At 37.0% G+C, this 142,745-nt stretch overlaps 1 protein-coding gene across 1 annotated transcript; it reads left to right on the plus strand.

The window, feature by feature from the left end:
• The first annotated feature begins 34,479 nt into the window (after window positions 1-34,479).
• Window positions 34,480-121,327, plus strand: SCNN1B (sodium channel epithelial 1 subunit beta). Its single transcript, XM_074280365.1, has 13 exons — window positions 34,480-34,618; window positions 87,868-88,210; window positions 90,004-90,286; window positions 95,578-95,768; window positions 100,763-100,866; window positions 104,072-104,235; window positions 106,300-106,407; window positions 113,969-114,086; window positions 115,453-115,528; window positions 115,883-115,940; window positions 117,819-117,880; window positions 119,217-119,292; window positions 119,822-121,327. The coding sequence occupies exons 2-13, from the start codon at window positions 87,900-87,902 to the stop codon at window positions 120,209-120,211; spliced, it is 1,941 nt and encodes a 646-aa protein (XP_074136466.1). The 5' UTR covers window positions 34,480-34,618; window positions 87,868-87,899; the 3' UTR covers window positions 120,212-121,327.
• Window positions 121,328-142,745: the final 21,418 nt, after the last annotated feature.

Genomic DNA, 142,745 nt, shown 5'->3' on the forward strand with positions numbered 1-142,745 from the left:
ATGCTTGGGGCACCTGTGACTTATTTTGTTTGGACATTCCTGAAATAACTAACCTGGAACCAAAATTACAAGATCAAGGTACTGAGCATAAATCATAAGTATCCTGGAAAGAGGTGCCAGTGCTTTTTCTTCTTGAAAAGGGATAAGATATGGGAAAGAAGTATAAATGGTTTTTTTTATTTGTTTGTTTTGTTTTGTTTTGTTTTAAACCAAATCTGCTTCTTTCCTTTCTCTACCTTCTTCACAAGAAATAAGGAGATTAGGGCCATAGTTCTTAAACTATTAAGGTCTATTAAAGTTTCTATTTTCTTAGCAACATATTCATAGAATCTCAGAATGTTAGAGTGTAAGGTTTGGGAATGGAGGTCAGAAATCTAATCTAACTCTCTCATCTTACAAAATCAGACTCAGGGAGGGATTTAGAACTGGCATGAACTTTAGAGGTCAGGTAGTCTAATCCCTCAAAAAGATCCAAATCCAGATCAGAAATTCACAAAGTTCAAATCAGGGGGACAATAATCAGGCATTGCCCTGAATCAGACCACTTTGGGTGAAATGGAAGCTTGCATATCCTCAACCTGTCACTCATATCCTGAAATAATATAATACTCAATACTCCCACCACCACCCACACAGCAGCAATAAGACCAACACAGATTTTCCCTCCAGAAATGCTACAGAGCCCAACCCTAATAACAAGTCTAAAGTCAGAAAATGGATTGGAAGAATGGGTAAACAAACAAAAGAACCCTACATAATGAGCTATTATGGTAGCAGAGGACACTCAAGACACAAAGGCAGAAGTATAAAATGACTCTGAAACATTTAAAAGCAATGTCTTAAAGAAAAAGCACAGCATGGACACAAACTGGAAGAGAACAGGAAAAGAAAAAGGAAGAGCTTTTCTCTCTTTTTTTAAGTATTAAAAGTGTTTTTATATATGCAATGAGAATGTTTGAGGAAAAAAATAGGAAAGAAATGAGAGCTATCAGAAAAAAAAATTGGAAAGGGAAAGACAATTAAGAGTTTGGTAAGAGGATCAAAATGTTATCCAAAGAGCAAACTCCTTGAAAATTAATTAGAATGGACCAAATACAAACCAATGGTTCTATGAGGCATCAAGAAATAGTAAAAACAAAAGGGGAAAAGAACAACTAGTTTGAAAAACAGATTAAGGAAAATAATTTTTAAAATCTTTGAACTATCTGAACATCATAATCCAAAAAACGAGACCAAATGGCTTTTTCCAAGATCACACAATTATTAAGTGGCAGAAATCAGTCAAACCTAGATGATCTCATTCCAATTCTGATATATTTTTTCTAGCTCATAGGATAATAGATTTTAGAATTAGAAGGGATCTTATTATTATTATTACGAAGCCATTTAAGTCATGTCTGACTTTTCAGATCCTATTTTGGTGTTTTCTTGGCAAAGACATTAGAGTGATTTTCCATTTTCTTCTCTAGCTCATTTGAGAGATGAGGAATTAGAGCAAACAGGTCATATTCAGGGTCACACAGCTACAGTCTAAGGTCAAATTTGAATTCATGCAGATGAGTTTTCCTGATCTCAAGCCCAGGGCTCTATCTACTGCATCCTTTAGCTGCCAAAAGGGAATTTAGAGGCCATCAATTCCAAAACTCTTATTTTACAGATGGAGAAACTAAAGCATACAACATTTAAGTTTAAACAATAGTTAAGTTTATGTCTACTAATGTCTAAGAATTGGATACATAGTTTCCTGTTTACAGGTCCATTGTCTCTTACTGTGCAGACTCCCTCACTCTACTACATGATTTGTCAGAGTTATTATTGAAATCAGTCTGATAACATCTCTTTTTCATAAAACACATAGAATTTTCCCACTCTTTCAGATCCTTTAAGCAAGAACTTCCATTTGAAAACAAGAAAACAGAAGCAGATTTTGGCTCAATATAAGAATATAAATAAATATATTTTATATAGTTTATTTATATACATTTTAAAATATTTTTATGATTTATTATAAATTTATTATCAATGACTTGTATAACTATTTTATATACCTATATCCCTGGGGTCACATAAAAATTTCTCTGGTGAAAAGGCATTATGAGTGGAAAAAGTTGAAGCATCCCTATTGTAGACTATGATCTTATATTTTCAATTTGAACCTGAGCCTTTGTTAGATCTGTCACTCCCAATAGTCCTCAGAATCAGAAATAAATAGATTGACCAACAAGAAAAGTAGAAGTCATCTCTGAAGTCCTTTCAAGATCAATAGTCTACAGGGAAGCTAGATGGCACAATGGATAGAGAACCAGCCCTGAATTTAAATCTGGCGTCAGACATTTAGCACTTCCTAGTTGTGTGACCCTGGATAAATCACTTAACTCCAATTGTTTTGTCAAAAAAAAATTATATTCAAAGACTTACCTACTCCACAATAATGATAGTTGCCAAGAGTCTAAGAAAAAGACAGAATTTGGATTCTTACATTAAAGAAACCCCCATCATCATCCTATCTCAAATTAAGTCAATGAGCATTTATTAAAGGCCTATTGTGGGCCTGGGATTATGTGAAGCCCTGGAGGATACAAAGAATAGGCAAATGATAATTTATATGTTCAAGGAGCTCACAGTCTAATGGATCTCATAATTATACAATGCTTTATATTCCTCACATTTGAACTTCATGTAAGTAGAACAGACACTATTATTCTCATTTTACAAATGAAGAAACCATTTATTATCTGGGCAAGTCATTTGACCTCTTTCAACCTTAATTTCTCCATCTGTAAACTGAAGCTAACATATGTGCCAAAATGTTTGTGCAGCCCTTTTTGTAGTGGCTAGAAACTGGAAAATGAATGGATGCCCATCAATTGGAGAATGGTTGGGTAAATTATGGTATATGAAGGTTATGGAATATTATTGTTCTGTAAGAAATGGCCAGCAGGATGAATACAGAGAGGCTTGAAGAGACTTACATCAACTGATGCTGAGTGAAATGAGCAGAACTAGGAGATCATTATACACTTCAACAATGATACTGTATGAGGATGTGTTCTGATGGAAGTGGATATCTTCAACATAGAGAAGAACTGATCCAATTCCAATTGATCAATGATGGACAGAATCAGCTACACCCAAAGAAGAAACACTGGGAAATGAGTGTAAACTGTTAGCTTTTTTTTTTTTCTTCCCAGATTATTTTTACCTTCCGAATCCAATTCTTCCTTTGCAACAACAACAACAACAACAACAAAATTTGGTTCTGCACACATATATTGTACCTAGGATATACTATAAGATATTTAATATGTATGGGAATGCCTGCCATCTAAGGGAGGGGGTAGAGGGAAGGAGGGGAAAATTCGGAACAGAAGGGAATACAAGGGATAATGTTGTAAAAAAAAATTACCTATGCATATGTACTGTCAAAAAATGTTATAATTATAAAATTAATAAAAAAAAATGAAGCTAACAACAGCACCACCTACCCTATAGGATTGTTTGGAGAAGCAAATGAGATAACATATATAAATAAAGTATTTTTTCAAACAAGTTACAAGCAGCTGCAGAAGTAAAAGATGTAAGAGGCATAGTTTGACAGCATGATAGAAAATATTGAAGTGTTTAGTTCACTGCAAGTTCAGTATGAGTCAATAGTTTAACATGATAGGGAAAAAAATCATTTGATCTTAGAATGCATTAATCAAAGTCTAGTGTCTAGAACCAGGGAGGTAACTGTCTCATTCTGCCCTTCTGTCATTGGGCTCCATCTAGAATATTGTATTAAATGTTTAAAGTCGGATGTTGACAAGTTGGTGAAGCAACCAGTATGGCAAAAAGACTTTAAATCATGCTATATGAGGAAAGGTTGAAAGAATTGGCTCAAAGAAAAATGAAATTGGAAAGGGGAAGGAATGTAAAATATTTGAAAGACTGCCTTTTGAAAAAGAGAATTAGAATGATGGGTACAAGTTATAATAAGGTAGATTTTAGTTTCATATTTTTAAAATAGATTTTTATTGACATTTTTATATTTACATCTGGATTTCCTTCTATGTATCTTTCCCCTGTCCTGTATTTTTCCTAGAGAATCATTCCTTTTAATAAAGAATTTTAATTAAAAAAATCAGTAAAATTGATCGACATTGCTTTATACTTTTGGGGCCCTTGTCTGTGTAAAGGAAAAGAGTGAAGTATCTTCTCATTGACCCCTTCTTTGGGGTCAAATTTGTTCTTTATAATTTTACAGTATTATTTTAATTCTTTTATGATTGTTGTTCTTCCCATGTAAGTCATTGTAGTCATTATATACGTTTTACAATATTATGCTGCTATTTAGTTGTTTTCAGTCATGTCTGACTCTTTGTGACCCTCTTTGGTGTTTTCTCCACAAAGATACTGGAATGCTTTGTCATTTCCTTTTCCAGCTTATTTTACAGATGAAGAAACTGAGGCAAACAGGGTAAAGTGACTTACTCAGGGTTATGCTGGTAGTAAGTGTCTGAGGTTTTCAATTCAAGTATTTCTAACTCCAGGTCCAGCACTCTATCCACATTGCTACCTGGATGAAAGCATATAACATGTACACAATAAGCAAAGAAAAGATAATGTGATGTCATTTCAAAAGGAACAGAGTTCTAGTTAATAGAGCATCAGAAAAGATCTCTTTTAGAATGCTACACTGATCCATTCTTTAAAAGAAGCAATTTTAGAAGGCAGAAATAAAGAGAGGGGGCATTCATGGAATGGGGAGATATTTGTGACAGGGTCCCAAAATCCAGATCATAGCCCTGTACCCCACACACACTCACACTCACCATGTTTCCTTAAGCCCTGTAAATCAGCCTCCAAGTTCTTTGAACTTTCCACTCTCTCTTCCCGAGTCTCTTATAAGTGACTAACTCCTCTAATTCCATACCTTCTCTTAAACCTCAAGGATTGCTAAACTCCCTGGTATACCATTTGTATTCAACATAACAAACTAGTTCTTTGTCTTACTGGCCTCCCCAAAAAAAGTTCTCCCAGGTACCCAATTACTTTGCCAAAACTATATTTTTTTCTCCCTTTTAGCCTCAACTTTGTAGCAGCAAGGTGGTGGAGTGGATGGAATTCCAGGCTTGGACTCAGGAAGACCTGAGTTTGTACTCAGATGCTACTCAGGTCCAGACTCAGATGCTTATTAGCTTTGTGATTGTCGACAAATTACTATTTGACTCAGTTTCCTCATCTGTAAAATGAGCTGCAGAAAGAAATGGCAAATCTCTCCAGTATCTTCACCACAAAAACCCAAATTGAGTCACAAAGAGTTGAACAGGACTAAAACAACTTAAAAAGGCACCACAAAGAAAGTACCAACTCCACACACTTGGAAGGACAGTTGCTGTCACTGAGCCTTCTAATTCCAATCTCCTGGGAACATCTTGATTCTTCTTACATAGCCCAAGAAATCACTGTGTATTAGAGGTGCATATCTCTGCAGCCTCTGTTACGTAAATGAACACACTGTCAGCATTCCCAAACTACAACTATAGATAGATAGATCACTTTAAGATTTGCAAAGCACTTAACTAATATTATTTCATTTTAGTATGGGCAGTAAATGCTATTGTTATTTCCATTTTATAGTTAAGGAAACTGAGACATAGAGCAATTAAATGACTTGCCCAGAGTCACACAGCTAGTTAGTATCTAAGGCTAGATTAGTGCTCCATCCATTGTACCCCAGCTACCTACAAAACTTCATTATCATCATCATCATTTCTACCATCACCATCATCATTATGTTTCACTCTAACCAATATTTGCTGAGTCCATGATTTGGATAATAGTTTGGTGTCTGGTATTGGCCAAGAGTAATGGGCACAATTATGATCCAAAAGGCATAGGCTTATAGGATCATAAATTTAGAGGTAAAGAGAAACTTAGAAGTTATCTATTCAATGAACTAGCATTTTTAAAGTATCTATTTTAAGCCAGGCACTGTGCTAAGTGAAGAGCATACAAAGAAAGGTGAAAAGCAATCTCTGTTCTCAAGGAGCTCAGTCTAATGAGGGAAACAACATGCAAACAAATATTTACAGGATAAATGAAATAACAGAGGGAAGGGATCATGAGACTTCTGGTAGAAGGGATTTTTGCTGAAATCTGAAGGAAGCCATCAAGCAGATTTGAGGAGGGAGAATGTTCCAGGCATGGGGAGGAATAGTCAATTAAAATGTCTGGAAGTGGAAGATGAAATATCTTGTGCAAGGAAAAAAAAAGGAGACTGCTGTTGCTGTAAAAAAAAAAAAAAAAAAAAAAAAAAAAAAGAATGAGGGCATTGAATGCCAAAGAGAGCAGTTTGTATGTGCTGGAAGTAATAGGGAGCCATTGGAGTAAATTAATTGGCATGAAGGAGTTGAAATGGTCAGACATATGTTTTAGGAAGAATAATTTGGCTCTTTAATATAGCATGAACTGGGGTGGGGGAAAGTTTGATGCAGGGACCAGCAAGTTATTATATTAATCGAGGGAAGCCGAGATGAGGTTTCAGAGAGGTTTCAGTGCCAGAGCAGAGAAGGGATCATACAAGGAATGTTACAAGGATTTAAAAGACAGGATTTGACCACTGATTGGATATGGAGGTAAGAGAGAGGGGAGAGATGGGAAGGACACCTAGATTTCAAATTTGAATGACTGGGAGGATGGGAGTCCCCTGCAAAGCAAAAGAGAAGTTAGGAAGAGGGGAGATCATCCCTCTCACTTTATAGTTGAGGAAAGTAGACAACCAAAAAGGTGATTTGACTTTCCCAAAGTTAAAAACGTAGTAAATAGCAGAACGAAGGTAGATCCCAGTTTCTCTGATTCCAGCCAGGTTTCTATTGGTTAATAGGAGACAAGGTAAGCACTAATGCAGAGCAGCTTCCCTTTGGGGATGTCTATCATTTTTACCAGATCTACATAGGGAAAATATAGATAGATTTTGTCATATATTTATGTTTGATCAAAAAATAGGATTTTTAAGCAAAGATCAGAGGAATTAAAATTATTTAGACTGAAAGAAAGTTGAGGAGAGATATTTGTTTTCTCTCTGTATAGGAGGTTTAAATAGTAGCGCCCTCCTATAAAAGGAGAGCAGTACTATTATTAAAAGTGCTTAGGATGTTAACTAGTAGTGTAATAGTAACCTGTGTGCCGAGATATCATCTTGCTAAGCTTTAGTAAGTACACTAAGGAGGTCATGGGCCCATGGACACAGAATGGCAGTGAATAGAGCTCTGAGCATAGAATCAGGAAAATTTGAATTCAAATTCTGCCTCAATCACCCTTAGACACAGTCATTTAACCTCTCTCATCCTCAGTTATTTCATCTGCAAAATGGGGATAATAATGTCACCTATCTCACAGGTGAACATCAAGTGAGATTAACATTATAAAACCCCTTGTAAATCTTAAAGAATTACATAAGTGCTGGCTATTATTATCATTATATTATGTACCTAGGGCCTGAATCTCTGCTTGCTATAGTCATTCACAAATGGGCATCTCAACACTAAGTCTGGCAAAGGCATGACTATGGCAGGCCCATGACTCCTGTCCATCTTGCAGAGGTGGGGATAATTCATCATTTTATAGGCCTCTGGACTGAAAGCTAACCAAGAGATGAATGTGTGACAAGAACAGAAGTGGGTCCCTATAGAAAGCCCAGGAGGTGAGCTACAGCTGGGAATGTTGACAATCCTAAAGTCTTTACTCTTGAGTAAAGAGTAGGGGATAATTGCCCAAGTACTTTATCCTGTTTGCCTTACATCACATCAATGACTTCTGACAAGGTTCTTTTTTTTTTTTTTTTTTTTTTTGAAATACGGAGAAGAGTTATCTGAGCAAAGGAATTCTGCTTGGGGAGTGAATTCTTCCTGCTGCTACCAGGTCAACTAGCATAACCAACGAAATATAAGGAGCCGATTCTTTTGTTAAAATATATTTTTATTAATTTTTTTATTAACCCCAATTTTTCCCCAACTCCCTTCCCCCTCCCCTCCTACCAAGAAACCATCTCATATAACAAATTATATTTGTTTTAAAATCAAAAAAGCTGATCAATGTATTGAAAAAGTCTGAAAATATGCAAATATACCTCTTCAAGGGACTTTTCACTTCTGCAAAGATATAGGAATATCATCTACAGCTCCTCTTTGAACCCTTGCTTTCTTTGTAATTTCGTAACATTCATTTTTTATTGCTTTGTGATTATTCTTCTTCTTACATCTTTGCAGTCATTGTGAATATTGTTTTCTTAGTACTATTCACTCTACTATTTATTAATTCATTAGTCTTTCCATATATCTCTATATTCACCATATTTGTTGATTTATACACCTGATTAATTTCTTCACATTCATGTACCATAAACATGAATATATATACTACATTTTTTAGACATTTCCAATTGGTGGGCATCTAGCACAGGATTTAAATTTATTTATTAAATTACCTATTATATGTAGAACATTATCTAGGTTCTAAGGAAAATATATAATTACATAAGACAGAAGCCCTACCCTTAAGAAACTAAAATAAAATAAACACAAATATAATAATCTACTACTTCTTCCTAACCTGGTCAGTTAGACCTCATCAGTAATTTCAGGGCTCACAACAATTGAAATTGGGGCACTCTTGGGGTTCTCTGTTCACTTTCTTTATAAGACAGGAAGATAATACTTGGTTGAAATCAGCCAAGAGTTAGCTTAGGGTCCTACCCCAATGAAAGGAGTTATGTCCTGGAGACAAAGAGTATTAATATCAATCATAGGTATTGGACAAGGTATGGTTAACGAGATCATTCACATAATGCAATTAGAGCTAATAAACAATCTTTATGGAATATTTCCTCAATGACTAGATGAAGTGAAAGAGCTGAAGTCAATTGGAAGAATTTTTAGGCATCAATGTTTATCTATCACTTTTATCCAGTCATTTTTGGGACTTTTATCTCTCTCACCATTACCATCAATACCATCATTAATAACATAATCACTCGCATTCATTTATTCAACAAGGTTTTTAAAATTTAATTTATTTTTGTATTCTGTACTTTAAAGAACCAAATGTAATGAACATTTCTATATACATGATAGAACAGGAAAAAGGCCTGTACAAGAAATAGTGAATATTATATAAAGTTTGCATTTCTTTTAAAATATATAATAAATTGAATATGTAACTTTTAAAGTTGTCCTGATCATCTGTTATCCTTTTTGATCTTGTTTCTGTTCTTTAAAGTGCTTTTAAAAATTGTCTTAATGATTCTTGTTTCTTTTTTTTATTTAATTGAGGGCTACCCTAGCCCTAGCCCTCACCTTTCTACCTACCATCTCAAATTGAAAAGAAGGAAAAAAGGAAAGAAGGAAGAAAGGAAAGGAAGGAAGGAAGGAAGGAAGGAAGGAAGGAAGGAAGGAAGGAAGGAAGGAAGGAAGGAAGGAAGGAAGGAAGGAAGGAAGGAAGGAAGGAAGGAAGGAAGGAAGGAAGGAAGGAAGGAAGGAAGGAAGGAAGGAAGAAAGGGAGGGAAGGAGGGAGGGAGGGAGGGAGGGAGGAAGGAAGTATACCCAGATGTTTAATTTTCCTCTATATGGTATTAGAGTTTCATTTTCTAATAAAGAGTATCATTTGTGTAGAGAAAATCTAATTGTACACTATAATCTCAAACTTGGTTAACCATGTCTGTGGAAAGCCTCTTGGTTTTGTTCTTAGGGTCAGAGATCAGAGGTCCATGACAAATTTCAGGGGAAGTATAAACTAGGATAGGAAAATAGTTGTATCTCTTTATTTTTACTAATCTCTAAATCTAATTTAGCATTTCCTTTACTTATTTTAAAAAACATTTTGAGAAGAAAATCATAAAATTTACCAGACTCCCAATGGAGTCCATGACAAAAAAATTGCTAAGGAACCCTTCCACTGACCAAGCATTGCTTTTTTTGTAGTGGTAGCTTATCGGAAATGCAAACATTTATCTAAGAGGAAATAAACATCTTTATAAAAACTAGTGTCCAACCCCAAACATATAAAGCAACAGTAAATGCCACTCACACATAATACTTAATAATTAATCCAAAGTATAAGTACTATTATGTTTCACCATGTTCAACATATTCTGGTGATTAGTGCAAACGGAAAAGGAGTGATCCCTTTGGGGGGAAGGAGACCAAAGTCCAAATCAGAATCTATAATAATGCAAACTGAAAGAGCAGGATTAAAAAAAAAAGAAGCCAGTTTTAGAAGGACAAATTAGACAGGAATATCAGTCTTCTGATATAGAGTGCATCAGGCTTCTGATGTGACAACTTTATCTAGTACTGTCTGACTCCTCAAAACTTTCATTCTTTATGATGATAATCTTGGTTCCCCATCCTTACTCTGTGCCTTTTCCAGAATAAGGTGTGTAAAGCTGTGAACTCAAACAAATAAAGAAAATAATGATATAGACCAAAGCTTCTTAAAATTTGTCTACTTGCAACCCTTTTTCACCTGAGAAAATTTTACATGACCCTAGGAATATAGGTATTTAAAATAAGTATACAAACCAACCACTCACTGATGACAAATCATGAAGAAATTTATTTTAAAACAACTCTTTGGTAGCCATATAATGTTACCATTTATTAAAGATAATATTTGCATATTCATGAAATAGATGTTTTTATTTGTTTTTATATGTAGAATTAAAACTTAGTAGAATATTTAATACTGCAGGATATAGAACAATCAGAAATGTTTTACTGTTGCCAAATATTTGGCAATCCCTACATTCAGTTACACGATTCTATATGGGATCTCAACCTATAGTTTAAAAAGCTTTGATATAAAGAGTAAAGGCTACAGGAGCACAAAAAAGGAGAAAATCTGTGTAGGTTGGAAATGCCAGGGAAAGTTTCATGGAGAAGGTGGGATTTGAATTGGTCCTGAAGACTGGTGGGATTTAGATACGAGGAGAAAAGTAATGCAGAAATAATATTGTAATGACTTTGGTGGGGTTTTTTTTTTGGGGGGGGGGTGAGACCTGTGATTTTATTGGTTTTTTTTTTTTTTTTTTATTGGAAACTCCCAATGTAAAAAGTCCTTCTACTGGGTCAGATAAAAAACTCTTCTATAACCCATAGTCTTAGCTTTCTGTGGTACTGAGGTGGTAAAGTAACAAGCTTCATGGTCACAGAATTAGCATCCCACATTTTTCTGACTCCAAAGCTGGCCTTCTTTGGACAATGCCAAATTATCTCTCATTGTCTTTTTCTGAGGACAAAAAATAATTCTGACCATATTTTAACAGGCACAAATTTCCCAGATACTAATAAGCATTTATTAAGAATCTATCTTGTGGTCAGGTCTGCTGTAGGTGTTGAAGGAGAAACAAAAATAACAAAAATGATTTAAGACACAAATTGTTCCAGGCAGTGGGGAAACAAATACAAGCAAACAAAACAGTCTTTACCTTCAAGAGGCTTTCACTTTAGGAAAAAACACAGAGAAGGGCACTGGAACATAAGGGGGGTTCATTCAAAGTCACACATCTATTAAGAGGCAAGAACTGAACTCAGAATTTAGAGATGTTAAGTCTATTACTCTCTCTACTATACCAGCTAACTGCCTAAATATAAAGGATATAAAGAAATCCCCTGGTCATTTAGTGAGAGGAATAAATAACTAATGGACAATCCACTTATTCCATTAGTATCTGCAAGATAGATATCCAAAGATCAAGATAAAGAAAGACCCACAGCATGTAAATAGACTCTCTGAAGGGAGAATATGGATAAGAGTTTACAGAGCAAGAAAAGCTGTGGATGGGTTGCCATGTACATCAGTAGGGGATGTATCTCCAAAAGTGAGAGCACAGTACCATCAGAATAATATTGATTAAACATTCACTCTGTATTTTAACCCTTAGTTTTACACTATCTATTCTATTTGGTTTTGACTCCACAAACATTAGGCCTTGTATCTGAGGGCTTTCTTGCTGTACCTTTAAATACTCCCTTTTCCATTTCCTTTTTGCATATTTTCTTCCCCCACTTGATTGTAAGTTCTTTAAAGGCACAGAATGTCTTTTTTTTTTTCCTTTTATTTGTATCCCTTGTGCTAAGCATAATTCCTGGTCCATTGTGGGTGCTTCAAAAATGTTTATTGACTGATTGACTATGCCAGCTAAAACTCAACGATTATAAATGCTGCTGATTAAATCAAAACTCTGTATTCATTCCCCAAATGAGACAATTACTTTAACTCTGGTCCATAGATAGACAATCCATTACTGCTAAATCACACAATACAAACACAAGATCATAGAAGAGAATACACAATTCAGCTTTACTATCCTCACTCCTGGGAAAACAATTCAGAGTCCATGAAAGTTCTGCTTAGAAGTAGTCCATTATAACATTGAAGATTATAGCTGTAAGGGAGCTTAAAGATAATCTTGTCCATTTTCTTCACATTATACATTCAGTAACTAATAGCCAGAGATGCCATGTGACCTGCCTAAGGTCTTTTAATAGATTAATGCTATTTTTTGGAACTAGAACTTGGGTCTCCTGATTCCACTCCAATTCTCTCTCCCCTATATAATTTCCAAAGGACAGACCATCATCATGACACTGAACATGAAGAATTGAATAGAACACAAATAAAATCCAGCCTTTATCTCCTTTTGCCACATTGGCAACCTCCCATATATAAATCAGACCCTAACCTGATGTCAATAACATAAAGGTCCTTTTCAGTCTGAGTTGTTAGGGTAAAGGTATTCCAAATCTATGTCATGTTTATTAGAAAGATCTGATAATTAAGGGGGACCAATGAAAAAACAATCTTAAAAATAAGTCTAGTGGAGAAAGTACTATGAGCCAGAACACTGGTGTTCTAAGCCCAGTTCTAGTAATGACTGTGCAACCTTACTTAATCCTCACAAGCTCTATTTTATGTATGAAAGGTAGATAGGAGTCAGGAGGACCTGGGTTCAAGTCCCAGACCTTTTATTTCTGCATCATCTTGAGCAAATTACCACCTATGGTAATATAGGGATCTATGCTTATAGAAAAGAATATTTAATGTCAGAATTGGTTGACATGACAATTGATTTTACTGACATCCCCCCTTTTTTTAAGTTCTTGTAAATAAATGATGGCTATCTGGGTGGGGAGAAATATATTGAAAAATAAAAAGTCATAAAAATAAAAAAAATTAACTTTAAAAATTCAGTTGTCTATCAACACTGGTTCCATTCTCTCATTGTCAATCAGTCAATAAATATTTATTATGTGCATATAAATGCAAAGAAAAGCAAAAAAAAATTTTCACATCCTTAAGGAGCTCACCTCACAATGGAAGAGAAGTACAAAAACAAACAAACAAAACAATCCAATCCTCAATCATATATATACATATACATACATGCATACACACAAGATATATACAGCGACACATAATCTCAGAGGGAAGGCACTAGCAAAACTCCTTAGTGTTCTAATCAGTGTCTGACACATAGTAAGTTCTTAATAAATGTTTATTTTCTAAATGATTAACATGAGGGGAAGGAGAACAAGGAATGGGGAAAAGCTTCTTGAAGTAAGTAGAATTTTAAAGATAGCCAAAGAAGCCAGGAAGGATAAAAGAGAAAGAACAATCCAGCTATGAAGAATATCCAGTGGGAAAAAGCACAAAATCACAATCCAGAGACTGATTGTAGCTGGAAGAACAAAAAGTAGACCAGTGTAGGTAGATCATGCAATTTGTAGACAGGAGTAAAGATACATGCAGATCTCTGAAAGCTGGAGCCAGAAGGCAAGAAGCAGGAGGAGACCATGACCATGGAGTAGTCAGACTAGGCCTCTGTTATCAGTTTAAGATTATCTATCACGTTTTTTTTCTATTAGAATGGATGGGAAAATCCACATCCACATCCAGAGAGAGAACTATGGAGACTGAATAAGTATCTATGTATCAAAGTATAATACTTTCACCTTTGTTTGTCTGTTTGCTTGTTTTCTTTCTCATGTATTTTTTTTCTTTTTGCTCTGATTTTTCTTGTACAACCTGACAAATATAGAAATATATTTAAAAGAATTGCACATATTTAACCTATATCAGATTACTTGCTGCCTTGGGGAAGGAGGAGGTAAAAAAAAAAGGGGGGGGGAGGGAGAAAAATTTGGAACACAAAGTTTTGCAAAAATGAAGGTTGAAAACTATCTTTACATGTATTTGGAAAAATAAAATACTATTGAGAAAAATTTTTACAACAAGAATGGTCATGCCTCCTAAGCAGCCAAAAACCCTTAGAAGGAAAAGATTCTTCAAACTTCCATAACTCAAGTCCCTTTCCCACCAAACCCATGAATTCCTTGAGGTCAGGGACCATGTCTTCTTCTCCATTTCTGGCTCACTCAAGCATAGCCACAGGGCTAGGCACTCAATGTGTTGATTGATGAATGAACTTCTGGGTTCTCTGTCTTTCTGACCACAGTTTTGGGCAGATACCAACATGTTTGCAAGCAAACATAACAAAAGGCATGAGAAGGCAAGTCCAAAGTTATTTGTACTATGAATCTAGAACCAAGGTTGCATAAGTGCCAACACCAGCATACTCAGTTCCTTTGGGGAACCAGCATGGATAGATCATAGGATATAGTGATAAAAAGGGACTTCAAAATTTTTCTTTCAGCCAGATGAAAAAACTGAGTTCTAGAGAGATGAAATGGTTGTCCTCTAGGGATTTATCTAAACCTTTTTTTTTAAAAACCTGTTGATATTTTCAATTTGGGGTTACTTATCTCTTTGGAGTAGCAAGAGCATCCTTTTTAATATTCTTAATCTTTGGCTCCAGGAAGTGATCAGTGTAGGAGGGAGACAGGGGTCAAGAAGTGTATGTGGCACTAATTAAGTCTTGTGACAGATTATTATGATTCTGACCTCATGTTAGGGCCCAATTCTTTTTGGAACGCATTATAAAAGTGTCATCTAGCCAGGGTGCATGTATTTGGAGTATGGATAACCCCCTCGTCAAAGTCTTCCAGGATGTATTCGAGGCTGAGTAGGGAATTGTCAGTTCCCCAGATTTGAATCAGGTCCAATATTGTAAACTCAGAATTCAGAGCTTGGCGTTGTCACCATTGGGCCAGTGGGAGCCAATTCCAGACTGCTGTTTGTGGCAAGTTCTTGGAGTCAACTTCCCATGAAATTGTTAATGGGTAACTCAGTCAACTGGAGAGAAAAAAGGCAGGAAACTTCAATTGAAATCCCACCTCTTCCATTCACCTCCTGCATGACTTTAGTTCTTAATATTTATCATTTCTGGTGATGGGCTTGGTAACCTCTAAATTCGTTTCCAGTTCAGAATCTATAAAGATATGTTCACAAGTAAGTATGTAGAAAATTATTTTTTAAAAAAATTTATAGCTTTTCATTTACAAGATATATGCATGGGTAATTTTTCAGCATTGACAATTGCAAAACCCTTAGTTCCAACCTTTCCCCTCCTTCCCCCCACCCCTTCCCCAGATGGCAGATTGACCAATACATGTTAAATATGTTAAAGCATAAGTTAAAATACAATATATGTTACATGTCCAAACACTTATTTTGCTGTACAAAAAGAACTGGACTTTGAAATAGTGTACAATTAACCTGTAAAGGAAATCAAAAATTCAGGCAGACAAAAGGATTGGGAAAGATTGGGAATTCTATGTAGTGGTTCATAGTCATCTCCCAGAGTTCTTTCCCTGGGTATAGCTGGTTCAGTTCATCACTGCTCTCTTGGAACTGATTTGGTTCATTTCATTGTTGAAGAAGGCGACATCCATCAGAATTGATCATCATATAGTATTGTTGAAATATATAATGATCTCCTGGTCCTGCTCATTTCACTCAGCATCAGTTCATGTAAGTCTCTCCAGGCCTTTCTGAAATCATCCTGATGGTCACTTCTTTTTTTTTAATTTTATAATTATAACTTTTTTTGACAGTACATATGCATGGGTAATTTTTTACAGCATTATCCCTTGTACTCCCTTCTATTCCAAATTTTCCCTTTTCCCTCCACCCCCTCCCCTAGACAGCAGGCAGTCTCATACATGTTAAATGTGTTATAGTATATCCTAGATACAATATGTGTGTGCAGAACCGAATTTCTTGTTGCACAGAAAGAATTGGATTCAGAAGGTAAAAATAACCAGGGAAGAAAAACAAAAATGCAAACAGTTTATACTCATTTCCCAGTGCTCCTTCTCTGGGTGTAGCTGATTCTGTCCATCATTGATCAATTGGAACTGAATTAGGTCTTCTCTTTGTTGAAGGTATCCACTTCCATCAGAATACATCCTCATACAGTATTGCTGTTGTGATCTCCTGGTTCTGCTCATTTCACTCAGCATCAGTTCATGTAAGTCTCTCCAAACCTCTTTGTATTCATCCTGCTGGCCATTTCTTACAGAACAATAATATTCCATAAACTTCATATACCATAATTTATTCAGCCATTCTCCAACTGATGGACATCCATTCATCTTCCAGTTTCTAGCCACTATAGAGAGGGCTGCCACAAACATTCTGGCACATACAGGTCCCTTTCCCTTCTTTAAGATCTCTTTGGGATTAAGCCCAGTAGTAACACTGCTGGGTCAAAGGATATGCACAGTTTGATAACTTTTTTTTTTTAACTTAATAATTTTTTATTATATATATATTTTTATAATATTATCCCTTGTATTCATTTTTCCAAATTATCCCCCCCTCCCTCTATTCCCTCCCTCCGATGACAGGCAATCCCATACATTTTACATGTGTTACAATATAGTCTAGATACAATACATGTGTGTGAATATCATTTTCTTGTTGCACAATAAACATTAGATTCCGAAGGTACATGCAACCTGGGCAGACAGATATTAGTGCTAACAATTTACATTCACTTCCCAGTGTTTCTTCTCTGGGTGTAGCTACCTCTGTCCATCATTGATCAACTGGAAGTGAGTTGGTTTTTCTTTATGTTGAAGATTTCCACTTTGATAACTTTTTGAGCATAGTTTCAAATTGCTCATAGAAAATTATTTTGATGAGGAGGTAACTGGGAAAGACCTCTAAGGGAACCATGGGTTCCAAGTACCAGGGACAGCCTTAGTCACAGGTACAGGAGACTGAATTGTGGTTACTGTTTGTCCTTCATTTTCAAAGAGGATTGACGATAGCATTGGATGATGTCTCGACATACTCATGGATTGGATTTAAGTGAGGCAAAGTTACACAAAGTCATCAGCCTCACTCTGTCTTCCAGAGACATTGAATTCCAATGGCAAGACAAAGGACAGGATGACCCTCGATGGCTCTGACCAAGCTCTAAGCATTCCACAGTGCCTGTTTTAGTCATCTTCATAGCCATCTGAACAAATTATCTTCATCTGCCCATTCCACTTGAAGAAGTCTTTACATACTTGGGAAAGACACCTGCCTAACTCACAGATGGGTGTTAGGTCTATAAGTTATCCTCAGTATAGTTTAGCCCCTTGGCTAAGATGGTTACTGGAATATGGCCACTGTGTATGGTATAGCTTCTTGGAATGATGGGTGAGAATTGGGCGACTGGGTTTGATACCAGAAATAAATAAGCAGCCCTGAAAAGGGTTTCACAAGCCTTTATACCAGACATTGAGTCCTCTTGAACACCCCATTCAACCCAGGAGATTGAATATCAGGGCAAGATCTAACAAATAGATTCATTTGATAGGAAATGTAGATATTAGAGGAATTAATGTGTAATCTATCTGGAGACTAGGCTGGACCCAGTTTGTGAAAGGCTTTAGACACTACAGAGAAGTTTATATTTTGTCATAGAAAAGATAGGGAGCCATTGAAGTTTCTTGAGTAGAGTAGTAATATGGATAGACTCATTCTAGAATACAATATAGAAGCAATAGGGAAAACTCCAGAAATAGTTAAGATGATCTGTTCTCAAGGAGGAATCCATTTAGAAGAGCTGTTATTCCATTTGTAGCCAAGAAGGGATTCTCTATTTAATTTTAATGGATGATAGAAATCTTTTATTGTTTTTTAATTGCCTTGAACTGCTATACTTTAATAGAAGACCCAACAAAAAAGTCCTGAGAAGATGGGAAAAGAGATACTGTGTTGTCATCTTAAATAAGAGGTTTGGACTTGATGAAATCTAAGAGACCTTCTACCTCCAAAATCTATGATCTTAGTATTCATTAAAAAAAAAAAAACAGATCGTAAAAGGAAAAGATGATCTTACCTGAACTGTGAGAGGGGACTTGACATTGGATTGGGTCATTCTCTTTCCTGGTTAATGGGGGAGGGGAGAATTCATTGTGGAAGATACTTTTTATCCTGAGTATTGAATGAAGCATGGATTTTCACATATGGCCAATATATATATAAATTTGTTTCATGTTAAGCACTTAAGTTATAAAGGAGAGTCCTATTGAAGTAATAGTGGTATATAAAGATGTCATGATTTCTTTGAGAAAAGACAATGAGGTATCATTATGCTGTGGAGAAGAAGAGGCAGCCTTCTGAGCTCTAAAGAGTGAAACTCTTTGTAGTGGCTAGAAACTGGAAACTGAGTGGATGCCTATCAGTTAGAGAATGGCTGAATAAATTGTGGTATATGAATGTTATGGAATATTATTGTTCTGTAAGAAACGACAGCAGGATGATTTCAGAGAAGCCAGGAGAGACTTGTATGAACTGATGCTGAGTGACATGAGCTGACCCAGGAAATCATTATACACTTCAACAACAATACTGTATAATGATCAATTCTGATGGACGTGACTCTCTTCAATAATGAGATGATCCAAACCAGTTCCAATTATTCAGAAATGAAGAGAATCAGCTACACCCAGAGAGAGAACTATGGGAAATGAATGTGGACCACAACATAGCATTTCTACTCTTTCTGTTATTGTCTGCTTGCATTTTTGTTTTCCTTCTCAGGTTATTTTTATCTTCTTTCTAAATGCAATTTTTCTTGGGCAGCAAGATAACTGTATAAATATGTATACATATATTGTATTTCACATATACTTTAGCATATTTAACATGTATTAGACTACATGCCATCTAGGGAAGGAGGTAGGGGGAAGGGAAAAGTTGGAACAGAAAGTTTTGCAAGGGTCAATGTTGAAAAACTACCCATGCCTATATTTTGTATATAAAAAGCTATAATAAAAAATTTTTTTTAAAGAGTGCAATTCTGCCTTCCTGAAGCTCTATGTCCCAAGAAGACTCCTAAAGACAAGGAAATTCACTTTAAGGTAAAAATGATGACATCTCAAGAAACCCAAGATTCATATCGTCAAACACAAGAAAGTACAGCAAACTCACTCAGATTTGTCTTAGAAAGTCAGAGAATTGGTGATAATCCTACTCCAGAAAAGTTGAGCATAAAAGATGTTTTTATGATTGGGATTGAAGTTTATTACAAACAGATAGGAGGTCATTCAACAGTTTAATTTTCCTGTTTTTCCTTTTCCATTAAGCCTTTTCTATTTTTAAACAATAGTTCTTTTGTAATGTGGTATTTGAAAATGGTATTCTATCTCTGGGAGGCTCACTTTCAAAGTCTGGTATTTTGAATTCTGGTACTTATCTTAAACTATCATGCTTTCATTCTAGTAAACCCTTGTGAACCTTCTGCTCCCTTTCCTACTTCCTTATCATCTTTGCTTTTAATATGTATATGTGCCACATTCATTAGGTAGACTTGATGGTGATAAAATCTGCTTGAATGAGTGTTCTAAATGACTTGCATATTGATCTGGACTTCGGTTCTGTCATTGCTTCACTTCTGGATTATAAATTTCAGCAAGTGATAAAAGCTTTTCAGAGAACTGAACTATGGGGGGAAAAGTATTTTTTATATAAATCTGGTAGTCTGGACCAGAAAGGAGTATCAGGCTGGAAATGACAATGTTTCAAGAAGTTATTAAAAGCCTATTCTACGCCAGGCACTAAGTATTAGGGATTTAAAGAAAAGCAAAAAATTCCTATCCTAAAAAGATCACAGCCTAGTGTGGGAGTCATCATAAAAACAACTAATTCAAACATAATTGGAGATCATCTTCCAGAAGGAAAGCACTAAAATTAGAGGGAAAAGAGAGAGGTGGGACTTTAGCTGAGTCAGGAGGTGGAGGTAGGGAGGAAGGAAATTTTGGTCATGGGGGACAGCCAGTGAAAATGTACAAATGCAGAGATAGAGTGTCCTATAGGAGGTATGTGGAACAGAATAAGACATAAGAAGGCTAGACAGGTAGGAAGGGGCTGGGCCATTAAAAGCTTTAAAAAACAAACAGAGGATTTTATATTTCATACTAGAAACAATAGGAAGCCACTAGAGTTCATTAAATAGAGGAGCAACATGGTCAGAACTGAGCTTTAGGAAGATTCACTTAGAGATTTGAATGGTGGATGGAGCAGAGTAGTTACAGACTTGAGTCAAGAAGACCAATCATAAGGCAATTGCATTAGGACAGGGGTAAAGTAATGATCACCAGGGTGGTGGCAGTGTCCAAGGAAAGAAAGGAGCATCAAAGGATGTTTTTGAACATAGAATCCACTAGACCTGGCACCAAGTTGCATAACAAGGATGAGAGAATGAGGAGTTAAGGACGAAGTCCAGTTTGGGAGCCCGGGTGACTGGAAGGATGATGGTACCCTGGATAGTATTAGGGAAAATAGGAAGAGGAGAGGGCTTGGGAGGAAAGATAATGAATTCCATTTGGGACATGTTGAGTTTAAGATGTCTATAAAACATCTAGTTCTAGATATTCAATAGATGGAAATGTGAAATTGGAAGTCAAGGAGAAAAGTTGGGGCTCAATAAATAAGTCTGAGTTATCTGCACTGTGATGAAAATTGAATCCATAGAAGCTGATGAGATCAATAAATGTGTCCAAGTGGTGAGATTCATATGTGAGTTTGAGAAGGAGAGGTTCTATTATAGAATAGCATCATTTTAAGAGGAGCAGAGATTGGGCCATAATGGAAGCAGGCATTATGAACTAGACACCAGTGAGTCAGGAGAATCAAGAGAGGCTTGATTAAAATAGACTAGATGTTAAACTACTATTTAATCTATGAAGGCAACTAGAATCTTTTTAAGGCTTTCCAAATTTTTCTAAAATTAGTGTGCTCATCATTTCTTATTACACAGTAGTACTCTATTACATTCATCTACCACAACTTTTTCACAGTTATTCTCTAATCAATGGGCAACACATTATTTTTGAATCAGAAAACTGATTCAGGAATCAGAGGATATGGCTTCAAACATTGCCTTTGTTCTTTTTGAAAGGTCATACAGCACATTCTCTATATGTCACTTAACCCACTTGGGCTTCAGTTTTCTTTTGTGTAAAATGTGGAATTTGAATTAGATGATTTATAGCTCTAGGTCTAAAATCCTATGAGCTGATAGTGGGTTTTTTTTTTTTCCCAATCTGGATAAACCCTAGAAAATATACCATTATGGTTTAGAAGGGTTGGTGCCAGGAGTAAGAAAGGAAATGAGTGGATATTAGATTAAGCACCAAGGAATCAGTATCACAAGAAGGGTGGAAAGTATCTAGAGAACTGAATCTCCAATTCAATTGGCTCCAATTCAAAAGGCATTTATTGGGGCACAGCTTTTACTAAGGACTTCATAGGCGAGAGATGGAGTATCCAGCTCAAGAATTAACAAGAACACCAGTCTGGCTAAAACACAGAATTCATGAAAAAAGAAGGATATGAAATTAATCTGGGGAACTAGGCTGAAACTAGGCTGTCAATGACTTTAATCGTCTTCTTGTATTTTATTTTAGAAGCAATACAGAGACATTAAACTTTCTTTAAGCAGACAAAGAAAAACAAACACAGGAAAAGAGAAAAATGATTAACACTTTTTGCATGTAATGATGGTTTGCTTAGAGAACCCTAAAAAATAATCTTAAAATAGGTTCAAAACAAGTAACTATATCAGCAAAGTTGCACTATATAAAATAAATCCAATAAAATAAAATAAAATAAAAACTGATGGAGTCTGAATGTAGATCATCAGCATTTCTATGTAATACTCAAGAAACTGCCTTAAGCAAAGGAATAACTGGATCAGATTCATTCTTTAGGAAGACTATTTTGGGAACTGGGTAAAGGATGGTTGAAGACAGGAGATACTGGAAGCAAAGATTCTAATCAGAAGACTTTTGCAATAGTCCCATCTTGGAATAATGAGGGCCTGAACTAATGGTGATGTGGTGGCAGTAGAGGGAAGAAGGAAACCTATGAGAGAAAAAATTTGGAGAAACAATTGATGACTTAACCAATAATTGAATATGGAGATTAAGGGAAGGGAGAAAGTTAAGGATGATTCAAAGATCGAAAATCCAGATGACTAGAACAATGATGATTTCCTCAACCGAAAATGGAATATTTTTAGGAGGACTGGATTTAGGATGAGAAGATAATGACTTCTGCACCAAGGGAATCAAGAAAAACCCAAAGCTATAGTCAAAAAACTTGCCCCATACCTGGAATTGAGAGTTCAGTGATTAATGAGATTTAGAAAGCATCATTTGGGTCAAGGTCATGGTCCTTTATACCAGTTACAAAAAGGATTTGATGCCTCAAAAAGAAAATCATGCTTCAGCTAGAACTGAGGCTGGATCCTTCCAGTTTGACAATTCTGGTCTGATGTTTCTCCCATCTTATGCTAAGTCCTAAAAGTTAAGTTACGGTTAGTGATGCTAATCCACTATTTCAGAATCAACAAAATATAAAGAAAACAAAGCCTAAAGAAGACAGGTGGGTTTGGGAACACCTGGTGTTTGGGGCTAGGAGTCAGATTCAAGGTGAAGTGGTTTCGAGGATTTAGGTTTTTACTTTTTTCCACCATCAATTGTTACATGAATAGCATACTCATGGTCCTATGGGCAAAGTTAGAAAGAGATGGCATTTTCTGAGACAAGGTTGAGGTGGAATTAAGAGATTGGGGGAAGGGAAGGGAAAAACCACAGGTAGGCTTCTCTCTAATCCATATCCTTCAGCTGTATTTTTAGCAGGAGGCTTCTGCTTAGGCAATAAGCAACTCTAAATGGAAGGACAAGACAGGAGGATGCCATGTCAGTTTAAGGTCACTTTCAAGGTCCACTGACTCCAAATTACCTGCTAAGCTGCTTTATCCATCCTATAGAAATTCAGAGAAAGGACTCTATAGAAGCCTAAAGAATTCTTATGAGATGGAGGTGGAGTTAACTGTTTCTCATAAATACTGTTCTCTTGTGTGATTACTGTTTAAAGGGAGGATTAGAAAGAAATGTGCTGGTCTTTGCAGCATGTCACTAGAATATGCTTCACATTCCTAATGCTACCTACCATACCTGACCCTCAATACCAGTACAGCAAAGGACTATCCTAGCCCTTCCCCCTCCCAATAGATCTTTTGCCAAGAGCTAGTCCAATATATGTACTAACAGAAAAAGGATGAGCAGAAGACCTCACTGGTCTGGGAAGGGTAATTCACAGTAATATGGAACATCAGTAAAAAAAAAAATAATAATAAAAATAAGTCAGTTCAGCTATCCATCTCTCTTTTCACTCAAAAAACATTTATTAAGTGTTTTATGTTAGGTGCTAGGGATTAAGAAAAATATGGAAAAAATGTCCTTACTTCAGGGCCCTTAAGGTGTTGTTATTATTCATCCTTCATTTTGAACAGAGGCAGTAACATGAGAGGTGACATCTCTTCTTACAAGTGAATTTAATTGAGGAAGAGTTGCTCAAAGCTGTCAGCCTCATTCTCTTGCACAGACAATGAAGTCCAGTGGCAGGACAAAAGTCCAATGGCTGGCAATGCCCTGGGGTGCAGTGGATGGCTTTGGTATCTTTGAATATCTTTGGTATCTCAGAGCCTGCTTCTGCCACCTTTGTGCCATTGAAACAAATTGTTCTCATCTGCCCATTCCGCCTGCGCAGATCTTTATGTGCTTGGGGGAGACATCTGCCTAACTCACAGATGGATTTGAGGTCTGTTGGTTACCCTCAACCTGTGTATAGTCACTGCACATGCTACAACTTCTTGGAACCAAAGGAGAGAGCATTTGTATACAGCCAGCCACAAACCTAGCATCTGGAAATATAAATATAAAGAATAAGAGGTTCTACTCCCAAGGTTGGGCAATAGGTAGTATAGTAGATAAAACACTGGGCCCAGCTCAGATATTTACTAGCTATATGACCCTAGGCAGGTCACTTAACCCTGTTTGCCTTAACCAGCTTCCTTATTTTCTGTCAAGAAAACCCCAAATGGAGTCACAAAGAATCAGACACAACTGAACAGGTTTCAAGGAACTTAAGGGAGAGCCATCAAATACAAAAATAAGTAAAAAGTTAATAAATATAAACGAGGGAGGCCATTAGCAAGCAGGATTTTATTACATATGTATGATATATAAACACACATTATAAACACATGTACTATATATACACATTACACGTGCACATACATAACACATACCCATATGATACACACATTACATGTACACATGTGTCACACGCACACATGTTATATATTACATAAATGCAAATGTGTAATGTATTATGTTTGTGTGCATATACATACACATATAGGCATGTAGACATATATTACTTGGTTAATTTTATAGGTGAGGAATTAAGGAACCCAAGATCAAAATTAGTGCGTGTCAAAGCTGGGACTCCCCAAATTCAGATGTTCTGACTCAAAGGTTAAATAGTTACTTAATGGTTCATTTATAAATTACTCCTAGGCTTGCAAAGCATTGTAGAATACATTATCTCTTTTGTTCCTGGGTGAGCTGTGCATGTGTTATTGTTATCCTAATTTTACAAAGGAGGTAACTAAGTCCCATGATGCTCAGTGACTTGATCAACATTCCACAGATAATAACTAAAGGAACCTGTATATGAACCTCGCTTCTCTGAGATCAAACCCTGCCTGATATAGGCCCTGGTCAGCAGACCCCTTCCAAGGATTTTGAAAGGTGCCATTCAAGACTCCAGAGAATAGAATTCTCAGTAATGTTTCTCCCTCCATGTTAACTGGGACTTGCAGTTAAACATGTGGTTTTGCTAGATGCCTGTCAGTTTTGTTTCAAACCTGCTGAGACTTGTCTGCTAAGAAAATCACAAAGACAAAGCTGGTTGGTTAACACCAAAAGGAGTTTTGCCTAACAGAAGGTTATATTTTTTTTGGGGGGGGGGGGAATCTTCCACTCTTGGAGGTCAAGATTAACAATAGATAATTATAAGTTATAACAAAGAATGCAAACAGGAAGTGTCACAAGATGCAAAGGGCTTCCTCCCACGTGGACTTAAGAGCCTGTGCTCTAAATAGAAAAAGGTGGAGAGACAATTCCATTAATAATACCACCTACAAAATGTAGTAGCAGTAATCAGGAAATCCCTGATTTTCTGGACCGGGGAACTTCCCATGAAACTGGACACGTATTCTGGGTCCTTGAGAGGTGTCTCAGTCTATCCAATCACAGGTTACCCAAATTCATAATTTTTGATGCAGAAGTTTCCTTACTCTTCTCAAAGAGAGGAATAAAGGAGAAAGGGGGACTTGTCAGAGAGAATTCTAGAGGGAAAAGTTCTTAGAAGGAATGTAAGTTCTTCTTGCTCAAGATAAGATAACTCATCGAGGATGCTGAAAAGGGGATTCATACTCCAGGTATGACTTGGGATAAAATAATACTTGAAGGTCATGTTCTAGTCCTGATATTCCCCAATTCCATAAAAGTAGTTATTGTTGAGCATCCTTCATTTTTAGAGAGGATCAATGACATCACAGGGTGATGTTTTGACTTGCTTGTGAATTGGGTTTAAATGAGATAGAGTTGTATAGTCAGACTCCAGAGCTAGGTCCAGTAGCAGGACAAAAATCAAGATGACTAGCAATGGCCCCAGGATGCAGTGGACAGCCTTGAAATCTTTGATGTCTGATGCAGTGCCCGCTTCCTTCAGCAGTCTTTATAACCCTTGGAATAAATTGTTCTCATCCTCCCATTCTGCCAGGGAAAGACAAATAAATTAGCATTCACCCAGAGTCCTGCAATGGCCTATCTCAGATCTTTAGTAACCATCCACTAGAGACACAATCATTCATAATGAGAGCCTTGGGCTCTCCATCAAACAACTCTCTTGATCTTTCCCAGTTCAGTCTTGACCCAGGAAATCAAGGGAATGGGCTTCCGGGGCTCTAAGAAATCCCCATAGAACACTCTGAAATTTTACTTGTGGAAGACTGCCGACAATTACAAAATCTCTATTGTATAGCATCTCCAAAGTATGCTCTACTCTTTTACAATGTTCATAATCATATTCCTATTACATTAAAATGGCATTATTGTTATGCTAAATAACAAAGAAGACATCTATCAAGTTGGCAAAAATGACAAATCAAGGAAGAATCATAAATAGGTACCATATACACAGGGCTGGTAGAATTGCATAATGGTCAGGAGTTTGGGGATTTTTTTGGAGGGGAGGTTAAAGAAGACCTGAGTTCAACTCTGACCTCATACAATTACTAGTTATGTGACCTTGGGCAAGTTACTTAACTCATTTTTGCCTCAATTTCCTCATGTGTAAAATGGGGCTAGAAATAGCACCTATTTCCCAAGACTCCCAAGACAGAATCAAATGAGATAATAACTGTAAAGCCCTTAGTACAATGCCTGGCACATAATATGCACTGTGTAAATATTAACTATTATTAAATGCCTCCCCCATGGCTACACAGATAATAAAAACAAAACTGTGATGTAACGCCAGCTCATCTCACTGTCAATACAGATTTCTTTTCATCAAGCCACAAAAGCTCTGGATTAACATTATAGGTTTATATTTATAGTAGAATAAGATGATAGGATTTAGAATTGAAAAAGAACTCAGAAATCACCTAAACCAAGGGTTCTTAATCCAAAAATTCACCAAGAGATTTCAGAAGGTCTGTGAACTGGAGTATATTCTCCATTATATTATTCTTAGAAGAGAGTCATAGGCTTCCCCAGTCTATTAAAAGATCCATGACACAAAAGAAATTTTAAAAACCTCTGATTTAGACCAGCTTTTTATTTTATAGATGAGAAAACTGATCTCCAGAGTATGACAGTAGCAAAGCTGGGATTCTAACCCAACCCTTCTAAGTCCAAATATAAAAAGATATAAAATAATGCAAAGCAAAGAAATAATACAAACAAGAATAACAGCAAACATACTGATTATGACTATATAAAAAGGTAAAATGACACACAAATTTAGGAATAAATAGGCAAAAAAGAATGGAAGGGGATTATATGTTCTACAGTAATTTACATATTAAAGTTCATTTTCAAAAAGTTGTTCAATTGTGTTCAACTTTCTTGGAACCTATTTGAGGTTTTCTTGCGAGAGATAATGTAATGATTTGCCATTTCCTTCTCCAGTTCATTTTACAGATGAGGAAACTGAGGCAAACAGGGTTAAGTGATTTCCCCACTGTCATATTGCTAATAAGTATTTGAGAACTCAGGTCCTGGTGCTCCTAACTCCAGGCCTGGCACTTTGTCCATTGAGCCTTTTAGCTGCCCTTCAAAAATATATGATTAACTTTTTTTATGGTCATGTAAAGTTAAGTTCAGAAAAAAAAATTATTCATTCAAAGAATAAAAAAGAAACCCAGATATCTTGAAAGCAGATTCTCTCCCACAAATCTACACACTCCCTTGACAAGGCCCAAAATCACTAGCCTCTTCTTCAAACTGCCTAGTTGAGTCTATGAGGCAGACTTAATCTTAGTTATGAGGTTTCAGGTCAGAAATCTGGCCAGATCTGGTTAGGTGAAAGATAATACAGTTCTAAAAAAGAAGACTATGGGGAATGTGGATCACAACGTGTTATTTTCACCTTTTTTTGTTGTTTGCTTTTTTTTTTTCTTTATCATTTTTCCCTTTTGATCTGATTTTTCTTGTGCAGCACGATAAATGTGAAAATATATAGAGGAGAATTGTACATGTTTAACATATATTGAACTATTGGTTGTCTAGGGGAAGGGGGGAAGGGAGGAAAAAATTGGAACACAAGGTTTTGCAAGTTTGAATGTTTCCATGAATTTTGAAAACAAAAAGCTATTATTAAAAAGTATGAAAAAAATAAACTTAATTTCATTAAAAAAGAAAGCTAATGCAGCTAAAAGAAAAAACTCAACTCCCTTCAGCATTCAGCTATCTCAGAGAGACCTGGGCCCTAGGTGAAAGTAAACCACACCTACATTCTTTAAGTCTCCACCACAGACAGCAAACTAAGAAGGAAACAGAAAATCACTCAGTAGAACTAGGGACCCAGATCCTGCCTCCCATTTTCACTGTAAGGAAACCTTAAGAATCACAAACCTGCCACATTCACTAATACTTCAGTAAAAACTGCACTACCTTTAAAGCTAGAAATGAGGATTGGAATCCTGGCTCTGCTACTTTATTTCTTCTTTAGTCATAATTTAGTCAAACTTCTTTGTGCCTTAGTTTACAGTTGAGAAAACTCAACTGTAAAAAGGAAACATTAAATCAATAGAGTCAAACCTTACAAAAACATCACTGTGAGCTTTATATATTGACTTTGTTTTAAAATGTAGTATTATATATGTTTTCTATATATGTTTATATATACATATATTGATTATGTGTATGTATATTGTATAAATTATACTATTGTATAAATATGTATATATTATACTATTGTATAAATATGTATATATTATACTATACAATATATATGGGTATATATAGTATATATTTATGTATATATAGTATATATATACATTTTATTGTATTTTAATATTATCTATTGTTTTATTTTATTGATTTGATTAAATATTTCCAAATTTTCTTCCCTCTCTCCCTCCCTTTCCTCTCCCCAAGAGAGCAAGAAATCCAATATGTTAAACATGTGCAATTCTTCTAAATGTATTTCCTTATTTGGGGGCAGCTAGGTGGGGCAATGGATAGAGCAACAGCCCTGAATTCAGGAGGACCAGAGTTCAAATCTGGTCTGAGACACTTCCTAGCTGTGTGAACCTGAGCAAGTCACTTAACCCCACTGGCCTCAGGGGGGGAAAAATGTATTTCCTTATTTGTTGTATTATACGAGGAAATTAAGCTCAAAAGCAAAAAATAAAAATAAAAAAACACAAGAAAGGAAAAAACAGGCAAACAACAACTCAAAAAAGGGGAAAATACTATGCTTTGATTTGATCCCCATTCAATCTCCATAGTTCTCTCTCTGTACATAGATGGTACTTACCATCTTGTCTACTGGAATTGCCTTGAATCATCACGTTGCTGAGAAGAGCCAAGACCATCACAGTTGATCATCACATAATCTTGTTATTATTACATATAATATTCTCGTGGTTGGGCTCACTTCAGTTAGCATGATTTTATATAAGTCTTTCCAGGCTTTTCTGAAATCACTTTCATTTCTTATCATTTCTTATAGAACAATAATATTCCATTACATTCATATACAATAACTTATTCAGTCATTCCCCAATTTATGTGCATGTACTCATTTTCTAGTTCCTTGCCACTACAAAATCTTTGCCACATTTTGGAAGCTTCCAAGACATTGTTTTAACCTAAGACCTCTGCCTCCAAAGTCAAAGATCTTTGAAAGAAGTGGGAAAGTATAGGTGAGTTCTTGTCCTTTGAGCTAAAAGCGACAGTGGTTTGTTCTCTGGAGGGTCTGGAACCATATAGTTATCTTCCTGAGAATGAAAGTTAAATTTGGCCAATGTTTGAGAGGAGTTTACAGTAACTCAGGCCAGACTCTCAGGGAAATAGAAAGTAGAAATCAGTTAAAAAGAGAAGAATAATGGGGAAGTGTAGAGAGAAATGTTTAGTAAAGCAATTGGGTACTCCCAGAGGTTTTATAAAAACCTAGAATATGAAACTTTGATTCTAACTCAATTCTAAGCTGGCAATAGTTTCAGTAGAAGACAGTAAGGCTGGACCGCTTGCATTAATCTCAGGGAAGACTTTGATATAGGGCAAGACGCCAGGAATTTGGTTGGAAAGACAAATGACAGTCCTTAGAACCAAGAGGAGACACTCAGACTGAGGGCTCTATGCCAGCAGTTCTGGCTATAGCTAGTACAAGGATTTACTTATTGTGTGTCCGTGGGTTGGTAGATGAGGCACAGATGATGGGGAAAAGGTAGAGGTGGAAAAGACTGTGGCCAACATGATTATCTGAACCATAATCTTCCTGAAGATTTCTTTTTTTTTTTTTTTCTGGAAGAAGTAAATTCAGAAAGCTTCCAAAACCTACTCCAATCTTCTTTTTCTCCCCATTTGCTAATACCCAATCTAAATTCCATTGTTCCATTCACTTTGCTTACAACTCCCAACACAATTGGCTTCTTTTATGTAGCCAACCAGAAGGATGAACAACAACCTCCACCCAAAATTAGGAAATCCCAGCTCGTTTTCCATCTAGTCTGACATCTTTGGGAGTCTCTCTCCCATGAAAGGTATAGTCCCATTGACTGAGCACACCACCTACTGAAAATGTGAGAACAGGAATGGCATTATGACTTAGCAACATACAACATGACATATAGAGTATTAATCAATTGATCCCTCAATAAATATTTATTATACATAATGTGACAGGTACTGTGCTAAAGTGCTAGGAATCCAAAGAAAGGCAAAATCAGTCCCCACCCTCAAGACACTTCCATTCTAATAAAGGAAATGACATAAAACTAGGTACACACAGTGTCTACAGAGTATGTTCAGTATTTACAAAGAAGGAAGATGATATTAAAGGGAAGGCTCTGGAAGTGGGAACATTTGAGTTACTCTTGAAAGAAGCCAGGGATTCTAAAAGGAGAAGTAAGGAAAATATTTCAGAAGTGGAATACAGTCAATATAAAAGCATGGAAAACAACAGCCAATATATTGTATTGGATAGAAATAATAGAAAAAAAAGAAATAATAAAATATAGGAAGACTGATAATGGTAGAGAATAGGGTCAGCTGATGAAGGGCTTCAATGCTAATCAAAGTACTTAATATCCTGGGGGGTAATGAGAAGCCATTAATTGGGTAACATGATTCTGTTTTAGGAAAATCTCTTTGGGAACTGTGTGGAGGATCGATTAGAGTGAGCAGAAAAGAGACAGGGAGACCAAACAGAAGCTATCAGAGCAGTTTACAGAGGAAAAGAAGGTCTTAACAAGAATGGTATCTGAATGAATAGAGAGAAATCAGGATCTTATCAAAGAGATGTTTTTGAGTAGAAACAAGATTTGGATGTTAATTATGTCAAGTGAATTGAAAGCGAGGAGTCAAAGTTGACAACAAGGTGGCACAGAATATTACACTTAGAAATGTCATTACCTTAGAAGTCTCTTAGTCCAATCCCTCAATTAACAGAGGAATACCTTCTAGAGAACCCCCTCCCAAATCCTCAGATACTTCCAATGCCAGATTAAAACTTTACAAGGCATCACCATTTTTAAACACCTCTAAATATTAGCAGGTTCATATGCATACACACAGGCATGCAACCCACACACAAATACATGTGTGTACATACATGTATGCCCCCACATATATACACATCTTACACATACATATTAGAGAGAGAGATACTATTATATAACTAATACGCATAGTGTATAGAAATTTGCCTCCTTGTAGCTCCATTGGTACTAGTTCTGCCCTATGGAATGCCAGAATTCTAATCTAATTCAATTCTAATCTCTTTTCCACATGATAGCCCTTTAAATATTTGAAGCTTCCCCATTATTTCTTATCTCCTCCAGGTTAAACATCTCCAGTTCCTTAATCTATTTGCTGTAATTCATGATTTTCAGATTTCTTTACCATTCCAATTCAATTTTTTCAAGTATGACTCTCAAAAATGAACACCATATTATAGATGAGGTCAACCCAGGGCAATTAGTTCATTTTAAAATTGTTGAAAGAGGGGAAAGTACCAAATAATTTTTATACTTATTTTAAAAAACTCACAGACATTATCATAACCCCCCCCAAAAAACCAATAGGATTGACTAATTTCTTTTAGAAACTGGTGAAATGGATAGATTGCCAAATTATTATTCCTAGAAGACAATCCAGTCATGTCACTCTCCTACTTTAAAAAATCTTCAGTGGCAACCTATTTTCCCTAGAATAAAAAACAGAATCCTCAGAATGGCATTTTAAAACTGTCAGTGGTATTCCTGCTTTACCAATATTTGATATTACTCCTCTTCACACACTCCATTCTTATCAAACTGATTCACTATTTCCTGTACATGACATCCAAATTCTTGTTTCTTTGTCTTTCCTGAGCTTTCCCCCATGGTTGGAATGTCCTCCCTCTTCACCTCTGTTTATTAGAGTCCTTCAGATGCCACCTGTGGTCTTTGCTAATTACATCAGGTGAACTGAAAGAGAGGAGTCAAAAATGATATCAAGGTGGCACAGAATATTACACTTGGAAATTAATGACTTAGAGATCAGTTAGTCCAATCTCTCAATTAGTAGAGGAATACTTCTACCATCACCCCAACTCTTTGCATACTTCCAATGTCAGTCAACTATTTTACAAGCTAATTATTTTTACATTTGTTTTTAAAATTTGAGTTCCAGATTCTCTCCCTTCCTCCCCACAAGCACCCCTCTTTAAGAAGACATATGTGAAGTTAGACAAAACATTTCCATGAAAATCATATTGTGAAAATAAACATAGATCTTCCCCCGCCCCCCCCCAAAAAAAACCTCAAGGGGAAAAAAAAAGTATGCTTCAAACTGTATAACTGTATTCAGGCACAATAAGTTCTTTCTGTGGGTATGGATAGCATTTTTCAACATAAGTCGTTCAGAACAGTCACGAATGATTGTATTGTTGAGAATAGCAAAGCCATTCACAGCTGATGATTCCACAACATTGCTTTTACTTTGTACACAGTACATTTCACTTTGCTTGACTTCATGGAGGACTTTCCAGGTTTTTCTGAGAGCATCCTGTTCTTCATTTCCCATAGAACAAGAATATTCCATCATAATCACATAAATTTATTTATCCATTTCCCAAATGATGCATATCCCCTCCGTTTCCAATTCTTTGCCATGAGAAGAGAGCTGCTACAGCTATTTTTTGTACATATAAGTTCTTTTCCTTTAAAAAAAAATCTCTTTTGGGATTCATGCCCAGTAGTAATTACCCCAATTGTTAATTCTTTCTCTAGGCTTCAATTTTCCCTGCATTCTATTTATTTATGTATATATTGTATCCCCTCAGTAAAATGTAAACTTGTTTGAGGACAGGAAGTGATTTGCCTTGCCTTCGGTGCCCCATACAATGCCTTGTGTGTAATAGTTGCCCCCAAACGATTAATGAATTGAAAAACCCAAGTTCCATGTAGCCTGTGTACTTTCTGGTAAAGGCCGCTGCCTCTCAGTTCTTCCACTCTTTCCAGATGAAAGATAAATTCTCCTTGATGAAGCCAACCAGAAATGGATTTGTATTGCTTTTTGTCTCACTTTTGTCAGTTCTGCCTTCAAGCACCCCTCCCGCCTTCTTTTCCCATAGACCCAAGCTGCTAAAACAACTCCCCCAAACCTTGCCCGGGGAACAAGCACGGTGGCCCGAAGTGCTCCTTCACGGAATTGACACACCCTGCAAAGGTTCAGGTCTGCTAGGTACGGTAGAAATGGGAAAGTAGGTGAGGACAACAGCCAAGTCCAGAGGGCCCAAAAATAATGTAAAGGACACCGTACTTCGTGAGTTCTAGGGAACGGGCGAAAACAAAGATACATAAAATGCCCAGTCCCGGGCCACTCCTCGCTCCCCACCCAAAGCTGGAACCCTAGTGTGGGCTATGGAGCCCAGGCATCCCACATCTCCTTTGGCTGATATAGGACCATTAGAAAGTAAAGAACTCAAATTTTGCGGGAAAGTTATATGCAAAACAGCCTCTGGCCTTTCTAACCCGACCTGAGTGGCCTACACCCCAAGTGCCGAGCCCTGAGGTCCGATCCTACGTTGCAAAGGCCACAGGGTGGATCGTTCTCGGGTTAGGGGAGCAGAGCCAAAAACCTCAGTTTGCAGGCGGGCCGAGCCCGGGCAGGGCCAGGGCGGAGTGGGCTGAGCAGGGGAGGAAGAATGGCCCGCCAGCTGGGTCCAGAGTTCCCTTAGGCAATCTTCTGGGATCCCACGGCCAGATCAGGAATTGCCAGTCCCGGCCAGAAGACAACTCGCAGCTGACCCGCGGTGAGGTGCGTTGTGATCCGGAGCGCTAGCTATACAGCTGCCTAGCTCCCTCCCTCCCAGGATTTCCTCGCGTGGCCGCAGCCGGGCGCACACGCGCCCACGCCCTCCTCGGTCTCCCCCGCCCCCGGGCTCCCCGCCTCCGCCTCCTTTTCTGCCTTCCTCGGTCTTTCCCAGGACAGCGGCGGAGCAGGCTAAGGTAGCAGGTAGGGTGCCGAGCTACCCCAGCCTGCCGCCTGCCGTCTGACACCCGCCCAGGCGCATCCTCTCCGGAGCTGCCGCCGCTGCCGCCCAGGTAAGGTGGATCTCAGTCTGAAAGATACCCAACTAGGCTCTGGCACCCTTGTAGCTTCCAGGGAACTCTGGGGACCGGGACATCTAAATCCCGACCGGGTGCGAAGAGAGGAGGTGAGGGACGAAGGGGGAACTCAAGCCTTCCCGAAGGGAATCTTCCCTGGGAAAGCTCAGGCACCAGAGTGCCGTCAAGCGCCGGGAAGGGAGTACGGGTGCTCCGAAGGGAGAAAGTCAGTGGAAAGGAAGTCAAATCTGTGTTCCAGTACCACTTCAGCCCTAATTATCTGGCTCAGCCCCTGCCCTATTCTATGCCTCAGTTTCCCTAGTTGTGAATAGCGTGTGATCACTTGCCTGACCACTTGCCTTATTGATATCTTGTGAAGTTAACCAAACTTCATGGAGAAAAACACAAGACAGAAATGGGAGTGAAAAGAATTTTACCCATCCGAATAATCTGCCCTCAGGACTTGACTTAACCCAGTCAATTCTAGTGTCCACTATGGCGGGGGCGGAGAGGCGGGGAAGGTGGGGAGAGTTGAAAAGTTCCATTCTGTTGAAATTCACCAATCTCCTTTGCCCAACTATCCTTGGAAATCATAAATTCTTGCATTAAATAGTCAGTAGTAAAAATCAAAAGGTAGGATACAGGAGACAGCTATGAACATATAATTCCGGAGATGCTAAGAAAAGCATACCCCATTCCACTCGAACGCGTGTGCGCACGTACACACACACATACACACATACACACACACACACATACACACATACACACACACACACAAAAAAAAAAAAACCTAGATTGTATGTATGTGTCTGATGTTCTAGCTTGGGAGAAGTAGAGAATTGCCTCAATATTCTGTTCGGGTTCCTGGAATTGGATATTTTTTATATAGATATAGATATATCCCCAGATATTTTATATAGATATAGATATTGTAGATTGAACCAAAGGCGTGGGGATAGTTTTGACCATAAGGCATAGCCTTGACTTGAAAAATAACAGGATGTGTTGTACTTTTATAACTTCTTGCAAGTCACCTCAAAGACCACCTAGAACAGGCCTTCTTATACTTTTTCCCACTCACGATCCCTTTTTGCCAGAGAAATTTTTATGTGGCCCCTAGGTATGTAAGAATATAAAATAGATATACAAATAAAACATTTACTGATAATAAATCATAATTTTGCAATTCCTACAGTTACCAGACTTTTTTTTTTAATCAGGTAAGTATATTTATTTAAATAAACAGAAGTTTTATGGGTGAGGGTAGATGATATAATGTGCAATAAAAGTGGTCTCTTTGACTCTTTAGTGAGACAAAGTCTTAGCTTAATCAATTAGTGAAAGTCTATTCTGTTTGGAAATCAAAGGACATCTCTGAAACTGTTACCAGACTTCTTAGGAGATCAGGAATCACAATTTAAGAAACTGGGAATTCTGATAAATTCTCCAAGTCCAGTCTCTCATATTAATTCTTTGATTTGTCCACAAATCATTTCTATATGGAGTATTCTCCTTTTATAAAGATGGGGTAGGGGGGTAAATTGAGACAGAAAATTTATTAAGTAAGCAGCAAAATAAGTTCTTCAGCCCAGAAATTAAAACATCAGAAATGCTATTCTGGTTCATCCATATGAGCCATTATACTGTCTAGAATTCTGCTTGACCTGGAAGTAGAACTCTTTGGGGAGAGCAGGATAGCACAGGAGAAAGCACAAGGACTCAAAAGACTTAGGTTTTAAGCCCAGCTCTGCCACTCATTATTTATTTATTAGTTTGTTTTTATTTTTTCCCTGAGGCTGGGGTTAAGTGACTTGCCCAGGGTCACACAGCCAGGACGTGTTAAGTGTCTGAGGTCAAATTTGAACTCAGGCCCTCCTGACTTCAGGGCTGGTGCTCTATTTGAATTCCAAATTCTCTCCCTTCTTTCACCCCCTCCTCCTGTACATGAGAAGCCTGCCACCATGTGTAGCTTTGGGCAAATAACTTCTATGGGCCTTAGTTTCCTCAAGTGGAAAATGAGAGGATTAGTCTAGAATAAATTACTTATAAGGGCTCCTAGATGTCTGAAAAAACAGGATTTTTGTGTGTGGTTTGTCCTTATCATTAAACTCTAATGGAAGAATGGGGAATAGGCCTGGGGACCAGATCTGTTATTTCTTTACTAAAAAGGACCCTGACATTCAACAAGGCTTTACTAAACTTTGTGTATTAAGCACTTTGCTAAGCCTTGAGAATACAAAGAAAACCTCCCTTGCCCCACCCCCAAAAGGCCTTAAGGAATTCACATTTCAATAGTGGGTAGAAAGCATACAAACAATTCTGTATGTCTAAGATATAGACAGTATAAATCAAAGGTAATTTCTGTGGGAAGATGCTCGGATCTAGGGGAACTGAGGAAAGTGTCTTATTACTGAAGGTGGGACTTTAGCTGAGATATGAAGGAAGCCAGGAGGTGGAGCTGAGAAAAGAGGATTCCACAACTGTCAGTGAAAATGCAAAATCAGGATATAATGAACAGTAGAGGAAGACAGTGTCGTTGCTTTGTAGAGTAAGTATGTAAAAAGGAGCAAAGTGTAAAAAGACTGGAGAAGAAAGGTAGCAAGTTGTAAAAAGCTTTAAAAGCCAAACAGAGAGTTTTATCTTGGAGGTAATAGGAACCACTGGAATTTACTGGGTAAGGAAATGACTTGTGTTTAAGGAAAAAATTACTTGTCAGCTGTGGAGAAGATGAATTATTGGGGAGGGACTTGAGGAAGAAGGCTATTACAATTGTCTAGGCAAGAAGTGATTAGGCTCTGTGCCAGTATGATAGTAGTTGTCAAAGAAAAGGAGTCACAAGTAAAAAAAAATTCCATCCATCAATGTAGTTCAGCACCTTCTTGGGAAACTTATAGCCAGAGTACTAGTTAGTTGCCTAGAGCATTGAGAGGTTAAATGATGATGATAGTCAGTATGTGCCAGTCTTCCTAGGTTCAAAGACTGACTCTTTCCACTATTCTAGATCATCCATAACATTTAACTTTGTCAATTGACCCATTACAAACCTGCCATTCATTTTCAAAACTATTTCTGTTACTAGTTATCTTTCAGCCTACCAACATGTCATGGGATAACATGTTCTACAAATTTATCATTTACTGGGTGAACTAGGACTATTTTCTGAATTAAATTCATCTGTCTCTCAAACTACTAGGGTTTCTTCCACCCTGACTCTTCCCCTTCCCATAGTGCTAGGCAGTGCATGTTCTCCATGCTCTTCTCTGCTTGTTTGTAAAACTCAAAACAAATCCAGCTTTTCCTCTTCTTTAGACTCACACATCCTAAAAGTAAGGGAAGGTGTGGAAATTTAAACATACCTAGAAACATAATCAAATAATAATCAGTGCTTTTTCCAAGGATCAGAACCACTGTTTTTGTTCTAAGGATTAATGTCTCCCCTGTGGGAACAAGACTTCTGGGAAAAAAGTATCTGAGCCAGTCTTTTTGATGAAGGTTTTATAGATATAAGAAGTTGGAGTTGGGGGACTATGGAATAGGAAGTTTTAAATTCCCAATTAACTTCCTTTATTGTGCAATCTGCTTTTGAAAGAAAAAAAATTTATTTTATCATTTGTTTTTATACCATAGTCATCCCCCCAATGAGGTAACAAAGAAAACCATTTAAGAAGACTAGGAATTTGTCTTTCCCCATGTTAATTGCTAAAAACCCTTTTCTTTGCTAAAAAACCTTTATGGATTTAGCCCACTGTTAGTAGAGTAACAAAATCTTTGCCCCTTATCTTAAGGGAAGAAAGACATTTAAACAAAATAATCAATCAACAAACTTTTACCAGCTATTGCCATTGCCAGATACCATGCTAAATGCTGAAGATTCAAAAAAGGCAAAAGAAAGTCAATATCTGTCATATTCCACATCCTAAGTCCACTTCCTTTTTAATAAGGATAGACAGATATTGTCTTCAATTCCCCAGACCAAGACTGAGCTTGGTATAAATGCCTTTTATAATCCTTATGCATGTTATTCTCTTGATTCTGCTCAGCTCACTCTTCATCAATTTATATGTGTTGTTATACTCAATCCATCATTTCCTAATGATATTCTATTCATTTATGTACTGCATTTGCTTTAACTGTTCTCCAATTCACTTACATTCACTTCAAGCATTTTTAAGTGTTAACTGCAGGCCAGATACTGTGCAACAAAACTGTAATAATCTCTGTTCTCAAAGACTCTTATATTCTCTTGGAGATCTGTCATCAATGGATACCTACTCTGTTTACAATTCTTGAAAGAAAATGTGCAGCCCGACTAGCACAATGATCTTTAGGCTCAGCCCAACAGTCTAATTATCTGTGCCAGACCTTTAGAGAGTAAGTCAGTTTGCCCCAGGGTGGGATGAATGGAACAACCAAGACTCATTTGAAAATCTTGGTCAGCTGAGACCTGAGTTCATCTTTGCACTGGTACCATCTATAAAAAAATATTATCCTTTGGAGTGGTCCCTTTCCTGAAAACAGAAATCTTTACACTCAAAGGCTAGGGTATTAGGTATTATCTTTAACAGGGAATGACACACCCCAGCATTTGCTGTCTGGAAAAACCTGTGCTCCTGGGTTGGAGAGCAGGGATGATACTATTTAGGGAAGAGATTCACACAAGTTGATTGTCATCTTCCCAAAATACATATACATATAGTCCTTCCCCCTTCTTTCCTTTTTCTGCACATTGTGCCTTAATTTTGTCTTGCTACTGGACGTCCATGATTGGAAGAGAGAGTAAGACTGATAACTTTGTGCATCTCTGGGTCACTTAAATCCAGTTCACACGCCACTTTAGATATTACCCTGTGGTCTTTGAATGTCTTTGAACAACCACCCAATGGGTACATGAGTGAATGTGTGTCTGCTTTGAAAAGAATAGGTTTTTATACATCTCAAGCCTTTGTTTACTTTCTGAACTCTTATAAGCATAACTCTGCTTAGTAATAGGCCTCCTCCCAAAAATATCCCCAGGCTTATTATCACCTTGACCTTATTATGCCCATCCTAATTTATACCACAGAGATGTTCCAGTAGGGAAATATTTAGTTCTGACAAATTCCAACTTGCTGATCTTGAGAAAGTTTGTCTCCTCTTCTCTTATAGTCACTGAGGTGCTCCCTTGGGTTTCTAAAGATAATTGTGGTTTCTAGATTGTTTATTTCTTCTTTGTAGCCCCATCACTTTGCCCAATGCTTTGCATTAGGCACAGCAAGCAATCAACAGGCATTTATTTAACACTTTGCAAGAATTCAGTAATATCTTAGGCACAAAAATAAAAAGAATTCTGATTAATTTCACCTTCTCAACTTCTAAGATGCTTCATTCTCAGTGGCCCTATAACCTGATGAGTTCTTTTTGGAACCTCCACTTTAAGGTTCCGTTTTGAGTCAGCCCAGGTCAGCCTTCTGTTCACTCCTTTGCTCCTCTCCTAGCATGCTCAATTCTGACTCTCTAGTCTTCTCCTCCATCCCCTTTTACTGATACATTTTGCTTTTCAGTTCCCTTTGTCTACCCTCATTTGAATGTAAGCTTCTTGAAGGCAGCAACTATATTTTTTGCTATCTCCAGGACAGCACAGTCCCTGACACATAGCAAGCATTTAAAATATTGATTGATTGAAATAGTCCCTGCCTTTTAGAATCTTATATTCTCTCATACATTAAATAACTCTTAGTTGTATCTATATAAATTGAATTGTGGGTTTATTTAAATTTGTCATTTTAATGGACACAAGAGAGTCTAGAGCCAGGAATGGTTTTAATCAAAAATATCAGATAAGCTGCGTAATGGATATAAAACTAAGTTTCTTTTTTCCTTCACCTTCCTTCATCTTTACACTCCCACACTCTCAGAAATACCCAAGCCAACAGCCCTCTGAGTAACAACTAGCATTTTAAAATTTCCTATATGCAAAATTCTAGAGGGTTCACAAGGATAATTTTTTTTTCAAAAATCTTAGTCTCCCATGAGTTTAGATTTTAACCCACTGGTATCAACCTCAAATAGAAATGGAGGTCACTAAGTTATATACAAGGATCCCCATGGGCCACATGATAACTTAGTTTTAAATGCAATATTATCTATGTTTATTGTATTTTTACTCATTTTGTCAATATTTCCCAATTCCATTTAATCTGGTTCGGTGGTACTCAATATAGTGGGCTGTGTGTTTCATATCTTTGGTCTAATAGCACATACCGTGTTTCCCCGATAATAAGACCTATCCTGAAAATAAGACACCCACATACTCTTTAATATTCCGCTAAAATAAGCCCTCCCCCGAAAATAAGCCCTATCGAACTTACTATGAAAACGGTCATCATGGTGATCCCCTGCGCTATATGCTGCGTAGCGGTACCTTCAGTAAGCAGCGCCGCCCTCCCCTCCCGGGTGAAACGCACGTCGCGCTCCGAGCTGCATCCAATCAGAGCTGCAGCAGTGAGCGCGTCATCCTCTTCTTCCCTGGTGATTTGCTTGCTGGCGCTACTGAGAGCAGCGCCGCGGAGTAGAGCTGAGACAGGACCATCTAAAAACTCGGTAAGTTCAGTAAGCGATGGAGAATAAAATAAGCACTCAGGGGGCATGATGGAGGCTAAAGGGGGCATGATGGAGGCTAAAATGGGCATGATGGAGGATAAAAGGGGCATGATGGAGGATAAAATAAGCCCTCCCCTGAAAATAAGCCCTCTGGTGTTTTTTAGTCCCAAAAAAATAATAAGACAGTGTCTTATTATCGGGGAAACACGGTATAAGACACATACAAAATAGATCATGATAAAATTTCCAATTTAGCCTCTATGTAGCTTATTTATACATAGTTATTTACATGTTGTCTCCTCCATTAGATGGTGATGTCCTCAAGAAGACCTTTACCTTTCTTTATATCTCTAGCACTTAATACAGTATCTGGTACATAGTAGGTATAATGTTGATTTAGTATTAAATGCCTAAGAGTACAAAGTCCTATGAGAGTTTCAGGAAGGAAAGATAGTTTCCAGTTATGAGGGTAGGGAGGCTTCATGAAAGAAGTGGTAGTTTAGCTGGGATTTGAAGGATGGATAAGATTTCAACAAGTTGGAAACATTCCAAGAGGAGTAGGAGCATGAACAAAAACATAGATGGAAATTTTAAGACAGTCACTGATCCAGTTTAACTAGAGCCTAGATATAAGAAGTAAGGCTAGAAAGATAAATTAGAGTCAAATTATGGAGAATGCTGGACTAAGGATTTTGTCTTTACTACTTTTTTACTTTCTACTGAAGTAGACACTGGAAGCCACTAAAGGTTGGTTGGGGGTTTTTTTCTATTTTTTTTTAACATTTTTATTTGAAGTTTTAAGTTCCAAATTCTCTCTCTCCTTCCCTCCCTTCCCCCCTCCCCTTCTTGGTAGACAATCAGGCTATACATGTTCAATTATGTTAAATATTTCCATATTAGTTATTTTGTACAAGAATACACACATAAAAAATGAAAAAATAAAAAATAACATGCTTCAATCTGTATGCAATCAATATCAGTTCTTTCTATGGAGGCAAATAGTATGATTTATCATTAGATCTTTATGTTTGTCTTGGATCATTATATTGCTAAGAATAGTTAAGTCATTCACAATTCTTCATCAAAAATACTGTTGTTACTGCATACAATGTTTTCCTGGTTCTGTTGATCAAAAATCATCCTGCTTGTCACTTCTTATAACAATAATATTCTGTTACAATCATAAACATACAGCTTGTTTAGTCATTCTTCAATTGATGGGCATTCCTTCAATTTGCAATTCTTAGCCACCACAAAAAAGAGCTACTATAAATAGTTTTGTATAAATTGGAACTTTTCCCTTTTTAGGGATGTCTTTGGGATATAGAATTAGTACATTTTTCGCAACAGTATTTTTGTGTTCCAGTTTTCCCATATCCCCTCCAATACCCAACATTTTCCTTTTTTTGTCATATTAGCCAATCTGATAGGTGTGATGTGATATCTCAGAGTTGTTTTAATTTGCATTTTTCTAATCAATAGTGATTTGGAGCATTTTTCATGTGACTATAGATAACTTTGATTTATGTATGTATATACATCTACATTTTTAATATTTTTATTTCCTCCAGTTACATATAAAACAATTTTACATTTGTTTTTGAAAAGTTTGCATTCCAGATTTTCTCCCTTCCTTTTCCACTCCTACCTCCCATTAAAAAGGCACATATGAAGTTATACAAAACATTTCTAGAAAAATCATGTTGTGAAAGAAAACATAAATTCCATCCCCTCAAAAAATAACCCTTAAGAAAAATAAAGTTTAAAAAAAAAGTATGTTTCAATCTTCATTCAGACACAATCAGTTCTTTCTCTGGATATGAATAGCATTTTTCATCATAAGTCCTTCAGAGTAGTTTTAGATCATTGTGTTGCTGAGAATAGTAAAGTCATTCACAGCTGATCATCCCCCAATATTGCTATTACTTTGTGCACAGTACATTTCGCTTTGCTTGACTTCATGGAGGACTTTCCAGGTTTTTCTGAGAGCATCCTGCTCATTTCCCATAGAACAAGAATATTCCATCATAATCACATAACACAATTTATTCAACCTTCCCTAGTTGATGGGCATACCTCCAGTTTCCAATTCTTTGCCTTGAGAAGAGAGCTGCTATAAGAGAGCTGTATATATAGGTTCTTTTCCTTTTTTTAAAATTTCCTTTGAGATTCATGCCTAGTAGTGGCAAGGATAGGAATGATTTTATAGTCCTTTGGGCATAGTTCTTATCTTTTAATCATTTATCAATTGGGAAATGATATATATATATAATATATATTATATATGTATATATATATATATATATATAAATTTGACTCAGTTGTCTATACATCTGAGAAATAAGGCCTTCATCAGAGAAACTTCCTTCAAAATTCTTTCCCTTTCCCATTCTCCCACTCTATTTCTCTCTTACCCCTTAATTTTATTTCTTTTTTTGTTTTGTTTTTGTTTTTTTTTCAACATCAATCAAAATCTTTATTATATTTAGAATTTTTTATAATATTATCCCTTGTATTCATTTTTCCAAATTATCCCCCCCTCCCTCCACTCCCTCCCCCCATGACAGGCAATCCCATACATTTTACATGTGTTACAATATAACCTAGATACAATATATGTGTGTAAATACCATTTTCTTGTTGCACATTAAGTATTAGATTCCAAAGGTATAAGTAACCTGGGTAGATAGACAATAGTGCTAACAATTTACATTCACTTCCCAGTGTTCCTTCTCTGGGTGTAGTTATTTCTGTCCATCATTGATCAACTGGAAGTGATTTGGATCTTCTTTATGTTGAAGATTTCCACTTCCATCAGAATACCTCTTCATACAGCATTGAAGTGTACAGCGATCTTCTGGTTCTATTCATTTCACTCAGCATCAGTTGATTTAAGTCTCTCCAAGGCTCTCTGTATTCCTCCTGCTGGTCATTTCTTACAGAGCAATAATATTCCATAACCTTCATATACCATAATATACCCAACCATTCTCCAATTGATGGACATCCATTCATCTTCCAGTTTCTAGCTACAACAAAAAGAGCTGCCACAAACATTTTGGCACACACAGGCCCCTTTCCGCTCTTTAGTATTTCTTTGGGATATAAGCCCAATAGCAGCAATGCTGGGTCAAACAGTATGCACAGTTTGATAACTTTTGGGGCATAGTTTCAAATTGCTCTCCAGAATGGCTGGATTCTTTCACAACTCCACCAACAATGTATCAGTGTCCCAGTTTTCCCACATCCCCTCCAACATTCATCATTATTTGTTCTTGTCATCTTAGCCAATCTGACAGGTGTGTAGTGGTATCTCAGAGTTGTCTTAATTTGCATTTCTCTGATCAGTAGTGATTTGGAACACTCTTTCATATGAGTGGATATAGTTTCAATTTCATCATCTGAGAATTGTCTGTTCATATGCTTTGACCATTTATTGATTGGAGAATGGTTTGATTTCTTATAAATTAGGGTCAGTTCTCTATATATTTTGGAAATGAGACCTTTGTCAGAACCTTTAACTTTAAAAATATTTTCCCAATTTGTTACTTCCCTTCTAATCTTGTTTGCATTAGTATTGTTTGTACAGAAACTTTTTAGTTTGATGTAATCAAAATCTTCTATTTTGTGATCAATAATGATCTCTAGTTCTCCTATGGTCATAAATTCCTTCCTCCTTCACAGGTCTGAAAGGTAGACTATTTTCTGTTTCTCTAATCTATTTATTATCTCCCTCTTTATGCCTAAATCATGGACCCATTTTGATCTTATCTTGGTATATGGTGTTAAGTGTGGATCCATATCTAGTTTCTGCCATACTAATTTCCAGTTTTCCCAACAGTTTTTTTTCCGAATAATGAATTTTTATCCCTAATGTTGGTATCTTTGGGTTTGTCAAAGATTAGATTGCTATAGATGTACCCTTTTTTGACCTTTGTATCTAATCTGTTCCACTGATCTACCGGTCTATTTTGTAGCCAATACCAAATGGTTTTGGTGACTGCTGCTATATAATATAGCTTTAGATCAGGTACACTTAGACCACCTTCCTCTGACTTTTTTTTCATTAGTTCCCTTGAAATTCTCGACCTTTTATTCTTCCATATGAATTTTGTTGTTATTTTTTCTAGGTCATTAAAATAATTTCTTGGGAGTCTGATTGGTATAGCACTAAATAAATAGATTAGTTTGGGGAGTATTGTCATCTTTATTATATTCACTCAGCCTATCCAAGAGCACTGAATGTCTTTCCAATTATTTAAATCTGACTTTATTTTTGTGACAAGTGTTTTGTAATTTTTCTCATATAATTCCCGACTATTCTTTGATAGATGGATTCCCAAATACTTTATACTCTCAACATTTGTTTGGAATGGAATTTCTCTTTGTATCTCTTGCTGTTGCATTTTGTTGGTGATATATAAAAATGCTGAGGATTTATGTGGATTTATTTTGTATCCTGCCACTTTGCTAAAATTCTGAATTATTTCTAACAGCTTTTTAGCAGAGTCTTTGGGGTTCTCTAAGTATACCATCATGTCATCTGCAAAGAGTGAATTTTATTTCTTTAGATATCCTAACTCCCATAATGATGATAAAATTCTTTTGACTTACAAGTATCTCCTTCCACTTAGGAAAGTAAACTTTATTAAATCCCTTATAATTTTCCTTTCCTGATTACCCCTTTATGGTTCTCCTGAGTTTTGTATTTGAAAATCAAATTTTCTATTCCACTCTGGTCTTTTCATCATGAGTGCTTGAAAGTCCTATATTTTATTGAATTTCCACCTTTTCCTCTGAAGAATTATACTCAGGTTAGCTGTATAGATGATTCTTAGTTGTAATTCAAGCTCAATTGCTCTCTGGAACATCATATTCCAAGCCCTCTGGTCTTTTAATATAAAAGCAGCTAAATCTTGTGTTATCCTGACTGTTACTCTACTATACTTGAATCGTTTCTTTCTGAATGCTTGCAATATTTTCTCCTTACCTGGGAATTCTGGAAACTGACTATGGAATTCTGGAATTTGACTATAATATTGCTGAGAGTTTTCCTTTTGGGATCTCTTTCAGGAGGTTATCAGTGGATTCTCTCAATTTCTTATTTTACCATCTGATTCTAGAATTCAGTACAGTATCCCTTGATAATTTCTTGAAAGATGATGTCTAGGCTCTTATTTTGATCTTGGCTTTCAGGTAGGCAAATAATTTTCAAATTATCTCTCCTGATTTTATTTTCCAGGTCAGTTGTTTTCCAAGTTGTTTCACATTGTCTTCTATTTTTCATTCTTTTGATTTTGTTTTATTGTTTCTTGATTTCTCACAAAGTTATGAGTTTTCATTTGCTCAAGGCATTATTTTCCTCAGCGAGTCTTTGTACCTCCTTTTCCACTTGGACAACTTTGCTTTTTAAGGCATTCTTCTCATTAGCTTTTTGTATTTCCTTTTGTACCACTCTCAATTCTTTTCCCAATTTTTCCTTTATCTCTCTTACTTGATTTTCAAAATCCCTTTTTAATACTCTCATTCTTTTTTTTTTTTTTTTGAGGCTTTGTATGTAGGAACTTTGACTTTGTTATCTTCTTCTGAGTGTGTGTTTTGTTCTCCCTTGTAACCATAGTAACTTTCTATTGTCTGAATTTTTTCCTGTTGTCTGCTCATTTTCCTAGCCAATTACTTGGCTTGTTAAAGTAGAATTCCATTTCCAGAGTAGAGGGTACAATGTCCCAAGCTTCAGGGGTTTGGTGCAACTGTTTTCAGAGATCCTTCTAGGGAACTGACCACAAATACTCTTTTCACCCTGAAACTGTGAGGAGGGTCCCCACTCCATTGTAACTGTAACATCTAGTGTAATAAAGCAACAGAGTTTTTCCTCAGGGCTGGTAGAGAGAGACCTCCTGTGAGCTGAGGGCTTTGGGATCTGTAGCCACCACTATGCTTGTACCCACTCCTGGTTTGTTGGTTTCCCAGTTTCCCAAGGCCCTCTCACCCTATTGACATATACTTTCCAAGTAATCTTTTTTGTCTCTGAGTTAAGAGCTCTAGAAATTGCCAATATTGCTGCTGATTCAGGGACCCCAAGGCCCACTTCTGCTTTGCTGGTGCCCAGGTAAAGCTGGGGCTGATCTAGCTTGCACTCATACAACACACTAGTCTTCCACCTTAGTCCTGCAGTCCTTTTCTGCTGACATTCTAAGTTGTTTTAAGCTGGAAAATCATTCTACTTTGTCTTTTTGTGTGTTCTGATACTCTAAAAATAGCTTAGAGTCATTGTTTAAAAGTCATGAATTTAAAAGCATGGGCTTGAAGAAGAGTTTGGTGAGTTCCTGCCTTTACTCCACCATCTTTGCTCCCACTTTGATTTCTTCTTGTGAAAACTGCCTGTTCAAATCCTTTGACCATTTATCAATTAGGAAATAATTTGTATTTTTATAAATTTGACTCAGCAGAAAACTAGAATTAAAAAAACTCTGCAACAAATATCCTTAATAAAGGTGCCAAACCCTCTAAATTTTTCCAGTTTTCTGCTTTCCGTATAATTTCAGTTGCATTGGTTTTGTTTGTTCAAAACTTTAATTTTACATAATCAAAATGATCTATTTTATATTTTGTGATGCTTTCTATATCCTCTTTGATTGTAAATTCTTTTCTCATCCATAAATCTGACATAAGCTATTCCATACTCTCTTAATTGCTTGTGGTATCATCTTTTAGATGTAAATTATGTCCCCATTTTGACCTTATCTTGGTAGGGGGTATAAGAAGTTCATCTATACCTAGTTTCTGCCACAGTGAGTTTCCATTTTTCCCAGCAGTTTTTGTCAAATAATGAGTTTTTGTTCCAGAACCTTGGATCTTTCTGTTTATCCAAATTATACCAAATTACTATGGTCATTTACTATAAAGTAATTTGTACCTAATCTATTCTGTTGATTCACCACTCTATTTTTTTTGCCAGTATTAGATTATTTTGATAATTATCATTTTATAATACAATTTGAGATCTGATACAGCTAGACAATAGATATTTAATCTCTATTATTAAATAATAGAGGTGATAGTGGGCATCCTTGTTTCACTCCTGATTTTATTGTAAAGGCTTCTAGCTTATCCTCATTACAGAGGATGATTAATGATGCTTTTAAAATAAGTAGTATTTATTATTTTAAGGTAAGATCCACTTATTACTGTGTTTTCTAGCATTTTAAATAAGAATGGGTATTATATTTTGGCAAAGGCTTTTTAAAAAAAATATCCTTGAGCTTTTGTTCTTCCAGATCAATTTTGTTGCTATTTTTTCTAGCTCTATATAGGAGCTGGAAATAGGAATAGCAATAGGAATTTGTTTTGACAGGTAGACTTCCAAGTATTTTACATTGTCTATGATTATTTAAATGGACTTATCTAACTCTTGCTGCTGGACTTTGTTGGCAGTATATAGAAATTTTCTGATTTATATGAGTTTATTTTTTATCCTTCATCTTTGCTAAAGTTATTAATAACTTCAAGTAGTTTTTTTTCAGTTGATTCTTTAGGATTTTCTAAGTATAACATCATATCATCTTCAGAGAGTGATAATTTTGTTTCTTTATTGCTTGTCTAATTCCTTTAATTTCCTTTTCTTATTGCTATAGCTAACATTTTTAGTACAATATTAAAAATTAGAGGCGATAGTGGGCATTTTTGCTTCACTCTTGATTGAATTGTGAAGGCTTCTAGCTTATCTCCATTACAGAGAATGCTTGCTGATGCTTTTAGATAAAGGTAAGCTTTTTTTTTTTTTTTTTTTTTTAAGGTAAGCTCCATTTATTCCTATGTTTTCTAGCATTTTTAATAGGAATGAGTGCTGTATTTTGTCAAAGGCTTTTTCTCATCTATTAATATAATCATATGATTGTTGTTGGTTTTGCTATTGATATGTCAATTATATTGATGATTATCCTAATATTGAACCCGCCTGGTATTGAACCATTCCTGGTATGAATCCTACCTAGTTCTCTCCTTTAAATATCCATTTTCCCCCCATGAAAAATTATATTCAGTTTTTCTTTGTAGGTAATTCTTAGTTATAATCCCAATTTCTTTCCCTTCCAGGACATTGCATTCCAAGCCCTCTGATTCTTTAATGTAGAAGTTGCCAAATCCTATGTAGTCCTGACTAGCTCTAGAGTTTTTGCATTTGTCTTGTTGGCTGATTGCAATGCTTTCTCCTTGATCTGTAAACTCTGGAATTTGGTTATATTGTACCTACGAGTTTTCATTTTAGGATCTTTCAGGCATTTACCAATGGATTCTTTCAATTCCTATTTTGTCCTCAGGTTCTAACATATCAGGGCAGTTTTCTTTGATAATTTCTTGAAAGATCTTTTTTTATCATGGCTTTCAAGTAGTCCAGTAATTTTTATATTATCTCTTTTAGATTTGTTTTCTAGGTAATTTGCTTTTTCAATGAAAATTTTCATATTTGTTTTTTACCTTTTAAATTTTGTTTTATTATATCTTGATGTCTCATAGAGTTATTAGTTGCTACTTGTTTGATTCTAATTTTTAAGGAATGATTTTCTTCAGTGAGCTTTTGTATTTTCTTTTTTCATTTGACCAATTCTATTTTTTAGGAGTTATTTTCCGTGGTAAATTTTTATATATTTTTCCCATGTTATTGACTCTTTGTTCATGATTTCCTTGCATTACTCTCATTTCTTTTCCCAGTTTTTCTTCTACTTTTCTAATTTACTTCTTAAAATTCTTTTTAAGCTCTTCCAAGAATTCTTTATGGGCTTAAGATCAAATTTCATATTTCTTTGAGATTTTACATGTAGCCATTTTGATACTGTTGTCCTCTTCTTAGTTTATGCTTTATCCTCCCTATTACCATAAGTAACTTTCTATAGAGAGGCTCTTTTTTTTTTTTTTTTTTTTTTTGTTGTTGTTGTTGTTGTTTTTGCTCATTTTTTTTTCCTGCCTTTTTGGGTGATTTGGTGTTTTTATGTGAGAGCTGGGCTCTGATCCTTCATTGTCCCAGACTTTTTGTTCTGAGGCTCTGTATCTTACTGGAGGACTTAACTACTTGTTTTCTCTAGAGAACAGGTTTCTTTCTGGCTTACAGTAGGGAGTTGGGTGTCCTTATTATCCTTCCTTGGGCGTAGAATTTAGCTGCTGACTTAGTTCACGTATGGGGCTTTGCTGCTAGATTGCTATAGTTAAAAAAAAAAAAAAAAAAAAAAAAAAAAAAAAAAAAAGGCTTTCCCTTGGAAGCAGAATCTTGTTGCTGGTCTTCACCAGGAGTGGAGCCCTGCTGCTGGGTTGTTATAAAATAGGCTCTCTCTGCTAGAAGACTTATTGGTGGCCATCCCTGAAGCATATTGGTCAGCAATAGGGTCAAGCCCTCAATAGTGGCTTGTGCTGGAAGTGGAGTTGCTGGGGTAGGGCCTTGCTATGCTGTACAGAGTGCTTACTTGGTAAGGTTTGAAGGAGGGCAGGGTTTCACTTATAGATTGTCCAAGGATTAGAGCCTTATTGCAGGCTCCTTCCCATCACAGTGCCACAGACCTTTCCTTCAGGGCTGGTAAGTTATTTCCATGTTCCTAGACTAATTCTGAGGAGGTTTTCTAGTCGTTTGGAGGGTTATTTGAGAGGATTTCAAAGGTTCCTTCCTCTCTCCACCATCATGGTACTAGAACTTCCATTAAAGGTTTTTAAGTAAGGAAATGACATGATCAGACTTGGGCATTAGAAAAATTAATCTGTCAGCAATGTATAAGATGGATTAGATGGAAGTAGTGAGACCAGTTAGCCTAGATGAATGATAATGAGGGCATGAACTAAGATGATGCCAGTGAAAATGTGAAGGAGGAAATGGATGGAATCAACAAGACTTAGGAGTCAAAACAGCACTGGAATCGGAGTTTGAGTTCCTGGGAAGATGGTGATATCAGTAGCATAAAGAAGGAAATCAAGCAAGTTTCAGAGGAAAGAGGAGCACAAATTTAGTACTACATGTTGAGCTTGAGGTTCCAGTTAGATATTCAGGTGAATGCGATGGAAGGATGGAAAGCATGGTCAAGGCTGGGATTGGAGATTCTGGAGTCAAAGTCTTAGAGGTGAGGATTGAAACTATGGAAATGATGAGATCATCAAGAGTGGGAATCTCAGAGAGGTGGAAAGTACAAACTTAGGGAAAACTTGTACTAAGGCATGAGGCACTGAAGTGATGGTGGGAATGGTCCAAAAGGCAAGAGAAAAACAAAAAAATTGGTATCTTGGAATCTAAAAGAGAAGGAGGTGTCAGTTGACAAAGAAATTGAGGAAGATGAGGACTTTGAAAAGTCCACTAGACTTGATTGTTTAATCATTGGAATGATAGCAGCAGAAACTGGACCAAGTGGATAGATGGTGAAGAAGTAGAGGTATAACCTATCCTTTCAAGAAACTATGAAAGAAAGGCATTTGGAAAGAGAGCAATTTAAAGAATAACAGGATTAAAAGATGGGGTTTTTGTTTTGTTTTGCTTTGCTTTGCTTTATTTGGTTTGTTTTGGTTTAGGAGAGAACTGAATATAGAGGTAGGAGACAAAATAGTATACAGGGAAAAGAGAGGATGCAAATGTAGGTGGATAATAGAATTAGGTCCCCAAGGATAAAGGAGGATGGACATAGAATCTATAGCACTACAAGAGGGGTTAACCTTTGCCCAAAAAAGGTCACCTCTTCCACTGAGAAAGAGGGGAAAAGAAGCTTTGAGAAGAATACAAAAGAAATTGAAGAAACCATGATTTCACTAAAGTAAGAGGTAATCTTATCTATCTATTGTGAGGAATATTGGGATTGGGAGTGAGGGAAATTAAAAGCTGGGAATAGATACCATGGGGAATGTGATGAGTTCCCTACAAAAGTCAATCATTAAATAGTCATTAGAGATTTATTATGTACTTGTAATAGTCTAGGCACTATGCTGAGAGCTGGGGATGAATAAAAGGATTCCAAAACAGTGGAGAAGGTTTGCTGAGAACAAACTAATCAGGACAATCGGGATCATTTAAAAGCACATCTCATTCCGGATCCCTAAGCTCTACTTTGGAATTATGTACTTGACCTGCCCTCAAATGGAATTGTATTAGTTTTTTAATATGAGCTGGTGGGGGATTGTTACATAGATTTCACCTTATTGTAGGACTTCTGGGGTAGAAGAAAACATGAAGAAAAAGGAAACAAAGTATAGTTATCCCTTCCACATTGCAACTTTCTCCATCACAGTTTTGACATACCATAAGTAAGCATAAGAAATTAAATGGGAATTTTGGGTGGAGTTTTGCTGAAGTTACAGGTTGTACATAAAGGCCAACATACCACACAGAGCCTATGACCAAATTTTATAATAAGGTATTGTAAATACCACATAAAAGAAACAAGAAAAAAATTCTTTGGTATGAAGAGAGGGCCAAAAAAAATTTATGCAGATTTTCTAGATTGGAGGGGGTGCCATTCCCCTAACTTTTGAAATGTGGAAGGGATAATTGTCCAGTCAATCTTCAACAATTCTTTCATTTAACTTTTTTGATTTTATTATTAACGTTATTTTCACACACATTTGTGACTATGTACAATAAAGGGAAAAATGAGAGGCAGGATATATTGGAAGTTTGTGGAAAGGTTGGCATCCTATTAGATGCTTCCCTGGTCTTGTTTACCCTCCAATTGGAGAATAAAGAGCTTCCCTGTGCATTCATTACACATTTTCATTGCCTTAAAACCCAAATTTTGTATTGTAGTTTGCTACCAAAGCATACTATGCTACATCATGCTATATTGTAGCTTACATATACATACATAATATGGTGCAAGTCCTTTAGGTTCTAAGTCCAAGTGCACAAAGTTACTGATGAAGCTTAGGGGGAAATAAAGGTCTTAGATAAACTTTATGCTGGAATGTCTGTTGCTATTGTCAGTCTTGAGTTTGGTGTTAACTAAATGACAACTTATTACATAGTACAATGTCCTGCCATTGCCATCTGACACAGTAGAAAGGTAAGGTTCAGGGTTAAAAATGTTTTAGTTTTACATATTGTATTTGCTGTATAGTATTTATGTTACTATAGTTTTCATGTGTTCTTGGACATACTTCAAGGTAAAAGGATCTGTCAGATACAACCAAATGACTAAACAACAAAAGATTTTGTTTTATAAAAAACTGAATATTGTCTTAAATTAGTGTTTATTTTTTATTGAGATGTTAGCACAAAAGTAACAATTCTAGGGAATTACTAATAAAAAAGCAATTTTATTTTATATACTGCATCGTATGGGTTATTTTATAGTTAACTATGTTAGAAAAAGTGCATATTATCAGAATTGATGTTTTGTTATAAAGAACTATATGTAGAAAAGGGTATTTTCAGCAAGCTCTAGTGAAAGATAGCAGGTTTTGATGGCTTCAGGAACCTAACCCACTATTTCTCATGGGTTCAACGTCAACATTTGCTTTTTAAAATTTTGTGCCACTTTTTAGAAACATTACCCCCCAACCCTCGAAAATTGGGGATTGACTGTATCATGAGCAAACATATCACCAAAATGTCAGGAGACTAGGGGAATAGAGAGAGAGGATTCTTCTAATATTTTGATGGACTTTCATAGCAAATTTATAGTAGGAAGTGGATGAAAGAGAATAGGCTGGGCAGACTTCCGTCCAATTCAACATGTTCCTGCTGTCTGCCAGGTATTGTGCTAAATGTTGGGATTAAATACAAAGACAAAAAAGAAGTAGTCTTTGCTCTCAAAAGAACTTGCATTCTTCTGGTGGCTGGGGAACAAATGCAAAGGTAAGGAAACCCAAAATATGTACAAAGTAAATACAAAGTAATTTGGTGCCTTCCCTTCCTCAATTATGAAAAGGTTTGTATATAGGAATCTTATACACAAAGCATTAGAAGTAAATTTTAAAGGGATCTAAAGATTCTTAAAATGAGGAGGCAGAGCATTCTAGACATAGAGGACAGACTATGCAAAGTGTCAAAGAAAAAATATTAACACCATCCTCTGGGTTTCAACCACAGGTCTGCCCAAAACATTTTGAAATTAAACATTATTCTAAATGCAAGCATTTCTAGCTTGAGCCTTAGTCCCCCAAAGACATCTCCACCCCAAGACAATTTGAGGTTACATAGGAATCTTGAAGGGGAAGAAACATAATATGTTAAAATACCATTGAGGGGTCAACATTTTAGATCAACAATCCCTTAATCTTCTGGTAAAACTCTTTGATTCCTTCCTTGACCACTCCCCTCAAGAACTAAAAGGATTTCCTTCCTATGATCAAAATCCTAATCCTTTCTGAATGGAGAAGAGGGCAGTGGCCTTAGATGGATAGAAGCACTAACCCTTTTAGGGAATGAGGAAGGCCACCAGATGAACTAGATGAGCAGTACTTTTTTTCTCATAAATTAGATTATGAAGTCATTTTCACTATTATAAATGCACAAATTAAAAATAAAGGACATATAAAGGAAGATACTATCTTCATCCAGAGAAAGAACTGATAAATAGAAGAAAACACACACACACACACACACACACATCTACATGTATCTAATGGTAGCTATCTCTAGGGTGGAGGAGGGAAGGAAAAAGGGGGGGGAAAAGAAATTTACATGTTAACTTTGTTATATATTTGGAGGGAATTGCAAGTTATATAGGGCAGATTTACAGTTTCATGGACAATCATCTTTTTATTAAACTGCCTTGTAGAAATACTTGTTTTGCTCCATGAACTGAAAATAAATAAATTTTTAAAATTAGTTTTTAAAGTTAGTTTACCAACCTAAATCCACATATCTGGCACTTTTGATTTTGTTCTTGACCTTCTACACATTTTCCTAAAGGGAAAAGTCTGGGAAAAGGACTTTAATCCAGAGAAATATATATTTATGGGACAAGGAGGTGGCACAGTAGATGTGATGGGGTTGAGGTCCCTTTAAGCTAGGATCTTTTGATTCACAAATCCTGGTCCCCCATCAGATGGAACACCTGGCACTGGAATCAGAAGGACCTAAGTTCAAATATTCCCTCAGACTTTTGACACTTTACTAGCTGCATGATCCTGGGCAAGTCACTTAACCCTAAGTGCCTTGCCAAAAAAAATTTTTTAAATACTTAAAAAGAGAAATTTATATTTCTTATCATTGATTGAACAAAAAAAGGGATTTTTAATATATTTCCGCAAAAGGCACAGAGTCAGAAAATGGAATGTATTTAATAGCTTCTAGTCCAGTTTGAATGAAGCATTTGAGCCAAAACAGTTCAGGAAGGGAACAATGTGAAATTAATCTGGAAAGGTGGGTTTAAAGTAGGTTGTGAAGGACTTTAATAGCATGAGGCAGAGTTGTGTTTTATTCTTGAAATTTCATGAGCAGGGGCTAGACAAAGTCAGGTCTATATTTTAAGAAAATCAATATGGCAACTTGTGGCAGGATTGCTAAGAGAAAGAAAAGATAAGAAGGAAGGAAATTAGTTAAGAGGCTATTGTAATAGTTTCATTGAGGGGTCCAGATGAAGGCTGAATTAGGGTGATCCACTGGGAAAGTATGAAAAGGAATTAGATGTGACAGATAAAAGGGGTTGAAGGAGAGTGTAGGATGTCTCTGATTGTTGCAAATCAGGAAACCTGGAAATAATGTATTATCCTCAAGATGGAGGGGGGAAAAAGAAAGAAGAAAGGAAGGAAGTGAGGGAGGGAAGAAGAAAAGGAGAAAGGGAAAGAGAGAGGGAAGGAGGGAGGGAGGGAAAGGAGAGAGGGAGAAATGAAGTTTTAGTTGGAAAGCAGCCAATTCACTGAGTGGTGACCTTGGCAGTTAACCTGGGGTATAGTCACTGTTGTCACAGCATCAGTTAGGCTGTAACTGTCTAGAAGGAGTCCAGCAGTTAAAAGGGCAGAGGGAGGGTGGAGTGGTGAACAATAGTGGGTGAAGATAATAATGTTGTTGCATTGGAGACAAGCTGATGATTTGGCTGTCAAGGAGAAAGGATGGACTTTGTTCCTTCCTTCCTTCTTCACTCCCTTTGTTCTTTTCTTCCTTTCTTTTCCTTCCTTCTCTAGATCTTTGATCCTATGAATTCAGCATTAAAAAAGGAATTTTCTCCCTGGGCATCCTGTCTGGTCCATTGAGTGTGGCTAATATTTATCCCTGGCAGTAAGCCCTCTTTCTCTTACCTAGGCTTCTTGGTATGACCTATCCCATACCTATAATTCAAGGGCTAAGCTAGAATTGTACCAGTTTTCCACTTTGGGATACTGGAAAAGTCACACATAGGTTTTACCTTACATTTGGACTCCCAAGGAAAGAAGAGGATTTGGGGAAGATTTTGAGGAAGCAAAGAAGTCACCTATCTACTCATGGTCACATTCTGACCCTAGTATCTTCATGGCTTCTGCCTCTTCCTCCCATCCTCTTCACACAAAATTTCTTCAGTCTGCTACCTAAAGACCTAAGTTCCACTTCCAAGCTTGCCTTTATTACTGGGGGTGTTCGGTACATGATAGATAAGTTTGTTGATTTACTGATTATTTTCTGGAGGCTTTGGTTCACTCTTATGATGCAAATAACCTCCTCTACCTTCCCTACAGCTGAGACCTTGATAGCATAGTGAATGTTACTGTCTTCTCAACCTTTCTTCTGTCTTTTCCTGATCATCGAATTGACCTTTTGGAAATAGATCTTGGCCAATATTTTCAGAACAAAAGTGTTACCTTGGCTCTGTATTGTTCTGGGCTTCTATTGTAAGAGGGTAAACACTCAGTTTTACTGCTGGAGCAGATCTGAGGAAGATTAAGCTGATCTTTCTCAGCTCTAAAGATTTACAAGTTTCCAGTCCAAGTAATAAGTTTTATCTTCCATTGTATTTCCTTAGGTGCAATACCTTGACTCAGAAGAGAAATTTTATGACTTTAACCCTTGTTTTTCCATTCTGAATAAGATAGAACCAATAAATAGATGTGTGTGAAAGTAGCCCTGTAGCAGAGCACTGGACCTGAGAGTAGTTCAAATGTGACCTCAGATACTTATTAGCTATATGGCATTAAGCAAATCCCTTAATTTCTGTCTGCCTCAGTTTCCTCAACTGTAAATTGGAGATAATAATAGGACAGAGTTGGTGTGAGGATGAAATGAGGTAATATTCATAAAATACTTTGCAAAACATTACATAAATGCTAGTTATTATTATTATTAAACTCATGAATTAGAATAGAAAAAAAGAACTAGACTTAACAAGACTTAAACAACCATCAGTCCTCTCCAATGACTCTGAAGGAGAGAGTGAGACTGCTGATTTTGCACAACTCTGCCTCACTTAAATCCAATTCACTTGCAAGTCAAGACAATCCCCTCCTCATGTTATTGGTGTCTTCAAGAGCAAAGGACAAACAACAATAATCTGAGAAACCCTAGATCCCTGGATTTCAAGGTTCTATTCTTCCTAAATTATCCTGTTTTCCCCTTTGATTCAGTTGGTAAGGCTTATATAAACTCTTACACTGAGTTCTGACATAATAGAATTTTTGCAGAGCTCAGAGGTTATAGATAAGGAGAGAGAATGAGAGAATGTGCTTGTTTATTTTATTTTTTTATTTTTATTTTTTACTCATGAACCTCTGTACCAGATACTTTTCAGGCAATCAAGAAATAGATTTTCCCCGGTGACCATCTGGGTGCCAAAGTACAAGGTTGTAGGGACACAGAACTATCACTTAACAGGAGTTATCACATAAGTGTGGAACTTGAAACAGGCTGCCTTAGAGAAAATTTCTTGTCCTTAGAAAAACTAAGATCAGGAATTCAACGTGACATTTTGTTTTTGTTTTTGTTTTGTTGACTACCTTCCTTTCAAGAAAAGATCTTCTGATAACCACTGGAAATGTGGGTTAGTTGGAGAGTAGGAGATGGGAGGAAGGACAAAGTTGGAAAGACAAAACATAAACCTTCAGATCTTCAATTTGAAGACTTGGTGTTTGGTGGGAGAACTTTCTGAATGAAGGAATCCCCTGAGTTAGATGAGATAAGAATATGTGTAATGGTCCAATTCATATGTTAACGTCCCCATCCTCTCCCTCAGAAGGGCAGAGTAGAATTCTGCCATTTGACAGCCTCCCAAAAGAATGATTTAACCTGGTCTGTTTGTTTCTTGGTGAGAAATAGTGGCTCACCTCAAAGAGGGGTACCTAGATCATAACAACACAAAGCAGGAGGCGAGGGTGGAGGGAAGAGAAAGAATACAGATACTTTCTTTAGGTCTAACAATAATCATGATAAAGGCTAACATTTTAAAAATATCACACCTGTAAGACAGGTATTATAGGTATTATGATGGCTCTTTTACAGATGGGAAAATTGAGGCTCAGAGAGTGAAGTGACTTAGCTGTGGTCACATAACTAGTAGTCATAAAGTTTTAATAGCTTTACAGCTGTAAATGATCTTAAAGGTCCTCAAGTCCAACTCCCTCGGTTTATGGATGAGAAAACTGATGCTCAGTGATATGAAGTAACATGACTTTGGCCATACAACTAGTCAGCTTTAAGTTTCATAGGCTAACCCCTAAAAGAAACAGTAGATATCATCTAATCTGAGCCCCTCTTTTTATAGGTACAAAAACCAAGGGAATTTAAGGGACTTGCTGAGCTTACTTTGGTGAAAAGTGGCAGGATCCAGATTTGAACCCTCCAAGTTCTATAGTCCTTCTTGTCCTATGTGTCTCTCTCTGTGTCTGTTTCTCATTGTGTCTCTCTCCATGTCTCTCTTTCTGCCTCTCTCTCTCTGTCTGTCTCTGACTCTCTGTCCCCCTCCTCTGTGTGTGTCTCTGTCTCTGTCTCTTTTTGTGTCTTTGTCTCTTTCTGCTCTCTTTCCTTGTGTGTCTCTGTCTCTGTGTGTGTGGGACTCTCTGTCATCTCTCCATCCCTCTCTTTGTATGTTTGTCTCTGTCTGTTTTTCTATCTCTGTCTTTCTCTCTCTATGTGTCTCTCTGCCTTTGTCTCTGTATCTGTCTCTGACTCTCTGTCCCCGACTCTCTGTCCCCCTCTGTGTGTGTCTCTGTCTGTCGCTATCTCTTTCTGTGTCTATCTCTCTGTCCTCTTTCTGTATGTGTCTCTGTATCTCTCTCTGTTTCTCGTCTCTTTGTCCCTTTTGTATGCTTTCTGTCTGTTTTTCTGTCTCTGTCTCTCTCTGTATGTCTATGTCTCTGTCTCTAATTCTGTCTCTCTCTCTCTGTCTCTTTGTCTCTGTCTGTCTGTCTGTCTCTCTCTATGTGTGTGTATGTGTGTGTGTGTCTTCATTCTTTTCTACTTTCCTCCCTTCTTTCTTTCCTCCCAGGAAATATTAGATGTAGGACCCAAGTCATATTTCCAAGTCTAATGCCTATCCACTAGAGCAGAGCTTCTTAAACTTTTTCCACTCAATCCTTTTTCACCTGAGAAATTTTCATATGACCTCAGGTATATAGGCATATAAAATAGGTATACAAAGCAAACATTTACCGATAATAAATCTTAATTTGGCAACACCCCACATTCAGTTATGAGTTCCCATCTGGGGTCATGAACCACAGTTTAAAAAGCTGGGCACTGTACTGAATTTCCCTTTGTGATCTCTAAAAGGAAAAATGCATATACAACATTGATAGTCAACAGAATTTTTAAATTTGCAATCAAGAAGAACACAAATTCAGTTTCATTTTCCTACACGTCTTCTTTTAGAAAAGCAACCAAATCAAAGAAAATTCATACTCTATTCTTATTGGAAGTAAAGTAATTCTCATTCTTAAGAATTATCTGCTTTTACAACATGTAAATAACATTAATAAACATTAAAAACAGGATATGAGTGATTAATGGTAGAGAGAATTAGAACAGTATATGTATGTGTGTACAGACACACAGTATGTATTTATATATACATATATATGCAATGAAATATAAAAAAATTATATATTCAAACAGGAGGTAAACAATTTTCTTTTTGTGCATTCCAGCAAATTACAAGAACCCTATTAAAACCAAGATGGAGTTACTTTGGTTCAAAATGAGTTGATTCTATTTTATTCTTAGAGGTCAAAAAGAGACTCAAGGGTTTGGGACAAAGGAGAAAAGAATTAGTACCAAAAGCCCTTTGGGACAATGATAGGGAAAAACCCAATGACAGAATATAGGTCTAAACCAGGCCTTAAACTTTTTCCACTCATAACCCCTTTTTGCCCGAGAAGTTTTTATGCAACCTTGAGAATATGGGTATAAATAATAAATATAGAAATCAAACGTTTACTGATGATAAATCATAAAGAAATTTATTTTAAAACAATTCTTTGATGGACATATACTTTTACAATTTATTAAAAATAAAAATACATTTGCATACTAATAAGATGGATGTACTTATTTATTTTTACATATGGAATTAAATCTTAGTGAAACATTTGATATCTTTTACTATTGCCAAATTTTTCACAACCCTCACAATCATATGGGGTTACAACCCACATTTTAAGAAGCTTTGGTCTCCAGTATGCTCCACTCTGCAGGCCCTATTGAGGGCCTTCTTATGACAGTTTCTGTCATAAGCCAACTAGATTTCAACCAGAAATACCTAAAGTGACCTCTGATTTGAGAGATTCCCCTCAAGTGCTGCACTTTGATTTTGAAAGTGCTACTACTGAAAATACCTCTGCTCCCATACTCAGAATTCATGCAAGCCAGAAATTCCCACCCAGGTTTGGGAAAGCTGCCAGACCCTGGGTATTCTGAGGACTACTGCCTTCCAGATAGATTCAAGCCACTCTGAAATCCATTTCCCCAATCTGGACGGGAAAGCATATATCAGTTTTGCATATGAACAATCAATCTTGTTTGCTCTACTAAAAAAATAAACAAAACGACCCATGATATTCAGTTTCTCTTTCAACAAATGATGATGTTATTCATTTCTAAGATCTCTGGTTCCCTATCATCTTCTCTCCACCTTTGGCAATGGAGAGGAAGAGAATGGAAAATTTTGGTCTCTGATTCTGCTTGTTTAACATTTGTTTTAGTACACCCCAGTATGAGGCTCCTTATTTTTACTTGGTTAGTTAACCACTGTACTTTCCTTTTGTAAGAATAGATTTTAATCTCCCCAACAAAAGATGCAAAGCCAGATGACAGCTTTCCAAATACTTCAGGTATTTTGCCTTATTCTGAACCCTGCATCCTTGTACTATTACATACAAATTCCCATTACCAGGTATTCTCTCACCAATATTTCTCTACAAGGGGAGATTTTGGACAGTGGCAGGATAGCAAGTAATGGAGGGTGGGGGGGTGACTTTCCTTCAAGAGAGTTTTACTTATAGTCCAAAATCTAAGAAAAGATTGGTAAGGGCAGTCTTAGTCAGACCTAGATCCTGGCAACAGGTTTCCAAAATGCATTTCAGCTTAGCCACTTGATTCTCTCCCTAACCCTTAGAGCAGTCCAGGGAATGCAGTACCTTGAGCCAGGATCCAGGATCATGTGATAGAATTGAAGCACAGGGCACAAAGGAACAGGAAAGCAGGCGCTTGAAGGTAAGACTTAGGAAATAAAAAGGATTTTCATTTTTAAAAAATTAGAAAACTTTTACTTTTTTTCTTTTCCTCCTTTGACTTTTGCCTTTTAGTTTATCATTTGGGTATGAATAGACATATGTGTATATACATATACATATACATACATACCCATATGTACATATACATCTAAACATATCTACATACTTAAAGTCAAATTGAGTTTTGCTGATGGTTCCTCAAAGCAAGATACATGCACATACATATACAACATATACACACATATATGTGCTCACACATATATACATGTTTAGATATAGATATATTATATGTAAAATACTAAAATTCCTGTGATACCTTTGTGTCCTTACAACCTTGTACTTTGGCATCCTGGTTATCATTAGAGAATATTTCACTTCTTGTTGTGTCTATACAGTGTCTGGCACAGAGGTCCAGAGATGGGGATAATCACACAGTACCTCTCCATAGTACCTCATTTCTATGAGGTTTATTTATGTTGGAACCTGGTATAAGAATCCACCTAGCTATCATTTGGACTGAAGGGATAATTAAGGAGAATAGAGCCTGAAATTCAGGAATCCAGAGTTTTCTAACATCTCTTAGAAGCACTATATTATTAATTATATGTGTATATATATCTTTAAGAAATCAGCAAAAAAATTCACCTTAAACTGGGGTAAACAAATCTTTCTAAAATACAAATTTAGTGCCCATCTGTATTTAGGGAAGGGAGGCTGCCCAAGGGGCTTCATCATCAGTTTCCTGTCATCTTGTACAAGTTTTACAGTTTGGGAGATGCTGCAAGGAAATAAGCCAGTCTTTCAGCTTTAATGGCCCTGCCAGTTTAAAGTATATTTTACTTGTTTTCAGGTAGATTATTGAAAACTCACTGGCTAGGCAGCCAAAAACAGCAGGGTCAGAGTGTTTCATTCCAAAGTGGTCAGACTAAAATAAAAGTATGTGGATTTATTATCCTTCTCTCTTTGGCTGTGGCAACGAATCTGGTATAATGAGGGGAGTGTCTTCTTTGCTTTCTATTTCCTCAAATGGGTTCATTTCTAGCCCACTCCAGAGATGCAATTTGCCAAGTGGGAAAGGGAGACCATTGGGCCTGGGATGTGCAGTAGACTAAGGGAACCTCCTGAGTACTAAGCTTTCAAACTAAATGATTTTTTTTCCCTCACTAATCCTCAATTTCTTAGTAAACGTGAAGAGGTTAGATTGGATAACTTCTAAGGTCCCTTCTAACTTGAAATTTTGTGATGAATTTTCAGAATGGGTTCTAGAATTGGCTTATCTAGGAGCAGGAAGGATCTGAGTCTGGATTTAAAGGTTGGGGAGAATGTCCCTGAGCTAAACCCCCTCAAACCACACACACACACTGGTCTTGCTGGGAATGACTGTGAAATAAACACAAGACATACCTCTTTTGGCTATACAATTCTTTATCCATCTACCCTTCAACCCTCTCACAATGGCCTGGATATTCTGTATACATATCTAGGGTGTAGCTAAGCTAACAGCTGTGAAGAAAACCAGAGACTTAAGCCATAGTAACAAATTCAATTCAATTCTATTCTATTTAACAATAAGTGGATATTATGAATTGTGATAAACCCTAAGAATTTGATGATATATCCCTTGCCCTCAAGGAACTCTGAATCAAAAAATAATTGTGATTTAGGAGCAAGTGAGATAAGTGTAAAGGAGTGGTCCAGGTAACATGCCATGAGAAATTTGAAGAAGGAAAGACTGTTTTTATATGGAACCTAATTCCAGCAGTGCACCCCAACTTGCCATCATTAAGAATGACCTTCGTACAGACAGCTCCACTCCAGTGGGTCTTCTTGAACTAAGCTAAAACATAGAAAGGAAGAAAGTAAGGGAGGAAGGAAGGGAGAGAGAAAGGAAGGAAGGAAAGAAGGAAGAAGCAAGGAAAGAAGGAAGGAAGAAAGGAAGGAAGGGAGGGAGGGAAGGAGAAAAGAAAGAAGGAAAGAATGAAGGAAGAAAGGAAGGAAGGTAGGAAGGAAGGAAGGAAGGAAGGAAGGAAGGAAGGAAGGAAGGAAGGAAGGAAGTCCATCTTCCCCATGGGAGCCAAATCATCAGCTTGCCTCCAGTATATAATCACACTACCATCTTTACTCAGTATTGTTCACCACTCCACCCTCACTCTGCACTTTTAACTGCTAGGTCTCCTTCTAGACAGTTACAGCCTAAATGATGGATCATTTATATCAGTGACTATACCCCAGCTTAACTGCCAAGGTCAGCTCTTCAGTGGACTCTGTGGTCCATTTAAAATAGGGGCTGGTGACTAATTTTTCTCTTTTTTTCTCCCTTTCTCTCTCCCCCCACTATAAGAAACAATGAGTAACACAGGATGGTTGCAGTTTGAACATTGTATATTTCATTATATTATCTTTCCCCAGAATCTGTCTTCTGAATATCCCTGCCTCTGTCAAGGGTACCACCATCCCTCCAGCTTTCCTGATTCTTAATTTTTAATGTCACCTATAAAAACTCATACCTGCACACAACTTGGAAAGGAGGATTTGCTGGCCTGTTTAATCTCCTCAACAAAAAATACAAAGCCAGTTTCAGTGGGTTTTTAATTTATTGGTTAAAAACAAAAATTCAACAGCTTTTGCTTTGTTTACAAAAACAATTGGTGGACATCAGGGAAGATTTAAGTTTATTAGCTTATTAGTTTTCAACAAAAAACCTTTTTATATTTAGTGAATGAATCTGAAAATGAGAATCTTTATGTAATAAATACAGTCAATGATGTGATCCTTCCATTTATAGCTATGTATTTCTGTGAGATATTCTTTTCAGTTATGAGTGATATTAAAACCAGGTATGGAAATAAACTGAACTTACAAACAGGCTTTCAAATGTGTTCAACATTTTCAAAAATAATGGAGCATATTCAATCACATTGTTGTCTTTAAGATAGTAATATTTAAGTATAATATCAGTAATGTTGTCAAATGAATATTAATCTATATCAAATAATACATAATTGTATTACATATCAAAATAAATATTATTTTTTTCAATTTTTATTTATTTTGACAGACAGTTGGGGTTAGTTGACTTGCTCAGGGTCATACAGCTAGTATTTTTGAGTGTTTGAAGTTGGATTTGAACTTGGGTCCTCCTCAACCCAGGACCTGTGCTCTACCACTGTGCCATCTAGCTGCCCCAATAAATATCATGCATTAAAAGGGCATATTTTTGCCCCTTTATAAAATCTTTGAAATATTGTTTCATCTTTATCTCTTCCTCTTAAATTTTTGTTTTATAATATATATTATTATTTCAATAGAATGGATATATAGTTTATAAATATATTACATATATATCTATATTTTTGGGGTGCATGTTCATACATTTTTTAACTGACAAAAGTTACATAATCCAAAATGTTTGTAGACTACTGTTCTAGGCAAGAGGTAATAAGAACTTGAACTAGGTAATATTATGAGTGGAGAGAAATGATGTAAGTAAAATATGAGTAGACTTGAAATGTCTTGGCAATTAATTGGATATGCAGAGGAAAGGGAGAGGGAATCATAACTCTGTGGTATAACCTCAGGATGACTAGAAGTATGATGCCCTCAGCCAGATTCCAGAGGGAATCCGGGAGGCAAGGTGGGCAAGAAGGAGAAGCTGCTGAGTTCTGTTTGCCACAAATTATGGGGAAAGCATAGGAAAAAAAGTTGTCTTTTCTTGTCTTTCTCTTTTGGAAGACAGTCCATGCTTGTGGATCAGTGCTCTCTGTTTATCAAATGTTTGTCCTCACCTCTAGCACCAAAGACTCTTGACCTCAGGCAGTTCAATCCAGATATCTCCAAGGAGGGGGAGAAATTGGAATAAATGAAATAGGAGGATATCTCTAGAAGGAGTGGGAAAGGATCAAGAAAGAAGCTTATATAGCATACTCCACAGTTAAGTCAAATGAGCCAAAAGAGGAGGAGACAGATAAGGTGAGGTTGGAATGAGGACTCTAGATGGACAAGGAGGAGGTGGGGAGTCTTATTAGCAGGTGGAGAGTTAGGAGTCAAAGTTAGGAATGAGGAAAGAAGGAGAGAGAGCTGGTACCTGGGGAAAATTCAGGGCTAAGTACCTCCTTGTTCCCCCTCTTTGGAGAGCTTTTAAAGGGAAGGAGATTGTGTATGCATCGATGGAGGTGGGGCAAAGAGAGGTAGATTAAAGAGGAAAAAAATATTCAAGGGGCCATATAACTATATTCAACCATATAACAGTATAGCTCTGGATCTAGCATTAAGAAGGAAAGCAGCATCTTGTATTGAAAAGCACAGAAAGAAAAAAAAAAGAAAGAAAGAAAAGCACAGAAATGATGATATTTTGCTGGACTAAGGTAGCCAAGGGTCACAGTAGATAGAGCACCAGGCTTGGGGTTAGGAAGATCCAAGTTCAAATCCAGCCTCAGATATTTGCCAGTTATTATCCTGGGCAAGTCATTTAACTTCTGCCTGCCTCAGTTTACCCCACTATGAAATTGTGGTGATAATACTACCTATTTTATATGGGGGTTATGAAGATCAAATAAGATAATATCCAAAAAGTACTTAGCATGGTGTCTGGCACTTAATAGGTCTTTAATAAATGCTTGTTTCCTTTGCCAAGAGCCAAGAGAATTAATTGCATTCTAGTCTGAATTCTGCTATTGACTAGATAGATGGCAAAGGTAAGACCCATCTCCTCCTTAAGCTTCTCTTTCATCATCTGTAAAATGAGGGCATTGGAAAACATAATTACTGGAAAAAATAACTACAACACAAACAAGATGGCAGCCATTCCAAACTTTATGGAGTAAGCCAATTTCCCTCAAGCCAAGCACCCTCCCACTTGCCTCACCAGGAACACTCTACCATTTGTTTATTAGCTTAATAGCAAAATTTTTTCATAACAAAACTCATGCTTAGAGTTCTATGATTACTTGTAGTGGAGAGCGAATGGACTAGGCTAATTAAATTCAAAACCCATGTATGCACAATCCTAGACATGTAGGGTCTGACTATATAAGGAATCCCTGGCAAAAGCACTATCTGAAGAAAATTTTGTCCTTGTTTGAGGCACTAAGGTCTGCTGATAGCAACTAATATGTTCCAGGCATATATGAGTCATGGATGACACAAAGACAAAAGCAAACAGTTCTGACCCTCAAGTAGCACAGTTTTTACTGAAATCATGCTTATGTTCCACTTTTTTAAAATTTTAAATTAAACTTTAAACTTTACATTTTTAAATTAAATGTATTTTTACATTTAAGTTTTAAATTTTTTTCAATTAATAAGCACTTATTTCTTCTGCCTCCAAAACTGAACTTATATTTTTTTTCCCAAAATCCTCTCTTCCTCCTACCTTCCACATTACTATGGGGGACACTTTTCTCCTCCCAGTCACTCAGGCTTAAAATGTAGGTGTCATCTTTGACTTCCCACTCTCCTCTGCCTGCATATACAATCTGTTGCCAAATCCTATCATCTTCACTTTGATAACATCTCTCCTATCTGCCCCCTTTTTTCCTCTGAGTCTCTATCACCTCAAACCTGGACTACAACAGTAGCTTTTGGGTCTCATCCTACTCTTATTCAGTCTCTGCTCAGCCATAGAAATATCTTTTTAAAGTATGTGTGACTATGAATACTTCCTTCCCCTCCTTTAATAATCTCCAGTAGCTCCCTGTTCCCTCCAGTAATATACAAATTCTTCTATTCATTTAAAGCCCTTCCCAACTTGAATCCTCCCTATCTTTCCAGCCTTTTTACACTTTTGAGTATTGTGATCTAGTGACATTTTCTAGTATTTTCACTGATTACCTCTCATGCCTAGAACTTTCTACCTCCTAGCTTCCCAGACTTCCTTCAGATCTCTGCTACATGAAGCCTTTTCTAGTTTCCCTTAATTTTAGGGCCTTCTCTCTGAGATAATCTCCAATTTATTTTTATAGTTTGAATATATTTCTTTATATGTTATCTCCCCCATTTGATTTCTGAGATCCTTGAGGCCTGGGGCTGATTTTGCCTTTCTTTATATCTCCAGTGATTGACCCCATGTCTGCAATTAACTTGACTCTTACTAGGAAAAAAAAAAAAACTTTACATTTTACTTTAAATCCATATCACACATTTTTCATAGTTTTTTTTCATAGTGCTTTTTCATGTATTATCACATTTGATTCTTCTCATAATTTTGTGAAAGATTCAAGGTAGTTATCATTCTGCCTATCTATGAGGAAGGTAAGTCTCAAGGAGTCTAAATGACCAGCCAAGAACGCAGAGTTGAAATGGAACTACAACCTTAATCTGTCTTCTCCCTTGCTCCCTGACTCTGATTTAGGTACTCTGCCTACTAATCTTCACACTAAAAGACTTCTTTAGATTGCTTTTTCCTCTTCCTAAATAACCTGCTACAAATAAAAGACAACTACCAAGTCAAATTTCAGGACAAACTCATCACAGCTTCTTAATACATTTTCTCTGGTTATCCTTCATAGCTGGAATACTCTCCCTCATCTGCACCCAACCTCTCTGGCTTCCTTTAAGGAGCAACTAAAATCCCACCTTCTCCAATCTCTCTTAATTCCAGTGTTTTCTTTCTTTTAATCATTTCCTCTTTTTCGTGTATATAATTTGCTTTGTATATATTTCTTTCCATGCTGTCTTTCTCGTTAGATTATAAATTCCTAAATTCAGGAGCTCCTTTTGCCGCTTTCTGATTTGGTCTTTTTTTTTTTTCTTAAGATTTGCATTTCTTTTTATTAATTATTTGGAACACTCTCTTTTTTCAGGTTATTAATGGTAGTTATATTACAAATATATGTAAAGATGTTTTCAGCATTCATTTTTGTAAGACTGTATTCCAGGTTTTTCTCTCTAACATTCCCCCTCTTCAAGACAACAAATTATCTGCTATCAGTTAAATATGTTTTTGTCTCTTTTTGTATCCACTGAGCTTAGCACTGTGCCTAGCAATAGGAGGTGATTAAGAAATGTTTATTGATTGATTGGATTGATTCCAGCTTTATTGGGACAAGAACATGGAAGTGATGCTCTTTCTATGTCTAAGGCTGTAAAGGAGGCTATATTCTGGAGGAATTTGCTGGAGGTCACCCTCCAAGTCAGGCAAGGCCAGCTAGGACTGCTCTGGACTGGAATGATCCCTGGGTGCTTTCCCTTCGTCATTGCCCTGGTCCAAAGTCCACTCCATAGGCTAGGCTAGACCCAGACTGGGAGGCATCAAGGCCAAGACGGCTTTACCTGAGTGTTTGTTCCAAGTGAGAACCACAGGACCTGAGCCTGCATGTTTAACCAGTTTTCAGATTAAACGTTATTTGATTCTCTCCTTAGTCTTAAGTATGATTTATAGAATTTGAAAGTCTAGGATTGGTCATATCTCAGCTACTAAGTCATTTCTGCAGAGGCAGCCTTTTCCTTTGTTCCTTGTCAGCTCATAAATCTTTTTCCAGTTTGCTTGTGGATTAAGGAAGTGGTCTGAAGGGGACACTTCTGGGAAGAAGAACAAAGGCGATTAGTCTAGTCTAATCCAGCCCAGGAAATGCATCTGCTCCCAAACAACAACAAGATCTAACATTTATAGAGTGCCTTGAAGTTTGCAACATAGTTTACAAATATTATCTCACTTGCTTCTCATAATAACCCTGTGTGGCAATTACTCTATTACTCTCATTTTTACAAATGATGAAACTGAGGCAAACAGGGTGAGTTGCTCAAGATCACAAAATTAATGTCTGAGGGAAAATTTGAATTCAGAGCTTCCTGACTCCTCTGGAGCTTCCAAGGAACAGACCAACAGAATCATGATCCCAACAAAATTATCCTATTCTTAGAATTTTACTTTAACCAAGATGAGTATTTGGGCATCCAGCATCTAGGGTAGTACCTGGCACTTGTTAATTTGACTTGAGGTGTTTTCTAGCATTTGTTTAAAAAAAATCCCAAGCATCAGCTTTTTCCCCTACTCACTCTACTCTTTCCCTCACCCCCAACCATCTGATTGAAAGACCATAAATTGCTTAATTCAGAAAATTGAAGAAAAAAACTTCCAGACTTGGATCCAAGAGACTTGGGTTAAAATCTAAACTTCAAGTCTTACTAGGTATGTGACCTTGGACTAAATTATTCAATGCCCTTGGACCTCAGTTCCTTCATGAAAATGAGGCTAATGTATATGCTGCTTACCTTATGGGATTATTGTGCAAGTAAGTGGAAAATTGGTGGTGGTGGTCCATTTTTTTAATTCATTTTTCCAAATTATCCCCTCCCTTCCTCCACTCCCTCCCCTCCGATGGCAGGTAATCCCATACATTTTACATGTGTTACAATATAACCTAGATACAATATATGTGTGTAAATACCATTTTCTTGTTGCACATTAATTATTAGCTTCCGAAAGTGTAAGTAACCTGGGTAGATAGACAGTAGTGCTAACAATTTACATTCACTTCCCAGTGTTCCTTCTCTGGGTGTAGTTATTTCTGTCCATCATTGATCAACTGGAAGTGAGATGGATCTTCTTTATGTTGGAGATATCCACTTCCATCAGAATACATCTTCATACAGCATTGAAGTGTACAGTGATCTTCTGGTTCTGCTCATTTCACTCAGCAACAGTTGATTTAAGTCTCTCCAGGCCTCTCTGTATTCCTCCTGCTGGTCATTTCTTACAGAGCAATAATATTCCATAACCTTCATATAGGTGGTGGTCCATTTTCAAAGGAAACATTATTATAGGTAGGATGACAAATAGTTGGTCTCCAACTCTACTATAGACAAAAGAGTTTAGGATGCAGCCTGAATTTAGTTTAGATGTAAAGAGTGATTTCCTGACAATGATGAAAAGGCTATGTTTAAGATTGTGGCCACAGAATTTTCTTCTCAGGTCAGCTTTGGAAGCAGAGTAGGTTCTTTTCTGTGGAAGTTGTCCTCATGTGTGAAAGGAGGTAGCCTGGTATAATGAGATAATTCAAATCCCAATCTTTTCCACTTATTCCCCAAGTGCCAGCAATCTCTCTACAGCCATAAATTGAGGATGAGTTAGAGAGTCCCTTCGATCTCTATATCTATGATCCTGAGGGAAAGATAAGGACCAAATGATCTATAGTTGAGGTGGCAATTCAGAATGTTTCTATTTGAATATATTTGGAAGCCTGTAAGGTGTTTTGTACCTACTTCCCTTTTTACCTTTATCTTCTCTCTGACACTCCCAATTTTCTCATTTAATTTAGCAAATAATATTAAGCTTTCTGTGTAAAAGGTACTTTGTTGCTACACAAAAGCAAAAAAAAAAAAAAAAAAAAAAAAAACTAAACAGAACCTGCCCTCAAAAAAACTTATATTCTAATGGGAAAATAAGCTCTTTCCTTTCCACTTGTCCCTTTCTTATCCAAAGCCCAGTGATAGAAAATAATTGGATGAGAGTAGTATTGGGTGTTTTTCTCAGTGTCTGCTCCCAGCTCTGTGTTCTGCTAAGACAGTTTTGCAAATACACCTATAAAATGACCAACCTGTGCGCTCTCTCTCTCTCTCTCTCTCACTCTCTCCCCTCCCTTCTCCCAAAAGTCAGGCTTGGATCATCTTAAAGGACAACCAGTAAAGGTTTTGGGGAGGTTCTAGCTTCACTTCCAACAGCATCAAGTAACTATTCCAACATCCCAATAACTTCAGCTTTACCATCCTTTTTTTGAGTTTTATTTTGCCAAGAAAAGCAACATTTTTGTTTGTAGGGTATGTTGTATTATTTTACCCATACCTCTCCATAGTCTAGCAGAAGAGATATTTCTCAGGACCCTCTGGAAAGGAAATCGGGCCCCAGCAGGATGAGCAAAGAAACGAAGGTATAAGCAACCAACATTTGCTCATTTGCTGTCACTACTTTCCACCAATTCTTGACAGATGAGTAGCCACTTGCAAGGCTGTGTTAGAGCAGTGTACACCAGTGTTAGATTGATTCTAGGGTGCCAGGCTCAGTCATAAATTGTCTCTCCAGTGGGATGAAATGAATTGGCTTCTGTGGGAGATATTTGTTCCCAGGTAATTGTGATTACACTGGATAAGGACTAGTTTATAAGCATTAAGGAGAACAAACAAAGCTTTAAAATTATGTCAGCACATGGCTCTTTTCAACAGTGAGGTGATTCAATCCAGTTCCAATCGTTTTGTGATGGAGAAAGCTATCTGCACCCAGAGAAGGCACTGGGGGTGGGGGGAGAGGCCAAGTGTGGCTCACAAGATAGCATTTTCACTTTTTTTGTTGTTATTTGTTTTCCCATTTTGTTTTCTTTTTCATTTTTTCCTTTTTGATCTGATTTTTCTTGTGCAGCATGACAATTGTGGAAATATGTACAGAAGAATTGCACATGTTTAACACTGTATTACTTGCTGTCTTAGGGGAAGAGGTTGGGGGAAGGGAGAGAGAAAAAATTTGGAACACAAGGTTTTTCAGGATTGAATGTTGAAAACTATTTATGCATATGTTTTGAAAATAAAAAAACTTTAAAAAATAAAAAACATGTCAACAGAGAAAAAAGAGAAAAGAAAAAAATGGAAATCAGTCAGAGAGCAATACTAAGGATTAGTATAGCCTCTAGTGAAATCCAGGGGCAAATTGGGTACTTACTATAAATGATGCAAACATTTTCTCTTCAAATCAATATCTAGAAAATATGGAAACATTTTACAGATGAAGAAACCGAGGCAGATAGAGGTTAAATGGCTTTCCCGGGGCTATATGGCTAGTATCTAAAATTTGATTTGATTTGAGTTGAATTTGAATTTAAATCTTAACAAATCCAGGTTCAGCTTTTCTCCCAACTTCATTATCTAGATACCCCTTTACCTCTTTGATTCTGTTTCCTCATCTATGCAATTAAAAAGTTTAGATGAGCTTGAAAGGCCTCTTTTGCCTCTAAGCCAATGATCAATCAACAAGCATTCATTGAGTACCTACTATCTTATTTTAAAATAATGCAATTTTTCTATACATATTTCCACAATTATCATGGTAAATAAGAAAAATAAGATCAAAAAGAAAACCTTCTGTGGCTGTGTACAACATTCTCTTGATCTACTCCATCAGTTCATGTCTCTCCGGCCTCTCGAAATCATCTGCTGATGATCATTTCTTAGAGAAAAATAATATTTCATAACATTCATATACCTTAATTTATTCAGCCATTCCTTAACTGATGGACAGCCACTCAGTTTCCAGTTTCTTGTCACTACAAAAAGGACTGCTACAAATATTTTTGAATGCCTATTATCTGCCAGATTCTATTCTGGGCACTAGAGACACAAAGATCAAAAAAAAAAAAAAAAGAAGAAGAAGAAGAAAAGAAGTAGTCTTATGACTTATGATCTTGTCTGATCCTTTCATTTTGCAGCTGAGAAAACTAGAACCTCAGAAGTAAGGTGACTTGCTTATTGTCACACCATGAATACACACTTCAGAACATAAGACCCCTCATGGACAGACCAGTGTTCTTTCTACTCAATATATAAAACAAGCTTGTAGCTAGCCTCTTGCCTTACTTTTTTTTTGGGCTGAGTAATAAAAGTGAAACGAGGAGGAGGGAAGAAAATAGTGAAATGAGGAATGGGGTGATGGGGGAACACTGCATTTGAAGATGTCATTTGGCTTCTATATTCAGGAACTCATCTGTAAAGGGGAGGAATGGGGCACCAGCATCTATCTTTTTTATGTCATAGCTCTATTATGAGGATCAAATGAGATAATGGATGTGAAAGGATTTTGTGACTATTAATCACTATATAAATATGAGCTGTTATTGTTTACATAAGGTGAGTATTAAGAACCCTAACTTGTTTGGTTTCCTTCCCTTTGGTATCTCCACTTCACGAGGGAGTTTTGCAGGTTTGGTGGGTTGGTTGATTTTTTGGATGGGACCCGTGATTTCCTTAGTAGAGATAACTTCTGGGAAATGAATTTTTTCTGCCACTACAAATCTATATTTGTTTTATAAGGAACAGTCCTAAAAAGCTGCCCTGGAACAATGAGAAAATAAAGCATTTGCCCTGTGGACTCACCCAGCAAGTGTCAAGGGATTTTGACCCAGCATTTCCTAGTTCTTAGTCTACCTCTCTTTCTCCTAAACCATACTCCCTCTCTTTCACAAGAGTATGCAACCCATTAAAAGCAGCCCTAAAAAGGGATGAGCCCATTTTTTCTCCGTTTCTTACATTTGCTGCTATCTCTGTATTCTACCCTAATCAAGCCCTTATCACCTTTCACCCAGACTATTGCAGTAGCTTTATAATCAATCTCTCTGCCTCCAGTTTTTCCCCTCTCCAATCTATACTTCACCTAGTTGCCAAATTGATTTTGTTAAAGGATAAGTCTGATTACGTCAAATGGAAGAAATGACATTCGATCGTAAAGGTGATAGGGAGTCATTGAAATTTCTTCCATTTGATATTTAAATTCTTTTACCCCATTCACATGCTCTCCAATCTAGCCAGACCAAGCTGTTTGCTGCCCCATTCATGTGCTATTCCATCCACCCATAGCCATCCTTTGCACATGTTTCCTAGACATTGTCTGGAATGTAATCCCTGCTCACATGAGCCTCAAAATCCCTAGTCTTTCCCAGCTCAGCTTCAGTACCATTGCTTATTTGAGAACAAGCTGTTACTGCCTTCCCCCCCACCCAAAAATACATTGAAATTACTTTACAAATATTTGTATTCACTTTTATGCTTATATATAATTTCCTCAATATCTTTAAGTATAGAGATTCTCCCTTTTTTTCCTTAGTATCTCCAGCACTTACCCAATGCCTAGTTGGCACTTACATGCCTGTTCACTGAGTGGAAGGAATTTTTCACACTTAAACTGACTCAGTCATTCAGTTTATGAAGTATGTAAAGCCTTTTGCTTTCCCATATTGCTTCTGGCTTTCTAGATCATAGTGTCCCCACCAGAAAAGTGGAGATAGCAATCTTCAGGAAACATGGTTAAATAGATCATATATTAACTATAAGATATCTACAGATATCTTCTGAAATATTTCACCCCCAGGCTCCCGGGGCGGGCATGAGGTGGGGAGAGTATCTCACTATTCAGCACTGGGCTTGCTTACATCTGAACAGTAACTATACTGCAAAGAAAGACAGATTTGCCTCCCCAAATGAACATTTAATGTTGATAACATAAAAGCAAACTCCTGATCCTCAAACCTTGACTCATTGTGTTGGAACACAAGTCAAATATGTAGAGAACCAGGTCACCTCCTCAGTCTTGCACAACCATCTGAGGCCTCAGAAGACGAAGGCCAAGAGGGTCCCTGTTTGAGACAATATATACAGCTTAAGAAGTTTGTGACTATACCACAAAGTATAGATACCCTTCAACCTACAGATCTTATTTGGCCAACAGGGAAACAAGGAAGCAAAAGCATTTTGGTACTCTGTGCCACATATCCAGGCAAGTCCAACAGAGCTTGTGTGCTAGATTTTGGCCAAATAAATTGAGTGTGCATTTTTGTTTTTTTCCCTCAATAGTCTTTTTTTTCCAAATACATGTAAAGATAAGTTTTCAACATGCATTTTTGTAAAACTTGGTGTTCCAAATTTTTCTCCCTCCTTTCCCTTACCTCCCACCTCCCCCCAAGACAGCAAGCAATCTTATATAGGCTCTACAAGTAAAATCCCTTTAAACATATTTCCATATTCATCATGTTGTGCAAGAAAAATCAGACCAAAAGGAAAAAAAATATGAGCAAGAAAAAGCAAACAAGCAAAACAAAAGGTGAAAATAATGTTTCAATCCACATTCATTCTCCATAAGTCTTTCTGGATACAAATGGCATTTTCCATCCCAAATCTATTGGAATGTCTTGGATTATCGTATTGCCAAGAAGAGCTCAGTCTATCATAGCTGATCATCACATAATTTTTTCCCCCTGAGGCAACTGGGGTTAAGTGACTTGCCCACAGTCACACAACCAGGAAGTGTTAAGTGTCTAAGTCAGATTTGAACTCAGGTCCTCCTGAATTCAGGGCTGGTGCTCTATCCACTGAACCACCTAGCTGCCCCATCATCACATAATCTTGCTGTTACTATATACAATGTTCTCCTGGTTCTGCTCACTTCTGTATATGCATTTTGATCTGTCTTTTCTGTGGTCATTAAAATGTTTTAGAGTTTCCCCTGCATCTTCCTTTAAACCTAATGGTGAAATTTTCCTTAGTTTAAAAAAGGGGGGGCAGCTAGGTGGTACAGTGGATAGAGCACCAGCCCTGAATTCAGGAGGACCCGAGTTCAAATCTGGTCTCAGACACTTAACACTTCCTAGCTGTGTGACCCCTGGGCAAGTCACTTAACCCCTGCCTCAGGTAAAAAAAAAAAAAAAGAAAGAAAGAAAGAAGGAAAAAAAGAAATTTTCCTTTGTTGGGATGGATGTAGAAGGTAGAAAAAGCATTTTAAACCTTCTTTACTTTCAAAGCTTGCTGGCATCTAGCTATATAGAAAACCACGGGGCAGAGTAATTAGGTATCTTTATACTATGCAAGACAGTGTGCATTTAAAGAGAGAAGAGCAGACAAGGTATCTCTGTGTCACCAATAACAGTTTGTTTCCTCTTTTCCTGACACAAATAAAATTAAAAGGTAAGAAGTAAACTAAGAGTTTTCAATTACCATACCTAAAACTTTTACATGTCTAAACATGTGCATATCTACCAGCTCCCAAGAAGTAAGCTGACTCTACTGGTCTCTTTTTACCATTCATTCAGCATTCCTAGAAATCTTAGGTCCTCTATAATATTCAATGATGCTACAAAATATACTCAGTGGTATTCTAGGATAGTATTTCCTAATAGTTTCCATTTTGTGATACATTTTTGTGAACCTTTACACAAAGAAGCAGTCTGGCATCATTGAGTTTCTAGTGATGAGATTGTATCTGCTCATGGAACCTAAAACTAATTCCGTTTTGCTTAAATGACTTAATACTGGCCTGTCACATGTCAAGAAGCCTTTCTAAGACCTGGAGTCACTCACTAGTATGTTCAGCCAGTCAACAGGCATTTATTAATCACTTACTTTATGATGGGCACTGTGCTGAAAATAGAAAGAAAAGACAAGAACAAATTCTCTTCAAGAAATGTGAGTTCCAATGGAAAAAACAGCATGCAAATCACTATGTACGTAAGATATATGCAGAGTAGAGGGAACAGACTCTGAGAGGGTAAGGCACTGGGAATTGGAAGGACTAGGAAAGATTTTTTGGAGAAAGTGGGATTTGAGTTGAATTTTGAAGGAAACCAAGGAAACAGGCAGAAATGAAGGGGCAGAGATTTGGAAGGCAGTCAATGAAAAGGCACTGGTGGAATATGAATTATAGTGTTCAGTGAACTGCAAATAGACTATTGTAGTTGGTTTAAGGATCATGTGAAGGGGAATAAAGTATTTACAAAAATATCAAAATGAAGGGTTCATAAAATTTATGTCTGATTTGCTTGACTGTTTTCTGTTTTTCTTTTAAGTTGGGAAGAAAAGAAAAAAGTTCTTGTTAGTTGAAAAGTTTGAAATTTTGAATTTTTTAAAAGGCAAGATTCATAGCTAGAAGGAACGGTGGACATCATTTAATCTAACTCCCTGATTTACAGATTGAGGAAACTGAGGTTCAGAGAGATTAAACGAGTTAGCAATTAATAGACCCAGGGTTTTAGAAAGAGCAAATTTTCAAAACTCAGTCTTTTTTTCTGAACTGGTTTTATTTTCTGTGTTTGGGAAACTTAATGACCTGAGTGGTTTGTCTTCTTCTCATACCTGAAGACCACTTCTGTGGTCCTTTGATAAAATTTCCATTGTAGGTTTCTGTCTGGAAATCTATGGCAATATGGCAATCCAGACATCAAGGTACCTTTGCCTAAGCCAAACACATAATGAACCCTCAATTGCAGTGGTTAAGTACTCTGGGCTTTCCAAAATATACAAGATTACATTGGAGTATGAAGACCTGGGTTCTAGGACTGATCGCCATAAGTAATTTTAGTTCTTTCATCTGGAAAATGGGTAGATTGGGCTGGATGATTTGAGTCTTTTCTTAGTCATGAAATTCTATGAGTTTGTCTTTTCTTATGACTTTAAGAAAGCAGTACTTGGAGATTCTCACTCTGGACTTTTGCTGGAGGTCTATGCTATATTCTAGGTGATATGTTCTAACATTATTAAGGAAAAAAATGGATGAGAAATCAGGATATCTGAGTTCAAGTCTTAGTTTTGGTGCTTACTTAGTGATCTTGTATAAGTCATATACCCTCTCTGAATCTCAGAGTCCCATTGTAAAATGAGGGGCTTGGATGGCAAGGATTTCTAATTTCACTTAGAGGAATTTTGGGGAATATTGCTCATATTATCAGACACAGTTGTGGTTTTGCCAGACTGCTTTTTCTTTACCTTTCTTTTTCATTCTTTGCTATAAGGGATGACTCATTGAATAGAGAAAGGAATAGAAGCATATTCATAAATGAAGCAATGTTAAAAACTAAAGATATTAATAAAAGCAAGATTTTGCAAATAAATATGAAGCCTGAGCAATGAATTTCACCATCAATGTCTGTAGCTAGAGCAAAAAATCTCCCAGCCTCTCTTCAAAAGATCCTTTCTACCGTCAATAGGAAATGGCACCCATGTTAATGGTGATGGCTTCTTATACACACTGCATCTTCAAAACTGGATCAACACACAAACCCAGGTGGCTACTCAAGGGAAAACAAACTTTATCCACCCCTTGAGGCAAGATAGGTTCCTTCTATTTTGTTACAATGGCAATGGATAAAGTATACATTACTCTTGACAAAACATTCCAACTTCCACCAGTTTGGACAAATTTCAGCTCCCTTGGGGAATAAGGGAACTTGCTAGAGAGGAGGGCATCCATCTCAAAGTTTGACTAATCCTTTCTCCTTCAGATCACATCATTATGTTTTATCTTGTTAAATTAGTAAAGGATGTCACATGTTGTAAATAATTAGGACATTCCATATCATTATAATCAAGGATAATTGCAATATCATTGTTATCAGAGTTCCAACCTGTGGACTGGAATCCTGTGATGGAAATGGGGAGTTTTCTGTTAAGAAAAAAATAGCACTATTAAAAAATGATGTTGTTCAGTCTGTGACAAACTAACACTAAAAATTGTCACATCTAATACCTCATGAAGGAAGCCTTCCATTTAATCTAGCACCCACTATTCATGCTAGTTGAGCTTATGGAAAAGAGTCCCAGATTAGTCATCCTAAGAACTGAATTGAAATCTCAACTCTGCTAGTTACACCTGTGCAATCTTATGCTGATCATTTTACTTCTCTTGTCTTCAGTTTTTTTAGCTACAAAATAATATCACAGAATGATAGAATTGAGAATTCAAATGGATCTCACTGACTATCTAATCTAATCCATATACAAAAGGATTCTCCACTATCATATACCCAACAAATTATCAACTAAAGGAAATAATTAGATGGTAGAGTAGATAGAAAGTATTGATAATCAGAAAAGACCGAGTTTAAATCCTGAGTTTAAACCAATAATTAATTGATTCTGGGAAAAATTGTTAACATTTTATTCATTGGACTCAGATTCCTCATCTGTAAAATGAAAATAGTATAAGCACCTCCCCCAGAAGGTTACTGTGAGAATCCAATGAGATAACATATGGAAGGAGTTTTTCAAACCTTAAAGAACATTGTAGTGCTGCTGTTATTTTTGTCCATTCCAGTTCTAAATCCTGTGTTCTTCAGATGACCTTATTTTAATCGTTTTATGGATGTTGTCACTCTTTGCCCTTCCTCCCTCAGCTACCCCATGGCCCCACATGTTTCCTAAGCCATAGTTGTTTCTGAATGGAAATAGAACATAACCATAACTTCTTTGTAAAATAGGCCAGATCTGAGAAAGTAGTGAATAATTCTGCCAAGAAGGGGGCAGACCAGGAGGTGGCAGTATCAAGGGAATACAAATGTGTATATCTTGGCAATATGAAATAGTGGAAAGAACATTGAATTTGTAGTAAGAAGTCCTGGGCTTTAAGTCCCACTTTTGTCACTTTCTTACTGTTTGACATCAGGTAGGTAATTTAATCTATCATGATGATAAAGATGAGGATGAAGATGATTGTGATTTATATTGTACTTTGAGATTTGCAAAATGCTTTGCAAATATTATCTCATTTTATCTTCACAGCAACACTGAGACTTAGATACTATTATAATCTCTATTTATATTAGATATCTAATATGTTAGATATTAGATATCTAATGTAAATTAGAAACTGAGGCAAAGATTAAGTGACTTGTCTAGCATCACATAGCTAGGAAATATCTGAGGTCAGATTTTTAATTCTGTTCTTCCTGACTCCAGGTCCAGTTCTATCTCTGCTGTTCCACCTAAATACTTGCTTATGAACCTCAGTTACTTCATCTATAAAATGGGTATGATTATATTTCTCATACTTATTGCACAGGGATTCCAAAATGCAGGATATCCCAAAAGTCTTACTTACTCTAAACTAGACACCAAGTTAAGCACTTTACAAATATCTCATTGCAATCCGAAACACAAGGCTATGCAAGAGTCAATGTTGTCAAATTATATGGCATATGTTTCAAAAATAGAAAGCTTTATTAAAAAAAATAATCAAAGGATCAGAGCTTAGAGATACAGGGCTTTAGAGATAATAAAGTACAAATCTTTCATTTTACAAAGGAGGAAACTGAGGTTCAGAAAGATCAAATGATTTTCCCTAGGTCACCAAAATAATAGGAAATAGGACTAGGATTTGAAACTAGATTTGTGGAGTTCATTTTTTTATACAATGCAATAAGTATGATTATGCTATAATGGAGGGGATTTTAGCAGTATTCATTCATTCAATATATATATATACATATATATATAATCTTTGCTTATTTGCTTTAATGAGGAAAATTGCTAACTAGGTGCTCCTTATATTGATGAAAGCATAGCTCTAATTAAAAAGGAAAAGCAATTTAAAATATTTCATTTCATCCTCACTATAACCCTACAGGGTAGGTACTGTTATTATTCCCACTTTATGTATGAGGAACCTGAGGCAATCAAGGTTAAGTGATTTTTGCCCAATAACATACATCTAGGAAGTGTCTGAAGAGGGATTTGAACTCAATTCTTCTTAAGTCTTTCTAAGTGTACAATACTACATCCACTCTACCACTATACTGCCTGCCTTAGGAAGACAATGAAACAAAGGTATCCTTCTTTCCCTTTACTCCAAATTTTACAACACCCATTTTGAAGAGGTCCTAAAGCACTAATTAGTGTCTCCTCATGTAGTCTGTTCACCTAGCAGTCTTTCAACTCAAATATGATCTGTTTGTTGGCCAACAGGGAGTGAGAGAGTCAGTCTCTTTCCATATTTGCCTCTGACTCATTGTGTGACTCTGGGCAAGTCACTTTGGATTCTAACTTCCCTATCTGTGAAATGGGATAATTATACCTTTAGCTACCTACTTTAAAAGAATGTCATGAGAATGAGTGAGGTCATGTATATAAAGTGATCTCATATCTTGGAGAAAGGTCGAAACTCTGATTTATAGAAACCTTCAATTAAACAGAATTTTTCCTGAGTTCTGCTTTTAGGGGAAAGGTGTTTGGCTTATTTATTTATTTACATGGGGAGGGAGAGGACTGATGAGTAGAGAAAAGATTATTATCATCATTATTGTAATATTTATTGTTAATTATTGTTAATAATGATGATAACTGGCATTGATATACTTTAAAGTTTGTGAAGCTCTTTACAAATACTGAGCCTCAAAAAGCCTTGGGAGGTAATTTTAAGCATTAAAACTTAAAGTTGCACATTAAAACTAAAAAATTTTCTGAGACTTTCAGGACACTTTATATTATCATATTTTATTCTCAAAACAACCCTGGGTGGTAGGTACTATTATAATCCTCATTTTCTGGATTAGGAAAGTGAGACAGATAAAAGTTAAGTGATTTACCCAGACCACATAGTAAGAGTGAATTCAGGTCTTCCTGACTTTAATCAGTATCCTATTCACTGCACCCCTTAGGGAGGAAAGAAGACAGAGATTGTCTAAGCTTATGAAAGGAATTTTATATTTAAGTCCTAGACTAGATGGCCACTGACATGCTTTCCAACTTGGAAACTCTATGATTCAGTCTTTCTTTGACTCTATTTGGAGCAGACTTCAAATTCAAGCCAGTGGTCTATGCCTTCTCTAATCCTACACAAGTCATTGAGGTTCAGGACCTCAGGACATTGTCTTTGGCCCTGTAAGACTCTCACTTGTGGAAATTGTTTTTTGTAGGAGTGAGAGTAAAAAAGATCCTTAGGAATCATAGAGTTCCCATTTTTTAATAGGAGAGGAGACCCAAACCCAGAGGTGAAGTAATCTGCCCAATTCAAGGCACATGCAGAAGCTCAAACCCAAGCCTTATGAGATCAAATCCAGTGTACTTTATAGAGATTCAACAAAGATAAATTCATTCTCAGCCACTAGGCTGTTCTAATTCAGACAAGAATAGAACTAAGACATTTTAGAAAGATTTTCCATTCTATCAGATTATAGATTCAGAACTGGAAGGGTACTGAGAGGTTGTTGAGGTCAATTCCCTAGTTTTTCCAGATGAGAGACCTAAGAGATATTATGGGATTTACTCGAGGCCACACAGGTGGAGTCAGTTTCTGACTCCATATCCTAGGTTCTTTCCCTAGTTAGTCAACAAGCTTTTTTTTTTTTTAAGAACATATTTCTACATTAGTTGTGTTGTGAAAGAAAACCAAAACCTTTTGTAAAAACAAAAACAAAAAACCAACAACAACAACAACAACAAAAAAAAACCTTACCTTTTGTAAACACACTTACCCTTTTGTAGAAAACATAAAAAAACACAAAAATTGAAAATAGTATACTTAAAAATCTGCATTCAGACACCATCAGTTCTTTATCTAGGTGTGGATGGCATTTTCCATCAACAGTCTTTTGGGATCATCTTAGATTACTGTATTTCTGAGAAGAGCTAAGTCAATAATAGGTGATCATCATACAGTGATACTGTTACTTCTGGTTTTGCTCACTTTACTCAGCATCAGTGCATATAAATATTTCCAGGTTTTATTGAAATCTGTCTGCCCATCATTTCTTATAGCACAAGAATACTCTATTACATTCATACACCACAATTTGTCCAGCCATTCCCCAATTAATGGGCACTCCTTCAATTTTCAATTCTTTGCCTCCGTAAAAAGAGCTGCTATAAATATTGTTATATATGTAGGTCCTTTTCTCCTTTTATAATCTGTTTAGGATACAGATCTAGTAGTAGTAGTATTGCCAGATCAAAAGGTATACACAGCTTTATAATCCTTTGGGTATAATTCCAATTTGCTCTCCAAAATGGTTGGATCAGTTCACAACTCCACCAACAATGCATTAGTGTCCCCATTTGTTCACATCTTTTCCAACACTTTTCATTTTCCTGAGTTGTTCCTCAGTTATATAAATTTGTATTTCTGTTATCTATAGTGATTTAAAGCATTTTTTCATAAGACTATAGGTAGCTTTGGTTTCTTCATCTGAAAAAAAAGTCTCCAACAAGCATTTTTTTTCTCAATTGTATTTTATTGTTCTGAACATCTGTAAAGATAGTTTTCAACATTCAATTTTGTAACACTTTGTATTCCAAAATTTTCTCCCTTTTTCTTCCTTGTCTCCCTCCTATCCAAGACAGCAAACAATCCAATATAGGTTAAATATATGCAGTTCTTTTAAACACATTTCCAAATATATTGTGCAAGAAAAATTAGAATAAAAGGAAAAAATCATAAGAAAGATAAAACAAATGAACAAACAACAAAAATGATGAAAATACTATATTTTGATCCATAGTCAGTCTCCATAGGTCTCTCACTGGATGTAGTTGGCATTTTCCATCCCAAATCTATTGGAATTGTCTTGAATCACCATATTGTTGAAAAGAACTAAGTCCATCACAGTTGATCATCACATAATCCCAACAAGCATTTATTAAGCAATTACTGTGTGCTAAATGAGGATACAAGAAAGACAAAAACATAGTTCATGCTATCCAAGGAGTTCACTGTATCACACTTCTCAAAGAAAAACTGAAATAAAGATTTTCAGGTGGACCCCCCCCCAGTTAACCAAAAATTCAGTTCTCCAAAGGTTCTCTTCCTTAATAATCTTGGTTATGCTTTAATATCAACACAACAAACTTGAATGAAAATTTATATGACCCATGTTTAGAGATAGCTAGATGATTCAGTGGTTTAGAATGGTAGGTCTGGAGTCAAAAAGTTCAAATTTCATCTCAGATATTTATAAGTGTATGACTGTGGGCAAGTCACTTAACCTGCTTCCCCAATTCTAAATGGAGATAATAATAACATCTAGCTCACAGTATTGTTATAGGGATATTTGTAAAGTGCTTAGCACAGTACCTGGCATGTACTTGACCATATAAATGCTTATTCCCATCCCCTTCTCTAATGTGATGCTTTTTTTTTTTTTTTTTTTGTAGAAGTCAGTGTTTATCAAAGAATTTAAAGAATTTTTCTTTTGTTCATACTGTGGCCTGGAGACTTTGAGCTTTCAAGTAACATGTAACAACTTATCCCAAAACAAATACCAGGGTTCCAAGAAGAGTAAAATTGGGGGCAGCTAGGTGTCACAGTGGATAGAGCACCAGCCCTGAAGTTAGGAGAATCTGAGTTCAAATTTGGTGTCAGACACTTAGTACTTCCTAGCTGTGTGACCCTGGGCAAGTCACTTAACCCCAATTGCCTCAGCAAAAACAAAAACAAAAACAAAAAAATTTATAATGAAGGAGTCTATTATCCAATGTCCTTTTCACTAAAGGAACATGAAAAAAAATTGCTTGTTTAGTACTAGGAAAATATCTGTCTTTGGTCAATGCTTTCTTAGATTTTAAAATGAAAACTACATTATACTATATTTCTTTCTTTTTTTACCCAAGGATCTTAAAGTGAAATTCATCATTTAATTGTAGTATTCTTATCTTAATAGTCTAGAAGTTTCTATCCTCTTTGCTTCCTTAAGTGGTATTGATTCTTATCCCTCTTACCTTATATTTAATCTGTTTATATTCTCATTGCCTTTTGTATGTCATCGGTATACATTCCTAAAAATACTTATATATATATATACATATTATATATAAATTTATATTAAAAATAAATAATATATATATAATTAAAATATAAAAATAAATTAACATACTACAAAAATGACCTAGTACCATTTTGCAACCATTGTTTAGTCATTATATATTGAATGATGCTTCAGTTTCTCAATTTGATATTCAAGTCCTCCTATAATCTAGTCCTAACCTGCCTTTCCAGCCTTATAATGTCCCTTAAAATAATTGACATTCCATACCTCTTACCATTTCCCATAATCATACAGTTCTTTCCTACCTTCAAATCTTTGTTCATACCTATGAGATATCCTTTCCACTCTTCTCTTTATCTTTCTTATCTCTGCCTTTTGAAATCCTTTCTCTCCATCAAGACCCAGCTCAGAGTAACTCTGAAATTCTCCGGCCTTCCTGGACCATTTTATTAATCTGAATGGGGTCTGGGAAGTGAATAAGCTCCCTTTCTTAAAATTCTCATAGCAGTCAGTAATTTTTAATTATAATTATTTGTAATCTGGTTTGTCTTCCCAGTAAATTTCTTGAAAGTTAATGTTGTTTCTTTTCTAGAACCTAGCACAGTGCTTTGCACAGAATAGATCCTCCGTATAGGTTTATTTATCCAAATTCCTCTGAATTGAATGTGTCCATTCAAGAAAATTTAGAAAAACAAGAAATTTAATAACGATAGCATATTCTCCTTTCCACTTCCTTGTATTTCTCTCACCATAAAGTCTAGATGTTTTAAAATATAATTTTAAAATAAAGAAATATTTTAGATATCATACTATGGACGGTTTTCTCCAAGAAGCATGCTGAATTTGGAATCAGATCTTCATATCTGGCTTCATATCTGAGTTCTGACTTTGTGTACCTCTGGGTTTCTGTCACCTCATCAGTAAAATGAAGATTCTGAAAGGTCTTTCAAAGTCTCTTCTAGCTCTGAATCTATGATTCTGTGACCATGCCTTGATCAGGAAACTGAGTCAGGAGATTGACTTGCTCTTTGAAGTGCCTTATGGAATTAGCTTTCAGTTTCCAACTACCACCCTCCCCTGTTGAGCTATCTGTATTCTTCCCTTGTCGCCATATACTACCTGATAGCATCTTCCTAACTAGACTATAAACCTCTGGAGCACAAAGACTGTGTCTTTTATGGCTTGATATCTTCAGGACCCATTTCTTCTTAGGCACTCAATAAATCTTTTCTAATGATGGCGTTAATAAAGTTAGTCTACAAACCTGTGATCTGGAAATAGTCCGTTCCTATATCTTTCCTAATCTAAAGAACAAAGAAAGGTCACTACTAGACTAATGTGAATGATCCTGATCATTCCAAGAAACTAAATTCCCATTTGGGTTGAAATCTATAGAAGTAGGGGCAGCTAGGTGGCGCAGTAGATAGAGCACCAGCCTTGAATTCAGGAGGACCTGAGTTCAAATCTGGTCCCAGACACTTAACACTTCCTAGCTGTGTGACCCTGGGCAAGTCACTTAACCCAGCCTCAAAAAAAAAAAAAAAAAAAAGAAAAGAAAAGAAAAAAGAAAAAAAAAAAAAAAGAAAAGAAATCTATAGAAGTAACTAAACCAGTTAGCTTTAGGACTAAAGAATCCCAACATGTCTGGATAAGCCAGGCCTGAGCCCAACCTAGATCCTACTTAAAGGATGACAGTAAGGGATAGAAAGCCAAAAAAAGCATTCTCCCCGACCATCTACCTCAAGATAATTGCTGTTTTGACAAAAGTCACAAAGAAACCAAGTCAGGAAAAGAGCATAGTACTCCCATCACTAAGACTCCTAGACTAGACTACACATGCTTCTGATATTTAAAGTATGAGTCCTAAAAAAAGGCAGCAGGGTAGCAAAGAACTGGACAAATTAAGTGGGTGTCCATTGATTGGGCAATGAGAAGTTGAACAAGGTGTGATATATGAATGTAAAGAAATATCATTCAACAATAAATTATAAATATGAGTAATTTAATGAAATGTGGTAAAATTTATATAAAAAAAACCCTGCATGCCAAATAAATGAAAAGATTCTTAAAAGGAATGTAGACTTTGAGTAATTAAAAACTAACAACAATTCCAAAGGACAGATAGACAGATCTGCTTCCTTTCTATAAAGATATGGAAAACAATCATGACAAAATGTTGTATATATGGTCAGATATGGTCATTATATTTTTTTCATTTATAAAATAAATAAAGCTCATGGAATAAATTCTTAGTTACAAGAGAGTATTCCATTATGGTTATGGTGGGAAGTATATGCAGAAATAACTGTGATGTAAAACAAAAAAATGGTGGTGGTAGTGATAATAGTAAAGTAATAGGATTTACAGAGCACTTTCCTTCATGTGCATGTGACAATGCAAAGATTATCATCCTCATTTTACAAATAAGTTAACTAAGAAAGAAAATTACTTGTTCATATTCATACAACTAATAATAGACATCATACCTGGGACTCAATACAAATCCCATACAATTCTGTCACTCTATCTGATTGATTGTCTTTATGGTCACATGAGTTAGGGATAACAGCATGTAAAGCATTCAACCAATCATCAACATTTATTAGACACCTGCTGTGTATTAGGCACTGTCAATCAAGAAACAAAAGTGAAACAGTCCTTCCTCTCTGGGAACTGACATTCTATGGGAAAAGATCACCTAAAGATACTTGAAGATATGTTCGGTCTTGAAGGGCTGTCATTCTTCTCTGGCATTCATTGTCAAAGATGGGAAAAAAAAACAAAAAACTATTGACAGAAATACTGAAATTAATTTTGTGCTTTTCGTTTCCTCTCTTCCCCATCCCTCAGATCCCAGGGGATCCCATGAAGAAGCATCCAACATGCATCTGAAAAAATACCTGGTGAAATGCTTGCACCGCCTTCAGAAAGGGCCAGGCTATACCTACAAGGAGCTTCTGGTCTGGTACTGTGACAACACCAACACCCATGGACCCAAACGCATCATCTGTGAGGGGCCCAAGAAACAGGTGATGTGGTTTATCCTCACCTTGCTGTTTGCCTCCCTGGTCTTGTGGCAATGGAGCATCTTCATTCAGACTTACCTCAGCTGGGAGGTCAGCGTAACCCTCGCCATTGGCTTCAAAACCATGGAATTCCCAGCGGTCACAATCTGCAACGCCAGCCCTTTCCGGTGGGTTTTATGTAGACAACCCAGCAGAGAATTCTAATGACAAAGGGATGAAAAAGAGATCAAGGGTGGGGAACTTCTAGAATACTCAGTACTCACAATGGAACCCTAGAGGCAGATGCTGAAGTAGAGAGATGGTACAGTAGACAAACAGGGAATTCTGGGGGATTTCCCAAAAACATGGGAAAAATTTTTGGTTTTGCCCCCAAAAAGTGAGATTTAAAGGATCATTTCATATCTTGAAAGGAGTCTTGCCAAAATCTGATCATCCTCCTCTTCCTGATCAAGATGATTACCAAATGGATAAGGAGGAGATCTCAAAAGTGCATAGTTTAATAGCTTGTAAGTTTTAATAAATGAACACTATTCTGGGCCTTTTGGGACACCTAGTATAAGAATCTTTTCTGAGAGAAAGGAGATTCTGAATCTCTAGTATTAATCAATTTCTAAAATCAAGTTCAGTCTTATAGCTAACTTAGGTTTTTCCTCCTCTTAGAACTGTTTGTCTTCAGAGAAAATAGTTACAGAAAGGTGGATGGCATAGTAAAATTGAATTTGGAGTCTAAACTTCAAATCTCACCTCTGGTTCTTAATCCCTGCAGAGCATAGGCAAACCCAGAATTCAGGTTTTTTCGTTAGTAAATCAATTATTGGACATGGTCAATAGGAGAATTTGTTTTGCTTGGCCCTGCATATTTATTACAAGAGTTCTGTTTTAGTTTTCCACTACTGTGGGAAAGGAGGGATGGAGAGAGGAAAAATAATATGTAAATAACTAAATAAGTAAAAATGAAATAAAATCAGAATCTTGGACTAGATGATCTCTAGGTTCCTTATAGCTCTAAATTTATGTTCCTCTGATCCTTTCTGTATAGTCTGTACAGACTTATAGATCATATAAACAGTAATAACTTAGATTTACAAAGCACTTTGTGAACATCTCATCTGTTCCATTACATAGGAAAAAACAGAGGCCTCAGGGAGTCATTCCCCTTTCCATTTGTCTTCATCTTCTCTTCATCTGTGTTCACTTTTAGCAGCATTCACATTTATGGAACAAACAGGATATATCTGTGTCTAATTTTAGATTTGAATCTCATAAACTTTTTAAAAACCTTGGCTGCTCACCAGGGTGCTAGTCTCATCCCCTGCAAAAAGTACCCAGAACAGAGCCATATGACCCTGTGTGGAGAACATGGATGTAAGATTGGTTGTGTCCCCTCTAACAAAGTTTCTCTCTAGTCCTTTGTCTTGTCTTCTTGTAAGATCTATATGGGTGGGGCTGGGGCAGGTGCAGATAACACCTGGGAGGAGTTCCTCAAATTTCTCCTCCCTCAACATGCACACCAAAGGGCGGTGTCTAGTTTGTACAAACAAAATCTTGAGCTGTAAGATTTTTATAACCTGTCTGCCAGGCTGGCTTGTTTGCCCTGTTCATCACCTCAGGACCCCAGCAGTCAAGCAGAACAGCCAACTGCAGATCTTTCTGGTTCCAACCTGTGATGGATGGCACAGCCACCAGCTTGTGCCTATGTCTTTATGCCCACCTGAAGGATGAGGGAGGTGAGGAGGGAGGTTCCCTCTCTTTGGCGGTTTTAATGTCAGCAATTTAAGCCTCCTTAGTGCTTCCCCCTCCCCCTCCCAGCCTCCTGTGTTATATTAAGTCATCAATCAGCACAGTAGCCCCATCACTCTGGTTTTCTTGCCATCTTCCAGGAACTCAGGATGATATAGCTACAAGATATTTAATTGAGTCATCCCGGGTACATCAGGCAACTGCTCTCTTCACCCTTTAGGTATTCTAAGGTAAAGCATCTTCTGAAGGATCTGGATGACCTGATGGAAGCTGCTCTAAAGACTATTCTAACGCTTGAGGCTGGTCCTGGCCATGTTAATTACACAGAAAGTCTGAACTTGACCATCTGGAACCACACACCCCTAGTCGTAATTGATAAACGAGACCCCGACCACCCTGTCATCTTGGACCTTTTTGCCTTTGGTCATAATAATTCTAAGGCAAGCTCCCCATCTTCACATGGAAACTGTGATGCCCAGAAGTGCAGAGTCGCCATGAGACTGGTAAGTGACCACCAGGAAGCATAGCCAAACACTTCCTCCAGGACAACTGCCCAGTGAGTGAAAACTTAGGCTGAAGGAACTGGGGGACATTTGTCTTGGACAAGAGACAACTGGGGGAAGGATTGAACAGATAGTCATCTTCCATATCTGAAGAGTGGTCTTGAGGAATCAGCTTTATTCTGCTCAGACCCCAGAGGGAAGAAATGGGAGCAGTGGGTTAAAATGACAGTGGCAGACTTCAGCTCAATATAAGGAAATAATTCCTATCAGAAAGCAATTTAAAATAGTGGGAATAATAAAAAGAGCTTATACTTCAAGATAATAATTATGATAATAACTAATATTTGCATAAGACCTATTTACTATGTGCTAAGTGTTTTACAATTCTTATCTCATTTGATCCTCAAACAACCCAGAGAGATAGGTGCTATTATTAATCCCCATTTTATAGATGAAGAAACTGAGTCAAAAAGCAATGAAGTGACTTGCCCACGTTTTCATAACTAATGAGCAACTGAGGCTGGATTTTAACTCAGATCTTCCTGACTCAGGTCCAGCACTCTATTCACTGTGCCACCTGCCTGCCAATAGTCCATTATGTCATTCTGCAAAAAGTTTCATCAGCTGCCTCAAGAGTCAGCTTTCACTGAAGGCTGGATTTGTTTAGTCATGTTGCAGCAGGAATTCTTGATTAGGCATGAGTTGGACTCGAGGACAAGAACATCTGAGATTCTGTGACTGTTTCTTTCAAACACTATATAGTTACTGAGGGAAGAAAAGGCAGATGCAATAAACAATCAGGTGTGACCATTTATTGAGTGGGCGCAATGAATAGAGAGAGCCAGGCCTGGAGTCAGGAAGACCTGAATTTACATCCAGCTTCAGATTCTTATCTGCCAGGGTTGTTGTGAGGATCAAATGATCATATTTATTTTTAAAAGCACTTAATACAGTACCTGGCACATAGTAAATATTAATAAATGTTAGGTTTATCTTTTCTATTGTTGATATTTTAACAAAATCAGTATCAAAACAAAAATCAGAGTTTGATAGTCGGAAGGGATTTCAGCAGCCTCCAATGAAAGTGATCCCACCAGAATATACTCCTCTGCTTATCTGAGTCCTCCATAGTGGCTAGACCCAAAAGCTCAAGGCAGTCCACTCTATTTGAGGACAGTCCAAACCAATAACAATTTTTTTCCTAACATCAAGCTTCAGTTTGCCTCTTTGCAACTTCCTTTACAAGCTCACCAGCATGTTAAATGCTACAGATAACATAATAAGCCCTTTGGAGGAAGAAAGAGAGTAGTCATATCTTTTGTCAACAAGTATTTATCTTTTTTTTTTTTATTAAAGCTTTTTATTTTCAAAACATAGAAAATTTTCAACATCCACCCTTGCAAAACCTTGTGTTCCAAATTTTTTTCCTTTCTTCCCCCCAACCCCTCCCCTAGATGCCAAGTAATCCATTATATGTTAAACATGTGCAATTCTATACATATTTCTACAATTATCATCCTATACAAGAAAAATCAGATCAAAAAGGGAAAAAAAAGCAAGAAAGAAAAAATGCAAGTAAACAACAACAGAAAGAGTGAAAATGCTATGTTGTGATCCACACTCAGTTCCCACAATCCTTTCTCTGGTGCAGAAGGCTCTCTTCATCACAAGATCATTAGAACTGGCCTGAATCACCTCACTCAACGAGTATTTATCAAGCCTTTGATATCAATCCATTATCTAGGTTAAGGATAATATGGGAGAAAGAAATGAGAAAGAGATACCATCCCCCTCCAAGGGAATATCCAGGCTCTGTCCTATTAAGGGTATTAGGCCCAATGTCATATACTGAAAGTGAATGTGCAGGATGGACTAGATCCTATTATTTGGTGGAGAGGGAGGATGGGATACCCTTTTTGGGTAAAAATAGGTCATTCTGGGAACAAAAGGTAGGGATCATTTTCCCCAGCTAACTCAGGACCCTCCATACTGGAGTTTCTGTTTGGTGAAGGACAATTTGTTCCCAGTATCATTCCACAAGCTTGTAAGCCCATGATCATTATAAAGGGAGAATGGCAAACCCAGGATCTTGGATCACGGAGCTCTTTGTCTCCCTTTATTTTAAGTCTGAGAAATGGGAGGGAAGATGGCCTCTAACTAGCACCTTCCTATCTCAGACAAATGAGAATTTGGCTTCTAAAGATTTCTGTTTCCTTAGGCAATTCTCCTAAATCTCTCTCCCATTCTGCTAATCCATGAATTATATGCATTTACTGAGCTCCTGCTACCTCCTAGCCATTGTGTGCAGAAGCACCTGGAAATGCAAAGATACAAGTGAAAGTTCTTACACCTCAAGGAGCTTACTTTGTAACTCACATGAATTGTTGGCCAGCTTTAGGCACAACCAAGATGTTAGTGCCAGTTTTGGTCCTGATACTTTGTGTAACCTTGGAACAGTCATAAATAATAGCTAATATTTGTATAGCACTTTAAAGGGTTGCAAAATGCTTTACAAATATTAACATAGTTTATCCTCCCAACAATCCTGTGAAATTGGTGCTATTATTGTCCTCATTTTACAGATCAAGAAACTGAGGTAGGCAGAGGTAAAGTGAGTATCCTAGGGTTACCCAGCTAGTAAGTATATGGTGCTGGCTTTTATCCTGTCTCCAAATCCAGTTCTCTGTACAATGCACCCCATAGCTTTTTGTGTGCCGGTTTCCTGACTTGGGAATGGAAGGGAAGACTTCTCCCCCCCACCCTCCCCTGTAGCACAGAGGATCTGATCCTATGGACTGTGATCTGCTGATCATGTTTTTCAAAGCTTAGGAGGAAGAACAGTCCATTGCACCACTACATATCCACCATAGGAATGGCTTCCCTGAGACTGAGACATCTGAAAGTAATGTTGCAATCTTGGTCAAATGCCCAAGGGTTACAAAGACATACGAAAACTTTTCCTGTAAATCCTGGCAGAGTAGATCTAAGATTATATGGATGATAATTTACTTGCATATACAGCCTTTGGGGGGGGGAGCCCTAGGTTATCTCATACTCTAAGGGAATTCCCACAATTAATACAAACAGACCCATTTTCCCACCTCAGAGAGATTGCACAAAAGTGACCAGCCAGGATCAAAGGATCATGGATTTAGACGTCAGAGAGACCTTAAAGGTTAACTAGTCCAACCCCTTTATTTTACAGATAAGAAAATTAAGGCTCAAAAAGGTCTCTTTCGAGAGTCTTGCCCAAAGTTCCCAGTACTTAGATTTAAACCCAAGTCTTCTGACTGCATTTCAATGTCCACTATATCATTCTGGCATGAAAGGTCTGTTTGTGTGCAATATTGAGAAGCTCAACTTTCTGCCATCAGCAGAATACGCATCTCTAGCTCTGGAACAACAAGGCTGTGTTGGTTAAGCCCCTCAGTGGACACAGCTGTTCAGGTGCACATTGTTCAATGATTGACAATGTTGTAAGGCACAACAACAAGAAGAAAAGGTGGAAAGCAAGCTGATAATTTTGGATACCCCAGGACATTTGCAAAATCCTCTAAGACCTTGAAATGAGTCATTTTAAACTTATATGCTTAAGCAGCTTTTCAAGAAAAAGGAAAGGTTCTTGCTGCCTACTTGGGACTGGAGCTAAGTTAGATGTCAGTCATCCTTCAGAAGATGAAATCACCCTGGCAAGGTGACAAGGGTTAACCAGAAACTGACATAGGAGCAAAAGCTCTCGGACCTGCCACAGAGTCAGCAGGTATACTTCTAGTCAGTCAGTCAGTCAGTAAACATTCACTAAGCACCTACTATGTGCCAAGCAGTGTGCTAAGCACTGGGGATACAAAGAAAATCAAAAGATAGCCCTCATCCCCAAGGAGTTTACATTCTAATGGTTTCAAATCATGTAAAAGCATCTGTAGGCTCTGATGCTTTTTGGAATCTCCCACCCATCTGTCAAAAACAGACCTAATTCTGCTATAAATTAAGACGGTGATGGACATGGGAAACTAGGAAAGGCAGGCATGGAGATGGGGAAAGTGATCTATCTGTACATTAAAGATCAGATGAAAAACGACTTCCCACATTAGCAAGGATCTGCTTGGTGGGGAAGTACAGTCAGAGTGCTTAACTGGGACTTGAGCAGACTGATAGTGAAACATGCTTTCTTTCTCTCAGCAGAAGATGGAGAACCATAGGTAAAGAATGAGGCAGATCTTTTCAGACGTAGCCAATGTGTTGTTTGTTTCTTTGATCTAATTTATTATAACAAGGTTCTTAGTAGCAGGAGGAACCATTGAGAAGAAAAACTTTTTTAAAAATAAGCAAATTTTTAAAAAAGAAATCAGGTAATTAGGACAAATATCAGGGAAAAGGACCATTCCTTTTTTCTGATTCATGAAGAAAAATAACAGCCCCCAGGTATGGAGGAGAAGGAAGGAAGGAAGGAAAAAAGGAAGGAAGAAAGGAAATGGAAGGAGGGAGGGAGAGAGGAAGGAAGGATGGAAGGGAAGGAGGGAGGGAGGGAAGAAAAAAGGAAGGGAGGGAGGGAGGAAAGAAGGAAGGCAGGGAAGGAGGGAGAGAGAAAGGAAGGAAGAAAGGAGGAAGAGAGTGAAGGAGGAAGGCAGTAAGGAGGAAGGGAGGGATGAAAGGAAGGAAAGGAAAGCATTTATGAAATACTTACTCTGGGTGAAAAGAGCAGGGGCAAGCCAGCCCCTTCTCTTATGAACATATATTGTAACAGAGGGAGAGAACACATATAAGAGGTTTGGCAGCCAATCAAATAGAAATGTCTTTAAAGTGTAGCGGCAAGGCAGAAAGTAATGCATCTTCTTTCATATCATTTCCATTAATAAAACCTTATCCATTTCCAATATTGAGCCATTTGTCTCAAGGGAATAGCCAAGGTTGCTGCTTGGTCCTGTGGAAGAAGGGGAGGCAGGATTAAGGTGGAGACATCAGAGACAGAGAGACTGATATTGATGTGGAGAGAGTCTTATTTTCAGGAGGCAATGTGGGGACAGAAGTATTCATATTTTAACATTTATCTTGAAGGAGTCCTAAAACAAAGTCCATAAGATGATATAGCTGGAAGAATCCTTAGAGAGCATAACTATCTTATCCAGAAGGATGGAGATTTCATTACCTCCTAAATTATACCATTGTCCATAGCACTCCTACAAAGTGACCTGAGTTATGGGGGTTGGGAGAGGAAGACCTCAATTTGAAGGGTGATACCCTAAAATGTCAGTTCTGATTCAGCACTGCCTGGATTTTTCCCCCATCCATAGTGCAGTCAAAATGGCACCACGTGCACCTATTGGAACTTCACCAGTGCTGCCCAGGCAATGAAAGAATGGTACATCCTGCAGTCCACCAGCATCCTCTCTCAGGTGCCTCTGAAAGAGAGGATCCAGATGGGCTACCCAGCAAAGCAGATGATCCTAGCCTGCTTATTTGGGGCAGAACCTTGCAATCACAGGTATGAACACTTCTCTTTTTCTTGTCATCAACTCCTCCATTCTCTTCTTTCTTCTCTTCCTTTTCCTCCTCCTCTTCTGTCTTCTCTTTCCTCTCCTCTTCTTCCTCCTCCTTTTTCTCTTCTTCCTTCCCCTTCTCCCTCCTTCTCCTCCTCCTCTTCCTCCTCCCCTTTTTCCTCCTCCTGCTCCCCCCCTCCTGAGACCCAAACAAGCTAAATGACTTGCCCCTAATCATACTACAATAAATGTCAGAGCCAGGATTTGAACAAGGAGAGCAAAGTGTCTCCTGACCCCAGACCTAATAGGACTCTTTTTGCTACACAAATGCTTACAATGTGCAAGGCATTATCCCTGCCTTCCAGAAGTCTATATTCCACTGAGGGAGATACACATACCCAAATATCAGGCAGACTATGAGAGGGGCAAAAGAGAGAGCTCGACAGTGTGCTCAAGGACAATTTGAACAGGTTCAGATCACCATTCTCCTGGAACCATCTAAGAAGCCTAAATATTGCCAGTTTCTCCAACTGATACCTCTTTGGCATTATTTCAAATTCCATCACCATGATACTCCATCCCCACATTTTTACATATGAGAAAACTGACACCTAAAGAAACTAAATGATTTATTTAAAGTCACCCAAGTCATAAGTGGTAGAAATAGGATCTGAACCCCATTATTCTGGTTCCAGCATTCTTTCCACTATTCCACACTACAGGACTCAGGCTAAATCCTCTAACCTACTCAATCTAGGGTGTGCCTCAAGCCCTTATCTATTAAGTAATAGGTTGTGAGATCTATTGATGGAGGAAATTCCTCACAGTTGTTTATCACTGTAGTTGCAGTGATAGATGATAAAATCCCAAGATCCACCTCTGTTGGGACTTAAAGTATTTTGTATACATTTTCTTATTTGGTCCTCACTTGTACGATAAGTCAGGTATTATTACCCCCATTTTCCAGAAGAGAAAACTGAGGATCAGACAGATTAAGTGACTTGTTCATGATTATCTGGCTAGGAGATACCAGAAACAGGACTTAAGGCCACTTAAGGATCCTCCCAATTACACGTCCAACACACTTTCCATGTACTAAAATGCATCCCTAAAGAAGTCTTAATACCATCTTAATGAGGTTTTCTCTAAAAGCTCCTTTCATTGTTAGATCTATCAGAAATTAAAATAATAGACCAATCAATCTGTCATTATTAATGTCTTTTGTGAGTAATCCAGGATTGTGTCAATCAGCATCCCTCAGTCAGCTGAAAGCCAAGCAGCATATTCAAGTTATATCAATATTCCCTCTTTCTAGTGTCTTTTTGCTTTCTCCTTGATTTGGAAATGAACTCAAGAACATCAAATCTCTTTTTTTCTCTTTCCTCAGTTTAATCTTATGTTGACTTACATGTTTATTTATTGTATATGCCAGTTGAATGTAAGCTCCTTGAGGGCAGAGTCATTGTCATTTCTGTGTATCCTCAGAGCCTAGTACAATGCAATGTGCACTATAGGTACCTAATGAATGTTTGTGGGATTAAACAGTATGAAGTTTATTTCAATCTTGTTAAAAGCAGAACAAGGAGAAGAGAATCATATAGTGTATAAAATTCTGGACCTGAAGTCATAAAGACCTAGATGCAGATCCACTCACTATCTATGCAACATGAGCAAGTCACTTAGCCTATTCTTGCCTCAATTACCTCATCTGCAAAATAGGGAAAATAATAACTGTCCTACCTATTAACAGGATGAAATGAGATAATATATATCAAGGGTTTCACCTATACTAAAGACCTGGATTCAGATCCTGCCTAAACCACATACTAGCTGTGAGCTTGGACAAATTACAGTTTATATGTATAAATGGAGATAATAATTGCATCTATCTCACTGAGTTTTATGAAGATCAAATGAGGTAATAGATAAGCATGAAAAGCTTAAAACTTTCACTAAGACCCAAGCATTAATAGCTTATAACTGCACTACATTTTGGGATTCCAAAGCTTTAATAGCTTTTAAAATCTTAATAGCTTAAAACTGCATTAAGTTTTGGGACACCTACTATGTAAAATGTTTTGTAAAATGTGAAATGCAAATCTTAGTGAGCCATATAAATGCTAGATATTTTTTATTGCATGTTAGTCATTACAATTGTTTATCTAAAGAAACACCTGAAAGCTATGGAATATCCACAGCTCTATCATTTGGGGGAATTGCGTTTTCCTTTTCCAAACATTTTGCAGTTTCTTCTCAAACTTTTGCACTTGCTAACTGTCAAGGCAATTCCAAAGGTATGGTACTGTGGAATGAGGATGGGCTTTAGTCATAGGATCATTCAATTATTACTGGAAGGGATCGTAGACATAATCTCTTCTTACCAATGAGAAAAGTCCAGACAAATTAAATTACTGTCTCAGGGTCACATAGCTAATAAGAACCTGAAATGAGATTTGAACTCAGGATTTCAGGCTTCCGAGTCCAGTGCCCTATTCATTGTACTACTCACTGCTTCTCAAGTCATAGATCTAGATTTAAGTTTCATGCTTATTAATTGTGGGATCTTGGCCATATATATCATTGAACTTCTCCGTTTCCTCATTAGGAGAGTGTTGGACTAGAGAGTCCTTCCAGCCCTATAGTTAGAGTCTAAGTGCCACCAAACATAACCAGAAGACAGATTCCAGAGAGACATTTTTTTTTTCCTGATTCATCTTATTGTCCCCTCCCCTTTTTGTCTTTGGCACTTTGAATTGTTCCATGGGAGTCCCGGAAGCTGCCTTTGCTCTCAATAAACTGCATTATCAATGAACAAATAGTATGTATTTGACCAAAGTGGGGAGCAAAGCAGAGATTGCAAACTTAAACTGGGGTGGTGATGTAGGCCCGCCCTGCCTCTCTTTCCACAATATTGTTTCCCCAGGACTTCGCTTCAGCACTGGGAACAGTGTGTCCCTGGGAAGGGAGAACACCCAGGAGGTGTGTCTTCTCCATCAAGGAAGAGCCTGATTCCAATTCATTTTGCCAAACCTAGCCCCTCTAGTACTTCCTCTCTGGGATCCTTGTCTGTGTTAGGATACTGAGTCAACAGCACTCTTGGTTTGCAGGTTGGAGGCCAACCCAGGGTCTATATTGAGACTGGAGATTGTCCACCCCCAAGTGGTGACCCCTTGAGAACTCCCCAACATCCTGCCCTCTTTCCAGGTCCTACCTGAGTAGCCCCAGCAAACACCTCCTTCCTGTCATCTGGAAGTCATAAGAACCTTCCTCGTCATTCACATGTCCCCAGTGCTATGACAAAAATAGCCACAAGGAAGAGGGGAAGCTTTATTTGACCAGGACAGATATTGTATTTCAATTTCCTCCATTTGCCTGGGTTCCCAAAGTCTTCTTTCCCAGCTTCTTTTTCTTAAATCTGTTCCCTTTGACAAAATGTGTTAGTGATATTTCAGCTTTTACCAAGACCACAGTCACACAGGATTGCCACCTTCCAGAAAAGTGCCTCAAGGAAGGGAAGCTAAAACTGACCATCCACATAGCTCTTAAGGTAGTTGCTGCCTATGATCATGAAAAGTCATTTGTTTTTAGAAATCAGTATAATGATCAAAGAATATGTTCAGCATATAGTGGTCACAGGTGAAGTCCCTGCTCTACACTGAATGTTTTCCTGACCATGTCCTCCCCTTCTACTAAACACAGAACAGGAGAGCTGAGCTTAAACTGTAGTTGGATTGGATTCAATTAGATATTAGAAACAACTACATAACTATGCAGGTTTGAGGCCATGAAATTCTGCTTGGTAATGAGGGCAAATGAATTGGACATAGAATTGGGAGACCTGGTTTCCAATTGTATTCAATAGATTATCTGGCACAATCTATTGCCCCTTAATTTTCTCATTTTTCAAAGAGATTTGGAGTAGATGGTCCCATGTTTCCTTCCAGTTTTATGATTGTTACCAAAAGAGATGATAGACAACCTCTATTCCTGAGGAACAGGTAATAAAATGTGTTCTTCCTTCTCAATAGAAGGATTGAGACCCGCAGGATCAGATTTCGGGGCATATTTTGTCTAGTTACCTCTCAGTTGTCTTTGCATAAGTTTATTCTTTGTTGTAAGGATAGGGTTCAGGCAATTCTCTGATTTATGGCTGGGATGGAAGGAATATTCCAAAAGGACTATGATGCATTCAAAAATCTTACTTAAAAATAAACCCAAAGGATAAGTAGGGGAGTGGAGAAGATATATAATCTCTTCTGGAGATTTTAAAGAACTCTGTATGAATTAGTGGAGCAACTAGATGGAATCAGGAAGATTCATCTTTATGAAGTCAAATCAGTTTTCAGATACTTACTAGCTGTGTTATCCCAGGCAAGTCACTTAACCTGGTTCGCCTCAGTTCCTCATCTGTCAAATGACTTAGAGAAGGAAATGACAATCCAGTATCTTTGCCAAGAAAACCCCAAAAGGGGTCATGAAGAGTTGGATGTGACTAAACAACATCTAAGTAATGAAAAGTTCTTTTAAACCAAAGCTTCTTAACTGTGGATCACAACTCCATAGGGGTCATATAACTTAATGCCCACATTGAGTCATAAAATTGTGACTTATTATCAGCAAATGTTTGATTTGTATAACTTTTATATATTCTATTACGTGGGATTGTATAGAAATTTCTTGGGCAAAAAAGAGTTGCAAGTGGAAAAAGTTTAAAAAATCCTGTTGTAATCCTTCCCCTTGGCCTATGACTTTAGATTTGGCAATGAAGAGGAGGAATTAATTCTAGATTCATTTCTATTCCATTCCAATTGAATCAGATGGAGTGGACCAGTATTGAAGAGTAAACAAATTTAGATGCCAGCAGTGATGCTGGGGCTGATTCCAAAACCTATCCTGGGTATTTTAGTGTCTATGGTACATACCAATAAAATGTATTTTTAAAATCGCTTAAAAATATATCTATCATGTAGCCACTATCACTAATAAGCACTTTTTTTAGGAACTTCACTCCAGTATTTCACCCAGACTATGGCAACTGCTATGTCTTCAACTGGGGCATGAAGGAAAAAGCCTTGCTCTCCTCCAACCCTGGAACTGAGTTCGGTAAGTTGTATAAAAAAAGCAAGTGCAGGACAGTCATGTATCAGAATCTTGGCTTTTCAAATCTGATATAACCCAACAGCCATTTGTTAAGTATCTGATTTGTACTAGACATTGTGCAGATGCTAAAGGTAGCAGGATAAAATCAAAAGCATTCTCTACAATAGCGTAAAGGACCACAATGCAATTATTCTTAGATAATTCTCAGATTCTTTCATGACAGCTTCTGGTATCACCTACATAGGGCCCTTCTCATCTTCAGTCTACCCTCATATTGTTAGCATTCTCTCAATGCTGAAATTATACTGTATCAATTTTTTAAATAGTATTTTACTTTTCATTTATTCATTTCATTCATTTACATGCAAATGTGGTTTTCAGCATTCATTTTTGGAGATATTGTGTTGCAAAATTTTCTTCCTCCTTTCCCTTACTTCCCCCTTTCCCAAGACAACAAGCAATCTGATATAGGTTAAATATGTGCAATTCTTCTAAACGTATTTCCATTTTTGTCATGTTGTGCAAGAAGAATCAGACCAAAAGGGGAAAAATCATGAGAAAGAAACAGAAAAAAAAAAAAAAAGAAAATACTATGCTTTAATCAATTTTTAAAATTTTAATTAATCATATTTACTTGTGTAAATGTTAGCTCTCCTGCCCTCCTGACAGTGTAATAGGTTTTTGAGGAAGGGACAACTTAGTTTTTGTCTCAGTATTACTAACAGTAAATCACAGTACCTTGAACGTAGGTTTTTCAATTGAATTGAATCATACTTCCATCATGTAGGGCAGAAACTTCAAATACCCTTCTAAAACTTAGGAAAAAAATTTAAAAATTAAGCAGACAAGAATCACAATCTCCTTTTTAAAAACCTGAGTTTTCTTACTGTGAAAATTCCTTTTACAATAATCTAAATACCAGTTTCAATAATCTTGCGATGAAGAAACCCATCTATATCCAGAGAAAGGACTCTAGGAATTCAGTGTGGTTCACAACATAGCATTTTCACTCTTTTTGTTGTTATTTGCTTGCACTTTGTTTCCTTTCTCATTTTTTTTCTGTTTAATTTTATTTTTCTTGTGCAGCAAGATAATTGTATAAATATATATGCATATTTTGGATTTAACATCTAGGGAAAGGGTGGACAAAGAGGCAAAATTGGAACACAAGGCTTTGCAAGGGTTAATGTTGAAGAATTATCCATGCATATGTTTTGAAAATAAAAAATAAAAATATTTAATAAACCATCTTTTAAATTGTCTAAGTAAGGGTTTAGTTTAAGGTACCAACTGGGAATCAGGAGACCTGAGTCCCTATTTTAAAAAATTCTATCCCAAGAATCAACTGTTGTAGTGTGTGAGTGAGAGTTAGACCGATTGACCCCAGGGAGACAAGAGGATCAAGAGGTAGGAAAAATGAAGGACATCTGAGCTGAGAGATTACCAAGATGATTTATTGAGTGCTTCTTGTATGACTGTGCTAGGTACAAAAGTGGATCAAAAAATTTAAAAAGTAAAACCACTCGTCTTCAAATAGGAAATTTGCCCATTTCCTAAAAGAAGAACTCTAGAATACTGGAATATTACACGCAGAGTCAGAAAAGACGAGTTCAAATAGGCACTCAGACATTTTACTAGCTGTGTCACCTTTCGACAACTCTTGAAGCCTCATTTTACTGACCTGTAAAATAATAATAATAGTAGCTGATTCAGAGTTTTTGTGAGGAACAAACAAGAAAAAGTACATAAAGTACCTTGTAAACCTTAAAGTGCTATACAACTGGCATCTATTTATTATTATTATTATTATCATTATTCCAAGCCTACATTCCATCCAAATGTAGTGACCTGGTCTCCTAGCATCTTTGAAAGGATGCCAACTTGGAGCAAAAGAAGAATCTTGTTTTTTACAATTGAGGTCCTGGGGCTTCAGAGGGTATAACAGTAGGGATTGTCAAAGTAGAACAAATGGATGTGACATATTGAGAAATCTTTTCAGGAGCCACCTCTGAAATGAGATAATGTTAGAGCAAGGACTCAAAGCCAGGTCCCTAGGTAGTGGATTTTTCACTTAAAGGAATCTTTCTGTTCCTAAAAGATTTGTGCATTACAGTCTTGTGATATTAATCATTTAAAACATACCTGTAAATGTTTGCTATTTAAAGCAACTTTGCAATATGATGAAAGGGTTATTTTACAAAGGACCTGAGTTTGAGTTTCTGCTTTGTCATTGTGACATTGCAAGATTGTAGCAAGTCCTTTCACTTTTTCTGGACCTTGATTTCCATTTCTGTAAAACTGAATATTGAATACAATGATTCTTTTTTTTAAATGTATTTATTTTTTAAAAACTTAAATGCAAAAATAAGAAAAAAAAACAAAACAGAAAAAGAAAGAGAGAAAATGAAAAAAACATTGTCATGTGTCAAGCTGAACATCGAGGAGAATTCAAAATATGTAACAATAAATTTTCATTTCAAGAAAGCATATATAATAATAAAAAACACTATATTTATAATTGTTCATCTTTTCTTTGCTTCCTTGTAGGTTTTCTTTTTTTTTATTCTTTTTTCCCCTTTCTTCTCTCTCACCTTCCCTAAGCAGGGTATAGTTAAATATGGATATAGTACATACATACACACACATATACACATACATGTATGTACATATATGCACACATACAACTAAAATAACATTAATATAGCTGACATGTAATGTGTTGATTTCTCTATTGAATCTTTTTAAAAATTTGCCTTTGCCTGAGATTATTACTACCCCTTTTTTCTAATAAATCTACTCCTGATCATTATTATTGTGTGTGATATATATCTCTAATTTTCAATCCCTGCTAACTCTTCTACTTTATTTCTATAAATATGATGATTCTCCACATTTCTTCCAACTCTAAAATTCCAAAATTCTATAATTCCATGTAAAGAGAAGTGTGACCTGCTAACTTATTTGTGTTAAATCTGGTTTTGTTTTTTTTTTCAGGGGAACCTAGCCTGTCTTGATTTCTTGACTGGACCTTTCTAGTCTGTCTTTTCAGGATGAGTAAAGGAAAAGGGAAGAGAGGAAAAAGGGAAGATAGCAGTTTTTTATTCTATAGCCATCCGTCCATGAACTTATGAACTTCTCCTGCTATAAAATGTGCATCCTAGAACAGCCTCAAACCTTGACCCTCATTCTTCACAATTTCCCTCTGCAGGCCTGAAATTAATCCTGGACATCGACCAGCAGGATTATGTCCACTATCTCACTTCCACAGCTGGCGTCAGACTGATGCTCCATGAGCAAAAGGCCTACCCTTTTCTCAAAGATGGGGGAATCTATGCCATGCCAGGAACAGAGACCTCCATTGGCGTGCTGGTGGTATGTATATAGATATTTTTGCCCCATTAGTCCAGTGACAAAAGCACTGATCTCAGGTAAGCAGCTGCCTACTGAATCTGCAGCAGATGAGCCAGGCTCCTGCTCAGAAAGCAAGAGGGCTTTGTAGAATGGGAGTGAGTAAATAGCTTCCTAATCACAGTCGGCACTGTTTGCAGAAGGGCATTGTATACAGGGGACTTTTTAAAGTCCCTTTCCCTATTCTCTCTTACTATTTTGCTGAGTCCTAGGAGGGCTCTTATTCCATTACAGCCACAATCCCGATTTGGCCCTTGTCTACCTGTAGTGTTGGCCCCTCATCACCCATAAACAGAGCAAATGTGCCTTCAGTCAATACATATATTTAGTGTAATCCTTGTGCCTAACATGGAACCATTCTGGCTTGGGCTAACTTGGCTTTCCAAAGACAGAGGCTCCCAAAAGCTTCTCTCCTGAGCTTTGAAGCTTGGATGAACCTTGTTCCCCTTCTCTGCCCCAAAACCACTCTTCAGTATTAGAATGTGAGCACCCTCAGAACAGGATGCATGTTTACCTTTCATAGTATCCCTGGAGCTTACCCCAGTGCAAAATGATATTGTTTGACCTTCATTTTTGACAAGGACAAATGACATCACAGGCAATGTCTTGATTTGTGTGTGAACTGGACTTAAGTGAGGCAGTTACAAAAAGTCATCACTATCACTCTTTCTTTTCCTGAGTCATCAAAGTCCAGTGGAAGGACAAAAGTCAAGACAACTAGCAATGGCCTGGATGGCTCTGGTATCTTCAATACTTGACCACGTTATCTATTTCCACTAGGAACATTTCTGTGGCTTCCCCATTAAGTGGTTATTGTTAAACAAGGAGTTGGTCAATGAGCATCTTTTAAATTCCCCCATGCCAGGGAATGGTCAGAAAGTTTTGGGTTTTTTTAATTAATTAAATTGACAATATGTGAAAGATGAATTAGAGAAGAGATCATTTCATCTTTTTGTGATGTGAGCCTTTTTGGCAGTTCAGTGAAGCCTATGAATTCCAGCTCAGAAAAATATTTTTAAATGTAGAAAATATAGGAATTTAAACTTATGCATCTAATATTTTTTTAAAAACTAGTTTTATTGAAATGCAGTTATCAAAATGTAAAATTACCTTTGGTTATATCTGTGTATGAAAGAGAGACAGAGAGAGACAAGAGATACAGAGAAAAGAAAATGAAAAGAAACAGAGAAAGGGAGGAGAGATAGAGACAAAAACAGAGAGAGAGAGAGAAAAAGAGGGAGAAACAATGAGAAACACAACACACAGAGACAGAGATACTGAAGTTAGAAGATAAGTAGTTCAAACATTGACTCTTTCATTAAGACCTCAGACAAGTCACTTCCACTCTATGAATAACAAATTTCCCTTTCTGTAAAATAGGTTTTGGACTAAGTAATCTCTGGAATTCCTCCCAAATGTCTGGGATTCTGATTCTATGTACTTCTAAGACAAAAACAAATAGCCCCAGATAGGGGGCTTCTTGGAGTTCTGGGAAATTGGGGGACAGAGAATGGCCTAACATTTTCAACTTTCTGACTTTTAAGATTATGCTGGTAAATTTGGAGTTACTGCTTAAATGGTTCTTAAAGTAATTTGAATAGCTAGGAATTCTCTAAAGTTGTAAATTCCTTTGATCATTCATTCATTCAATATTCACTTATTAAGTAACTATTGCCTCAGTTAAACTGAAACTTGTTAAAAACTTTAGCTTAAAAGGGCCAAGATATCCCATTTCATCCAGGGCCATCTCCAGCCATCCTGATCTATATCTGGCCACTAGACCAGATGTCTCTAGAAGAAAAAATGAGGCAGGTGACATTGTGTAGCCTTCCCTCATGTAAATCCAATTCACTTGAGTGTCAGGGCATCACCTTCCTGATGTCATGGTTCTTTTCGAAGAACAACAAGGTTAAGCACTTTCTGTACACTGGGCAGTGTGTTAGGTGTTGTATTACAAAGACAAAAACAAAAGTCCCCATCCCCAAGGAGTTTACATTCTCTTTAGATCATACCCTATTTGGGTTTCAGGATAAACTGGAACGGATTGGCGAGCCCTATAGCCACTGCACCATCAATGGATCTGATGTTCAGGTCCCCAATCTCTACAGTGAATTTAACACCTCCTACTCAATACAGGTAAGGAATTTAAATAATCCAATCTGCTCACTTTGTCTTTCTAGCACAGAGAACAGTTATTAGTGATAAGGTATCTATGTAAAATGAAATGCTGATTATACTTAATTATTAACTACTCACTGATAAGGATTTCAATCTGAGGATAGAACTTTGGGTTATAGAGGCCAATTAATGAGCTGGAAAGAGAAATGCTGGTACTCACCGGCACTAAAATATTGCTGGGCTTTAGCCTTCCAATAGACTCTCCAGATATCCTCCTTAAATCTTCAACTATCAATATTATGCTTTTAGGGGATACAGTAGAATCCCAGAAAGCTGGATGTAGAATAAATATTGGGGAAATGGTTATAAACTCATATATCATAGATTCAGATGTTAAAAGGATTGTAGAGGCCATTCAGTTCATTCTTCTCATTTTACAGATGAGGAAACTGAGACCTAGAGAGGTGGGGTAATTTGCCTATAGTCACAAAGGCAGCAAGTGGCAGAGTCCATCTTCAAATAACTTATACTAATTCTACATCCAACACTCTCTACTATGCCATACTTTCTCTCCATCTATTGTAATCTCTCCTTAAAAATGAATCCCCTCTATATAATCCCCAAATAGTCATTCAGCCATCACTTGAAGATGTTTTTTAGTGGCACGAAACTCACTACCCAGTGAGGCAACCCATACCATCCCCAGGTAACTTTATCAGGAAGGTTTTTCTTTTGTTGGGCCAAATTACCCCACTTCCAATTTTGTCTCCCAGAATCAAGAAGAGCAAATCCAATCCCTCTTGTACAAGACAACCCTTTAGTCAACATACTGAGAATTTGTTTTCCAGGGTTTTCTTTTTCCAACAGTGAAGGGGAGGAATATGGGGAAGAATAAATAATAGCTTATTGATCTTAAATTTTAACTTAATTTTTAAAAATTAAAAAGAAAGAATCAGAAAATCTAGATTTGAATTTTATCTCTGCTACTTACTATGTGATTTCAGGAAAGTTTTTATAATCCTTTGGGCATAGTTCATATCTTTTGAGCATTTATCAATTGGGGAATAGTTCTTACTTTTTATAAATATGACTCAATTCCCCATACATTTGAGAAAAGAGACATTCATCAGAGAAGATGAAAGGATGATCAGAGAAATTTGCCTCAAAATTATCTTCACAATTACTATTGCTAACTGTATTCTCCTCCCATTTATGATGTTCTCTCTCTCCTTTCATCCTGTCTCTCCTCAAAAGTATTTTGCTTCTGACTTCCCCCTTCTCAATATGCCTTCTCTTTCCTATTCCCTTCCCTTTCTATTTTTCCACAGTGATAGATCTAATCTTCTAATCTAATCATATAATAATTGAATTGTCATTTATTCTTTTTGTAATGTCACTTTAGCATATTCTATATTATGTTATGTTATGTTACCTACTGTTTTTCTTAACCTACAAATAATATACCAAGTTTTACAGATCATTTTGCATTGTGCATTTTATTGTTTTTCTAAAAACTTCCTAAATGAACTTTTGGAGAAACCAATCATTTTCCTGTTAGATTTTCCTTTGTATGACCATATTTACTAAGGCCAATATAAGCATACTCAAATTCAAGATTCTTTAATAAGTCATAGCCAAATTAAATTGCCTGCTTAGTGAATTAGCCTGTGTGCTCTCTGTAAAAGCATCCATGTATGCAATTCCTTCAAAACTCCTTAAGTGGCCCCACTAATGTCCCTAAACTTTTGGAAATATTGAATCTTGGGATTTTTTTTAACCAACTTCACAATCACATTAATAGATATATAAATAAAATTCACTTTGAAGACTTAAAAAAAAACAAAAACAAAACAACCCATCTCCTGGTGAGTCGAATATTCTCTTAATTAAGGAGTTACTAAGCAGGAATGTCCTGCTTCTTATTCTTCCCTTCACTGAAGGTCATTATTGTTATGAGAGTAGAAGATGGAAGTAACAAGAGTTTCAGCAATAAGCTCTGAGTCCCATCCTCTTTGGTTGGTCCAAGTAACAAAATATGAACTCAAACCCTTACAACAAAGTTCTTTTTTCCAAGAACCCGGATTGGCCTGAGTTCGTCTCTGAGGAATCCTCATTCTCCCTAAGGAACAGAAAGAGTGTTTTCTTTGAGCACATTGTCCCCTGAAAAGCAGAATCTCTCACCATCTATGAATTCAATCTGGTTTTGTCATGTGTCCCATTGTTGCTTTCATGACCTATCCAGGATGGTAAGAATTTGGGACAGGTAGGGATTTACTCCAACAGGTTTGAGAATATGGGACAAGTGGTACAATCATTAAAGGGGAAAATATTCTGTAATTAATTCCTAAGCCCAATTATTTGTTACAAAGGACTCCAAAATTGAAAGGCAAGTTGACCTTTTAGAATGACATTCAAGAACCTCCACAAACTCCTGTTTCAAAAAAGTTATTCTTCTTATCTAATCTAAATCTTTCTTTCCATATTTGACTTGATACTTCTTGTTTGCTTCTCCTAAATTAAAAGTATGCTTGGTAATAAATCTATTTTGGGGAACCATCCCTATGAATGAAAAAGCATTCATTAAGTAATTACTATTTCCAAAGCATTGGGATTTAAATAGAAAATCAAGAAAACCCTTGCTCTCAAAGAACACATTCTAATTAGGGAAGATAATATATAAAGAAGAATATAGCCATAGGCCATATGTCAAAGACCAGGGATCCTTAGGGCATGTTGGCAAATCAGGTGACAATGCCCATGGGTCTAAAGGGCATATCAGTAGAACAGTGGTCTTCCATCTTCCTAGAAGAACTTTTATGGCACAGCCATACTCCTGAGACTTCTTTATGGGATCCTGCCTCCAAAATGAAAAACAAGAATTGTCTCTTGACAATCATATATGTATACAATCATATGATACCAACGTTTCACTTGGACAAGTTGAAGAGCATCTAGAGGAAGGCAATTCAAATAGCTATGGACTTTAAGATTTTGCCATGTGATCATTAGTTAAAGGAATTGGGGACATTAGCCTGGAGAAGAGAAGAGTTGAGTGAATGGCCTTGATGACTATCTTCATGTTGAAAGAATGTTGAAGTATTAGTCCTGTTTTTCTAGGTCTCAGAAAATATGAATGGAAGTTGTAGAGAGAAAGATTTAGAGTGGATTAAAAAAAAAAAACAAAATAACAACAACACTTCCTAACAACTGGAACCATGCAAAAATGGAATGGACTGCCTTGGAAAGTAGGATGTTCCCCCTGACTAAAAAGCATCAGAAGAAGGTTATTTAGTAACTTCTAGGAAATGTTAGAGAGAGGTTAAATATTTTTAGTCAGATATGGGTTGGGCTGCGTACCTTCTGAGGTTCTTTAATTGTGTGAGTTGCATCATGGTGGGAGTTTCTCCATTCTTCCTTTCTCTTATGAAACTGGCACTCCATACCTTATGGAGAAACTATTGTTTTCCTTAGGCAAAACAGCATACAGGGAGGGGGTTAGCACTGGAATTCAGCACCCTAGCTTTTGTCCATAGAACTTCCTGTCTCCCCATCCCTCTCCAACAAAGTTTTTCTGAGGAGCATTTTTGGAGCTCAGTGTGGATATTTCCCCTCCTATGCCTTAGTCACAGGAAATAATTCTTTTGTAATCAGCATGGGATCTTTTCTTGACACCTGCCAGACAGATTCATCTGCTAAGGGAACTTCCCCACCCTGTATATTGGCTCAGCATGTTTTTTGTTGGATTTTTGTTTTTGTTTTTTGGCTCTTGAACATATTCATTCTTGGTCCTATAGGGACCAAATTGCTAACCAGCTTGTTAGATGTCTGTGGCCTACTGAGGTCTATCTACTGGTCCTACCTGTCTCCCCAAGAACAACCATGTAGGGTACCAGAGATGCTTAAGAAGCAAAAGTACCTAACAGGCATGCATTCTGGGAAATGTGGAGTGAGCTATTAAAGGACAGAATAGAATGGGAACAAGAGTTAACTTCTCACATCCCTTCTCACTCTAAGATTCTGTGAGCAATCAGTAAGAGGAAGTCCCTGAACAATCAGACTGGACATTCAGTGGTCAAGTTGGTGATAGATTTTATCTAATTCTCTCAACTCTCTCTACTGACCCAGCCCTGGCCCTGAGTTAGAAATCCAAGTATGAGAATTCTGTTGCAGTGTGTGGAAATACATTCAGGGCATTGAATGAAAGGCTAAGCAGTCTGTACTTTATTCAATAGGAGGCAGAGCATCATTTAAAATTTTTGAATAGAATGGTTACATCATCAATTGTATTTATTAGGATATTTCATGTTGTTGGCATGAGAAAGCAATCAGCTTGACAATGCACCACCTTATTGGATGATTTTCATTCATTGCTATGACCAAATAATTTGTCATACAGTGGTCATACTCCCCACAATATTGAAAATCTCTGAACTAATAATCCTCAGATAATAGAAACATGCCAGTAGAGCCCTTGCTAGGAACAGTAATCCACATTTATAAAGCACTTTATATGTATAGCCCTTTCCTCATAAATATCTGGGAGGTAGGTACAAGTATTCTTATCTTCATTTTTCAGATGAGTAAACTAAGGTTTAAAGAAGTGAGATATATATCTATGTGTATATGTGTATGTATGTACCATATATATAATATATATACACACATATGTGTGTACATACACACACATATATCTATATATCTATATATTTATACTCCTGTAAGTTTACACAACTATTAAATGATGAAGAGAGAATCCAATATTCTTTCCACCATGCTATCCAAGAAAAATTATCTTGCCTTTTGTTTATATGCTGTATTGGGAGGGAAAAAATAAACTGCAATTTGAAGACTAGTTAGGAAACTATTATAATACTCCAGGTGAGCATTTTGTTCATTAAAGACTTATTATTGAAGGTAAAAAAGTGAAATGCTTAGTTCAAGACAGACTCCTCTAGAATTCTTTGATAGGTTAATTTTAAAGCACAGGCTAAGATTCAATTATTCCAGGCTTCATTTTTAATTTTTAACTGCTAAGGATGTCTAGAGAATTCTTAGATTAGTCCAAGTCTTCTCTACCCTTGACTCTGTCTAGGTGGTTTGAGATCTTTTCCCTAGGATTAGCAGGCTCGTTTCCAAATGTCCAAAACCCCAGGGAACCTTCCCTAGATCCAGAGGAATACAAGGTTCTGAGTTCAAAAATGGGTGGACCCTTTTAGTTGCTCATTAGTCACCACATTCAGATTCCAGGGAGAAATATGGCCTCATTGGGAAAGGGGATACAATTGACTCTCCTGGGCTTTGCAGTAGAAATATTCTTCAGCTCCTCACATGGTAAATAACCTATAAAGGACATTTTGTTACATTAGAAAGAACAGTAGCTCTGGAGCTTGGAAAACTGCGTTCAAATTATGTCCACTACCATTATCTCCCAGATCTGCTCATGTTCTGATAAGGGTGCTGGATGAGGAGGCAGGAGAACTGAACGTTAGTTATTCTGCTGACTCAAATTGTTCCATGACCTCAGACAAGTTCCTTTATTTTTCTTTGTCATGTCTTCACCCATCTGTCTTTCCCTCGTTCCCCTCCCTCCCATCTTCTCTACTTGTCTGGTGGGCAGGGACCGTTTCGTTGTTTTTATTGTCAAGGCCACAGGTCAGATTCAGAAGATTAGTAACTGTACTCTGTCTCTGTAAAGAAAGGTGCTATATCCTGATGGCAATGACATTGGGATCATTTGAAGATTACTTTTGAGAAAAGGGTCATAGAAACCCAAAACAAAACCTAAAGGGTAGTTCCACCTAAACAGAGCAGTTCAACCAGCTGAACAGGCCCAGCCAGAAGGCCACAAGCTGACCCAATGACCAAGGTTAAAAAAAAAAAAAAAAAAAAAAAAAAGCTAGATTAGCTTCTCAACTCAATTTTACAAATATGTATTAAATACCTATTTGGTAGACTGGCTTCAGAAACAGGAAACCCTGGATCAAAGCCCATATCTAACACTGTGATTTTGGGGAAATTCACTCTTGGGATTTCTAGGCCTTTCTCTAAGACTATAAGTTGAAAAGCAAATGTCCAGTTAATAAATGGAATTCTTCAATAAAATCACCAGGATGGTGCCCCAAAAGACATAGGGTACTATATTAAAAACCAGTAATATAAAAATGTCCCAAAAAAGTCAAAACTCCTCAAAGCACTTGTGGTCTGCAATCTAATTGGGAGAACTATGGAATAAAATAAATGTAGAAGTAATGACATAAAAGTAACATGAAAGATTTGAAAGAGAAAAAATCCCTTCTATCTGAGGTAATCAGAGAAGGCTTCATGAAGAAGCTGGAGCCTCAGCTGGGCTTTGAAAGAAAAAATTTCAAGAGGCAGAATTGTAGGAGATCATTCCATACAAGAGGGACAATGTGCACAAAGGCATGGAGGTGGTGAGTAAAGGCAGATTGATAAGAATGGTTTTCTCATGTGTTTTATTATTGCTTTTCTGTCTGAGGATCTATCTTTCTGGACTATAAGAATTTGGCTTCCTATGTACTATTGAAACACCCAAATAGACTATCCCATTTGGTTAGAATACTAAGTAACCAGAGGGATTGTCTAGAAACTAGTCATATTATAAAGGATCAAGAATACTAAACTGAAAGTTTTTGTTTATTTCCCTTTAATGTTTCTTCTCAGCCATTAGAGAAAAAAATAAGGAAAAAAAACCTTGTAAAAATATTCATAGTCAAACAAAAACAAACAAATCTACATTGGCTATGTCCAAAAATACATGCTTTATTTTGAATCCTGAATCTATCACCTCTCTGTTATGAGGTAAATAGTACTCTGTATCATTAGTCCTATGGATAATGGTTGATCATTGGGAAAAAAAAAAAAAACCAACTTGTTTTTATAGTGTTGTTATAGTTGTAGTATAAATTGTTCTCTCTATACTCTGTAGTTCATAGAAATCTTCTTAGGCTTCTCAGAAACCACCTTCTTCACCATTTCTTACAGAGTAAAAGTATTCCATTATATCCATATGCCGTAATTTGTTTAGCCACTGACCAACTGATGGGCAAAGTCTTATCTTTAACTACATAAAATAAAACGCATAGTATTATCAAGGAAATCTATTATGTTGAAATTCAGTCATCAAAATATTTTGAGAAACAGATATTCACAGACTCCGAATTAAGAGTCTGTTTCATCTAGTAAAGAAAGTCCTTATGTTGACTTAAATTGATCATACTGGAGATCTAGCCTAATTCAGTTTCAAATCAATTCAAAATACATGTACTATGCATTGTCCCACAGGCTTAGGCAAAAGGTGATGTAGTCCGGCTTATACATAATAAAGTTAGCCTGACAGCAATATAAAATATAGAAAGAAAGCTGTAGAGATGAGATGCAGGGAGACTGGTTAGGAGGATATGGCAGGAAATGATGACGACCCAAAAGTAGTGGGAATAGATGAGTTAAAAGGAACCCCAGGAAGGCTTAGCTCCGAAATCAGAGTGCAGGAGGCCTTTCTCCTGGCCACTGCTCACTTCGGGAAGATTGGCTTTCACCTCCATTCTTGTAACTTTCTCAGGCCTGCCTTCGATCCTGCTTCCAAGAAGACATGATTCACAACTGCTTCTGCGGTCATTACCTGTATCCCCTTCCTAAAGGGGAAAAATATTGCAACAACCAAGACTTTCCTGACTGGGGTAAGTGTTTGAACTCCAGATGATATCTCTAGAGCAGGTGTTGAAAGATCCTTTCTTAAGTAGCAGCTTGGGTCTCAGAGGCTTCTATGTTCTTAATTAGAGAAAGAGGTCCTTATGTTGACTCAAATGGATCTAACTAGAAATCTCGTCTGATTCGGTTTTAAGTTAATTCAAAATCCGCGTACTATTTGTACTGTGCTAGGCACAAGAATACAAAAGTGAATAATACATTTGAGCCCAGCCTTCTTGGCCAGAAGAACTTATAAAATGGATAAAGTGAAGTAAAAAAGACTTGGGTTCAGTTTCCATCTCTGATACTTTTTATCTTTTACCTTTTATGCCTTTCTTTTATTGCCAAGATCATAGGCAAGATTCAGAAGATTAGTTCTCACTAGGTTGTGGTAAAATCTGATTAGGACAGAATCAAGCAAATAAGTATTCAAAGGAAAAAAAGCAAGGCATCTCTATGTGGCTGTGTTATTAGGGGGTTATATGCTAAAATAGAGATAATATTCCATTGTATTTATGAACCCATCGAAATAGTTACCTTTAGTGATGTAAATTTCAGCCTGTCCATCCCTGCCCAAACAAATTGTCAAAGCGATCAAGATAAACAGTAATTCAACTCAGTACTAAAGCCAGTTTGATCTGGCTCTGGGCAGCCCTAGGCCCTCCTTGGGAAAAGCAACTGCTTGCAAGGACATTCTGTATGGGTATCAGCAAACTAGACTAAGCTGGATCCCTCCTCTCAGGACCCAGCCTAGACTTCTTATATCTTAAATAACTGTCCTCTTCTTATTCTTAAAACTACTCTTATATATATTGGACTACTTGCCATCTAGGGGAGGGGGTGGAGGAAGTGGGGGGAAAAGAATTATCCATGCATATATGTTTTGAAAAATAAAAAGCTTTAATTAAAAAACCCTACTAAAAAAAAAAAAAACTTGTTACTGGGAATAATCTAAGAGACATGGATGATAAAGTCAAGGCAAGGACCAGTGTTCAAATATAGTAACAAACTGTGTGACCTTGGCAAAATGGAATAATGATTGTAAATTTTAAATATAAATGTCACTTGTTATTATAGTTTTTCAGTTTAGTGTTAACTGCCTCTCAGCCCCTCTGCAAAATCATTCACAAATTTATTAAGTGCCTACAATGTACAGCAAAGAAACTGAAGCTACAAAGACAAAAATGAAAGAAATACTGCATATGAGTGTGTGCACATTCTGAATAAAATCAAACCAAAACCAAAAAATTTTAGTAGAAAAGGAGCTAAAAGTTGAGGGCCTGTTCCCTGGCCCCTAGGAAGTCTTCCCTATTTTCCCCTAGTTGCTCAATGATGCATTTGGTTTGTGTTAAACAGCATACTGCTACTCAGCCCTTCGAATGAGTGTGGTCCATAGAGAAAACTGCATCAGCCTCTGTAAGGAGTCCTGCAAGTGAGTACCTGTTAGGGGTATGAGAGGAGGGGATGAAGACTTGAAAATTACTCCATTCCTATACTAAATTCTCTTCAATAAACATTTATTTTGTATCTACTGTGTACCAAGGATGGTATGAGATGCTGGGAGAGATATAAAATTTAGTTAATAGTCCCTGCCTCCATGGAGCTTATGGTCTTGTAAGGGGAATAATTACTATTCTGAATAATACATGGCAAGTGCCTAAGAGAGGCGCAAATGTGTTGTCCAAGGACTGATTTGGGGGAGAGGGGAGAGAACATGGAGGTACTAATGATTAGGTGGGATTGGAGAATGTTTCTTGACTCCACCGGTGTCCTTTTTCTCTTCCAGTGATACACAGTACAAGATGACTATCTCCATGGCTGACTGGCCATCTGAGGCCTCTGAGGTAAAGGAGTTAGATTTGTTAGGCTCTGCTTTGAGTTTGGGTACCCCTCTCCCTGGCCCCAGGGGCATCATTTAACCTTCTTGTATTTATTGATTTATACATTATAATGATGCTTTTTATTTTTCTAAATACATGCAAAGATAGTCTTCAACATTCACTTTTGCAAAACTTTATGTTCCAAATTTTTCTCCTTTCCCTAGACTGCAAGCAATTCAATATAGGTTAAACATGCAATTCTTCTATACATATTTCTAAATTCATGATGATGCACAAGAAAAATCAGATAAAAAGTGAAAAAATGAGAAAGAAAACAAACAAACGATTAAAAAAATGAAAATACTATACTGTGATCCACAGTCTTCATAGTTCTCTCTGGATGCAGATGACTCTTTCCATCACGTCTATTGAAATAGTCTTGAATCACTTCATTGTTGAAAAGAGCCAAGTCCACAGTTGATCATCATACAATCTTGTTGTTGCTGGATAATGTTCTCCTAGTTCTTCTCACTTCACTTAACATTATTAGTTCATCTAAGGTTTTCCAGGATTTTCTGAAATCACCCGTTGACAGTTTTCATAAATAAAATTAAACAATTAATATTCTAATTACTTTCATACACCATAACTTATTTAGCTGTTCCTCATCTGATAGGGATCCATTCAGTTTCCAATTCCTTGCTGCCACAAAAAGGGTTGTTACAAGCATTTTTTGCATGTGTGGGTCCTATTACCTTTAAAATGATCTCTTTGGATTACAGACCCAGTAAAGATCAAAGGGTATGCACAGTTTAATAACCCTTTGGACGTAGTGATAGTGACACTCTTTAAAAAAGGTTTGAATAAAGTAAAGAAAGGTAATCCTCTAGAGAATTAGAGATTCGGATGGAGTTTTTTGGTTTGTTTATTTTGTTCTTGTTTTTTTATAAGGGAAAGAAACAGAGAAGTCCAAAGATGGGAAAAGGCTTGAGGAGGGTGATCAGTGAATGATGTTTCTCATCCCTCTTTTATTCATTCTCTTTTTCTTCCTTTCCTATTCTTACTATGTGACTCTGGACACTTGATTTGTCTACCTTAATCCACTGGAAAAGGAAATAACAAAGCATTCCAGTATCTTTGCCAAAAAAACCCATGGGCAATGCTAGTGTGATATGGTCTATGGAGGTCATAAAATATGGACACAAGTGAACAACTACAAACAGCAATACCTGTAATACTTTACTCCCTTATCTCTCCATTTCTCCATTTTCCTGCTCCCTTCAAGTCTGCCATTGCACCTGTTGTTTCCCAGTGCCTCCCAGCTACTAATGCCTTTCCCTTCCATATTAAATTCCATCTATTCAGTATATATCTTTTATCTGCCTGGTTGTTGACAGACTTTTCCCTCATTAAAATGTAAATTCCTTGATTGAAAGTGTATCAAAGTATATTTGTTTACTTGCATGCTTTTTCTTTCTCATGACTTTCCTCTTTTGTTCTAATTTTTCTTTCACAACATAACTAATATATAAAAATATTTTAAAGGGTTGTTGTGCATGTATAATCTATACCAGAGGGTTTGCTGTTTTAGGGAGGGAAAAAGGAAGGGAGGAAGGAAGTAAAAATTTTGGAACTCAAAAATCTGACAAAAATGAATACCATCAGAAAAATAAAATACTATTGAATTTTTTAAAATGCAAGCTCCTCAAGGGCAGGAACTTTGTTTTTGCCTCTTTCTATATTTCCATTGCTTAGCATATTGCTTGGCACTTAGTAAGCACTTATAAATGCTTGTCAGATCAATATTAAAAGGCCTGTGTCAGTGATCCTGTATGTCCCAGCCATTGTAAATATTCTTGGAAGCACTTTAAGTTTGAGGAGTCATGCTCTCTTTGGTTTCAGGACTGGATTTTCCATGTTTTGTCTTATGAACGTGATCAAACAAACAACCTGACTATAGACAGGTAAGTACTATTACTTTCAAAGAAGAATCCTAGGGATCCTAGACTCCTGAACAAAGGAGCTCCTAGCAAAATGTTACGTAAAGGATCTACAAGGCATCTTTGCGGAAACCTTTCTTTATAGCCTAAAATTCCTTCTATTAGAATGATTCTTTTGCATTAAAGAGGTATCTCCCGAAAACTCTCTTTAAAATGCACATATGTGAAGTGGAGGGATAAGATTAGGTCTCACAGTAGGGAGGATATTACCTGGGAGGGATCATTGAGAACGGAGGCCATGGAACAGCTACAGATCACACATAGGTAGGTGGGCTTGAGTGGAAGACCATACACCTCCAGGAGGCAACCTGAGAATACTGAATGTCCAGAAGAGGATTCAGCACAATAAATAATTTAAAAAGGAACAACCAAGATTAGTTTGATCAGAGAACAAGTCAGCTTGTTAGGGAGCTTTAGAGACCAGCCTCCTTTTTACATGATCATTGCTAGAACTGGACCGTGTACAAAACCTCAGCATAGTCAAGAAATCAAGAACTGAGTCTGATCCCAATAAAAAAAAAAAAAAAAAAAAAAAAAAAAAAAAAAAAAAAGGCCACCACGGGCCTCAGCCTCCTGCGCTAGAAGCCTGAAAGAAGGGTTTTATTAGCCTCAAGTATCTGTTGATATTTCTGCCATTGCACCTGTTGTGTTGTGTTGTGGAATGTGGTAGGACCATCCCCTCTATCCCAAGGCTATGAAGAGGCTGTTCCTTATCTCCATCCCTGAACTGGGATCTGGCCATAATCACTGCTTCCTATCCCACATAAGAGATAGGATGAAAGTCGCTACCAAACCTGGAATCCATAGCTGACTTGATGAAGCTGGTTCAAGCTTGATTTCGTTTCCAACGCAGCTTCATGAATTCCCAAGGGGAAAAAAAATGACAACTTTAGGTTCTGGGGAGGTCCAAAAAGAGGCTGGGCTTGTGTGTGTCATCCAGGAAGTGGTACCAGTGAGAGAAGATTTATGTTTCATGCAATCGGGGCAAGGAAGAAAGGTGTATGATGCCTAAGGCTCCAGGGATGGGCAGGGGCAACATGCTTGTTATCCTCAGTGAACACACCATGACGCCTCCCTCTTGGCAATGGAGCACACTGGGAGGAGCACACCATGGCAGTTGAGGATGGTCTCAACATCTTTCTTCCTTCTCTGGACCCTTTTCCAATCAATATCACCCTCCCCTCTCTTTCTATACGAGATTTGACTATCTTAAGGGAAAGGTCTTTCTTCCCAACCTGGTCTCTCATCAAGCACATGGCCTGAGACCTTCTTGTAGCCATGATCACTGTCTCATCCACAGGAAAGGAATTGTCAAGCTCAACATTTACTTCCAAGAATTCAACTTTCGGACATTTGCTGAATCAGCAGCAAACAACGTGAGTTATAAACCCTGAGACCCATCACCCCAACCAAAGATCCTACGGGCGTCAGAGACCCTGGTGCCCCTGAGAGATTATGGTCATAGACACCCCCACTATTTGCCTCAGACTATTGAAATGGGGATTATATGGTCCCGTTTATTTTACAGAGGAGGAAACTGAGTCTTAAGTGACTTGAGTAAGGTCACACAGGCAAATGGCAGAACCATAGTTCAAACATAGGTCCTTTGACTCCAAAGCCGCTACCCAGATACTGAGTTTGTAAGGAGAAGAAAGGTGTATATTAGACCTGGGCCTAGTGGGGACAAGGAAATCATTTGTAGAACATTCTCTGAGCCATTTCAGGCAATGGAGCAGAAATTTCTTCCTCTCCCTTAGACAGTTCTCCTCAAGAACCCACAAAATATCTTGCTCTAAGCCTCTGCCAGGCCCTGGGCAGCGGGAGTTGTGGGATGGAGAGATACTATAAAAGTCTGGCGAGGTTCCAGGGGGAGCCTTTATCCTCAGGACACATCTTTTCCTCCAGGTGGTATGGTTACTCTCCAGCCTGGGTGGCCAGTTTGGGTTCTGGATGGGTGGCTCCGTACTGTGCATCATTGAGTTTGGGGAGATCATCATCGACTGTATCTGGATCACCATCATCAAACTGGTGGCCTGGGCCAAGGGCCTGAAGCAGCGGCGGGCCCAGGCTCGCTACGAGGGCCCACCACCCACAGTGGCAGAGCTGGTGGAGGCCCACACCAACTTTGGCTTCCAGCTTGATACCGGACATGACACTAATCCCCCTCACGTACCCGAGGACTATCCAGATGAGCAGATCCTGCCCATCCCAGGCACTCCACCTCCCAACTATGATTCCTTGCGCCTACAGCCCCTCGATGTCATTGAGTCAGATAATGAGGGGGAGGCCATCTAGGCTCTGGGCTTTATCTTACAATATCCTGTGGATGGTGGGTAAGGCCATAGTGATGTAAAAAGAAAAAAAAAACAACTTCAAATGTTCCATTGGGCATTTTTCACTGCCTACAGCCCTCATGCTGGACAGAACAGGCTCATGGGTCATTTCCTGAATATCTTTACCTTGCTGCAGAGCCTACCAGCTTCCTATTCATTTACAAAGAGCCTTCATTTTTTCCCTTTGTTTCACTTCCCTCATACACAGACTAGGTTGGCATCCATACCGATCTAGAGAAATCTGAGAATGTGATAATTTATGGGAGACTTCAGACCTCTAGAAGAATAGCACTTGGCTCTGAGGATTCAAGGAATTGATGGGACCATAGATTTAGAACTAAAAGGGTCCTTAGCCCAATCATCCCATTTTATGGATGAGGAAACTGAGACCTAGAGAGGTTAAGTAAATGGCATAGCTGGAATTTACCCATTGTTCTTTCTATGGCATCATCATAATCAGACTTCTGACCCTGACATTGCAAGTGAGCTTAGCTCAGAAAGAGCAAGGTAATCTGGACCCTAATCCTATGCTTTAGTATAACCTCAATGTTCTGCCCTGTCAAACAGCCCTGGCCAGTAAGCCATCTATCATAAGAGTCATCCCGGATTAGAAGTACTAGGTCAGGACATAGAGGGCCCCGGAGGAGGAAGCCAGTTCATTTCTTACTCTCTGAAGTCCTTTTTCACCTGTCAAGGTGTTGTGTGTCCCCCCAGCAGGAGGCAGGATCCCTGATTCTTATTCAGTAAGTGAAAAAAGTAGAAGCTAGTAGTTATCCCATCAACTTCTGGCTGCTCTACCTCATCAGAGCACCTCTATCCAAGTTCCCAGAATCAGCTTTCTCACCCACATCCAATGACTTGTCAGTCTGGAGTCTGGATAAAGAAAGATCAGTGAACTGTATGTGTGACAACTTGTTTATTCAGATTTTTAAAAGGGATGATTTTGTGTTTTTATGATTGGCAGCTTTGCACTGGCTTAGTGAGTATGTACATGAGGTGTCCAAGGCCCTGATTTGGAGAACTTGGAGTGGTTGAAAACACACAGGATTTACACTAATAATTGAGTTCATGCTTAGCAGAGCTGAGGACATCTCTTGGTCTTTTTCTCTATCTTCTTTTCCCTCTCATTCTACCATCGCAGCTCAGCACTTATTCTGCAATTTTCAATTTAAAAAATCTTAGAATTGCCTGGAGCAATGGGAGATTTGGATGACGCATGAGTAGGGTCACCAGCAGAATTTGAACTCAAGTCCATCAAAAATTAAAACTAACTTTTTTTTAGGTTAAGTGACTCCCTCAGGATCACACAGTTAGCAGGCATCTCAGGTCAGGTTTGAATTCAGGTTCTCCTGACTCCAGGGCCATTGTTCCATCCACTGTGCCACAAGGGCCTCCTGTTCCTTTGAGCTAATTTTCAATCTACTACACTATAGTGCCTTTCTTTCTTCCCTAATAAGTAAGAGGGGGAAAAACAACAGTAACTCAAACTTTGTCCTGTGCCATTGCTGTCTCAAGAGGATTTGCCAGAGCAATATCTAATACTGAGAAGGCAAAATTACTTCCTGGACTGCTTCATTCATATGGCTTCCTGAAGACCAGAATTATGTTCAACAAGGACACAGGGGCTCTTAAATATTATAAAATGATGTTCATGGGGCTTATAATTCTATGATTCAGGGATTGCCCCTGATGTAAAAAAAATTAGTTGTCCCGAGTTTTTTAGGAACAATAACCTGACCCTATCACTCCTCATGTTTCCCTAATAGCTCCCAGGGCAGCCTTCCTGGTTAAGCTCCACTTTATAGCGTTTGCTTTCCTACCAGTACATACCCAGTTAATCTCTCCTGGAGACAAATACACATCTCCCATAAAGTGCCCTGGTAGAGGGGTGCATCTGTTCACCTTGTCCCCTCCATCATCACTGATACAAACACCAGCTGGTATGACCTAAATGGATTGGCTGAAAATGAGCAATAAAGGACAGCTCCAGGTAGAAAGGGCCAACTGCAAACTATTCTTCCCCATTGGGCAGTGTGGTCCAGAAAATGCCACCTGGACCCTGAACTCGTCCCAACACCACAGGCTAGTCGATCTCCAACTAAGTTCCCATTAAAACTACCTTGCCCTTTCCCCAGAGCCTAACCAGGGGAAGAAGCATATCAGAGCTTCGTCCTAGGCCAGAAAATTTAAAGAATGTAGCAGCACTATCTCCTGGTGTACTTGTCTCTCTTTCCTCAAACAGAAGAGAACTTATCCTAGTGTCTTTCTCCTAGTTTCAAGGAGCAATCTGTCCCCAGCAATTTTATGCTTGGCCCTCTCCATGTTACCAAGAGTAACTCTGGCCATTTCTCCTCTCCTAAGAGAAACCAGTTCTTAAATAATATAAGAACCTCTGATATCTCTAGTACAGGTTTCTTTCTCCAATTCCCCATTTGAAACCCAAGTGAACCTTCCCATCCCCTTGCCCCAGACACAAAAATTGCTAGTTAAAGCTTTGCTATTCTCCTTTTCCCTCCTAATCTCAGAGTTGAGGGGGCTCTAGTGAGGGAGTCTTATAATATAAAGGACTTTGTACACACACACAAATTACCTGCCCCAGGCAAAGACCTCTAACAAACTGATCCCTAACCTAGCAGACATTTCTCAAAGTTGTGTCATTTATCATCACCATCACCATCACCACCATCTCGAATTGATATGAAGTGCTCTACTTTTCCTAGCATTGTTGTCTCTATCATCTCACTTTGTCTTCAACAACTTTGTTAGGCAGGGATGAGATCATTATCCCACTCCCTAAAAAGATGCCTTAAGTCACATATTAGTGACAGGACTCAGGACTAGAATACATATTGCTCAACTATGAAAATGTGGATAGATTCACCTTCACTATTGAGACCCTGCCAGTGGTAAATCAGTGCCATCACTGAATATATAGAAGAGGACACTGTCTTAATTACTACCTAAAGCTCATTAAGCAGAAGAGACTTGCCTCATTCACACTGGGGATGAGATTGGCTCTCACTTTTTGCTTGAGTGACAGTGTCAGAAGCAGAGCTAATCTGAGAATGAGAAGGATGGGGGACTTCATTTTGGGTAAAATTTTCAACTTAACCCATCTTTTTCTACAACTCTTTTTGATTCTTTCTCATTGGGGTCATCATCCAGAGCCTCAACACTCCTAGACCCTTATCTTTAGACTTGATTGTGTCTTCTTAGTCTGATTGTGATAGTGATCATTTCTTTACTGAATCCAAACTCAATTGTTTCTGTAACCAACAAGCCTGAGAGCATCTTTTTATATCCACAGTAAACTTCAGGAAGTGATTTTCCTGAAGTCCCCCATCCTTCTCATTCTCAGGGCCACAAAGAAAGCATTAAAAGCAGCGACAGGAGAAAGAGAGAAGAGAGAAATCTTGGAGTGGATGAGCCAAAAATGTGCTGCTCAAGAAGGAAACTATAGCTCACGGAAACTGAGAAAATAATATTCTGAATAATAGATGGCCAAGGATGACAGGACCATAGATTTAGGGATGAAGCCCAGCCTTCTCCTTTTGCAGAGGAGGAAACAAGCCTCAAGTTAAATTTCACAAAGTCATATAGATTCAGGATCTGAACCCAATTATAGCATTCCTTCAGAGTACCACACTGACTATAGAGCAAATGGATTCTTAATTTTTGATCTTTGAACTTTTTCATATTTTTACAACTATATTTCAATGTAATTGGTTTCCTTGGTGTCCTATGTATTTTATTTTAAGTACTTAATTGTAGTTTTTTGAGAGGGGGGTCCATAGGCCCCCTCATACTGCCAAAGGCATTTATGACACTCAAAAAGTTAAGAACTTTTGGGAATTTCTGCCAGGAAAACACTAAAGTCAAATGGTTGAGCCCAATGGGTCCATAGAATTTTTATCTTGAGGTCACAGAATGATTTGAGACTTGTGCAGAAAGAAAAAAAGACTTCTCTAAGAATCAAAGTTACTGAGAGGTAGCATGGGTGAGAAAGTAGAAGGATAAACCAACAGGGATGAACAATAAGTCCCAAGTATCAGACTAATCCAGCAGCCTGTGGATAAAAGGATAATGGAAACTGAGAACCTGAGAGAGATAAATTAATGCTTTAAATTTCCTTAAAGCCAAGTGAGAGGCAAGTATGATAGTGTGAACTTCTAATTCACTAAAGTTGCTTATAAAATCTGTTCCTTGAGATTCTCAAATAAAGAAATTTGCACATTATTGTGGTTGACTTTTCTGTACTAGGGAGGTTCTGGGGACACTGTGTGGTGTTGAGGAAGACACTACCCTAGAGAAGAGACCATAATACCAGGCCACGGGCCTTGAGGAAAAAAAATGCCCTTTTCCCAGATGGTAGCAGTAGTAAATTAACTAGGAAAAACATCACTGTTTAAAGATGCTCCAGGGACATTGTTTTTTTCTACCAAAAATCTAAGAATCCAAACAATTAAATCAGCATTTATTAACTACCTGCTATCTGCAAGTCATTGTATTAAATTCTGGAAACACAAATACAAAAAAAAAAAAAAAAACATGAGAGGTAGAAGGGGACTTCCAAGGTCAAGCCCATATTTTTTTTTTTATTGTGAGGGTGTTGGGAAATCAGGGTTAAGTGACTTCTCCAGGGTCACACAGCTAGTAAGCATTAAATATCTGAAGTTGGATTTGAATTCAGGTCCTCCTGACTTCAGGACCTGTATGCTATCCACTGAGCCATCTAGCTGACCCTCAATTCTATCTTTTTGCATATAAGAAAACTGAGGCCTAGAGAGTTAAATTCCCAGAATGAGGAAACTGTAGAGGTCAGAGGGGAGTCCAGCCCTCCTGATTCCCAAGCCAGTGACCTCTGCACTTTCATGGACTGGTACTTCAGAGTCACTGGCCTGAGGTAAGTATGAATGAGGCAATGGGATTGTTTACACTGCAGATAAGAAGTGGTGATATTTCCAAAAGAGGGAGAGGGAGAAAAGTCCTATGGGCCCATACCATAAGGAATATCAGACTGCCTTCAAACACCTGAATCCTTACATGAATGCTATTGGAGAAAATCACCACGATTTGCTGGACAAGGCCTAGAGTTAGTCAATGATTTCAAATTGCATAAAAGTGTTCATATATAAAACTGGGAGGGAATCAAGAAGCTGTATATAAACCCCTTCATTTTATATACAAGGAAACTGAGTCTCTAAAAACATAAAACACGTGGCTAACTGTTAAACTTTATATTCCAAGAGGACCAAAATGACATCGCTGTCAGGGGCAAGATACAACAAGCATGTCCAACCATGGCTGATCAGACCAATAGCAGCTCAGAAGACTCTCCCACAAGTCCAGGGAGTTTTTAATAAGTCATAGGAACATTTAGAGTGGAGATGACTCTAAATTTGTACATCCTTTTTTTTTAAGCTACTGAAATTCTCTTTTGCTCATGGAGCACAGCACCTTCTCTGTTGAGGGTGCACCATTCTGGGCGGTCCTGTGCTAATGTCTCCCATGTCATACAATCAGTTCTAAAGTTTTTCAGAGAGACTTTGAGAGTGTCCTTTTATCACTTCTTCTGACCTCCCACATGAGCATTTGCCTTGTATGAGTTCCATGTAAAATAAATTTAGAAAAATGTACATTTGGCATCTGAACAAATGTGGCCAGACCATCAGAACTGAGCTCTCTGCTGTAGTCTGAATACGTGGCAGTAATTGTTATGAAGTCTTTTTTTTTTGCCTCTAACATAAATCTGCCTTTCAGCAGCCTCTAAACATTGCCCTCTTGGAGACTAAGTGGAGTCTTTTCCACATGATCACCTATCGGTTATCTGGCTGGAAAGTCCTGTCTCTGACACTTACTACCAAGGTGGCTGCAGACAAATCACCTACCCTCTCAGCTTCCATTTCTTTGTATGTTAATGATGATACTTAGCCTATTTGCCACATGAGAGACATGTCTACTCTGCAGTAACCATTCCGGTCCTTAAAATTCTTCGCAGATCCCTAAATGCCATAAACACTTCCTTTCACCCCAAAGATTCTTCCTCCCTTGAACTTTGGCCTGTTCTTGCACAGAGATTGTAAGTAATCAGAAGGCTCTATAGTTGTAATCTCTGTAAACCATGCTGATATAGCTGGCTCTTTTTTCCCACACACAGGACAAACCAAGTGCATAAAGAATACCTATTATTCAAACTATGATTTGCATTGGATGAATGGCCCCTAGAACTATCTGGTTCATAATTTCTGCATGAAATTATGACTGTTCTGCATGAATTCAATTTCTTACCCTTGACAAGGGTTTGTCCTGTATTTTCAGTTTGTTTTGAATGGAAGGTATAGAGAAAGAGGGGTCCAGATCTGTGACTAGAGGAGCAGCTAGATGATGCAATAGAAAGAGTACCAAAGCTAGAGCCAGGAAGACTTGAGTTCAAATCCGGTCTCAGATGCTTCCTAGTTGTATGAATCTGTATAATCCACCTAACCCCAACTGCCTCACAAAAAAACTCCTAGATTAGCAACTCATCTGTAAATTATTATCTGAGAGAGTTACTAGAGTTATTATGAATTGCCCGTAGTCATTTAGCCAGCATATGTCAGACACATGGCTTGGATCCAGCTCTGTCTGACTCCAGAACCACACCAGTCTACCTTAGTTTATATAGTGTTTTAAAGTCTGCAAAAACATTTTCAATGATCTCCTTTGGACAATACAAACCAGTCTGGTAGGTAGGTATTCCAGGGATCATTATTCCCATTTTATCAAGGAGGGAACTGCAGCTGAATGAGATTAAATAATTTACCTAAGGTCACCCAGCTAGTATCACGGGTAGGATTTGAACTCAATTCTTCCCTACTCCAAGTCCAGTATTATTATCCACTAACTCTATTGCCTCTTTTTAATAAAATTTTTATAAAATATATATAACATATGTGTGTATACATATAAAACATAATGGGAAAATATAAAACATGGTTATATGTTATATATACATATATATCATAGAAAATTATTTCCCTATCCCCAAACAAAACTTCTACATGCAGCTTTTTCCAACAATAAAACATTTTTCAAATGATGCAACTTGTAAGCATAAAATATGCTTACCTCTTTTTTTTTTTTTAAGAAGTCAAAACATTTATTTCCTTGGTAGAGATGGTCCTTTAAAGTTTTATCTAAAGATAACAAATGTCAAGATCATAAATCTAATTTTTAAGGAACTACAAGATGGGGTCACCCATGGATGAATTGTCATAATATTTCCTAACATTTTGAAATCAAAACTCTATATAGAGAACACATTCAGAACAATGATCATCTACACAATATTAGTCTCCATGGACACTTTTGGTACTACAAAATGGAAAATTTGAAGTGAATCTGGACAAAAGTCTGTATGATTAATGGAACACCAACCACATTATATGCTTCCCTCTTAATGGTGCTTTTGGGAAGAAGCCAAGATAGGCAAGGGATGAATAGCATGAACAGCAGTAGGGAGATTAAGAGGGAAGAAAAGAGAGAGTAGAGGTGAGACTAGTCACAAACAAAACAAATTTCCACTTCAAATGGGGATCATAAAGAAAGAAAAAGGTAAGAATCAGTGATCCGATTCTGGGTAAGGGAAAGCATGAAATAGAAGCAAATCATTTATGTCACTAGAGTCTATCACATTTCTTCTCTTTTACTTCCTTCTTTGTAAAGAGAAAATTAGATAGCAAAGATGGTGAAAAGTATAAAATGTGATGAAAGGAAATACATAATCATCAAAACAGTTGGATATAAAAGGGCTGATCACATATAAAATGAAAAGAGTAGCAAAATGGATTAAAAAGCAGAATCTAATTTATTAACAAGATAGGAACTTTAAATATAAAAATCCATACAGAATTAAAATTAAAGGCTGGAAAAGAATTTGTTATGTTTCAAAGGAATTAAAAAATGCAGGGACAGCAATCATGATCTCAGTCAAGGTAACAGCAAAAACAGATATCATTAAATGAGGAAAAAAATGAGAAAATTGCATAATATTTAAAGGTACCATAGACAAGGAAATAAAATCAATACTTAATAATATATGTCTTAACTGACAGAGCATCTATATTCTTAAAAGAAAAGTTAACATACTTACAAAGAAAAATGAGACACAAAATTAAAATAGATGTAGGGATCTCAAGATACTGCTTTCAGATATAAACAAAAGTAAGGAAAAAAGACAAATGGAAAAAAAAGACAGTTCTGAATAGAACTTTAAAACAATTAGATGTTTGATAGTGCTGCTGATAGTGAATGGGAATAGAAAGGTGTATACATATTTCCTAAGTATACATGACACTTTTATAAAAGTTGACTACAAAACTCAAAAGCAAGGGTAGAAAAGCAGAAAAATAAACATCCTTTATTGAAAATATAATAAAAATTATGATCAATAAAGGACCTTTGAAGAAATAATTCAAACTCAAATGGAAATTAAGTAATTTAATCCTAAAGAATTAGTGAGTCATAGAAAAGTTATAGAAACAATAGATAATATTGTCAAAGAAAATAACAACAATGAGACAACATACACAAACTTTTGGGATTGCAGCCAAAGTAATTAATATTTCTCAACACCTTCATCAACAAATGAGAGAACAAAAATCTAAACATCTAAATTGGACCTGCAATAAAAAAAAAAACTAGGGGGAAAAAACAAATAAAAAGGTAAACACAAAAATGAAAATTCTGAAAAATATAAGGAGATGCATAAATTGGAAATTTAAAAACTTCATTGATAAATAAAATTAGCTTTTTTAGGGAAAAACACTTTCTAAAATAAATAGCTAATATGCTTCTTAAAAATAATTTACTAATAGAAAAAAGAATTAACAACAAATAATGTAAAAAGGAACTCATTGAGAAATATTTTTGATCAAATAAATACCAACAAAATTGATCATTTAAATTCAATGGATGAATATTTGCAAAAGTGCAAAATCCCCAGGTTAAAAGAACAAAAAAATTGTTCTTATTTTGAGAATTTAATTTAATTGAGAATTTAAATGACTTCAGAAAAAGAAATCAAAATGAACCAGAAACTCTCAAGATATATCCAGTACCACATAGATATCCAAATGAATTCCATCAAACATGGAAAAAACAATTGATTCTAATATAACATAAACTATTTGTAAAAATAGAAAAAAGAAGGAAAAAAGAATCCTGCATACAAATACAGTCCTGATGGCCTAAATCAGGGAGAAACGCAGAGAAGGAAAACTGTCAAATAATGTCCTCAATAAATAACAATGTAAAAATACTTAATAAAATATTAGCAAAAAGGCACCATATTTCAAAAGACTATATACTATGATTAGGCTGGATCTAGACCAGGAATTCAAAATTGATTCAATATTAGGAAAATCATAAACATAATAGACTATAGCAAAACTAATAAAATTGCATGATTGTTCCATTAGATACTACTAAAAAGCGTAGGAACAAGTAAACCTGTTCTTATTTTGATCCATAGTATTTCTCTAAACTCAAGAGCTAACATTATGGAGAAAAATATAATAGAAAAACTAGAGATCTTTCCAATAAAAGGCAAAGCAAAGACATCTTTATCACTACTATTATTTAACTCAGAAAATGCTATAATTAGAAATGTTGGCTATAGAAATAAAACAAGAAAAATATAGGCAATATGCACAAAGAGGAAATAAAACTATAGTTTTGGCGGTTTTGCAGATGATATATCAGTTTACTTGAGGACCTTAAACATTTGACCAAAAAAGTAACTTAAATAATTAACAACTTCACAAAGTAACAGACTATAAAATAAATGCACACACATTGTTAAAAAGTAGAAACACAAATCAATTCAAAATAATTGTGGTATATGTAAAATACTGAGGAATTAATCAAAATATATACAGGAATTATGCAAAAAAACCTCATAGAAATACAGCCCTAAGTAATGAGAGTAATATTACTTATAATTAGGCCATGACAATGTCATGAAAATTATAATACTACTTAAATTAATTTACTTATCTAGTATCATGCCACTTAAGTTACCAATCAGTTACTTTGCAAAATAATAACAAATTCATCTGGCACATAGCAAACCCTTGATAAATGTAAATTGATTGATAGGGCTAGAAGGAACCCAAAAGTTACCATAAAGCCAAATATTTAGAATCGGTCTGTAAGATTACAATGTTGAAAAACATTTATTGAGATACATAATACTAACAAATTGGATTATGCTGTTTGAAAGGAAAAGGGGGTTACCAGAACTAATAGGATTCATGCTCAAGAAATAGGAGATTGTGCAGTGTAAAGTACAAGGTTCAATCTCTTTTATTCATGCTTTAGTAACAATTGTTCAAAGATTCAGACATGGAAAAGACATTAGAATCCACCTAATCCAACTTCTTGTTTTATAGATGAGAAAAGTGAGGGACAGAACAATTAAGTGACTTGTCCAAGGTAATAGCAGCTGCAAGAATGACAGGGAGAATCGGAAGCCAGGCTCTCTGACTCCAGAAAGTTGGAGAAGTAAAGGGGAAATGAGCAAACTATTAGAACAGAAAGGAATTTAAAATATATTCCATTAATCCATCTATTATTTATTAAGCACTTACTAAGTGTAAAAATTCTGTGTTATGTGCTAAGAATTTTAGGCAAAACCTTCCTAATCCTTGTCTTGTGACTTGCATTGGAGAATGAGTTTAGGAAGACAGTATATGCCCAGATCAATTCATGCTTTAATTTAAGTAAAGTAAAGACAAAGTAATTTCAGAGAAATGAGCAAAGAAATTATGAAGGAGAGAGATGCCCTACTCCCTTCTCAAGATGTTAATGTGGTAGAAGTGATGGGACTTTTTATGACCTAAACATAACTCTCAAGATAACACGCAAATCCAAAAGCTTTAAAATATATTCCCAGCTGCAAAAACATTTAGTGAACAATTAACCCTGATCTTTGGCATTTAATGCTGTGACCCTGGGAAAATTATTTTATCTCTGTTTGCCTCAGTTTCTATAATTGTATAATGGAGATAACAGCACCTACTTTGTAGGGTTGTGATGAGGATCAAATGAGATATTTGTAAGGTATTTAGCACAATATCTCACATGAAGTAGGCACTATATAAATTTTTATTCTTGGAGAAGCTAGTTGGTGTAGAAGATAGAACACCAGCTTTAAAGTCAAGAGGACCTGAGCTCATATCTGATCTCAGACACTTAACATTTCCTGACTGTGTGATCTTGGGCAAATCACTTAACCCCAATTGCTTCAGCAAAATAAAATTAATTTTTATTCTCTTCTTCCTCTCCCCTCATGCCATTCACAATCCGGCACCAGCCTATCCTTCCAAGGTGATTTCATATTTTCCCTCCTCCACTATTCCCCAGCCAACTGACCTATTGGCTACTCCCCATAAACAATATTCATCTTCCTTCTCCTTTTGCCCTTTCTGTATGTCTATTTCTCATGCCTAGAATGATTCCTCTTCATCTCTGTGTCTCAGAATATAATCCTTCTGTGTCTTGGAATGCCAAATCCTTCGAATGGTCTTTTTCCCCTGATTCACCTGATATCCAATCTAAATAAAAATATAAACCAATATAAACTCCAGAAGAGTACACCAGCAATCTATGCCTGTTTTGCTGCTCTTCTTGATATTCTCATTAGTGATTTTTAAAATTGTATGGTAGTATGGTTAGGCAGTATGGTAGGGTAGAAAGAGCACTGGCTGGCTTCAGAGCCAGAAAGACTTGAGCTCACATCCCACTGACCTACTGACTAGGTGACTCTGGGCAAGTCATTTAATAATTCAATGTTTTAGGTTTATATAGCAGAGAAGGTGAAAGCTTACATTGGTAAAGGGAGTTTCTCATTGGGGCAGAAAGTAAAAGAGCTCTTATTGCACTTGATGAATTTAAATCACTTGGCCAGATAACCCTGATTTTTGGATGCTAAAACAACTAAATAACAAAGATTGCTGAGAAAGTATAAGTGAGATCTGAAATAAGATAGAGGATGGAATAGGTACCCCAGGACCAAAGAGGGATGTGTGTTGTCCTGATTATCAAAAAAATTATAGGCCATTGAGCTTGACATTGATTCCTGAAAAATTCTAGAGCTGATCATCAGCAGTGTCTTGTTAATATCATGAAAGGAAAATGAGGATTAATGACAAAGAGCTAGTCAAACTTTATCCTGCCAGGATAATATAGTTTCCTTTTTTAAAAATTAGAGCAGCTAAACTAGATTAGGAAAGTACTGTAGCTATATATTACCTGGAGAAATGTAGACTAGACAAAAATATAATTAGGTGGATTGGGAACTAGTTGACTCCTAGACTCAAAAAACTGTCATTAGTGGTCCCATCTTAGCTTGGAAGAAGGGGTCCAGGAGGGCACATCAGCAATCTGTGATTGACTTGCTGCTCTTTTTGGTATTCTCATCGGCAATACTTTTTTTTAATTGGAGGTGATATAGTAGGGTGGAAAGAGAGCTGGTTTCAGAGCCAGAAAGACTGAGCTCACATCTCACTTCTGCCCTCCTGGAAAAGTGACCCTGGCCAAGTCATTTAATAATCCAATGTTTTAGGTTTAAGTTGCAGGGAAAGCAAAAACCTACATTGGTAGAGGGAGTTCCTCACTGAGACACTAATGAAAACACAAATCCAATCCCTTCTGTATGTGATTTTTCATCAAACTTTCAGATAACACAAATCTAAAATGTATAAGTACTGAATGATTGAGTAAAGCTCCAAAAAGATATTGAGTGGCTAAAACATTTGGCTGAATCTAAAAAGATAAATTCAATAGGAATAAGTGTAAAATCTTACATTTGGGTTCAAAAAATCAACTTCACAAGTATAAAATGAGGATAATGTGGTTAGATAGCAATATGTCTGAAAAAGATCTGGAGATTTTTAACAGAGTACAAGCCCAATATGAGTCAACATTATAATAATATGGCACCTAAAAAAGCTAGCGTGAATTTGATATTCATTAATAGAAGCAGAGGTGGTTGAATCCCTTCTGGGTTAGCCGGGCCATCATTCTGCTTTGTGGTGGATCTTCTCACTCTCCCCCATGCCTCATGGTGTATTTCTCCTTGTTATAGCTAACTAATTCTTTTAGGGTGCCAAACTCCTCTATGGATTTAGCCTGCCAGTCAATGGTGTATTCACCTCATGGTGTATTATTTCTCCTGGTTAATTGGGGATTCCACTAGGGAACTTGTCTTTTCTCTTGTTAATTGTTAAAAAATTTTTAAAAACCTATCCTTGCTAACTATATGCTCTCCCAAATCTATCTCATATTTACCACTCCTTATGGTTATTTTAGCTCTTCATTTTTTTCTGTAATTTCTTCTTGTAAGTAAACCTATCCTTTGGCAATAAAAAAGGTCTTGGTGAATACTTCACATGTGTCTCATGCCTTGCACTTTGTATTTGAACTAGAGATTGCATCCCCAAGTCCAAATGGCTTGATGCTGAACTTCATCACTACTGAGAATTTGGTGAAGTGGAAAAAAACAAGAGTGCACTGATCAGAGAAATGCAAATTAAGACAATTCTGAGATACCACTACACACCTGTCAGATTGGCTAAGATGACAGGAACAAATAATGATGAATGTTGGAGGGAATGTGGGAAAACTGGGACACTGATGCATTGTTGGTGGAGTTGTGAAAGAATCCAGCCATTCTGGAGAGCAATCTGGAATTATGCCCAAAAAGTTATCAAACTGTGCATACCCTTTGATCCAGCAGTGCTACTACTGGGCTTATATCCCAAGGAAATACTAAAGAGCGGAAAGGGACCTGTATGTGCCAAAATGTTTGTGGCAGCTCTTTTCGTAGTGGCTAGAAACTGGAAGTTGAATGGATGTCCATCAGTTGGAGAATGGTTGGGTAAATTGTGGTATATGAAGGTTATGGAATATTATTGCTCTGTAAGAAATGACCAGCAGGAGGAATACAGAGAGGCCTGGAGAGACTTACATCAACTGATGCTGAGTGAAATGAGCACAACCAGAAGATCACTACACACTTCAACAACAATACTGTATGAGGATGTATTCTGATGGAAGTGGATATCTTACACAAAGAGAAGCTCCAACTCACTTTCAGTTGATCAATGATGGACAGAAACAACTACACCCAGAGAAGGAACACTGGGAAATGAATATAAAATATTAGCACTACTGACTATCTATCCAGGTTACTTATACCTTCGGAATCCAATACTTAATGTGCAACAAGAAAATTGGATTTACACACATATATTGTATCTAGGTTATACTGTAACACATGTAAAATGTATGGGATTGCCTGTCATCTAGGGGAGGGAGTAGAGGGAGGGAGGGGAAGATTTGGAAAAATGAATACAAGGGATAATGTTATAAAAATTACTCATGCATATGTACTGTCAAAAAAAATTTATAATTATAAAATTAAAAAAAAAAAACAAGAGTGCTATGGAAAAGAAGCTGGCAGAGTACAAGTGTAATCTCAATGAAGCAATCCAACTTAAATTCGGCACAAGGAAGCCAAGGGCAATTCTAGATTAAATGTCAGCTGAGATCCTCCTTCTAATTATAATTCCATGATTTTGTGATTCTTGTGAAATTAAGAAGGAAATACATCTTCCTTCTATCAGTTAAGAATGGGGCACAATGGATATAGAGTGCAGTAAACAGACATTGTAGATGCTATATTAGTATTGATTAAATATTTTTCTCTGTTGCAAAGAAGGGAGAAAAAAAGGAGATATGGGGAAGTGTAGATAGCATGAAAATAAATACCAATTCAAGTTTTTTTAAGGTCTCATTTCTCAGATATATAAGGAACTGATTTAAGTTTGTAAGAATAAAAACCCTTCCTTGATTGATAAATGGCCAGACCATGTAAAAAGACAGTTTTCAAAGGGAGAAATCCAGGCTATCAACAGCCATATTCAAAGTGTTCCACATCACTAATAATCATAAGGAATGAACATTAAAGCTACTCTGGGTACCACCTCACATCCATCAAATTGGAAAAGCTAATTAAAAAAGAGGACCAATGAGAAAATAGGAACATTATTTAGGGGATATGTGACATAGTCCATCTATTCTGGAAAGCAATTTGGAACTAAGCCCCCAAAATCATTAAGATGTGGGAACTTTTTTATACAGCAACATATAGTCTAAGTGTAGAATGAGACATATTTGTAAACAAGATCAATGTGGGAATTTGTTTCACTATACATATTTGTTACAAGAGTTTTATTTTTTTTATCTCAGTAGTAGGGGATGGATAGAGATGATGAAACAAAATAAATTTTTGTTAACTGAAAGAAATAAAATTAAGTTCAAAAAATTTTTTTTCAAAAAAAAATGTTCAGATCCATGAACCCTTGAGCTTCTCAGTAAAAACAGTACATGGTCTTCACAGTAGTCTTGATCTATTGTCACCTGATAGAATCTCCAAAACAATTCTAATTTCTCTCTGTAGTTGAAACTATTGTCAAATTCCTCACCTCCAGGAATTTGAATTACCATAAAAAGCCTTTCACCCAGTTCTGTTGGGATGATTTTTATCAGAAAAACCATGATCTTCTCTGAAACATGTAAGAATAATATATGCCAATATTACATTAGGTAGGGTAAAAAATTAAAATAACCAATGAGAATGGAATGATGAGGCTGTCCTTGTGTTCCTGTCATGTCTGAACCTCTCAAGAAATATGCACTCAGTTTAAGAAAGATGAGATTGAATGATGGGAAAGGGATCCTGTCATCCAAACTAAACACAGGGTTTAATACTGAAAATAACAGAAGAAAGGTTTTGTGTGTATGTGTGTGTGTGTGTGTGTGTGTGTGTGTTCACAATACAAGAAAGCTGAAACAAAAATCATCTCCATAAACCCAAGAGTCAAATCCAATAAACTGGGATGATAAAAAAAAAAAAGGAATAATAGAATCTGGGTTATTTTTAGCATGTGCCTTATTTGTTATTTGTTTCAAGTACCTATAAAAAACAATTTTTATATTCAGTTTTTAAAGTTCTGAATTCTATATTTTCTTCCTCTTTCCTCTTTACCTCTCATTGATAAGGTAAACAATTTGATGTAGGTTAAACAAACATATGGTGTCATATGAAATATATTTCCATATCAGTCATATTATGAAAGAAAACAGACCAAAAAAAAAAAAAAAAAAGAAAAAGAAAATTTTCAAAAAGACAATATGATCTGCATTCAGACTCAAACAGTACTTTCTCTTGCTCTAGATTTAGCATATACTTTAAAGAAGGAAAGGATGGGAGAAAAAAGGATAGGGTTGGAAGAAGTGGAAAAGAAAATAAATGTGCTACAATCAATAGAAATCAATGTAGATCTGATGAAGTCATTTTACTATTTAATGAGTAAGAATTGCCAAGAGTTGGATAGATTTGTGATCTCATTAATCTGAGGATTCCGTCTTATGATGAACATTAAACTTTATCCACTCTAGGTGATTCCTGTCCAGAACATGGACTCTCTCATAACTTCAACACAAGGGAATAATCCAATGTACTAGGAGTTTCCTTGGAGTTTTCCTCAAATCCTGAGGATATCAGTGTAACAATGTTTTTCTTTTGAGCTACGAGAAGATATCAGCATAAGTTTAAGTAGTGGGTAGACAGGCAATTTTCAGATGAAGTCATCAAAATTATCTATAGTCATATTAAAAAAGGTTATAAGTCACTACTGATTAGGGAAATAGAAATTAAAACAATTCTGAGGAGCTACCATAAAACTATCAGATTGGCTAATGTGACAAAAAAGGAAAATGGCAAATGGTGGAAGGGATGTAGGGAAATTGTGAGATTGATGCACTGAATTTGTGGAGTTGTGAACTGAATCAACCATTATGGAGAACAATTTGGAACTATGCCCAAAGGATTATAAAATCTTGCATACTCTTTGACCCACCAATACCAGGTCTATATACCAAAGAGATTTTTTTTAAAGGAAAATGATATATATGTACAAAAATAGTTGTAGCATATCTTTTAGTGGCGTCAAAGAACTGGAAATAAAGAAGATGCCCATCAACTGGGGAAAATGACTGAACAAGTTGTGATATATGATTGTGACGGAATAATGTTACTAGAAATGACAAGCCCAATGCTCTCAGAAAAACCTGAAAAGACTTACATGACCATTATAATGCAAAATGTAATGTGCAGAATCCAGAAAAAAAATTCATTTCACAACTCTACCAACAATGTATTAATGTCCTAGTGTTCCCATATCTCCAACATTCATCATTATCTTTTTCTGTCATCTCAGCCATTTTGAAAGGTATGAAGTAGTACCTCTGAGCTGTGTTATTGCATTTCCCTAATCAATAGTATTTGGAGCATTTTTTCATATATCTAGAAATGGCTTTTTCTGAAAATTACTTGTTTAATATCCTTTGACCATTTCAAGATTTCTTGACATCCCTAATTGTTTACTGCCAATCCTAGATTACCTTCTAGATACTATGTATTGATATTGTATGTTCCAGTTTATATGTTATATTCCCCAATTGGATTATAAATTCCTTGAGGTCAGGGACTATTTCATTTTTGTCTCTGTGTACAGCCTACAACAGTGTCTTGGATATAATAGGCAATGAATGCTTTTCTAATTGAAATTGTTTTACATGTTAAATTGAGTTTTATTAGAATCTTAAAGTCCCTTTAGCCTGTTAAGATGGCAAGTGTGATGCAGTAGAGAGGACACTAAATTTGATATCCAAGGATGTGAAATTTTTCCAGTCATGACTCTTTTTATGTTGCAGTTTTCCCACTTGTAAAATGAGGAGGTTGTGCTAAATGAACTCTAAAATCCCTTCCAGCTCTAAATTCTACATGCGCTCTTGGTAAATAAATCATGAAGTGTTGTCAACTGCATTATAAGTAATCATTTTTGTAATGCTGGCGATGTAGTCGTTCAGAGTAACACAGGGTTTAACATTTGCTCTATAGAGACAGACCTTCTTTCCTAGAGATCTTGTGTTCCAAATTTTTCTCCCTCCCTCTGACACTTCCACCTTCCCTAAGACAAAAAGTAATCTGATATAAGTTAAATATGTGCAATTTTTGAAATATTTCCATATTTGTCACATTGTGCAAGAAAAAGCACAATTTGCAAAAGGGAAAAAGATTTGAAAAAGAAAACAAACAAACAACAACAAAAGGTGAAAATATGCTTCAATACATATTCAGTTTCCATAGTTCTCTTTCTAGACACATATGGCATTTTCTATCCCAAGTTTATTGAAATTGCCTTGAATCATTGCATTATTGAGAAGAGCCAATTCCATTGCAGTGGAAGATAAGGTTTTTTTTAAGGGCAGAAACTATATATTATTCAATTAAAAATTTAAGATAGCAATCTTTTTTTAATATATTTTTTATAATATTATCCCTTGTATTCATTTTTCCAAATTATCCCCCCCCTCCCTCTACTCCCTCCCCCCGATGACAGGCAATCCCATACATTTTACATGTGTTACAGTATAACCTAGATACAATATATGTGTGTAAATCCAATTTTCTTGTTGCACATTAATTATTAGCTTCCGAAGGTACATGTAACCTGGGCAGACAGACATTAGTGCTAACAATTTACATTCACCTCCCAGTGTTCCTTCTCTGGGTGTAGCTACCTCTGTCCATCATTGATCAACTGGAAGTGAGTTGGATCTTCTTTATGTTGAAGATTTCCACTTCCATCAGAATACATCCTCACACAGTATTGTTGTTGAAGTGTACAGTGATCTTCTGGTTCTGCTCATTTCACTCAGCAACAGTTGATGTAAGTCTCTCCAAGCCTCTCTGTATTCCTCCTGCTGGTCATTTCTTACAGAGCAATAATATTCCATAACCTTCATATACCACAATTTACCCAACCATTCTCCAATTGATGGACATCCATTCATCTTCCAGTTTCTAGCTACAACAAAAAGAGCTGCCACAAACATTTTGGCACATACAGGTCCCTTTCCGCTCTTTAGTATTTCTTTGGGATATAAGCCCAATAGCAGCAATGCTGGGTCAAAGGGTATGCACAGTTTGATAACTTTTTGGGCATAGTTCCAAATTGCTCTCCAGAATGGTTGGATTCTTTCACAACTCCACCAGCAATGTATTAGTGTCCCAGTTTTCCCACATCCCCTCCAACATTCATCATTATTTGTTCCTGTCATCTTAGCCAACCTGACAGGTGTGTAGTGGTATCTCAGAGTTGTCTTAATTTGCATTTCTCTGATCAGTAGTGATTTGGAACACTTTTTCATATGAGTGGATATAGTTTCAATTTCATCATCCGAGAATTGTCTGTTCATATCCTTTGACCATTTATCAATTGGAGAATGGTTTGGTTTCTTATAAATTAGGGTCAGTTCTCTATTTTGGAAATGAGACCTTTGTCAGAACCTTTACCTTTAAAAATATTTTCCCAATTTGTTACTTCCCTTCTAATCTTATTTGCATTAGTATTGTTTGTACAGAAACTTTTTGATGTAATCAAAATCTTCTATTTTGTGATCAATAATGGTCTCTAGTTCTCCTCTGGTCATAAATTCCTTCCTCCTCCACAGGTCTGAGAGGTAGACTATCCTCTGTTCCTCTATTATCTCATTCTTTATGCCTAAATCATGGACCCATTTTGATCTTATCTTGGTATATGGTGTTAAGTGTGGATCCATATCTAATTTCTGCCATACTAATTTCCAGTTTTCCCAACAGTTTTTTCCAAATAATGAATTTTTATCCCTAATGTTGGTATCTTTGGGTTTATCAAACACTAGATTGCTATAGTTGTACCCTTTTTTGTCCTTTGTATCTAATCTGTTCCACTGATCTACCGGTCTATTTCTTAGCCAATACCAAATGGTTTTGGTGACCAGCAGAATCATTTCAGAGAGGCCTGGAGAGACTTACGTGAATTGATGCTAGGTGAAGTGAGTAGAATCAGGAGAACATTGTATGTAGCAATAAGATTATATGATGATCAATTTTGACAGACATGGCTCTTTTCAACAATGAGGTGATTCAGACCAATTCCAATGATCTTGTGATGGAGAGAGCCATCTACAACCAGAGACAGGACTGTGGTAACTGTGGATTGAACATAGTATTTTCACTTTTTTTGTGGTTGATGTTTGCTTGCATTTTGTTTTCTTTCTCATTTTTCCCCTTTTTGATCTGATTTTTCTTGTACAGCATAATAATTATGGAAATATGTATAGAAGAATTGCATGTTTAACATATATTGCCATCTAAAGGAGGAATAGCAGGAAGGAAGGGAGAAAAAAATTGGAACACAAGGTTTTGCAAAGCTGAATGTTAAAAAAAAAAAAACTACGCATGTGTTTTGAAAATAAAAAAAACTTTATAAAAAAATTAAATAATTTTTTAAAAAAAGAAAAAAAAGCCTACTCTACCTAAATTTGCCTATTGGTGCCCAAGTACCTTAAATCCAGATTGGTAGCTTTGGGGAAGTAAGATAACCACTTTTCATTTGATACTATCATACTTTAATCCAAGGCTCCATTTCAAATTTCCTATAAGAAAAAATGTTTCTTTACAATAGAAAGTGAAATGATGACTGGGCCTCCACATTCCCTGGTCCCAAGCTACCTTCAACAAAAATGGCAAAGAAAGGTTTGGGAATTAAGAACAGAAGCAGCTCCCTCTTCTAGCTAGAAAGAGGAGGTAATCATACCTTCTATTGACTAAAGAGTAATAATCCCTAAATTAATTTCATTTAATGTGAAGACCTCCCATTTCTCATGATACATAAAATGTACTGGAGTGAAAAGGAAAATATATATATAAATCAATTACCTTGGCTATACCTTTATATATGTCAAATAAGAGATATTAACTCTTATTTTTCTTGTTTCTCCATTTTGAATGATTCCAGTCTGCTTCTCATATCCCCCATTCAAATGTAAATTTTTTGAGCAAGGTGTGTGCTTACTGTTTTTTTGTTTTTGTTTTTTTGTATCCATATTGTCTGGTATTGGTATGTAGTAATCAGTAAATATCTAAATTATTAATTTTGCTGCCAAGAGGGGACAAACTACCTGAACTTCCTTGCCTTTTCCACCCTCAGCTAAAGGCACTAATGAAAGAAAGGAAATACAAAGGATTAGATAATCTCACAATCAAAATCACCACTAATCCTAACTTGTCCTGTACAGACAGAACACTCCTGGGACCATTTCAAAGCCTCTGGGGATAAGATGACTTCTGAGTTGCCTAAATCATTCAGGCCACAGCAGCTTGATGAGTTTTGTGGCTACTTTGAGAAGGTTTCTGAGGAAGGAAAAGCTGTAAACAGTCAAGCAAAGGCGGTTTTTGTGCACCCACTAATGAGAGCCTTGTTTTCTTCCAGGACTTGAACCACAAGGATCCCTTCTCAAAGACTGGGCCACAAGCAATGAGCAGGATCATTCAGATGAGAGGATCTAGAACTGGGCTCACTAATCCCCTATCTCATGGCTCTAGGATCAAGGCTTACTTCCAACTTCCACACCCAGGCACCAAAGTCCTATGGCAAAACCAGGAGGCAAAAGTTATTTTAGGTTGCAGTTATCTGCTCCTCCGTCTAGCAACCACAGTGGTTTACACTCACATTTTCTGAAGTAAAGGGAGAGGAGTCTGCAAAGAATTCAATACCACAAGGTAGGCCTGAAGAAAACAAAACTTTGGGTCCTCTCCCAAGATAGAATCATTTCGATAGACACTCTAAGTCTCAAAGCAATGTCAGCATGCAATTGTGACCACATCGGTGAGGGGACCAACATTGGCCCAAAAAAAAAAAAAAACCATATGTCCCCATAGTTTTCTTCAAAGGAAACCTAAGAATTTCTCCTAACTCATTTTCACAATCCCAACAAAGATGAATAAAAGGGTAAGGGAGTTTCATTTTTCATTGCACTTCAAAAAAGCAATGAAACTGGTGTAGTGGCAGAGCGCCTTTTGCAAGAAGTCCCCAAAACAGGCCTAATGTTTGTGTCACTGTGATTGATGGAATTTCATTCCTGCACTCTTTTTATTCAACATTTATCCAAGTTCCACAAACAAACCTCAACCATGTGCTAGGAGTTGAAAGGGTCTCTCTCAACTCATCTTCTGCAGAGGACAAAAGTCAGCCTGAAGCAGGCCCTGGAAAACCAGCCCTTCCTTTTCCTCATTTCTCAAGATAATACAGTAAAGCAGAGGCAGGCCACAAGGAAGAACTCCAACCCTGTGTGAAGGTAGCAGCAAGCAGGAGCTGCCATCATCAGGAAAGATTAAAACAGAAACTCATGAGCTTAGAGAAGCAGATGACAGAGGAGTCTAAAAGTAAGGAAGTACATCCAGGTAGTTCTGGGATTTTTATATGGCTCCCCATTGAACATGGGTGGGTGTGGTGGCCTAAGAGTCACTGATTCTTAGGGTGGGATGATGGCACAGGGAGAGC

The sequence above is a fragment of the Sminthopsis crassicaudata genome, chromosome 1 (assembly GCF_048593235.1).
Source record: "Sminthopsis crassicaudata isolate SCR6 chromosome 1, ASM4859323v1, whole genome shotgun sequence".
In the NCBI taxonomy this organism is placed as follows: domain Eukaryota; kingdom Metazoa; phylum Chordata; class Mammalia; order Dasyuromorphia; family Dasyuridae; genus Sminthopsis; species Sminthopsis crassicaudata.

What these genes read in the sequence shown, in the direction of transcription:
- SCNN1B (XM_074280365.1), top strand. Translation starts at nt 87,900, where the DNA reads ATGCATCTGAAAAAATACCTGGTGAAATGCTTGCACCGCCTTCAGAAA. An exon ending in GCAGAGTCGCCATGAGACTG is followed by an intron (nt 90,287 to 95,577) that starts GTAAGTGACCAC and finishes CCCCATCCATAG; the next exon opens with TGCAGTCAAAATGGCACCAC. An exon ending in CTGAATCAGCAGCAAACAAC is followed by an intron (nt 119,293 to 119,821) that starts GTGAGTTATAAA and finishes CTTTTCCTCCAG; the next exon opens with GTGGTATGGTTACTCTCCAG.